The 121,896-nt window shown below is 43.5% G+C and overlaps 16 protein-coding genes and 1 pseudogene across 20 annotated transcripts in view; 9 read left to right on the top strand and 8 right to left on the bottom strand.

Moving 5' to 3' along the window:
• Positions 1 to 886: 886 nt before the first annotated feature.
• eif5 (eukaryotic translation initiation factor 5) lies at positions 887 to 9,347 on the bottom strand. Its single transcript, XM_086182226.1, has 12 exons — positions 9,240 to 9,347; positions 8,454 to 8,675; positions 6,864 to 7,143; positions 6,639 to 6,720; positions 5,392 to 5,564; positions 4,829 to 4,940; positions 4,620 to 4,750; positions 3,095 to 3,256; positions 2,759 to 2,920; positions 2,450 to 2,614; positions 1,988 to 2,128; positions 887 to 1,319 (listed from the first exon to the last, which is right to left on the bottom strand). The coding sequence occupies exons 3-12, from the start codon at positions 6,933 to 6,935 to the stop codon at positions 1,221 to 1,223; spliced, it is 1,299 nt and encodes a 432-aa protein (XP_086038352.1). The 5' UTR covers positions 6,936 to 7,143; positions 8,454 to 8,675; positions 9,240 to 9,347; the 3' UTR covers positions 887 to 1,220.
• A 175-nt stretch (positions 9,348 to 9,522) lies between these two features.
• vps29 (VPS29 retromer complex component) lies at positions 9,523 to 15,762 on the top strand. 3 transcript variants are annotated; one of them, XM_086182228.1, is made up of 5 exons: positions 9,728 to 9,972; positions 10,626 to 10,637; positions 12,048 to 12,239; positions 13,879 to 14,114; positions 15,279 to 15,762. In XM_086182228.1, the coding sequence occupies exons 1-5, from the start codon at positions 9,805 to 9,807 to the stop codon at positions 15,394 to 15,396; spliced, it is 726 nt and encodes a 241-aa protein (XP_086038354.1). In that variant the 5' UTR covers positions 9,728 to 9,804; the 3' UTR covers positions 15,397 to 15,762. The 3 variants fall into 3 exon arrangements, with proteins under 3 accessions (XP_086038356.1, XP_086038354.1, XP_086038355.1); XM_086182230.1 differs by lacking the exons at positions 9,728 to 9,972; positions 10,626 to 10,637 and adding an exon at positions 9,523 to 9,669; XM_086182229.1 differs by lacking the exons at positions 9,728 to 9,972; positions 10,626 to 10,637 and adding an exon at positions 10,687 to 10,731.
• A 1,746-nt stretch (positions 15,763 to 17,508) lies between these two features.
• LOC147246095 (uncharacterized) lies at positions 17,509 to 19,548 on the bottom strand. Its single transcript, XM_086183451.1, has 2 exons — positions 18,047 to 19,548; positions 17,509 to 17,968 (listed from the first exon to the last, which is right to left on the bottom strand). The coding sequence occupies exons 1-2, from the start codon at positions 19,487 to 19,489 to the stop codon at positions 17,543 to 17,545; spliced, it is 1,869 nt and encodes a 622-aa protein (XP_086039577.1). The 5' UTR covers positions 19,490 to 19,548; the 3' UTR covers positions 17,509 to 17,542.
• A 3,879-nt stretch (positions 19,549 to 23,427) lies between these two features.
• On the top strand, positions 23,428 to 25,334 carry LOC147246094 (homeodomain-interacting protein kinase 2-like). Its single transcript, XM_086183450.1, has 8 exons — positions 23,428 to 23,484; positions 23,590 to 23,775; positions 24,189 to 24,370; positions 24,457 to 24,580; positions 24,739 to 24,861; positions 24,966 to 25,016; positions 25,100 to 25,237; positions 25,329 to 25,334. Exons 1-8 carry the CDS (start codon positions 23,428 to 23,430, stop codon positions 25,332 to 25,334), a joined length of 867 nt encoding a protein of 288 aa, XP_086039576.1.
• A 6,033-nt stretch (positions 25,335 to 31,367) lies between these two features.
• Positions 31,368 to 33,296, bottom strand: LOC147246093 (uncharacterized). Of its 2 annotated transcripts, none has more exons than XM_086182677.1 (2): positions 31,996 to 33,296; positions 31,368 to 31,917 (listed from the first exon to the last, which is right to left on the bottom strand). In XM_086182677.1, the coding sequence occupies exons 1-2, from the start codon at positions 33,241 to 33,243 to the stop codon at positions 31,492 to 31,494; spliced, it is 1,674 nt and encodes a 557-aa protein (XP_086038803.1). In that variant the 5' UTR covers positions 33,244 to 33,296; the 3' UTR covers positions 31,368 to 31,491. The 2 variants fall into 2 exon arrangements, with proteins under 2 accessions (XP_086038803.1, XP_086038802.1); XM_086182676.1 differs by having other exon boundaries at positions 31,371 to 32,243; positions 32,322 to 33,296.
• Positions 33,297 to 37,143: 3,847 nt separating this feature from the next.
• Positions 37,144 to 39,051, top strand: LOC147246092 (homeodomain-interacting protein kinase 2-like). Its single transcript, XM_086183449.1, has 8 exons — positions 37,144 to 37,200; positions 37,306 to 37,491; positions 37,906 to 38,087; positions 38,174 to 38,297; positions 38,456 to 38,578; positions 38,683 to 38,733; positions 38,817 to 38,954; positions 39,046 to 39,051. The coding sequence occupies exons 1-8, from the start codon at positions 37,144 to 37,146 to the stop codon at positions 39,049 to 39,051; spliced, it is 867 nt and encodes a 288-aa protein (XP_086039575.1).
• Positions 39,052 to 45,212: 6,161 nt separating this feature from the next.
• On the bottom strand, positions 45,213 to 47,056 carry LOC147246091 (uncharacterized). Its single transcript, XM_086183448.1, has 2 exons — positions 46,433 to 47,056; positions 45,213 to 46,393 (listed from the first exon to the last, which is right to left on the bottom strand). Exons 1-2 carry the CDS (start codon positions 47,001 to 47,003, stop codon positions 45,213 to 45,215), a joined length of 1,752 nt encoding a protein of 583 aa, XP_086039574.1. The 5' UTR covers positions 47,004 to 47,056.
• Positions 47,057 to 50,904: 3,848 nt separating this feature from the next.
• Positions 50,905 to 52,813, top strand: LOC147246090 (homeodomain-interacting protein kinase 2-like). The gene is made up of 8 exons (XM_086183447.1): positions 50,905 to 50,961; positions 51,067 to 51,252; positions 51,667 to 51,848; positions 51,935 to 52,058; positions 52,218 to 52,340; positions 52,445 to 52,495; positions 52,579 to 52,716; positions 52,808 to 52,813. Exons 1-8 carry the CDS (start codon positions 50,905 to 50,907, stop codon positions 52,811 to 52,813), a joined length of 867 nt encoding a protein of 288 aa, XP_086039573.1.
• Positions 52,814 to 58,908: 6,095 nt separating this feature from the next.
• LOC147246089 (uncharacterized) lies at positions 58,909 to 60,871 on the bottom strand. Of its 2 annotated transcripts, XM_086182749.1 has the most exons (3): positions 60,209 to 60,871; positions 59,532 to 60,169; positions 58,909 to 59,453 (listed from the first exon to the last, which is right to left on the bottom strand). In XM_086182749.1, the coding sequence occupies exons 1-3, from the start codon at positions 60,816 to 60,818 to the stop codon at positions 59,028 to 59,030; spliced, it is 1,674 nt and encodes a 557-aa protein (XP_086038875.1). In that variant the 5' UTR covers positions 60,819 to 60,871; the 3' UTR covers positions 58,909 to 59,027. The 2 variants fall into 2 exon arrangements, with proteins under 2 accessions (XP_086038875.1, XP_086038874.1); XM_086182748.1 differs by having other exon boundaries at positions 58,911 to 60,169.
• Positions 60,872 to 64,623: 3,752 nt separating this feature from the next.
• LOC147246088 (homeodomain-interacting protein kinase 1-like) lies at positions 64,624 to 66,667 on the top strand. The gene is made up of 8 exons (XM_086183446.1): positions 64,624 to 64,815; positions 64,921 to 65,106; positions 65,521 to 65,702; positions 65,789 to 65,912; positions 66,072 to 66,194; positions 66,299 to 66,349; positions 66,433 to 66,570; positions 66,662 to 66,667. The coding sequence occupies exons 1-8, from the start codon at positions 64,624 to 64,626 to the stop codon at positions 66,665 to 66,667; spliced, it is 1,002 nt and encodes a 333-aa protein (XP_086039572.1).
• Positions 66,668 to 71,964: 5,297 nt separating this feature from the next.
• Positions 71,965 to 74,642, bottom strand: LOC147246087 (uncharacterized). The gene is made up of 2 exons (XM_086182641.1): positions 73,361 to 74,642; positions 71,965 to 73,282 (listed from the first exon to the last, which is right to left on the bottom strand). The coding sequence occupies exons 1-2, from the start codon at positions 74,606 to 74,608 to the stop codon at positions 72,857 to 72,859; spliced, it is 1,674 nt and encodes a 557-aa protein (XP_086038767.1). The 5' UTR covers positions 74,609 to 74,642; the 3' UTR covers positions 71,965 to 72,856.
• A 3,891-nt stretch (positions 74,643 to 78,533) lies between these two features.
• On the top strand, positions 78,534 to 80,437 carry LOC147246086 (homeodomain-interacting protein kinase 2-like). The gene is made up of 8 exons (XM_086183445.1): positions 78,534 to 78,590; positions 78,692 to 78,877; positions 79,291 to 79,472; positions 79,559 to 79,682; positions 79,842 to 79,964; positions 80,069 to 80,119; positions 80,203 to 80,340; positions 80,432 to 80,437. Exons 1-8 carry the CDS (start codon positions 78,534 to 78,536, stop codon positions 80,435 to 80,437), a joined length of 867 nt encoding a protein of 288 aa, XP_086039571.1.
• Positions 80,438 to 86,622: 6,185 nt separating this feature from the next.
• On the bottom strand, positions 86,623 to 88,466 carry LOC147246085 (uncharacterized). Its single transcript, XM_086183444.1, has 2 exons — positions 87,843 to 88,466; positions 86,623 to 87,803 (listed from the first exon to the last, which is right to left on the bottom strand). Exons 1-2 carry the CDS (start codon positions 88,411 to 88,413, stop codon positions 86,623 to 86,625), a joined length of 1,752 nt encoding a protein of 583 aa, XP_086039570.1. The 5' UTR covers positions 88,414 to 88,466.
• Positions 88,467 to 92,132: 3,666 nt separating this feature from the next.
• Positions 92,133 to 94,202, top strand: LOC147246084 (homeodomain-interacting protein kinase 1-like). Its single transcript, XM_086183443.1, has 8 exons — positions 92,133 to 92,351; positions 92,457 to 92,642; positions 93,057 to 93,238; positions 93,325 to 93,448; positions 93,607 to 93,729; positions 93,834 to 93,884; positions 93,968 to 94,105; positions 94,197 to 94,202. The coding sequence occupies exons 1-8, from the start codon at positions 92,160 to 92,162 to the stop codon at positions 94,200 to 94,202; spliced, it is 1,002 nt and encodes a 333-aa protein (XP_086039569.1). The 5' UTR covers positions 92,133 to 92,159.
• Positions 94,203 to 106,676: 12,474 nt separating this feature from the next.
• LOC147246083 (homeodomain-interacting protein kinase 1-like) lies at positions 106,677 to 108,544 on the top strand (annotated as a pseudogene).
• Positions 108,545 to 114,748: 6,204 nt separating this feature from the next.
• Positions 114,749 to 116,592, bottom strand: LOC147246082 (uncharacterized). Its single transcript, XM_086183440.1, has 2 exons — positions 116,008 to 116,592; positions 114,749 to 115,929 (listed from the first exon to the last, which is right to left on the bottom strand). The coding sequence occupies exons 1-2, from the start codon at positions 116,537 to 116,539 to the stop codon at positions 114,749 to 114,751; spliced, it is 1,713 nt and encodes a 570-aa protein (XP_086039566.1). The 5' UTR covers positions 116,540 to 116,592.
• Positions 116,593 to 120,294: 3,702 nt separating this feature from the next.
• Positions 120,295 to 121,896, top strand: part of LOC147246081 (homeodomain-interacting protein kinase 1-like) — a 2,070-nt gene continuing 468 nt past the window's right edge. Inside the window, exons 1-5 of the mRNA XM_086183439.1 lie at positions 120,295 to 120,513; positions 120,619 to 120,804; positions 121,219 to 121,400; positions 121,487 to 121,610; positions 121,769 to 121,891. Of these exons, the coding sequence (XP_086039565.1) occupies positions 120,322 to 120,513; positions 120,619 to 120,804; positions 121,219 to 121,400; positions 121,487 to 121,610; positions 121,769 to 121,891 (807 nt within the window). The 5' untranslated portion in view covers positions 120,295 to 120,321. The remainder of the gene's footprint in view (positions 120,514 to 120,618; positions 120,805 to 121,218; positions 121,401 to 121,486; positions 121,611 to 121,768; positions 121,892 to 121,896) is intronic.

Genomic DNA, 121,896 nt, shown 5'->3' with positions numbered 1-121,896 from the left:
AACAAGATGATGTTGCTCCTAGTGTTTAATAGGTCAGACCAGGCACCGAACGAGTTTTTCTTTCTGCTCACCCGACACCAAAAGCTTCAAGAAAGGTAGTTTTAGTGGGCTCCTGCTAACAAACCAACAGTTGTGGTCTGTGAAAACTTAACCACTGACGTATTTTCCTGGTGGATTTCTGGACAAGCTAGAAGTGGCGCTGGGTACCCGATATGAGACAGACCAAGAATCAGACACTTCGAACCAAAGGGTTACGGGAGTTTGCGGTAGGCACCCATACACAGAGCCACCAGCGAGCCGCATTCGCACCTGCAACGAATTTAACCCTCGATTTAGTCTTAAAGGAAGTAAGCGAGTTTTACCTCCTGTGGGACGTCAAATTCCCTCAGGCTTTCGATGTAATGACCGTCACCAGGAAGTATACACAAGATGTCAGGAGTAGGGAGTAAACCCTCCAGACAGGAAGCAAAGCCTTCAGGCTAAAATTAAAAAGAAAAAAGTTGAGAGCAAGGACTTTTGATGAAATCAATTACCTCAGGGGTTCAAATTTAAATGTGGGCTATGGCTGAACCAGTTCTATTTTGGAGTGGGCCCAGGATTTCCAAGTCCACATTACTGAGTTCTTAGGAAACGTGACGTGGCCTCTCACAACAGAAACAGGCCTATTTCTTACGTTTTTGAAAATATATGCAGAAATGATTCCAGCTGCTTACCCAGACCAGTGGCCCCCCTCTGACTACACTGCCAACATCAGGAATTAGTACCTGTACAATCCTGATAAATCAGACCTGGTCTACAGTCCTCATGCGGAGGTTCCTCTTTAACATTTTAGAAATCACTCACAGGAGAAACCTGACGCGCTGGCAGTCACACAGTAAGCAGCCATGTGCTGTGGATAGCAAAACATTCTTTATTGACTGGAAAAATACTGGGATCAAACAAAAGTGCAGTCAAATGATCCCCAAAACACCCATGATTAAAATATCCAAAGCGACTTCATTTCATCAACTGAATACATCTCAAACTGACAGCGTTAATGTGCAGCGAGTAAAGCGCAATGTTAAGTCATGCCACAAAGCAGAGGAGGGTGGGCAGGAGGGGGGGTGGGGGGTGGGGGTGGTCAGGGGGTGAAGGAGGGAAAGGCCAGCCATTAAGGTCTTAACAGGACATCGTGAATCAAAGCCAAAAACACAAGAAAGCTTCATCTTCATCCGAGTCTCTCAGATGGCATCAATGTCAATGTCGTCCTCTTCTTTCTCAGGCGTGTCAGGTTTCACAGTCTCCACTTTGAGCTCGCGGGCAGATGAGGAGTAAACCACCTGGGGGGGCAGAAAACAAAGTTAAGAGCCACATCTACATAGGTTCAAGGAACACACACGAACAAGTTGAAATAGGTGACAGTGGGACTGAGGTTTTTTTTTTAATTTCTAAGAACAACTCTATACCTTGTAGTTTGGAGGACATTTCTCTTGTGGATCTTATCATGTTCTCATTATTTATCGCTGAATTTCATGTTCTCATCTTTTCCTAATGTGAAATTCTAGACATAAGTTATGCAGATTTATTCATTTTATTTATCATTTATATCAGAGACAGCTGACGTTTTGTAGAGTTTCCGTCACTGCTTTTTTTTCCTACATAGTAACCCATAGTTTAATAAACCAAGTTTTTCTCGCAACAGTTAACCGCTGAGATTGAGCTGGTCGGCACCAGAGGTGTGCAGGATGCTGCCTATGGATGTGAATATTTAATCAAATAATTCTCACTTCACAAAAACCTCATTGGATAGCAGTTAAACTGTTATTTTCCTTTTCTCCGAGGTGGTCAAACATGTGGCTCAGAGCATCTGTGGAGGAACGCGCATTTCCCAACCCGAGGACACACCACTGCTGACTTGCTTTTGGTTTAATGTGTTCTAAAAGGACCACTTAGATACGAACATGCAGCCTCAAACAGATACTTCATAGGAGGTGTCCTTGTCTGTTACCTCAACGTTCTCATCATCTTCCTCCTCCTCTTCCTCGCTGCCCTCGCTCTCCTCCTCGGCCTCCTTCAGCCATTTAACAAAAGGAGCAGCCTTGGCGTGGATCTCTTTGGCAAGTTCCTTAGAGACGTACTTCCTAGAAACCTGGAGGAGAAGAAAGTTTTAGGTCTGAAAATGACTCAACTCAACATAAAACCAAAACAGCTCAGTGTAAAACATACGATCACCATTTTGGTGAGGTGTTGAGGAATAGCTGCTGTTACGGCGGGCGCCAACCACTGTAACAGCTACAACATTCATTCTGCTGCTGAAAGCTACGACTTGTTCATATTCGTCACAATGTCATGGCAGTGCCCTGACTGCTCTCTCAGCGTTGAGCCTTTAGGGCTACGAGGGTCTCTAAAAACGGAACATCATTCGCCAGACTTCTGGAGCACTGAGAAATATTTGATGGCGCTTCCCCACCTTCTCCGCCCAGGCGAATATGACGTCCTCCTCCAGCAGGTCTGCGTCGTACAGGTCTTTGAGGATGATGGGAACACGCTGCAGCAGCTGAACCTGGTGCAGCTTCACAACACACTCAAAGCCTCCGAGCAGATACTTCTGGGCCTTCTTGTTGTTGTGGCAAAACTGATGAGAAACGAAAACAACCAGCAGCCATTGGATGAGTTTCTACCTCTGGTGTAAAATCAAGAGCTCCTGTTGTGACTTGGAGGAAAGTATGCAAATGAGGCGGATGATGGTCACACTGACAGCAGGTTGAGGCCGACTTACTCGAAGGAAATGCCGTTTGTACTTCTTGATCTGGTCACGAATGTTAATGTCAAAGAGCAGCTCGCTGAGGATAAGGGGGCCCATGGCCTTCACATCCAGACGCTCCGCCTCCGCCAAAATGTCCTTATCAGCTGCGTCAATGGTCCCGCTCTCCTTCCTTTGCTGGAGAAGGAAAAATGAAGAGCATAAATCAAGAATTTATGTCTAATACTTGTGTGAATGTTGTGTTGGTCTGAGAGATGATTGAGACTTTAATGCTAAACTCGTCCTGCACAAACTCGTAAAACAGCCTCCCTCTCCCAGCATAAACCTCCAACAGTAAACATGGAGGCTCACTTTGACAAAGTTGTAGAACAGGTTGACTCTCTCCTCCAGGGGTTTCTCCAGGTCCTCACTGAGGGTGAGGTTCTTGGCGTGGTCGCTGATCTCCTCCATCCGCCGCCTTTGGGCCTCCTCTGTCGTCTCCTCTGCCCAGTCTTCATCGTCATCATCTCGATCCTGTAGCACAGGGAAGAACAACATTTTGGAAATGTTATTATTCATCTATTAAACATTTTACAAAGCACCATCGCTGACCAAAATGCTGTTAAATTATTCAAACCCCCCCCCCCCCAATTAGGTCACTTGAACTTGAAATGACCTATAGAATGCAAGATTAGCGGATTCATGATTGCAATTGTTTATTGGGCTGCAAAAAATTATTTTCATGATTTTAAAATCAATGAATAGTCTAAATCACAACCACCACATTTTCTCAGAACCCAAATTGATGTAAGAAAACCTCTTGTTTATCCAACATACGAAACGACCCAAAAAAAAAAAATCATAAATGAAAAAACGCCATAAATGCCTAAAAACTTGTCATGTAAGAGTCTGGAACAAGAATGTGTTCAGGATTTTTGCCTAAAATAAAATCCCATCCATTCTCAAATTAAGATTAGATGAATAAATCTATTGCACATGTTTGCAATGATGTTATACGAGTAGTTATATAGTAAAATACCTTGACTTCAGTGGTCAAAAGCACTGCGCCGCCACAGACAAATCAGGGTTAAAAAAAAACAAGTTTGTGCAGTCAAGGAGGAAATCTTGAGGATTAACATTTTTCAACAGTTTCCCAAAGACCAGCCAAAGGGCTGGCGCTCGAGCCCCATCTCACAGCAAGCCTCCGCTGTCAACCAGCAAACCTGAATGACCACAGACTTAATGGTCATGGACGCTGAGCAGAAGGAGAAATCAAACAGTGATAAGTACCATCAGAGGCACTACACTGAACAAGTGGGAGGGAGGTCATCCTGAAAGCTCATCCACAGGAGCGCCAAACTTGAAGTGTTTGTTTTTAGCTCAAGCCAAAGTGTTAGCAAGTTCCTGACCATACAGCTGGATAAAGATGTGGATCGTGCTGGACAATGCGACTAAGTTTGTAAACTGGCTTTCTGGACTGTTATGCTGATCTTAGCTGTGAGCCTCCATAAGCCTTCAGCTTAATATACGCAGCAGGCTCTTTCTGCATTCTGGAGTCACGCAAAGGTGACAAAAGGAGAGACAACTTGGTGAGTACTTCAAAGGAAATATACACACCACCAACATCAGGTCGGTCAGGAGGCTCTAAACCGTATCATAGTGTATTTAGACTTTGGCCACTTATTGATGCAGCAAACACTGGCACACGGTTCACCTGGTCGATGAACCTAGCAACCGTAGTGTCTGTGCGACCATAGGAGAAATCCTGATATATCACCAAGTGGCCAGTCTTTATTAGGATTCAATTATCCAAAAATCAGTTTGTAAAGACATTCTTTATCTGTTCCCTTGGTGTCAGAAAGCCCATGAGAGAACCTGATGAGGACAGGAAACACACCACAGCCTCTGGAGCGTCAATGTCGTCGTGGTTTCCAGCCTCTCCGCTGCCGGAGCCGTTCTCCTTGTCCTTCTTACGGTTCTTCTTCTCCTTTTCTTTCTTTGCAGTTGCAGATCCACTATCAGTGTTCTCTGTAATGAGGGAGAAGCAGAGAAGTTGGGAAGCTGCTTTGGTGCCAGCGTTAACATCGGATGCCGGTGAATTCTCACCTGGTGGGTTTTTGAGGATGAACGTGCAGAGTTTGTGTCTGGTGTCAAGCGTGCCGCGGTGTCCACAGGCCTTACAGGAAGTGCCGATGGTTTGTTTCTTGGGATTGACATTCTGGGGGAACAAATAACATAGGAAAATGTCAAGCCGTTTCATTTTTAAAAACATAAGGAGGAACTTTCTGCTTTAGTATCCCAAATATTTCCACTTCGTTTATTAGTCTGAATTATAATCTGATATTACATGTTTTACATCATCCATGCAATCACAACCTTTGCCAACCAGGCTAAACTTCATCTTAACAATGACTTTTCTTGTATACGTTTTTGTTTTTTTGTATATATATATATATATATCTATATCTATATCTATATCTATATCTATATCTATATCTATATCTTGTATATCTTGTATATGCAGCTCACCAACCCTGACACAGAGTTCAAATAAATTATACATGAACAATCCATACACACTGAATGCCGCCCCAAGAACTTGGGACAGTTTGAGTGAGTTGGACTCTTTGCCCTCCCAGGAACTGCACTAGAAGCTCTGACATACTTACCAGATCAGTTTCAGGGTTGTCACACTCGGTACACAGCACAAATTTTCTGATGAACCCATCAAGCATGTCTTGCAACTTGTTCGCCTCGTGGGATCCGTTGACGATGTAACGGTCGTTTTTGGTATCAAACTGGGTCTGAGCGCCGAGTTCACAACCAAAAAACTTGGTCGGGTCTGTGGAGGAGATAAAACATTGTTACCCAGTCCATTTCTCAAACACCACAAAAAAAAAAAAAAAAAAATTTCAAATTGTCTAAAAGACAGTAAATCTTTCTTTAACTTCCTATGTTCAAACATCTGGCCCTAAAAATTCTTTCCCATTATGTACACATCAGAATTTTCTGTGTGGTGAGGCATATATTCAATATGACTAAATCACTGCAAATTATTTCAGTGCTAACAAGACACACAAAGGTTATGAAATAGCTGGCAAGCAGGTGATAGTCTTTGGGACGAGGGGTACAGCAGCCAGTCTCATTCACAGTTTTTTGTGAGTTGATATGTCAGGAGGCCTTTACCGGTGAACTGGACAACTTAAAAGCTAGGCCAATATAGTGCATGTTAAATGCACACATGATTCGGTGTCAGTCTATAAATCCAGCACAATAGGTTACGTCAACAATGTGTAGCAGGTTCCATAACGGAGTAACGTGTAAGCAGAGGTGAGAGGACCGAAATGGGAAAGAAGAAGTCGCAACAAAGAAGGAAGCTCGGGGTATTCCATTTAATATTGTGTGTGCGTGCGTGTATTTACTTAACATTAGTATAAAGCTAACTAAGGGTGAATAAGTACTTTAAAGATTCAGCACAGAAAACGAGACGGTGCAATGCTAGCTTTAGCAACAAGATAGCAATAGAAGCATTTGACTTTTGGTTAGAATGTTTTTTTGTTTCCATAGTAGTAATAAAGCATTGCTGCTTTTATTTTGAAGGCAGGACCGCTGCACTGGAGGCAATTTTTTAGGTTATTGAGACTGCATCAAGACAGATAATTGATTAAACATTTCAAACATAACCCCTCTGGTTTCCACAAAACACCAATCAATAAGGGAACTGATTACTCCTGCCAATCTCATATCTTGTGCCTCAAGTGATGGCTCTGAAATGGCCTGTCAGAATTGTATACCCGAATGACCTGTGATTCAGGACAAAACTTTTAGTCTACTATTCTGTAGCGGAATTCAACTCTCGCATCTTGGTTCTGTGGCCTGGTTTTCTGAAAGATGACCTTCAGTGTATACGACTTACATGTTGGAGGCCTGTTCAGTGCCTTGGCAACATCAACCATGTTGACAATGACTGTCTTGATTCCATTCCCTTTGCCTTCAACCTGTTCTCCCAGGGAAAAAAACAAAAGAAGACAATGTAGACCGTGAGCACTAAATTATAATTTTAATCATTTTGTCTACTTTCACCATCTCTAGTCACCACCTTGTGTAATCTGTGGTTGCAACCCTGTGAGAGAGCGGTTACCTTGGCAATCAGACGGGGCATCTTGTAGCGGTAGAACTGGTCTGACACGCTGCGGTTGACGTTGACAGACATTTTGGCTGGATGTTAGCACTATCAGTAAGATAAAAGGATCTTGGTTGGGGATTTTTCGGGATCTTCTGTCTGGAAAAGAGGGGATGACATAAACGACTGCAAGCGTGCTCGGTCTCTGACATGAAAAACGGTGTGCCGCTGTGGCCGCAAGCTCCTTGCTTGAAGGCTAGATTTCCACCACACAGGTTCCAACGGCTGCGCAACAGCTCTGAAAGATTAGAGAACAAAACATGAAAAATTAATATTGGAGAGGGAATATTTACAGGTCTTGCAGTGAAAGCAATGTGGGGTCATTAAAGCACCATGTTTTTATCAAAATTATAATGTCGCCAAGGCTTAATTCCACAAATACCATTATCTCTGCCATGTGAATAACAGCAGTAGGACCCTCTCTACAGTCATTTGTACAATGAAATACGGAGGAAAAACCCCTCCACCACAGAAAAATGGCATTGGCTGTCATCACCGGTGAATTGAAACCTTGTTCTTAGAAAGAATCCTGAATGATTCCAGGATGCCTTGCTACCAACAGACAGATGGTTCTCTCCTTGTGCTTCATTTGAATACCATGTCTAGCGCCCCGAGATAGTGTTTAGGTAATGGAAAGCCATAAAAATGTTTCATAGTAATTTAGAATTTTATTCATATGGTGAATACAAGCCACAAAAAACAATTCCTGAGGCTACTGCTATATCCAGAGGCACTCTGCAGGCAGACACACCTGACTTTTGACACATAAATGCCAATCAAAACTCAGGCACTGCTTGAACAGAGGACTGACATATTCCTAGGGAGGGCAGACACATATTCAATCCAATCCCAAATGAAATGAGAGACAAAAACCTCAGAACTCAAAAAATATTGTGATAACAACACAAAAAACAAAAAACACTAGCAAATTTCCACATGATCCAACAGTGAACGAACAAGATTAGTCAGATGAGGAAAAAAAATCCAGCCATAAATCCGGTGCTTAGCCCAACTTTTGTAGTCATACAAAAATGTTGTGTGAAAGCCTTTTGTTGTACACTAGGGGCTCTGGCTTTAGTCACATAAGGCCTATTCTGGTTAATAGGTCAAAAACAGGAGGCCCAACTTAGCAGCTGGCAAACAACCCTCACACCGCTGACGGCGTTAATGCCGCTTAACGTTGCCCTCCGTATTGTTTCCTTCTCAGCAACGTCAATGTATAACTTCATGAAATAACTCACATCTCGTATATCACGAGTACGGTGACGTGCCGTGCTGGGGTTGTTTGTGAAGGGCATAGGTCGGGACTATTTCTGGGGAGGCTAGCTAGCTTAGCTGGCCGCTTGGTGCAGAGTGCGTCATACAGTCACTGCACACGAGTGACGGGACTGGGAGACGCCATTTTGATATTACAGTGGCACAGAAAACCCATTATATTGCACAATTCCACTGCCCGTCGCTTTATTTGCGTTATCACTGTTTAACCACACTCCAGATTGCTTGTAAAAAGTAACACAGGCATGTAAATTTACTTTACCTACAACTTACCGTTTTCGCAAAACAAAGACATAAACACAACGCTGATCGTCCAAGAGCCGCAGTGAACGGTGGTCGATGGCTGACGCTGGTGTTGTAATGATTGCAGCAGGGTTTGGGAAGATTGTTGGCCTCTCAAAGACGCACAGTCAAACACTCTGAAGCGTCCAGACAGTGCAGGTGCCAGGCTCAGACAGCAGGAAGGTATCCGGAACGTCGTCGGGAAAAGGGGACCTTTCAGGGGGAAAGAGTATTGTTATCCAAACACACTGCGGATTAAATCGCTAACGTTAGCATCAGGCATAATGGAAGCGGTCCTTCACTGTACGGCATTCAAGTAAGTCAAAGCAATTCCAGGTAACCCTCTGTTGCGTCAGAAGAGTTAGCCTCGACGTAACATTAGCTTAACGAGAGGTAAAAATAACGCCTGATAAGTAGTTACGGTTACACGTGTAAAATCATTAACGCTCCCGCCTTCCTCTCACGAATTGCACCGTGAAGTTTACACCGATGAGTTCAACATATAAATAAACATTTCCCGTGGTGGGAAACAACCAGAAAGCTCAAGGAAATGGTCCGAGGCCAGATGCTAAAACCAAGCCAACTAACGTCCTTCTGCTACCGTTGCCACTGGCCAGGCGCTGTCGACGAGGTCGAGCACAGATAATTAAGGAATACAGTCAATGTCGGCTATGTTGTTGTTTTTATATTTTTTTCTACAGCAAAACGACATCCCTTGGCGTGTAACATACTTCATGGAAACCCGAGGAAACATCACGGCAAATATTCGCATCTTACCTCTCGAATGTTCTGCGGAATACTGCTACTACACACGTCGCTTTTACCCATAAACGTCGAGGTCGCGGACGCAATGCAGCGTGTGACTTCCGGTGCTGGCAGTAATTGTGAATTAAACGCACACACAAATGCGTTTTTAGTGAGAAACACACTTCTTTTACTCCATGAAATATTTTAGTTTGTTTCAGCCAATTTATGAAGCCTTTCAAAACTATAAGGTTGAACACCACTAAGACTCACTGTCTCTATCTGTATATCCGTAGATTTAATATCCAACGTACTAAATTGATTTACTTTGAAGGGAACATGAAACTACTGCGTTGAGCTTTACGCTTCCCTGGCTGAGCTCCTCTCATTGGCTCTCGGCTCATCTGCACGGACGTAGGCGCTTCCTCAACTTGCCAAGCAGAAACTGCGAAAATAGAAGATGGTGAGTAGGAAATGGCGAAAAAGGGCCCACATTTCCCACATTCCTACCCTAGAAATTTCCTTTACGTGATGTTTCTTAGAATAGTTGCCGGCGAGGGGAGGTCGGCATCGTGCGTTTTGCTCGTCCACGGCTTTAATGGTTTTTGGTGAAGCTTCAGTCTCGAGATGGATCAACGATCACATGACAGCTGAGCCCCGTAGCCCCCAAAATTCCCCTAGCAAACACCCCCCAAAGTCTCTCCCGTCGTTGGATCGTGACTTTTCAACTCATCCATTTATCGTCCCCTCTCCGATAGTACGACAGGTTGACTACTTTCTCTAGTTTGCCAACGGGTTAGCTAGTTGAGCTAACAGGCTAGCAGCTACATTAAGTGGCACTTTAATTGTGTTTATCAGTTTAGTTATTAACCTGATCACGTTTGAAACTTCAAATCGAGTCAAGCTGGACGAAACTGCTGTTATTTGAGGACTTAATAATGAACGTTGTCACTCATTCATTCATTCACTCACTCACTCGCTCTCATACACACTCAAGATGGACCATAGTTGAATGAATACGTAGTTTCTTAATACACTCAAGTCCAGTCAGTACAATGATACGACACTGGCTTACACCCAGTGACGTGAATTATATTTTTCATTAATCAGAATCACTAACCACCGACTATTAACAGATTATTCCATCACATTGTCGTGTAACTTTTCTTATTTGTTTTGAAATTATTAATATCTGTTCATTTAATCCATCCACTTTTTAATTTCTAATTTCAGTTTTCCCCTCTTGTCCTGTCTGTTTTGTTCTTGTCTTTTCTCTCGATTTGAATTTCTTTCCCCAATCTTTGATCATGCTTTGTGTCAATCTCTCCATGCACACCCCGCCTCTGTCCTTGTCTCACCTGCTCCCCTTCATCCTTCCGCCCCTCCCTCCCTCCTCCTTGCCTGTCTCCAATCAACCAGGCTGGTCACCGGGTAAGTGCCCTCGCTCTGTGTTGGACTCCTCTTTTCCGCTTGCTCCTCTGCCTGCCACACTAACATGGGATTGGGATTGAAAACAGCCATGGAGGTCTGCTGTTCCTGCATCTCCCAGTACCCCTAGTTGTTGCTACCTAGCAACTTCAGTGCAGTGTCCTTTCACTGGCAGGCTGTGAGGCTTTAATTACACTTGACTCTTGCACTGAACAACAACATGAATGCATTGAAGGCCCCGGAACCTGACTCGATTCACTCACATTTTCACATCCAACCGTCTCTTGAACAAGAGACTTTGATGTTCTCAGATCCCAGACCCCCTCAGACCCGACCCTAGACTTAATTTTGGAAAAAAAACAACAACTCAGAAATGAATGCATTGTGTTTGGTAGGGGCTGAAACATCACTACTGCAATATGTCATCGATACACTGTTCACAAATAGATTTTTTTGCCATTACACATGTATTCCTATACAAGACTTTGTACTTTGTTTCATCTCAACAATGCACTCACTAAATACTTACCTATCTAACTGGATCATGATAGTATTTTTATCATGAGAAAAGTACTGTAATAGTATCGTATCGTGAGTTTATCGATGCTCTGATTCCCACACCTTGTCAACTCAGTGTCTTCACAATGTACAGTATGTTTACAAAGAAAGAAGTTGTATTCTTACAGAGGCATTGATTTAACTTTAACATTTTTCTTAAATCAGTCTAGTTTGCGTCATAGGATAGGACCCCTTTTTGTCTTTCCAAATGAACAAATAATGAACCAACATTCATATCAACGTCTGTTCTTAGCTATTCAGTGGTGTGAAAACTGGTTCATAGGTGTCATATTTAGTATGAAGCTTACGGTTTGTTGGTGTTTGTTTCTTATTGGCTTCTTGTGTTGTGTGAAAACAGAATTATCTCTCTCTAATGTCCAACATCTGTTGGGTGTCTGACTCTCAGCTGTCCTCTCAAGAAAGATGAGGAGGCCCTTGCCACCATGGGCTCCACTCATATTATTTGTTCAGTAACACTGGAATAGCAGTTTGATCTCAGACACTCAATATACAGAGCTTCCTACTCACAAATATTGCTTATTTTTAAGTTTGCGTCTGTTTTTGCTTTTATCCATCATACTGATCCAATCTAGGCTAGGTTGTTGTTGTTGTTTGTACCACAGAAGTCTTTCGCCTGTTACAAACAACATACAAACTATTTAACAATAACTGAGGAGTCTAGTGGTTCTGGTGATCCTGGCATCATTTATAGCGCAGACATGACGTGGGGTGTCCCTCAAGGCTGTATTCTTGGCCCACCTCTGTCTTCAGTGTTCAGGTGTTGCAGTCTGAACTCTCTCAGGGCTCTTTGGTGGTTGTCTAACCTCTATGTGTGTGTCTGTGCAATGCCATCAGTTGGTCCTGGTGTTAGGTGACCTGCACATCCCCCACCGGTGCAACACCCTTCCAGCCAAGTTCAAGAAGCTCTTGGTCCCGGGTAAGATCCAGCACATTCTCTGCACAGGCAACCTCTGCACCAAGGAGAGCTATGACTACCTGAAGACCCTTGCGGGAGACGTACACATAGTCAGGGGAGACTTTGATGAGGTATGTATATGTGGGAAGGCCTGGAGTCACCATCCTGTCGTTTGTCATCGTCTGATCATCTGATGCCATGTCTTTTTAACCGTTTCTTTCCATCATCAACCATGGCAGGAAAACCTATTACCACCCTGTACCTCTGGAAGTCAGTTCAGAAAACTAATCAGGGAAGTTTCTGGGTCTGTACTATGATCTGGAGGTATTTCAATTTATGAAGCTGATGTGGAAAGTGATTCACCGTGAGCAGCAGTGGAGAGGTTTTTCTGTCTGCGACCGAATAACTGAAAGTTCCATCTTGAATTTAGCTTTGATTTGATTTCAATAAACTGATCAAAAGGATGCTGAATCAGTAACACCGCGATGCCAGTTTGCTCGAGCCGTGAGTCTTTGCCTCGTCTTTCCGCAGAACGCAAAACAACTTTTGAAACGCGTGTTTTCTGTATGGAGTCCAGGTTTAATCAGCTTTAGCAAGTTTGACATCGCGTAGTATTTTAAAGACAAAAAGGTTTTTGTACGTGAAGAATTTGTAGCAGTTGTATCTACAAATGCATCCTTTTTTATTAAGAAAAGGTACAGAAATGAAATCCTATCATTATATATCCCTTTAATCCCTTTGATAGACTGAAGGCTAAGTTCAGGCTACTGCTTAAATGTGGCAATGAAATCATATCAAATGAAAAGTGTATGTCTGCTTCTGAATGAATCTGAAGGGGAGAACTAATCATTATCTTGAGAGGTTGGTGACTGGTGGGCGCAATAGTAAAAACAACGTTGATATTTTATTATTTCATGATTTCATCATTTTTCTTCCTGTTTGCAGGAGGCACGACACGATTGTGCAACATCCAACAGAATTTTATTTTAGAGGGTTTTCTAAGAAAGGGCGTAGAAGTATGCATACAGACTTGCTAAAAAGAAGAAAAAAAAGCCACAATTTAAGTAGCTTAGTATTTATTTGTACCAAGGGAGAAAAAAAATGGATCTCTTGGCGGTGCTAAAGACTAATTGAAGTGTGATTGCATCGTTATTGTTCCCTCCTTCCAAATTGAATTTACCTGCCTTGCCAAGCTCGTACATACAAGAAGAGACTTTCTCAAGTTGTCAGTCTGTTGCTGCTTTTTTTGTTTTTTTTTTAATTTTGGATTTCAAAGAAGACAAACAAGTCCAAAATTACAATTGTAGCTAAACACAAAACAAAACTAACACATGTAAAATTGTAGGATAATATAATAATATAGACATGCTTATCCACACACAATTAAAAAAAATGCACACACGCACAGGTTTGTTCACAGATTCATGAAGATCTGTAGAGGTGAGTACATATACATATATACAGTATATATATATATATATATATATATATATATATATATATATATATATATATATATATATATATATGTGTGTATATATATATATATATATATATATATATGTATATATATATATATATATATATATATATGTATATGTGTGTGTGTGTGGGGTCATGTATAGATCTCACACTAATGAATGGTAATTTAACTGTTTTCTGTAGCTGCTTAAAGCTGTGGACATACATGAAAATCTTTTAAAGAACACCATGGCTTATGTAGAGTAACCTGAGTGTTGGTTCCCTCTCAACCCCTGACCCCCCTCTCAGAACCTGAACTACCCAGAGCAGAAGGTGGTGACAGTAGGGCAGTTTAAGATCGGTCTCATCCACGGCCACCAGGTGATCCCCTGGGGCGACATGGCCAGCCTGGCGCTGCTCCAGAGGCAGCTGGATGTCGACATCCTCATCTCTGGTCACACACACAAGTTTGAAGCGTTTGAGAATGAGAACAAGTTCTACATCAACCCCGGTTCTGCCACGGGAGCCTACAGCGCACTGGAAAGGTAGGAGAGCAATTATAGAGATGAGACACCATGAGATCAGTGTTGTAAAACATGAATACATTGATCCAGGGAACAAAGCTCTAGAACTTGGTGTGATCATGCACTGGTCCTCTAATCTACAGCCCTGAGACTGGACATGCTCACATTTGATATGAGGGATTTTATTCTCCCTCTGTCGATCTGCTTCATGATCAGTTGATCCATTTTTTTTATTTGCGTGCCTGTTTACAAAAGCCCTTTTTCCCCCAGTGTCTCAAAAAGAATTTTTTTTTTAATCAGAAGTGTGTATTTCGGTTGGAAATCTTGAGCATTTGAGGTCACAAAAGAGATACAAGAATGGGATTTAATGACTGACTCTGGCCAGTAGTTGACATGAACAAATGTTAATGGTATCTGGATAAAAACAGTTCAAATGAATTTCCATTTTGTGAACAGTGTAATTTGGAATTTGTAACATTTTGATTTATTTTCAAAACGCTTGGAAAAGCCATCAATCATACAGTTTTCGGAGATTTTTTTTCGTCATCCAGGATAAGCAAAGAGGACAAGATTTGAGAAAAACTGGTCCGATGCAAATATCACCAGAGAGTAACACGCACACTGTCAAATGTCTGCGGTGCTGCTGGAAGTAAATCCCAGTATTTTATAACATTCTTAGCATTTTGTCCTGATGCTGGTCTATGATTGATGAATTGCTGACCACCAAATAAATCAGAAAAGTGAGTGGGGGTGAAAAGGACAACCTCACTTCTGAATTAGCTTTCGAATCCTTGTCACATGCAAAAATAAACCAGTTATTATTGATATTCTTAGTTTGTTGTCCCTCTATCTTCATGCCCAGAATGAATATATCTAACAAAAAAGACAATATGAGAGTTAAAAAGATTAAAATTGTCTGTATGATAAGGCAAATACATACAAAAACACATCCATACTACACACACGATGAAGTAGAGACAATTAAAATCACCAAAAATAAGAATTATACCAGAAATGTCACTGTTGTAAGCAGTGAGTCGATACCACCTGACTCAAGGGCTCATAGTGGAAAGAGGCCGGGAACCACTGACGCACAGCAGGTGTAATATTAGAGGCGGACTGTGTATAAATAATTAGTGGAGGAAAACCATGAAGCTAAGACACATCTATCCTCTCTCCTCACAGCAACATCATCCCCTCATTTGTATTAATGGACATCCAGGCGTCTACAGTGGTGACGTACGTTTATCAGCTGATCGGTGACGACGTGAAGGTGGAGAGAATCGAGTACAAGAAATCCTAAAAGCAGGGTGTCAGGAAGAGAGGTGGGGTCAGAGTGTTGTGTCATTCCTTTCCACTGGGGGGCAGCAGCTCCCTCCCACGGTCACCACAATGTTATTGATGCTGAAACCAACTTTCCTTCAGTAACTTAACTCTAAAAGACCTGTATTATATTGTTTATATGTCATCATCATTTGCTTGTATTGAAATCATCAGTTTGTAGAGAACGCAATAATGTCCCACATATTTGTTACCAAAAGAAATATTTGGTGCCATTTATTTTTCGTTTCACCCTCATCGTGTAACATGTACACAGGCTTTTAGCTTCCTGAGGTCGGCCTGCTTTCATTCATTTTTTTTCCCACAATAAAGATCTAATTTCACTCCAGCAGCCGTTCTGTCTTGAATTCTAATGACATTAAAGCTCCAGAAGATGGTGAAGCAGGACTGAACAAACAAGCGTCAGATATTTAACAACATAATACGATGAAGGAAGCATTGCAGAGTTACATGTCGTATTCAATGTAAAAAAAAAAAAAATCATGAGACCATTAATTATGAGTGATATCACAACACGATCAAATCACTGCAACGTGAATATTTTTGAGGCCAATTGGGACGTTTTTGGAAGATGAAAAAAAAGTTAAATTTTGCTGTTAATTACCCCAAAGGTTTTTTTTAAGCATTTTTTTTTGTCCCAGCGAGACAAAAGAAATTAGTCTTCAAAAAATAATTCAACCATCCATAAGTTACCTAGCCCTTTATTAGACAATTTCTGAAACAATATTTAATAAAAGCTTTCACATGGACAGATCAACATTGGCAGCTGCCATCTGTGAGAGGTGGTAACAAGGAGGACATGGGACGATGTTTTGGTGCATCACTAATTAGTGTTTGCTTTCTCTCTGTAGCCCACTTGGAAATCACTGACGTAATATGAAGATATTCATCTGAAAATATATGATTTAAGATGAGGCATGGCAATTAGATTTATTTAAGCCTGTCCATGTGCACAGCAACTCAAAAAGCTTCAAAAATCTCAGAAAAAAATGATGGAAATGCAAAGGAAGCAGAGTAAAAAGAGCAATAATTAAAATCAAAATCACATTTTGATCAAAACAGATGGATTGGGATTCATGTCGTGAAACCATAAGCTGTTATTTTGCTTCTTGATTGCTGGTGACGTAAGCTGCTGTAGCTATCTCAAACATTTGTGAAAGTTTGGCGTCTTCTCGCTCTCTTGCTATGACTGGGGGGGGGGGGGGGGGGCAAAAACCTGCTGCAGGGTGGGAACTTGGAAGCACCGCCACAAACTGAACTGCTAACGATTGATTTTAGAGGAATTGTGAAATGATGACATTCTTTTTTTTTTCCATCAGAAGAGTTTTCTCAAATTTCAATAAAACCTTCTAAATCTGAGATGGTTTGCTCATCCCAGTCCTTCATGGAGAGAGAACTCGAGACTTTCACTCAAAGACTCGTCCTCTTGAACCTCCTCCTCCTGCCGGGTCTTTGCTGCTGGCAACGAACAACAGGAAACTGAAAATGAGTGCTGAAGGCATTCATTTGAATTAGAAAACAGTTGGTGGACCCTGAGATGAACACAGCAAACCTACCTTTCTTCATCTTGCTGTGTTTTGATGTGGATGTGATGGAAAGTCTGAAACCTTAAATCAATATGAATGCGATCGTATCCGTATCCTTTCACTCCTGGTCAGTGTCACAGTAAAAAATGAGATTTGCAAACAGCCTCTGTGGTGCATCTGTGGTGTCCCACCTGACACGTCTCTTTGGTCTTTTGGAAGGAAATAATTTCCCAGGATTCTTTGCACCCATGTTCATTTTATCCCTGTTTTTTGTCCTGCACAGAAGTTCTGATTGATGTTTCACAACTTTGTGGTTTGTCTGTGACCACACACGTCATATCAAGGTTATCTGTATCTTTTTTAATGTCAAAATACACTGATATCATCTACATATAGAGTTATATACCTATATCTCTATATGTAGAGATATAGGTATATACATGTATATATACATAATTATATGTAAATGCATATATTGATATGTATATACATAAAAACATATTTATATAAACTTCATTTATACAATAAATATGATAAAATATGCTCAAAACGTTTCAAAGCTGACTCTTGCTGCTCTGACAGTCATAGAGGGAACATGTTGGGGTCTGGTCCCTGCCGCAGGCTGGAGTTTAAGCCTTCATCTGAATATCTGGTCCCTGGTGGCCATTTGGGACCTGACCAAAGCTGGTAGGTCCACAGAACAGGAGCAAAGAGGACTGGCATCTGTGGTAGCATGAGTCCGCCGCAGTAGAGGTAGGGTAGTGGGTAAGGAGGCAGGATGGGAGGCATCATGACTCCTCTGTAGTGGGGGTACTGCTGATCATATGGGAGGTGAGACGGTTGTCCTCCCTGGTGATGCAGGTTGCCTTGGTAGTATGCCTGGCCCCCCTGGTGGTGGGGAGCATTGTTGAAGGTTCCCTTGCCCCACTGGTAATGGGGGTCCATTCCATGGGTTGCATAGGCCCCCTGGAAGTATGGGATGCCTTCAATGGTTGCTCCATCAACCAGGTGATGGGGGACACGTTCATGAGTTGCATGGGCCCCCTGGAAGTGAGGGGCACCATCAAAGGTTGCTTCATCAACCAGGTGATGGGGGACACCTTCATGAGTTGCATGGGCCCCCTGGAAGTGTGGTGTGCCTTCAATGGTTTCCTTGTCGACCTGGTGGTGGAGGGGGCCTTCATCAGTTGCCTCTTGAACTTGATCGTGGGGGACAGCGTCAAAGGTTGCCTCGTCAACCAGGTGGTGGGGGGCCCCTTCATAAGTTGCATGGGCCCCCTGGAAGTATGGGATGCCTTTAATGGTTGCCTTGTCAACCAGGTGGTGGGGGGCCCCTTCATAAGTTGCATGGGCCCCCTGGAAGTATGGGATGCCTTTAATGGTTGCCTTTTCAACCAGGTGATGGGGGGCCCCTTCATAAGTTGCTTGGGCCCCCTGGAAGTATGGGATGCCTTTAATGGTTGCCTTGTCAACCAGGTGATGGGGGGCCCCTTCATAAGTTGCTTGGGCCCCCTGGAAGTATGGGATGCCTTCAATGGTTGCTTCATCAACCAGGTGGTGGGGGGCCCCTTCATAAGTTGCTTGGGCCCCCTGGAAGTATGGGATGCCTTCAATGGTTGCTTCATCAACCAGGTGGTGGGGGGCACCTTCATAGGTTGACTTGTATACCTGGTGGTTGATGAGCCTTTCGTTTTTTGGCTCACTCACCTGGTGGTTGGGGGAACTATCATACGTTGCCTGCCCCCCCTGGATCTGGGGGGCGCCCTCGTAGGCTGCCTCGTTAACCTGCTGGTGAGAGCCACCTTCAACAGTTGCCTCATCAACTTGCTGGTTGGAGGCACCTTCATTTACTGCCTCGTCAACTTGGTGGTGGTGGGGACCTTCATCGGCTGCCTCGTCAACCTGGTGGTGGTGGGGACCTTCATCGACTGCCTCATCAACTTGGTGGTGGTGGGGACCTTCATCGACTGCCTCTTCAGCCTGGTGGTGGTGGGGACCTTCATCGGCTGCCTCATTAGCTTGGTTGTGGTGGGGAACTTCATTGGCTGCCTCATCAGCATGGTGGTGGGAGCTACGCTCATCTGTCAGCATGTCCCCATCATAACCAGGGATGCGTCCGTAGATGTCCTGTCTCCCCTCATGCTCTGGAAAGTCGTCATTCTTCCTCCACCATCTATCCATGTGACGCTGGGGGATGCGTCTCATCAGAGGGAAGTATCTGGTAAAGGCACGGGCCTTGCCCCTCTGAAAGAATTGGCCTCCACAGCGTCTAACTTTCCTGGCACGGGCCAGTTTCAGCTTGTAGTCCCCGTAAAAGATACGTGTTTCAAGGATTGGCTGAATGGGGACATCCTTATCGAAGTGCACAATTGCGTATCCTCTGTAGCCTCGTTTGTGTCGAATGGCATTCACGCGTCCAAATGTCTCAAAGTAGTCCCAAATTTCATTTTCCACCACGTGCTCGGGAAATCCAGTCAGGTAGATGGCGTGGGGATCAATGACAAGTTCTGTCTGCTGGTACTCCATCATCAGTTATCAGATAAATGTGTTCACGACTGTTGTTCTGAAAATATCTTTATGTGACCAAGCTGGCAGATTTATTTATACTGTCAGAGACAAAGAGGGTTTAATTCATCATTCTGACTTGAACACTGAGAGCACCAGACAAAATTCTGAGAGCTCAGAATTTTGACTGCATCACACACACACACACACACACACACACACACACACACACACACACACACACACACACACACACACACACACACACACAAACCTCAAATGTTATTGTTGTTTGTTGTTCACACCTTTTTTGCCTGTCCCATTTTTTTTTCCTTTTTATTTTTTTAATGAAGCAATGAACACAATTCAGGAAACGTGTACAGCTTCAAGGAGTTTAAATAGCCAATGATGGAAAGAAGCAGGGAGAAGAAAACCTTCCTGTTCCTGACCCTTGGGCATCAATAAATCATCGTTTGTCATTGTCTGTCAATCACAGTTTCTCAGTAACCAATGACAACACAAAACACAGTCACAGAAATGTAGACAAACCAGTTACCTGATGCCTTCATTCCATCTAATCGTTCTGTCTTTATAATTAATGATGGGATGTTCTTGAGCCTAAAGATATTCGTTTAGACCTTTCAATCAGTCGGTGAGGAATTCGACAGTTAAACCACAATACCAGAGACACACATCTGCTCTGAAGTATTGGTGCAGTCTGATGCTTCAAATTAAGTGTCCCTCCAGGCTGCTCCGCCTCTGAATTTAACAATTTTTTGTAAATATTCTAGTAATATTCCCCTTTTCCCCCTTCTATGTGAAGCTAATGAGGCCTGTAATTCAGTTCTATCTGTAAGTTTTAACAGTCCTGATTCTCCCTGGGCTGGGCTCCAACCTGCAGGAGGTCTTCTCAAGGAACAAAACTAGTAAATTGTCAGACGGTCCGATGGTCCACTCATCATCCTTGTCCCGTCTCCAGTGCGTCACCAGAAAAGAAACCGAGCGTCTTCTCAGACCATCGCAAAATGCACTTGAGAACAATATACTGTATATATATGTATATTAATACAAACAATCAACTGAAATACAAACATATATATGCGTGTATGTATGTGTATATATATATATATATATTAACTGACGCCTTTCATTCTGGAGGACAGTGTCCTTTTGTCACTGCTGTATAAGTAGTGGTTTGATCCCTCTGATATGTAATCACGTATGACATCAATAGTTTATGATTACTAAAGCAGCCACGGAGGAGCACATGGAGGTCGAGCTAGTTTACACGACTGTATACACAGTTAGCTAGTTTTTATATAGAATATATGACTGACCATCTTCCTCAAAATGTAGCCCTCCTCAATGAGTCCCGTTGAGCCGTGTCATCCAGTAAAGCACACAAGCACACAAAGGGGATGAAGTCAGGGTGAGCAAACTGGACTTTACATCTCACAACCCTGCACACATAAAACCCAATAACTTCATAAGTTGATGGATAATGTCATCAAATATCGCGACTGATGTTGTAATAGCATCTTCACCGATGCATCAAAAAGCAACAAGGCACTGGTAATGGTACTCCTGGTTTACTGTAAGCCACGCCTATGGTCAGTTTAGAGTCTGGATTAACCTGGTCCCCTCTTGATGTCTTTGGACTGTGGAGGAAGCTGGAGTACCAGAGAGAACTCACGCAGGAACAGGGAGAACATGCAGACTCCACCCATAAAGATCCTGTGCTCCAGCTGGGGCTCCAACCCAGAACCTTCTTGCTGGGGGGCCACAGTGCTGACCACTGCTCCACCGTGCTGCCCTCGAAATAACCTCTTTGTATATACGTCTATGTGTGTATTTGTATTTTTCCCAGTGTGTAAATGAATTTTTTGGATTGTTCCTCTTCTCTGAGTGAGTCTTTATCCGGCCCCTGTCAGTCCTGGATACGTATGAATGTCTGCATGTTAGGTTCATTTATTAATGCGACCGACTGATTTGTGTCCATTCATACAGGAAGAACTGCACTCCATCAAATCTTTTTAGGCCTGGGTTGAAACGTCCAAGATGTTAAAATTTATTGACTTTTCCTTCTTTTAGATTTGAACTGGGAAAGTTAGATTTGAACTGGGAAAGTTAGATTTGAACTAATAGGACTCTGTTGTATGGTTTGTTTTTTATTGTCTCTGAATGTCTCCAGTAGCTTGTTGGGCTCATCTACATGAGAGTGATGTGATTGGTTGCTGGCTTGTAGTCGTTGCTCTCAGGCAGATTTCCATTCACAAGAACTGGTAGCCTGAAGAAGGTCTAGGACTGAAGCGTCAAGATACTGTTGAGGTTGGACAGAGTGTGGGAATACTTTTGTTACATACAAGAATTAGATTGTATTATATTTATATGTAACATCTGAAAAAACAGTTGTGTACATACTTATGCTGCTTATTTTTTATTTTTATACATTTTGAAATACAGATGTTTTAACTTTTCGATTTATCTCATTAAAGATTGATTTATGTTGCACTTTTGTCTGTCTTTTTTCTCCCCAATGCTGCTGTAACAACAGAATTTCCAGAGTCCAGGATGAAGAAAGTTTATCTTCTTTTATTATAATATTTGTTCAATTTGAATTGAAAAATAACTAATTGGTGTGTTGGTGATGAGGCTTTTTTCAAATTACAGGAAGCTATTATTTGAATTTCCATTGCTGCACAACATCAAAGACATGAAGGGGTGACGTCATTGTGATTGACAGCATAAAGCCGTCCAGTCACTTGATCAGTTAGTTGGTTCCTGGACTCCAGACAGCAACCTGCTGTCTCTTGGTCAAGAATCAGCTTCATTAAACACTTGAGACATCAACACAACACCTTCTACCAGCAGCTGTCATTTGGTGAGTTCAGTAAATCTTCAACATCTAGTAGTAAACTGTCTGATGGGTTTTCTTCAGGGGGGGGAAATAGATTGTTGGTTTAGCAGCACCCCCACTAGCATGTCCGCTAGCGTTAGCAAGCCTCACTGCTAGCAAGCTACCGGTCTCTCTTACCACGTTGGCTGTGAATAATTTACTTTAATTTCATTAAAAACTGTAGCTTTGAAGTTGAGAACTTGAATTGTGAACTTTTGAAAAAAAAATTGTCGCAGATCTGTGTTTTATTCCTGCTGTGGGTTTGTGTCATTATCAAATGTATCTGCATTTTAAAATTCAAGAAATGGGAAAACTGCATGTAAAGAAACACACTGTGGTATCATTTCTGACATGAATCTGGGTGTATGAATAGTACCAACACAGTTTTTATCTTCATATGAGTGTATTATTTTTATTTGTGTGTTTGTTAATTTAGCTAGCACTCCTCGTTAGCGCGCTTTGTTAGCATTAGCATGCCGCTCGGCTAGCAACCGACTGATGCTTTTTTTCTCGGTTTTTCTCTGAATAATTCACTTTAATTTCATCAACAATTATCTGACAGACCATTTTCAATGTAACTTTGTCCTGCTTTGAGGTTTTGTTGGTGTAAAAACACGTGAATGCTACAGTCAGTCTGTCTGGAGGTCTGTTTATGTTTGACGTCAAAAGTCAAGGTCACTGACAGTCCCACTTGCTGACACAACCACCATGTTGTTCCTGCATTGGAGGTTTTTAAGGTTCAAGCAAGTGTTGATTGACTGACCCTGACACAGGACTTTCAGTAACATGGCTTTCTGACGGTCAAGACTTTGTTGTACGTCTGCTGCTTCAAAGTGAAAAGTCAGAGAGACGATCCAGAAATGAACATTTCAGGGATTTATAAAGACTCGAATGTTATATTTTCTCTGTTCTCTCAACAGAATATTCCATCATGGGAGAACTGAACCCTGGTTTCAGACTGGGGGATATCATTTTTACTGAATCCTCTGTGTACACTGTGGAGAAAATCTTGGGGACTGGCGCTTTTGGGGAAGTCGCCGAATGTTGGAGGAGCGACACAGACAAAATGGTCGCAATAAAACGGATCCGGGACAAACAGAACATCCTGGCGGCAAAAGAGGAGGTGAACACAAGTTTCTTTGAACAGTATTTAACTTCCATGGCTCTGAAAATCCACCACATTCCAATACAGGTTGTTTTCTCTCTCTCTCTCTCATACCTTTAACAGGAGAAGATGCTGAGATTATTGATGAGCAACAACGGCAATAATTTCAACATTGTTGGATGGAACGGGTCGTTCATCCACGAGGGAGCGTTCTGCATGGAGTTTGAGAGACTGGACATCAGCCTCTTTGAATTCCTGGGGCGGCGCCGGGCTCTCTCACTCAGAGAGATCAGCCCCATCCTCCATCAGGTGTGTTTCCACAGTTTTTAGCTGAACTTACCAAATAAAGTGGGAAAATAGAAGAGAAAAGTTTTCATTTTAAGAAATAAATGTTCACGTGTATTTTGCTGAGTATGAAGCCAAGTGGTTCCATCAGGAAGAGGATAAATTGGTGGATTCTAATCAATGGAGGTAGATGCTAAAGTTGACTCAGTCATTATTTGCAGTGTGAAACTGCAGGTGTTGGGTTGTCCTGCATCACTTCATTTGTATTCTCTCATTAAAAACTACAATCACGCCAGGCTTCGTTGTCAACTGCCAAAATATGTTTTAAATACACAGTGTTACATTTTCCACTGTGTAAAAACGATCCTCCATCACGTGTTGATGACGTTCCACTGCAGTGAAGCTGACTTCAAGGTTTCTATTTTTTATGGTTTCAGCTCGCAACGGCGCTCCTTTTTCTGCGGAGCCAGAGAATCGTCCATGCCGACATGAAACCAGAGAACATCATGATGGTGGACCATGTCAGGCAGCCGCTCAAAGTCAAGCTCATTGACTTTGGGTTGGCGTTTCAGGTCTCAGCGAGCCACATCGGAGCGGAGCTGCAGACGCTGTGGTACAGGTTAGTAACAGAGACACTGGAACCTCCATTTTCTTCTGTCAGTGGTGAGAACAGGAGTCATGTTGTGGTTCTCTTCCTCTCGTCAGAGCTCCTGAGATCCTCCTTGGAGCCCCGTTTAACGAGGCCATCGATGTGTGGTCTCTGGGGTGCATTGCTGCAGAGCTGCTGACTGGGATCCCACTCTTCCCTGGGCACAGTGAGGCTGAAATGGTCAGTATGGTGCAGTGCTACACTTGGAAATTCACAACAAGCAATGGTGATGTAAAGAGGAGTAGTGAGCGAGAGATGTGTCACTCATTTCAAGTATTCTTTTGTGTAAAGCAACAAATGGAGGTAAACCTGGTGCTCTCATTGTGTCCTTCCTTCAGATGGAGTACATCCTGAGGACAGCGGGGCAGCCACCCGACAGCGTCCTCCACCTCGGCCTCTACACCCTCTACTATTTTTATGCCCAGGGTGAGGAAGGAGTCTTCAAGCAGTGGACAGCAAAGGTAATTCCAGCAACTGAGAAGGACTTCATCCCTCCATGAGGTCCTTCAGTCCGTCAGCCTGCATTTAGCTCTCATGTGCTAACTGAAAAATGTCTTTTCTGTAGCCACACGTGGAGGTTCCTGACCCCATGAGGACCCTGATGGATCTGGTTATGGTGGGCTGCACCAGAGCACGAGAACATACAACACAACCGTCTCTGAGTTCCTAACCTTTAAGTTTTATTCTGTTGCCACACAGATGTTCTTGGAGGGCCAGGACCTGGATGACCTGGCAGACTTCCTGGACCTGCTCAGTCAGATGCTGGAGGTGGATCCTGAACGCCGCATCACGCCGGACCAAATCCTCCAGCATCCATTTCTAACAGGAAGCCACCAAGTAGGCCCCATCACCAGCAGCCCAGCGCACCACTTTGATTGGTTCGTGTTCATCAGTGCTGATGTGAAGGTGTTGGACTGTTGTCTTTCAGGCTTGAATCCTGCTTGGACCAAATGGCTTCCACTCAGGCAACGGTGAGGAGGACTCCTGGTCTATCCAGGTGAGTTCAGCTGCTTTCACCTTTCATCCTGGGGTCAACTGGCTAAGATGTTTAGCCTAGCATTAGCATGCAGCTTAGCACTTGATTTAAAAGAAATGTCTTTTGCTAGCAATAGAATAAAACTTTTGTCCATCTTGACTTAACATTTTAGTTTGAAAGATGCTTTTGTTGGATGAAGAAGAGTTATTTTACGGCATTATATTGTTAAAATACTTTTGTGTCAAATTTTCAAGTCCATTCAGGGCAGAATCAGCAAACTGGATTAGTCTATCTATGGTTTTATGTTTTGAGAATGAATGTGAGGCAAAGAAAACACATCATTTTAACTTCCCTGTTTTTGACTTTTGTCAGTGGTTAAATTTAAATGACACTATTGACCGTAAAGCTGTTGTCATGTTTGATTGTAGGCTAAATAGGTCATGCTAATTAGCCTAGCATTAGCATCTGTTCTTATCATTTCAGAGTGAAAAACCCTTTGTGTTAAGTGAAGCATGGACGCACTTTTCCTGCATCATCCTCTCCTACCAGCTCAGGGAGAGGGAAGGTAAGAGGGAGGGAATCATTTTCTCTCATGTGGTTTCGTTTCCTGCATCACAACAGCATTTAGAAGTAGAACATGAATTGGCTCAGTTACAGAACGTGACCTGCAGTCTTTGCAGGATTCAGCTCTATTCCATGGAACCAGTATAACCAGTGTGATCATTATTACCAGTTTTATCGGTTTATGATACTTTTAATCATTTGGAATTTTAATCCCACCATATTTTGCCACTCGTCGACGTCGTATAATAATTGTAGTCTGGTAGCCGTCGGTATTTTAGTGGTTTGAATGTAAATTATGCTGCCAGTCTCACTCTGTACAGGAGAGGTCCTGCTGTACTTTGTGCTCAGACCAACATTCCACTTTACTGATCCATTTCTTCCTCTCCTGTTTTGGAGGAGAAATAGATCAGTATTTGTCACTGTGGTCTCTACTGTGGGTAAAGTCAGGCGGTGTAACACAGACGTTTCTTTTCTGCGCCCATCAAGACACCGAGGTTTCTCCAACACCTGAGGTCTCCTGGTTCTACTGGTCCAGTGTGAATCGGGCTTTCAAAGCTCATTGTAGTCAGGATGCCACAAAATGCAATGCTGGCTCTCATATGCTGTTGCTCATGCAGGTTTTGCTTTCCCTTTCATGTAGCATCAAAAAGCAAAAAGGCACTGGTAATGGTACTCCTGGTTTACTGGGACGGGGTTCGATTCCCTGCGGTGTCTTGCTGATTGATTGGCCATTTCCTGAAAGGTGATGTCACTTCCACTCTTTCCTCTCTGTTTCAATGGTCATGAAGGGATGTGTGACACCTACATTTAGTGATATCTGTCCTTGACATGGATGTGGTTCCACTTGGTTCTTTGCTCTCAGCTTCGTAGACTTGTGGTAAGAAACGACTGGAATTAATACAAGAAAAAAAGGAGAACTAGAACGCCAGATGGCTTCTCCTTCTCGCTCTCCTCTCTCCTGCTCAGTGTGCCACATGTTCAGTCACTCCTCTTCCTCCTTTGGTGGTACAGATAAGTGCGTTAAATGTAGTTTGTTTGTCGCGTTGGAGTAGAGGCTTAACAGTTAGCTTAACAATTAGATCCAAACAATTGGCCGCTACAGCTGCTGCAGCTGTTAGCTGGTGTGGACTGCCTTAGCTTAGCCCCGAGCGGCCGGGAAACCAGGGCGGCTGGGTGACTGTCCGAAGGAAGCATTGTCCTGAACAGAAGCCTGCTGTCAGTGACCAACCACCAATTCATGTCTCGAATAGGTTCTGTGTTCATTTACGAAGACGATGTCGGACACTGTCGTGCCTCTGGACCCCTGTCTGAGGGGACCAGCGACGACATGTTTAGCCGTTTGTCGTCGTTCAACCGCTGGCTGTTGAGGTGGCGTCCAGCAAACCAAGTGGGCTTCATAGATAATTGGAAAACTTTCTGGGGGCGACCTGGTCTGATTCGGAGAGACGGCATCCATCCCACGTTGGACGGAGCTGCTCTCATTTCCAGAAATATGACCCAGTTTATAACGGAACCAAAACCCCCACAACCCAGAGTTCAGACCAGAAAGCAGAGCTGCCGTCTTACACGCGTCTCTGCGCGTCCGTTAGGGCACTTACCCACCCACAACCCCATAGAGACTGTGTCTGTCCCCCGACCACGTCAGTTTATTCACTCCAATTCTACTTGTAGAGGAGTCACTCAGAAAAACTGAATCAAAATGAACACAACCACTAAATTAACTCAAAAGAATATGAAAATTAGATGTGGACTATTAAAGGTGCCGTAGAGAGGTTGGACGGGGTATTAATTCTTGTTCTGTGGTGTGATATGTCACCCCACAAAAAATGGTTGGGTCTGTAATGGCTCAGAAGCTTCCTAAAAGGCTCTCTGAAAGCGCTATGTTACCATGTTGGGTTTAGACTGCGTCGTTTGTCCCTATTGTGGTCGTTTCTGACCTCATCTGGCAACCTTATTATTTTCGCAAGTGCATGAGTTTACTGCGATCGGTTGCCGTGGTTTATGTGGCAACCTCATTTAACCACTACCTGGTGATTGGCTGCCCTCACTGTCATTGAAAAGAAAGGACTCCCACTCTCTCGGCTAACTGTCGCCGGTGCTAACTGTGACTGCTACTGTCAATTGACAACATTCCATATCATACAACAACATTCGTAAGATAAGATACCAAGTAGCCACGGTCCATTCGCGGATCCAGCCGTATATGTTCGAGCCAGAATCGGAGGAGGAGGAGGAGGAGGAGGAGGAGGAGGAGGAAGAACAACAACAACAACCAGACAGGCTTCAAGTACACGTTTCTCAATGGTAGGTTCTTTGTTTGTTTTTGCAGTAGCATGTTGCTATATTATTGTACTAGTTATGATGCTTAAATTACACTCAAGCCAAAATAAATAAATAAAAGAATATTTTTAAAGGCTTTGTGGTTCATCACGCTTCCTTTTTGTTTGGGGTCTAACTCATCAGGCTAAACATTCATGAAATAAAGGTGCTGGGTGGGTCAACAATAACGAAGGCTTGGGGCTATTCCCTGCTTGTGGTTTGGAGCCAAAAGTCCGGTGTGAGTTCAGAATTGCTGTACTAGTCTTGGAACATAAAAGTGGTATTGATCAAGCATTCATAAATAATAATATTAATCATAAATATGTATCATTTTAATAACAAATATTTATCATTAATAACACTTTATCAATCAATATTTATCATAAATATTTAACAAATAGACTGGGGAATGACAGGAACAAGAGTACTACATAAGAAATGGTGACTATATTATTGCAACTGTATGCCCTTCAATGCAGCCACTTTAGGCAAACCCCATCAGTGAAAGCAAAGTGTGACATCTGATCAATCACTGCCTATTTGTCAATAACCAGGTTCTTATGTGGAAACTGCGTTCGTACGCCCACGGAGAGAGAAAACATGTGCTGCAGAGAGATCGAACAGGTGCTAACAAATGAACTCCATCCACCTGCACACAGCCAGGACACATTTTTCATGTGAATGACTCGTATAACGTTATGAATGCATTACCTTGTTTGGCGACGCAGGTTACACGACGAGTGAGCCAGGTACCCAACCACATAACATGCATGACTTACCATCCTGGCCTAGAACCAGTTTGTCTCAATATATGTGCGCTCCAAAACGCCTTGAATGTCTACAGAGCCGACCACGGCCGTTTGACACTCCAAGGAAGGGGAAGGTATGGCAGATGATCACCCCCTGATAATGTAATTACACTACTATTACTATTTCTACCACCACCACCACTGTTAACTACAATCGGTTGCTACATGCAAAGAAAAAGGGAAACAGAAGTACAAGCCGTTTATTTATTTAGAACAGTAGTTCTCAAAATGTGGTCCAGGAACCACGAGTGGTCTGTGAGACACTTGTCAGAGAACAATAACAATACCACAATACTACTACAATAAGGCAGTACTGTAATTTCACATAAAAATATAATTCTATATGTATATAAATAACAACTAAGATTGTGGCGCCTAAAACTTGAGCGAGCCCAGCAGGTGGTCCCATAAAAAAACAAAACATGTTGGGACAAAGGGGTCCAGGGTCTGGAAAAGTTTGAGAAACACTGATTTACAGAATCAAACAGCATAAACCACACTCCAAACTGTATAAGAATGAATGTGCATTATGGCTCGCAGGCAGTGCAGATTCTTGGCCTATCGCTGGTTTGTGTCCTTAGCTTCCTGAGGTCTGCCTGCTTTCATTCATTTTTTTCCCACAATAAAGATCTAATTTCACTCCAGCAGCCGTTCTGTCTTGAATTCTAATGACATTAAAGCTCCAGAAGATGGTGAAGCAGGACTGAACAAACAAGCGTCAGATATTTAACAACATAATACGATGAAGGAAGCATTGCAGAGTTACATGTCGTATTCATTGGTTCAAAAAAAAAAAATCACGAGACCATTAATTATGAGTGATATCACAACACGATCAAATCACTGCAACGTGAATATTTTTGGGGCCAATTGGGACGTTTTTGGAAGATGAAAAAAAAGTTAAATTTTGCTGTTAATTACCCCAAAGGTTTTTTAAAACATTTTTTTTGTCCCAGCGAGACAAAAAAAATTAGTCTTCAAAAAATAATTCAACCATCCATAAGTTACCTAGCCCTTTATTAGACAATTTCTGAAACAATATTTAATAAAAGCTTTCACATGGACAGATCAACATTGGCAGCTGCCATCTGTGAGAGGTGGTAACAAGGAGGACATGGGACGATGTTTTGGTGCATCACTAATTAGTGTTTGCTTTCTCTCTGTAGCCCACTTGGAAATCACTGACGTAATATGAAGATATTCATCTGAAAATATATGATTTAAGATGAGGCATGGCAATTAGATTTATTTAAGCCTGTCCATGTGCACAGCAACTCAAAAAGCTGCAAAAATCTCAGAAAAAAATGATGGAAATGCAAAGGAAGCAGAGTAAAAACAGCAATAATTAAAATCAAAATCACATTTTGATCAAAACAGATGGATTGGGATTCATGTCGTGAAACCATAAGCTGTTATTTTGCTTCTTGATTGCTGGTGACGTAAGCTGCTGTAGCTATCTCAAACATTTGTGAAAGTTTGGCGTCTTCTCGCTCTCTTGCTATGACTGGGGGGGGGGGGGGGGGGCAAAAACCTTCTGCAGGGTGGGAACTTGGAAGCACCGCCACAAACTGAACTGCTAACGATTGATTTTAGAGGAATTGTGAAATGATGACATTCATTTTTTTTTCCATCAGAAGAGTTTTCTCAAATTTCAATAAAACCTTCTAAATCTGACATGGTTTGCTCATCCCAGTCCTTCATGGAGAGAGAACTCGAGACTTTCACTCAAAGACTCGTCCTCTTGAACCTCCTCCTCCTGCCGGGTCTTTGCTGCTGGCAACGAACAACAGGAAACTGAAAATGAGTGCTGAAGGCATTCATTTGAATTAGAAAACAGAAGATGGACCCTGAGATGAACACAGCAAACCTACCTTTCTTCATCTTGCTGTGTTTTGATGTGGATGTGATGGAAAGTCTGAAACCTTAAATCAATATGAATGCGATCGTATCCGTATCCTTTCACTCCTGGTCAGTGTCACAGTAAAAAATGAGATTTGCAAACAGCCTCTGTGGTGCATCTGTGGTGTCCCACCTGACACGTCTCTTTGGTCTTTTGGAAGGAAATAATTTCCCAGGATTCTTTGCACCCATGTTCATTTTATCCCTGTTTTTTGTCCTGCACAGAAGTTCTGATTGATGTTTCACAACTTTGTGGTTTGTCTGTGACCACACACGTCATATCAAGGTTATCTGTATCTTTTTTAATGTCAAAATACACTGATATCATCTACATATAGAGTTATATACCTATATCTCTATATGTAGAGATATAGGTATATACATGTATATATACATAATTATATGTAAATGCATATATTGATATGTATATACATAAAAACATATTTATATAAACTTCATTTATAGAATAAATATGATAAAATATGCTCAAAACGTTTCAAAGCTGACTCTTGCTGCTCTGACAGTCATAGAGGGAACATGTTGGGGTCTGGTCCCTGCCGCAGGCTGGAGTTTAAGCCTTCATCTGAATATCTGGTCCCTGGTGGCCATTTGGGACCTGACCAAAGCTGGTAGGTCCACAGAACAGGAGCAAAGAGGACTGGCATCTGTGGTAGCATGAGTCCGCCGCAGTAGAGGTAGGGTAGTGGGTAAGGAGGCAGGATGGGAGGCATCATGACTCCTCTGTAGTGGGGGTACTGCTGATCATATGGGAGGTGAGACGGTTGTCCTCCCTGGTGATGCAGGTTGCCTTGGTAGTATGCCTGGCCCCCCTGGTGGTGGGGAGCATTGTTGAAGGTTCCCTTGCCCCACTGGTAATGGGGGTCCATTTCATGGGTTGCATAGGCCCCCTGGAAGTATGGGATGCCTTCAATGGTTGCTCCATCAACCAGGTGATGGGGGACACGTTCATGAGTTGCATGGGCCCCCTGGAAGTGAGGGGCACCATCAAAGGTTGCTTCATCAACCAGGTGATGGGGGACACCTTCATGAGTTGCATGGGCCCCCTGGAAGTGTGGTGTGCCTTCAATGGTTTCCTTGTCGACCTGGTGGTGGAGGGGGCCTTCATCAGTTGCCTCTTGAACTTGATCGTGGGGGACAGCGTCAAAGGTTGCCTCGTCAACCAGGTGGTGGGGGGCCCCTTCATAAGTTGCATGGGCCCCCTGGAAGTATGGGATGCCTTTAATGGTTGCCTTGTCAACCAGGTGATGGGGGGCCCCTTCATAAGTTGCTTGGGCCCCCTGGAAGTATGGGATGCCTTCAATGGTTGCTTCATCAACCAGGTGGTGGGGGGCACCTTCATAAGTTGCATGGGCCCCCTGGAAGTATGGGATGCCCTCAGTGGTTGCTTCATCAACCAGGTGGTGGGGGGCACCTTCATAGGTTGACTTGTCAACCTGGTGGTGGATGAGCCTTTCGTTTTTTGGCTCACTCACCTGGTGGTTGAGGGAACTATCATACGTTGCCTGCCCCCCCTGGATCTGGGGGGCGCCCTCGTAGGCTGCCTCGTTAACCTGCTGGTGAGAGCCACCTTCAACGGTTGCCTCATCAACTTGCTGGTTGGAGGCACCTTCATCGACTGCCTCGTCAACCTGGTGGTGGTGGGGACCTTCATCGGCTGCCTCATCAACTTGGTGGTGGTGGGGACCTTCATCGACTGCCTCTTCAGCCTGGTGGTGGTGGGGACCTTCATCGGCTGCCTCATTAGCTTGGTTGTGGTGGGGAACTTCATTGGCTGCCTCATCAGCATGGCGGTGGGAGCTACGCTCATCTGTCAGCATGTCCCCATCATAACCAGGGATGCGTCCGTAGATGTCCTGTCTCCCCTCATGCTCGGGAAAGTCGTCATTCTTCCTCCACCATCTATCCATGTGACGCTGGGGGATGCGTCTCATCAGAGGGAAGTATCTGGTAAAGGCACGGGCCTTGCCCCTCTGAAAGAATTGGCCTCCACAGCGTCTAACTTTCCTGGCACGGGCCAGTTTCAGCTTGTAGTCCCCGTAAAAGATACGTGTTTCAAGGATTGGCTGAATGGGGACATCCTTATCGAAGTGCACAATTGCGTATCCTCTGTAGCCTCGTTTGTGTCGAACGGCATTCACGCGTCCAAATGTCTCAAAGTAGTCCCAAATTTCATTTTCCACCACGTGCTCGGGAAATCCAGTCAGGTAGATGGCGTGGGGATCAATGACAAGTTCTGTCTGCTGGTACTCCATCATCAGTTATCAGATAAATGTGTTCACGACTGTTGTTCTGAAAATATCTTTATGTGACCAAGCTGGCAGATTTATTTATACTGTCAGAGACAAAGAGGGTTTAATTCATCATTCTGACTTGAACACTGAGAGCACCAGAGTAAATTCTGAGAGCTCAGAATTTTGACTGCATCACACACACACACACACACACACACACACGCACACACACACACACACACAAACCTCAAATGTTATTGTTGTTTGTTGTTCACACCTTTTTTGCCTGTCCCATTTTTTTTTCCTTTTTATTTTTTTAATGAAGCAATGAACACAATTCAGGAAACGTGTACAGCTTCAAGGAGTTTAAATAGCCAATGATGGAAAGAAGCAGGGAGAAGAAAACCTTCCTGTTCCTGACCCTTGCGCATCAATAAATCATCGTTTGTCATTGTCTGTCAATCACAGTTTCTCAGTAACCAATGACAACACAAAACACAGTCACAGAAATGTAGACAAACCAGTTACCTGATGCCTTCATTCCATCTAATCGTTCTGTCTTTATAATTAATGATGGGATGTTCTTGAGCCTAAAGATATTCGTTTAGACCTTTCAATCAGTCGGTGAGGAATTCGACAGTTAAACCACAATACCAGAGACACACATCTGCTCTGAAGTATTGGTGCAGTCTGATGCTTCAAATTAAGTGTCCCTCCAGGCTGCTCCGCCTCTGAATTTAACAATTTTTTGTAAATATTCTAGTAATATTCCCCTTTTCCCCCTTCTATGTGAAGCTAATGAGGCCTGTAATTCAGTTCTATCTGTAAGTTTTAACAGTCCTGATTCTCCCTGGGCTGGGCTCCAACCTGCAGGAGGTCTTCTCAAGGAACAAAACTAGTAAATTGTCAGACGGTCCGATGGTCCACTCATCATCCTTGTCCCGTCTCCAGTGCGTCACCAGAAAAGAAACCGAGCGTCTTCTCAGACCATCGCAAAATGCACTTGCTGTATACTGTATATATATGTATATTAATACAAACAATCAACTGAAATACAAACATATATATGCGTGTATGTATGTGTATATATATATATATTAACTGACGCCTTTCATTCTGGAGGACAGTGTCCTTTTGTCACTGCTGTATAAGTAGTGGTTTGATCCCTCTGATATGTAATCACGTATGACATCAATAGTTTATGATTACTAAAGCAGCCACAGAGGAGCACATGGAGGTCGAGCTAGTTTACACGACTGTATACACAGTTAGCTAGTTTTTATATAGAATATATGACTGACCATCTTCCTCAAAATGTAGCCCTCCTCAATGAGTCCCGTTGAGCCGTGTCATCCAGTAAAGCACACAAGCACACAAAGGGGATGAAGTCAGGGTGAGCAAACTGGACTTTACATCTCACAACCCTGCACACATAAAACCCAATAACTTCATAACTTGATGGATAATGTCATCAAATATCGCGACTGATGTTGTAATAGCATCTTCACCGATGCATCAAAAAGCAACAAGGCACTGGTAATGGTACTCCTGGTTTACTGTAAGCCACGCCTACGGTCAGTTTAGAGTCTGGATTAACCTGGTCCCCTCTTGATGTCTTTGGACTGTGGAGGAAGCTGGAGTACCAGAGACAACTCACGCAGGAACAGGGAGAACATGCAGACTCCACCCATAAAGATCCTGTGCTCCAGCCGGGGCTCCAACCCAGAACCTTCTTGCTGGGGGGGCCACAGTGCTGACCACTGCTCCACCGTGCTGCCCTCGAAATAACCTCTTTGTATATACGTCTATGTGTGTATTTGTATTTTTCCCAGTGTGTAAATGAATTTTTTGGATTGTTCCTCTTCTCTGAGTGAGTCTTTATCCGGCCCCTGTCAGTCCTGGATACGTATGAATGTCTGCATGTTAGGTTCATTTATTAATGCGACCGACTGATTTGTGTCCATTCATACAGGAAGAACTGCACTCCATCAAATCTTTTTAGGCCTGGGTTGAAACGTCCAAGATGTTAAAATTTATTGACTTTTCCTTCTTTTAGATTTGAACTGGGAAAGTTAGATTTGAACTGGGAAAGTTAGATTTGAACTAATAGGACTCTGTTGTATGGTTTGTTTTTTATTGTCTCTGAATGTCTCCAGTAGCTTGTTGGGCTCATCTACATGAGAGTGATGTGATTGGTTGCTGGCTTGTAGTCGTTGCTCTCAGGCAGATTTCCATTCACAAGAACTGGTAGCCTGAAGAAGGTCTAGGACTGAAGCGTCAAGATACTGTTGAGGTTGGACAGAGTGTGGGAATACTTTTGTTACATACAAGAATTAGATTGTATTATATTTATATGTAACATCTGAAAAAACAGTTGTGTACATACTTATGCTGCTTATTTTTTATTTTTATACATTTTGAAATACAGATGTTTTAACTTTTCGATTTATCTCATTAAAGATTGATTTATGTTGCACTTTTGTCTGTCTTTTTTCTCCCCAATGCTGCTGTAACAACAGAATTTCCAGAGTCCAGGATGAAGAAAGTTTATCTTCTTTTATTATAATATTTGTTCAATTTGAATTGAAAAATAACTAATTGGTGTGTTGGTGATGAGGCTTTTTTCAAATTACAGGAAGCTATTATTTGAATTTCCATTGCTGCACAACATCAAAGACATGAAGGGGTGACGTCATTGTGATTGACAGCATAAAGCCGTCCAGTCACTTGATCAGTTAGTTGGTTCCTGGACTCCAGACAGCAACCTGCTGTCTCTTGGTCAAGAATCAGCTTCATTAAACACTTGAGACATCAACACAACACCTTCTACCAGCAGCTGTCATTTGGTGAGTTCAGTAAATCTTCAACATCTAGTAGTAAACTGTCTGATGGGTTTTCTTCAGGGGGGGAAATAGATTGTTGGTTTAGCAGCACCCCCACTAGCATGTCCGCTAGCGTTAGCAAGCCTCACTGCTAGCAAGCTACCGGTCTCTCTTACCACGTTGGCTGTGAATAATTTACTTTAATTTCATTAAAAACTGTAGCTTTGAAGTTGAGAACTTGAATTGTGAACTTTTGAAAAAAAATTGTCGCAGATCTGTGTTTTATTCCTGCTGTGGGTTTGTGTCATTATCAAATGTATCTGCATTTTAAAATTCAAGAAATGGGAAAACTGCATGTAAAAAACATACTGTGGTATCATTTCTGACATGAATCTGGGTATATCAATAGTACCAACACAGTTTTTATCTTCATATGAGTGTATTATTTTTATTTGTGTGTTTGTTAATTTAGCTAGCACTCCTCGTTAGCGCGCTTTGTTAGCATTAGCATGCCGCTCGGCTAGCAACCGACTGATGCTTTTTTTCTCGGTTTTTCTCTGAATAATTCACTTTAATTTCATCAACAATTATCTGACAGACCATTTTCAATGTAACATTGTCCTGCTTTGAGGTTTTGTTGGTGTAAAAACACGTGAATACTTCAGTCAGTCTGTCTGGAGGTCTGTTTATGTTTGACGTCAAAAGTCAAGGTCACTGACAGTCCCACTTGCTGACACAACCACCATGTTGTTCCTGCATTGGAGGTTTTTAAGGTTCAAGCAAGTGTTGATTGACTGACCCTGACACAGGACTTTCAGTGACATGGCTTTCTGACGGTCAAGACTTTGTTGTACGTCTGCTGCTTCAAAGTGAAAAGTCAGAGAGACGATCCAGAAATGAACATTTCAGGGATTTATAAAGACTCGAATGTTATATTTTCTCTGTTTTCTCAACAGAATATTCCATCATGGGAGAACTGAACCCTGGTTTCAGACTGGGGGATATCATTTTTACTGAATCCTCTGTGTACACTGTGGAGAAAATCTTGGGGGCTGGCGCTTTTGGGGAAGTCGCCGAATGTTGGAGGAGCGACACAGACAAAATGGTCGCGATAAAACGGATCCGGGACAAACAGAACATCCTGGCGGCAAAAGAGGAGGTGAACACAAGTTCCTTTGAACAGTATTTAACTTCCATGGCTCTGAAAATCCACCACATTCCAATACAGGTTGTTTTCCCTCTCTCTCTCTCATACCTTTAACAGGAGAAGATGCTGAGATTATTGATGAGCAACAACGGCAATAATTTCAACATTGTTGGATGGAACGGGTCGTTCATCCACGAGGGAGCGTTCTGCATGGAGTTTGAGAGACTGGACATCAGCCTCTTTGAATTCCTGGGGCGGCGCCGGGCTCTCTCACTCAGAGAGATCAGCCCCATCCTCCATCAGGTGTGTTTCCACAGTTTTTAGCTTAACTTACCAACTAAAGTGGGAAAATAGAAGACTAAAAGTTTTCATTTTAAGAACTAAATGTTCAGGTGTATTTTGCTGAGTATGAAGCCAAGTGGTTCCATCAGGGAGAGGATAAATTGGTGGATTCTAATCAATGGAAGTAGATGCTAAAGTTGACTCAGTCATTATTTGCAGTGTGAAACTGCAGGTGTTGGGTGGTCCTGCATCACTTCATTTGTATTCTCTCATTAAAAACTACAATCACGCCAGGCTTCGTTGTCAACTGCCAAAATATGTTTTAAATACACAATGTTACATTTTCCACTGTGTAAAAACGATCCTCCATCACATGTTGATGACGTTCCACTGCAGTGAAGCTGACTTCAAGGTTTCTATTTTTTATGGTTTCAGCTCGCAACGGCGCTCCTTTTTCTGCGGAGCCAGAGAATCGTCCATGCCGACATGAAACCAGAGAACATCATGATGGTGGACCATGTCAGGCAGCCGCTCAAAGTCAAGCTCATTGACTTTGGGTTGGCGTTTCAGGTCTCAGCGAGCCACATCGGAGCGGAGCTGCAGACGCTGTGGTACAGGTTAGTAACAGAGACACTGGAACCTCCATTTTCTTCTGTCAGTGGTGAGAACAGGAGTCATGTTGTGGTTCTCTTCCTCTCGTCAGAGCTCCTGAGATCCTCCTTGGAGCCCCGTTTAACGAGGCCATCGATGTGTGGTCTCTGGGGTGCATTGCTGCAGAGCTGCTGACTGGGATCCCACTCTTCCCTGGGCACAGTGAGGCTGAAATGGTCAGTATGGTGCAGTGCTACACTTGGAAATTCACAACAAGCAATGGTGATGTAAAGAGGAGTAGTGAGCGAGAGATGTGTCACTCATTTCAAGTATTCTTTTGTGTAAAGCAACAAATGGAGGTAAACCTGGTGCTCTCATTGTGTCCTTCCTTCAGATGGAGTACATCCTGAGGACAGCGGGGCAGCCACCCGACAGCGTCCTCCACCTCGGCCTCTACACCCTCTACTATTTTTATGCCCAGGGTGAGGAAGGAGTCTTCAAGCAGTGGACAGCAAAGGTAATTCCAGCAACTGAGAAGGACTTCATCCCTCCATGAGGTCCTTCAGTCTGTCAGCCTGCATTTAGCTCTCATGTCCTAACTGAAAAATGTCTTTTCTGTAGCCACACGTGGAGGTTCCTGACCCCATGAGGACCCTGATGGATCTGGTTATGGTGGGCTGCACCAGAGCACGAGAACATACAACACAACCGTCTCTGAGTTCCTAACCTTTAAGTTTTATTCTGTTGCCACACAGATGTTCTTGGAGGGCCAGGACCTGGATGACCTGGCAGACTTCCTGGACCTGCTCAGTCAGATGCTGGAGGTGGATCCTGAACGCCGCATCACGCCGGACCAAATCCTCCAGCATCCATTTCTAACAGGAAGCCACCAAGTAGGCCCCATCACCAGCAGCCCAGCGCACCACTTTGATTGGTTCGTGTTCATCAGTGCTGATGTGAAGGTGTTGGACTGTTGTCTTTCAGGCTTGAATCCTGCTTGGACCAAATGGCTTCCACTCAGGCAACGGTGAGGAGGACTCCTGGTCTATCCAGGTGAGTTCAGCCGCTTTCACCTTTCATCCTGGGGTCAACTGGCTAAGATGTTTAGCCTAGCATTAGCATGCAGCTTAGCACTTGATTTAAAAGAAATGTCTTTTGCTAGCAATAGAATAAAAACTTTTGTCCATCTTGACTTAACATTTTAGTTTGAAAGATGCTTTTGTTGGATGAAGAAGAGTTATTTTACTGCATTATGTTGTTAAAATACCTTTGTGTCAAATTTTCAAGTCCATTCAGGGCAGAATCAGCAAACTGGATTAGTCTATCTATGGTTTTATGTTTTGAGAATGAATGTGAGGCAAAGAAAACACATCATTTTAACTTCCCTGTTTTTGACTTTTGTCAGTGGTTAAATTTAAATGACACTATTGACCGTAAAGCTGTTGTCATGTTTGATTGTAGGCTAAATAGGTCATGCTAATTAGCCTAGCATTAGCATCTGTTCTTATCATTTCAGAGTGAAAAACCCTTTGTGTTAAGTGAAGCATGGACGCACTTTTCCTGCATCATCCTCTCCTACCAGCTCAGGGAGAGGGAAGGTAAGAGGGAGGGAATCATTTTCTCTCATGTGGTTTCGTTTCCTGCATCACAACAGCATTTAGAAGTAGAACATGAATTGGCTCAGTTACAGAACGTGACCTGCAGTCTTTGCAGGATTCAGCTCTATTCCATGGAACCAGTATAACCAGTGTGATCATTATTACCAGTTTTATCGGTTTATGATACTTTTAATCATTTGGAATTTTAATCCCACCATATTTTGCCACCCTTCGACGTCGTATAATAATTGTAGTCTGGTAGCCGTCGGTATTTTAGTGGTTTGAATGTAAATTATGCTGCCAGTCTCACTCTGTACAGGAGAGGTCCTGCTGTACTTTGTGCTCAGACCAACATTCCACTTTACTGATCCATTTCTTCCTCTCCTGTTTTGGAGGAGAAATAGATCAGTATTTGTCACTGTGGTCTCTACTGTGGGTAAAGTCAGGCGGTGTAACACAGACGTTTCTTTTCTGCGCCCATCAAGACACCGAGGTTTCTCCAACACCTGAGTTCTCCTGGTTCTACTGGTCCAGTGTGAATCGGGCTTTCAAAGCTCATTTATAGTCAGGATGCCACAAAATGCAATGCTGGCTCTCATATGCTGTTGCTCATGCAGGTTTTGCTTTCCCTTTCATGTAGCATCAAAAAGCAAAAAGGCACTGGTAATGGTACTCCTGGTTTACTGGGACGGGGTTCGATTCCCTGCGGTGTCTTGCTGATTGATTGGCCATTTCCTGAAAGGTGATGTCACTTCCACTCTTTCCTCTCTGTTTCAATGGTCATGAAGGGATGTGTGACACCTACATTTAGTGATATCTGTCCTTGACATGGATGTGGTTCCACTTGGTTCTTTGCTCTCAGCTTCGTAGACTTGTGGTAAGAAACGACTGGAATTAATACAAGAAAAAAAGGAGAACTAGAACGCCAGATGGCTTCTCCTTCTCGCTCTCCTCTCTCCTGCTCAGTGTGCCACATGTTCAGTCACTCCTCTTCCTCCTTTGGTGGTACAGATAAGTGCGTTAAATGTAGTTTGTTTGTCGCGTTGGAGTAGAGGCTTAACAGTTAGCTTAACAATTAGATCCAAACAATTGGCCGCTACAGCTGCTGCAGCTGTTAGCTGGTGTGGACTGCCTTAGCTTAGCCCCGAGCGGCCGGGAAACCAGGGCGGCTGGGTGACTGTCCGAAGGAAGCATTGTCCTGAACAGAAGCCTGCTGTCAGTGACCAACCACCAATTCATGTCTCGAATAGGTTCTGTGTTCATTTACGAAGACGATGTCGGACACTGTCGTGCCTCTGGACCCCTGTCTGAGGGGACCAGCGACGACATGTTTAGCCGTTTGTCGTCGTTCAACCGCTGGCTGTTGAGGTGGCGTCCAGCAAACCAAGTGGGCTTCATAGATAATTGGAAAACTTTCTGGGGGCGACCTGGTCTGATTCGGAGAGACGGCATCCATCCCACGTTGGACGGAGCTGCTCTCATTTCCAGAAATATGACCCAGTTTATAACGGAACCAAAACCCCCACAACCCAGAGTTCAGACCAGAAAGCAGAGCCGCGTCTTACACGCGTCTCTGCGCGTCCGTTAGGGCACTTACCCACCCACAACCCCATAGAGACTGTGTCTGTCCCCCGACCACGTCAGTTTATTCACTCCAATTCTACTTGTAGAGGAGTCACTCAGAAAAACTGAATCAAAATGAACACAACCACTAAATTAACTCAAAAGAATATGAAAATTAGATGTGGACTATTAAAGGTGCCATAGAGAGGTTGGACGGGGTATTAATTCTTGTTCTGTGGTGTGATATGTCACCCCACAAAAAATGGTTGGGTCTGTAATGGCTCAGAAGCTTCCTAAAAGGCTCTCTGAAAGCGCTATGTTACCATGTTGGGTTTAGACTGCGTCGTTTGTCCCTATTGTGGTCGTTTCTGACCTCATCTGGCAACCTTATTATTTTCGCAAGTGCATGAGTTTACTGCGATCGGTTGCCGTGGTTTATGTGGCAACCTCATTTAACCACTACCTGGTGATTGGCTGCCCTCACTGTCATTGAAAAGAAAGGACTCCCACTCTCTCGGCTAACTGTCGCCGGTGCTAACTGTGACTGCTACTGTCAATTGACAACATTCCATATCATACAACAACATTCGTAAGATAAGATACCAAGTAGCCACGGTCCATTCGCGGATCCAGCCGTATATGTTCGAGCCAGAATCGGAGGAGGAGGAGGAGGAGGAGGAGGAGGAGGAGGAAGAACAACAACAACAACCAGACAGGCTTCAAGTACACGTTTCTCAATGGTAGGTTCTTTGTTTGTTTTTGCAGTAGCATGTTGCTATATTATTGTACTAGTTATGATGCTTAAATTACACTCAAGCCAAAATAAATAAATAAAAGAATATTTTTAAAGGCTTTGTGGTTCATCACGCTTCCTTTTTGTTTGGGGTCTAACTCATCAGGCTAAACATTCATGAAATAAAGGTGCTGGGTGGGTCAACAATAACGAAGGCTTGGGGCTATTCCCTGCTTGTGGTTTGGAGCCAAAAGTCCGGTGTGAGTTCAGAATTGCTGTACTAGTCTTGGAACATAAAAGTGGTATTGATCAAGCATTCATAAATAATAATATTAATCATAAATATGTATCATTTTAATAACAAATATTTATCATTAATAACACTTTATCAATCAATATTTATCATAAATATTTAACAAATAGACTGGGGAATGACAGGAACAAGAGTACTACATAAGAAATGGTGACTATATTATTGCAACTGTATGCCCTTCAATGCAGCCACTTTAGGCAAACCCCATCAGTGAAAGCAAAGTGTGACATCTGATCAATCACTGCCTATTTGTCAATAACCAGGTTCTTATGTGGAAACTGCGTTCGTACGCCCACGGAGAGAGAAAACATGTGCTGCAGAGAGATCGAACAGGTGCTAACAAATGAACTCCATCCACCTGCACACAGCCAGGACACATTTTTCATGTGAATGACTCGTATAACGTTATGAATGCATTACCTTGTTTGGCGACGCAGGTTACACGACGAGTGAGCCAGGTACCCAACCACATAACATGCATGACTTACCATCCTGGCCTAGAACCAGTTTGTCTCAATATATGTGCGCTCCAAAACGCCTTGAATGTCTACAGAGCCGACCACGGCCGTTTGACACTCCAAGGAAGGGGAAGGTATGGCAGATGATCACCCCCTGATAATGTAATTACACTACTACTACTATTTCTACCACCACCACCACTGTTAACTACAATCGGTTGCTACATGCAAAGAAAAAGGGAAACAGAAGTACAAGCCGTTTATTTATTTAGAACAGTAGTTCTCAAAATGTGGTCCAGGAACCACGAGTGGTCTGTGAGACACTTGTCAGAGAACAATAACAATACCACAATACTACTACAATAAGGCAGTACTGTAATTTCACATAAAAATATAATTCTATATGTATATAAATAACAACTAAGATTGTGGCGCCTAAAACTTGAGCGAGCCCAGCAGGTGGTCCCATAAAAAAACAAAACATGTTGGGACAAAGGGGTCCAGGGTCTGGAAAAGTTTGAGAAACACTGATTTACAGAATCAAACAGCATAAACCACACTCCAAACTGTATAAGAATGAATGTGCATTATGGCTCGCAGGCAGTGCAGATTCTTGGCCTATCGCTGGTTTGTGTCCTTAGCTTCCTGAGGTCGGCCTGCTTTCATTCATTTTTTTCCCACAATAAAGATCTAATTTCACTCCAGCAGCCGTTCTGTCTTGAATTCTAATGACATTAAAGCTCCAGAAGATGGTGAAGCAGGACTGAACAAACAAGCGTCAGATATTTAACAACATAATACGATGAAGGAAGCATTGCAGAGTTACATGTCGTATTCAATGTAAAAAAAAAAATAATCATGAGACCATTAATTATGAGTGATATCACAACACGATCAAATCACTGCAACGTGAATATTTTTGAGGCCAATTGGGACGTTTTTGGAAGATGAAAAAAAAGTTAAGTTTTGCTGTTAATTACCCCAAAGGTTTTTTTTTTAAACATTTTTTTTGTCCCAGCGAGACAAAAAAAATTAATCTTCAAAAAATAATTCAACCATCCATAAGTTACCTAGCCCTTTATTAGACAATTTCTGAAACAATATTTAATAAAAGCTTTCACATGGACAGATCAACATTGGCAGCTGCCATCTGTGAGAGGTGGTAACAAGGAGGACATGGGACGATGTTTTGGTGCATCACTAATTAGTGTTTGCTTTCTCTCTGTAGCCCACTTGGAAATCACTGACGTAATATGAAGATATTCATCTGAAAATATATGATTTAAGATGAGGCATGGCAATTAGATTTATTTAAGCCTGTCCATGTGCACAGCAACTCAAAAAGCTGCAAAAATCTCAGAAAAAAATGATGGAAATGCAAAGGAAGCAGAGTAAAAACAGCAATAATTAAAATCAAAATCACATTTTGATCAAAACAGATGGATTGAGATTCATGTCGTGAAACCATAAGCTGTTATTTTGCTTCTTGATTGCTGGTGACGTAAGCTGCTGTAGCTATCTCAAACATTTGTGAAAGTTTGGCGTCTTCTCGCTCTCTTGCTATGACTGGGGGGGGGGGGGGGGGGGCAAAAACCTGCTGCAGGGTGGGAACTTGGAAGCACCGCCACAAACTGAACTGCTAACGATTGATTTTAGAGGAATTGTGAAATGATGACATTCATTTTTTTTTCCATCAGAAGAGTTTTCTCAAATTTCAATAAAACCTTCTAAATCTGAGATGGTTTGCTCATCCCAGTCCTTCATGGAGAGAGAACTCGAGACTTTCACTCAAAGACTCGTCCTCTTGAACCTCCTCCTCCTGCCGGGTCTTTGCTGCTGGCAACGAACAACAGGAAACTGAAAATGAGTGCTGAAGGCATTCATTTGAATTAGAAAACAGAAGATGGACTCTGAGATGAACACAGCAAACCTACCTTTCTTCATCTTGCTGTGTTTTGATGTGGATGTGATGGAAAGTCTGAAACCTTAAATCAATATGAATGCGATCGTATCCGTATCCTTTCACTCCTGGTCAGTGTCACAGTAAAAAATGAGATTTGCAAACAGCCTCTGTGGTGCATCTGTGGTGTCCCACCTGACACGTCTCTTTGGTCTTTTGGAAGGAAATAATTTCCCAGGATTCTTTGCACCCATGTTCATTTTATCCCTGTTTTTTGTCCTGCACAGAAGTTCTGATTGATGTTTCACAACTTCGTGGTTTGTCTGTGACCACACACGTCATATCAAGGTTATCTGTATCTTTTTTAATGTCAAAATACACTGATATCATCTACATATAGAGTTATATACCTATATCTCTATATGTAGAGATATAGGTCTATACATGTATATATACATAATTATATGTAAATGCATATATTGATATGTATATACATAAAAACATATTTATATAAACTTCATTTATAGAATAAATATGATAAAATATGCTCAAAATGTTTCAAAGCTGACTCTTGCTGCTCTGACAGTCATAGAGGGAACATGTTGGGGTCTGGTCCCTGCCGCAGGCTGGAGTTGAAGCCTTCATCTGAATATCTGGTCCCTGGTGGCCATTTGGGACCTGACCAAAGCTGGTAGGTCCACAGAACAGGAGCAAAGAGGACTGGCATCTGTGGTAGCATGAGTCCGCCGCAGTAGAGGTAGGGTAGTGGGTAAGGAGGCAGGATGGGAGGCATCATGACTCCTCTGTAGTGGGGGTACTGCTGATCATATGGGAGGTGAGACGGTTGTCCTCCCTGGTGATGCAGGTTGCCTTGGTAGTATGCCTGGCCCCCCTGGTGGTGGGGAGCATTGTTGAAGGTTCCCTTGCCCCACTGGTAATGGGGGTCCATTTCATGGGTTGCATAGGCCCCCTGGAAGTATGGGATGCCTTCAATGGTTGCTCCATCAACCAGGTGATGGGGGACACGTTCATGAGTTGCATGGGCCCCCTGGAAGTGAGGGGCACCATCAAAGGTTGCTTCATCAACCAGGTGATGGGGGACACCTTCATGAGTTGCATGGGCCCCCTGGAAGTGTGGTGTGCCTTCAATGGTTTCCATGTCGACCTGGTGGTGGAGGGGGCCTTCATCAGTTGCCTCTTGAACTTGATCGTGGGGGACAGCATCAAAGGTTGCCTCGTCAACCAGGTGGTGGGGGGCCCCTTCATAAGTTGCATGGGCCCCCTGGAAGTATGGGATGCCTTTAATGGTTGCCTTGTCAACCAGGTGATGGGGGGCCCCTTCATAAGTTGCTTGGGCCCCCTGGAAGTATGGGATGCCTTCAATGGTTGCTTCATCAACCAGGTGGTGGGGGGCCCCTTCATAAGTTGCATGGGCCCCCTGGAAGTATGGGATGCCCTCAGTGGTTGCTTCATCAACCAGGTGGTGGGGGGCACCTTCATAGGTTGACTTGTCAACCTGGTGGTGGATGAGCCTTTCGTTTTTTGGCTCACTCACCTGGTGGTTGAGGGAACTATCATACGTTGCCTGCCCCCCCTGGATCTGGGGGGCGCCCTCGTAGGCTGCCTCGTTAACCTGCTGGTGAGAGCCACCTTCAACGGTTGCCTCATCAACTTGCTGGTTGGAGGCACCTTCATCGACTGCCTCGTCAACCTGGTGGTGGTGGGGACCTTCATCGGCTGCCTCATCAACTTGGTGGTGGTGGGGACCTTCATCGACTGCCTCATCAACTTGGTGGTGGTGGAGACCTTCATCGACTGCCTCTTCAGCCTGGTGGTGGTGGGGACCTTCATCGGCTGCCTCATTAGCTTGGTTGTGGTGGGGAACTTCATTGGCTGCCTCATCAGCATGGTGGTGGGAGCTACGCTCATCTGTCAGCATGTCCCCATCATAACCAGGGATGCGTCCGTAGATGTCCTGTCTCCCCTCATGCTCGGGAAAGTCATCATTCTTCCTCCACCATCTATCCATGTGACGCTGGGGGATGCGTCTCATCAGAGGGAAGTATCTGGTAAAGGCACGGGCCTTGCCCCTCTGAAAGAATTGGCCTCCACAGCGTCTAACTTTCCTGGCACGGGCCAGTTTCAGCTTGTAGTCCCCGTAAAAGATACGTGTTTCAAGGATTGGCTGAATGGGGACATCCTTATCGAAGTGCACAATTGCGTATCCTCTGTAGCCTCGTTTGTGTCGAACGGCATTCACGCGTCCAAATGTCTCAAAGTAGTCCCAAATTTCATTTTCCACCACGTGCTCGGGAAATCCAGTCAGGTAGATGGCGTGGGGATCAATGACAAGTTCTGTCTGCTGGTACTCCATCATCAGTTATCAGATAAATGTGTTCACGACTGTTGTTCTGAAAATATCTTTATGTGACCAAGCTGGCAGATTTATTTATACTGTCAGAGACAAAGAGGGTTTAATTCATCATTCTGACTTGAACACTGAGAGCACCAGACAAAATTCTGAGAGCTCAGAATTTTGACTGCATCACACACACACACACACACACACACACACACACACACACACACACACACACACAAACCTCAAATGTTATTGTTGTTTGTTGTTCACACCTTTTTTGCCTGTCCCATTTTTTTTTCCTTTTTATTTTTTTAATGAAGCAATGAACACAATTCAGGAAACGTGTACAGCTTCAAGGAGTTTAAATAGCCAATGATGGAAAGAAGCAGGGAGAAGAAAACCTTCCTGTTCCTGACCCTTGGGCATCAATAAATCATAGTTTGTCATTGTCTGTCAATCACAGTTTCTCAGTAACCAATGACAACACAAAACACAGTCACAGAAATGTAGACAAACCAGTTACCTGATGCCTTCATTCCATCTAATCGTTCTGTCTTTATAATTAATGATGGGATGTTCTTGAGCCTAAAGATATTCGTTTAGACCTTTCAATCAGTCGGTGAGGAATTCGACAGTTAAACCACAATACCAGAGACACACATCTGCTCTGAAGTATTGGTGCAGTCTGATGCTTCAATTTAAGTGTCCCTCCAGGCTGCTCCGCCTCTGAATTTAACAATTTTTTGTAAATATTCTAGTAATATTCCCCTTTTCCCCCTTCTATGTGAAGCTAATGAGGCCTGTAATTCAGTTCTATCTGTAAGTTTTAACAGTCCTGATTCTCCCTGGGCTGGGCTCCAACCTGCAGGAGGTCTTCTCAAGGAACAAAACTAGTAAATTGTCAGACGGTCCGATGGTCCACTCATCATCCTTGTCCCGTCTCCAGTGCGTCACCAGAAAAGAAACCGAGCGTCTTCTCAGACCATCGCAAAATGCACTTGAGAACAATATACTGTATATATATGTATATTAATACAAACAATCAACTGAAATACAAACATATATATGCGTGTATGTATGTGTATATATATATATATTAACTGACGCCTTTCATTCTGGAGGACAGTGTCCTTTTGTCACTGCTGTATAAGTAGTGGTTTGATCCCTCTGATATGTAATCACGTATGACATCAATAGTTTATGATTACTAAAGCAGCCACGGAGGAGCACATGGAGGTCGAGCTAGTTTACACGACTGTATACACAGTTAGCTAGTTTTTATATAGAATATATGACTGACCATCTTGCTCAAAATGTAGCCCTCCTCAATGAGTCCCGTTGAGCCGTGTCATCCAGTAAAGCACACAAGCACACAAAGGGGATGAAGTCAGGGTGAGCAAACTGGACTTTACATCTCACAACCCTGCACACATAAAACCCAATAACTTCATAAGTTGATGGATAATGTCATCAAATATCGCGACTGATGTTGTAATAGCATCTTCACCGATGCATCAAAAAGCAACAAGGCACTGGTAATGGTACTCCTGGTTTACTGTAAGCCACGCCTATGGTCAGTTTAGAGTCTGGATTAACCTGGTCCCCTCTTGATGTCTTTGGACTGTGGAGGAAGCTGGAGTACCAGAGAGAACTCACGCAGGAACAGGGAGAACATGCAGACTCCACCCATAAAGGTCCTGTGCTCCAGCCGGGGCTCTAACCCAGAACCTTCTTGCTGGGGGGGCCACAGTGCTGACCACTGCTCCACCGTGCTGCCCTCGAAATAACCTCTTTGTATATACGTCTATGTGTGTATTTGTATTTTTCCCAGTGTGTAAATGAATTTTTTGGATTGTTCCTCTTCTCTGAGTGAGTCTTTATCCGGCCCCTGTCAGTCCTGGATACGTATGAATGTCTGCATGTTAGGTTCATTTATTAATGCGACCGACTGATTTGTGTCCATTCATACAGGAAGAACTGCACTCCATCAAATCTTTTTAGGCCTGGGTTGAAACGTCCAAGATGTTAAAATGTATTGACTTTTCCTTCTTTTAGATTTGAACTGGGAAAGTTAGATTTGAACTGGGAAAGTTAGATTTGAACTAATAGGACTCTGTTGTATGGTTTGTTTTTATTGTCTCTGAATGTCTCCAGTAGCTTGTTGGGCTCATCTACATGAGAGTGATGTGATTGGTTGCTGGCTTGTAGTCGTTGCTCTCAGGCAGATTTCCATTCACAAGAACTGGTAGCCTGAAGAAGGTCTAGGACTGAAGCGTCAAGATACTGTTGAGGTTGGACAGAGTGTGGGAATACTTTTGTTACATACAAGAATTAGATTGTATTATATTTATATGTAACATCTGAAAAACAGTTGTGTACATACTTATGCTGCTTATTTTTTATTTTTATACATTTTGAAATACAGATGTTTTAACTTTTCGATTTATCTCATTAAAGATTGATTGATGTTGCACTTTTGTCTGTCTTTTTTCTCCCCAATGCTGCTGTAACAACAGAATTTCCAGAGTCCAGGATGAAGAAAGTTTATCTTCTTTTATTATAATATTTGTTCAATTTGAATTGAAAAATAACTAATTGGTGTGTTGGTGATGAGGCTTTTTTCAAATTACAGGAAGCTATTATTTGAATTTCCATTGCTGCACAACATCAAAGATATTAAGGGGTGACGTCATTGTGATTGACAGCATAAAGCCGTCCAGTCACTTGATCAGTTAGTTGGTTCCTGGACTCCAGACAGCAACCTGCTGTCTCTTGGTCAAGAATCAGCTTCATTAAACACTTGAGACATCAACACAACACCTTCTACCAGCAGCTGTCATTTGGTGAGTTCAGTAAATCTTCAACATCTAGTAGTAAACTGTCTGATGGGTTTTCTTCAGGGGGGGGAAATAGATTGTTGGTTTAGCCCACGAGCATGTCCGCTAGCGTTAGCAAGCCTCACTGCTAGCAAGCTACCGGTCTCTCTTACCACGTTGGCTGTGAATAATTTACTTTAATTTCATTAAAAACTGTAGCTTTGAAGTTGAGAACTTGAATTGTGAACTTTTGAAAAAAAATTGTCGCAGATCTGTGTTTTATTCCTGCTGTGGGTTTGTGTCATTATCAAATGTATCTGCATTTTAAAATTCAAGAAATGGGAAAACTGCATGTCAAGAAACATACTGTGGTATCATTTCTGACATGAATCTGGGTGTATGAATAGTACCAACACAGTTTTTATCTTCATATGAGTGTATTATTTTTATTTGTGTGTTTGTTAATTTAGCTAGCACTCCTCGTTAGCGCGCTTTGTTAGCATTAGCATGCCGCTCGGCTAGCAACCGACTGATGCTTTTTTTCTCGGTTTTTCTCTGAATAATTCACTTTAATTTCATCAACAATTATCTGACAGACCATTTTCAATGTAACTTTGTCCTGCTTTGAGGTTTTGTTGGTGTAAAAACACGTGAATGCTACAGTCAGTCTGTCTGGAGGTCTGTTTATGTTTGACTTCAAAAGTCAAGGTCACTGACAGTCCCACTTGCTGACACAACCACCATGTTGTTCCTGCATTGGAGGTTTTTAAGGTTGAAGCAAGTGTTGATTGACTGACCCTGACACAGGACTTTCAGTAACATGACTTTCTGACGGTCAAGACTTTGTTGTTCGTCTGCTGCTTCAAAGTGAAAAGTCAGAGAGACGATCCAGAAATGAACATTTCAGGGATTTATAAAGACTCGAATGTTATATTTTCTCTGTTCTCTCAACAGAATATTCCATCATGGGAGAACTGAACCCTGGTTTCAGACTGGGGGATATCATTTTTACTGAATCCTCTGTGTACACTGTGGAGAAAATCTTGGGGGCTGGCGCTTTTGGGGAAGTCGCCGAATGTTGGAGGAGCGACACAGACAAAATGGTCGCAATAAAACGGATCCGGGACAAACAGAACATCCTGGCGGCAAAAGAGGAGGTGAACACAAGTTCCTTTGAACAGTATTTAACTTCCATGGCTCTGAAAATCCACCACATTCCAATACAGGTTGTTTTCTCTCTCTCTCTCTCATACCTTTAACAGGAGAAGATGCTGAGATTATTGATGAGCAACAACGGCAATAATTTCAACATTGTTGGATGGAACGGGTCGTTCATCCACGAGGGAGCGTTCTGCATGGAGTTTGAGAGACTGGACATCAGCCTCTTTGAATTCCTGGGGCGGCGCCGGGCTCTCTCACTCAGAGAGATCAGCCCCATCCTCCATCAGGTGTGTTTCCACAGTTTTTAGCTTAACTTACCAACTAAAGTGGGAAAATAGAAGACTAAAAGTTTTCATTTTAAGAACTAAATGTTCAGGTGTATTTTGCTGAGTATGAAGCCAAGTGGTTCCATCAGGGAGAGGATAAACTGGTGGATTCTAATCAATGGAAGTAGATGCTAAAGTTGACTCAGTCATTATTTGCAGTGTGAAACTGCAGGTGTTGGGTGGTCCTGCATCACTTCATTTGTATTCTCTCATTAAAAACTACAATCACGCCAGGCTTCGTTGTCAACTGCCAAAATATGTTTTAAATACACAATGTTACATTTTCCACTGTGTAAAAACGATCCTCCATCACATGTTGATGACGTTCCACTGCAGTGAAGCTGACTTCAAGGTTTCTATTTTTCATGGTTTCAGCTCGCAACGGCGCTCCTTTTTCTGCGGAGCCAGAGAATCGTCCATGCCGACATGAAACCAGAGAACATCATGATGGTGGACCATGTCAGGCAGCCGCTCAAAGTCAAGCTCATTGACTTTGGGTTGGCGTTTCAGGTCTCAGCGAGCCACATCGGAGCGGAGCTGCAGACTTTGTGGTACAGGTTAGTAACAGAGACACTGGAACCTCCATTTTCTTCTGTCAGTGGCGAGAACAGGAGTCATGTTGTGGTTCTCTTCCTCTCGTCAGAGCTCCTGAGATCCTCCTTGGAGCCCCGTTTAACGAGGCCATCGATGTGTGGTCTCTGGGGTGCATTGCTGCAGAGCTGCTGACTGGGATCCCACTCTTCCCTGGGCACAGTGAGGCTGAAATGGTCAGTATGGTGCAGTGCTACACTTGGAAATTCACAACAAGCAATGGTGATGTAAAGAGGAGTAGTGAGCGAGACATGGGTCACTTATTTCAAGTATTCTTTTGTGTAAAGCAACAAATGGAGGTAAAACCTGGTGCTCTCATTGTGTCCTTCCTTCAGATGGAGTACATCCTGAGGACAGCGGGGCAGCCACCCGACAGCGTCCTCCACCTCGGCCTCTACACCCTCTACTATTTTTATGCCCAGGGTGAGGAAGGAGTCTTCAAGCAGTGGACAGCAAAGGTAATTCCAGCAACTAAGAAGGACTTCATCCCTCCATGAGGTCCTTCAGTCTGTCAGCCTGCATTTAGCTCTCATGTGCTAACTGAAAAATGTCTTTTCTGTAGCCACACGTGGAGGTTCCTGACCCCATGAGGACCCTGATGGATCTGGTTATGGTGGGCTGCACCAGAACACGAGAACATACAACACAACCGTCTCTGAGTTCCTAACCTTTAAGTTTTATTCTGTTGCCACACAGATGTTCTTGGAGGGCCAGGACCTGGATGACCTGGCAGACTTCCTGGACCTGCTAAGTCAGATGCTGGAGGTGGATCCTGAACGCCGCATCACGCCGGACCAAATCCTCCAGCATCCATTTCTAACAGGAAGCCACCAAGTAGGCCCCATCACCAGTTGCCCAGCGTACCACTTTGATTGGTTCGTGTTCATCAGTGCTGATGTGAAGGTGTTGGACTGTTGTCTTTCAGGCTTGAATCCTGCTTGGACCAAATGGCTTCCACTCAGGCAACGGTGAGGAGGACTCCTGGTCTATCCAGGTGAGTTCAGCTGCTTTCACCTTTCATCCTGGGGTCAACTGGCTAAGATGTTTAGCCTAGCATTAGCATGCAGCTTAGCACTTGATTTAAAAGAAATGTCTTTTGCTAGAAAAAGAATAAAAACTTTTGTCCATCTTGACTTAACATTTTAGTTTGAAAGATGCTTTTGTTGGATGAAGAAGAGTTATTTTACTGCATTTTATTGTTAAAATACCTTTGTGTCAAATTTTCAAGTCCATTCAGGGCAGGATCAGCAAACTGGATTAGTCTATCAATGGTTTTATGTTTTGAGAATGAATGTGAGGCAAAGAAAACACATCATTTTAACTTCCCTGTTTTTGACTTTTGTCAGTGGTTAAATTTAAATGACACTATTGACCGTAAAGCTGTTGTCATGTTTGATTGTAGGCTAAATAGGTCATGCTAATTAGCCTAGCATTAGCATCTGTTCTTATCATTTCAGAGTGAAAAACCCTTTGTGTTAAGTGAAGCATGGACGCACTTTTCCTGCATCATCCTCTCCTACCAGCTCAGGGAGAGGGAAGGTAAGAGGGAGGGAATCATTTTCTCTCATGTGGTTTCGTTTCCTGCATCACAACAGCATTTAGAAGTAGAACATGAATTGGCTCAGTTACAGAACGTGACCTGCAGTCTTTGCAGGATTCAGCTCTATTCCATGGAACCAGTATAACCAGTGTGATCATTATTACCAGTTTTATCGGTTTATGATACTTTTAATCATTTGGAATTTTAATCCCACCATATTTTGCCACCCTTCGACGTCGTATAATAATTGTAGTCTGGTAGCCGTCGGTATTTTAGTGGTTTGAATGTAAATTATGCTGCCAGTCTCACTCTGTACAGGAGAGGTCCTGCTGTACTTTGTGCTCAGACCAACATTCCACTTTACTGATCCATTTCTTCCTCTCCTGTTTTGGAGGAGAAATAGATCAGTATTTGTCACTTTGGTCTCTACTGCGTTTTTTTGGGGGGGTAAAGTCAGGCGGTGTAACACAGACGTTTCTTCTCTGCGCCCATCAAGACACCGAGGTTTCTCCAACACCTGAGGTCTCCTGGTTCTACTGGTCCAGTGTGAATCGGGCTTTCAAAGCTCATTTATAGTCAGGATGCCACAAAATGCAATGCTGGCTCTCATATGCTGTTGCTCATGCAGGTTTTGCTTTCCCTTTCATGTAGCATCAAAAAGCAAAAAGGCACTGGTAATGGTACTCCTGGTTTACTGGGACGGGGTTCGATTCCCTGCGGTGTCTTGCTGATTGATTGGCCATTTCCTGAAAGGTGATGTCACTTCCACTCTTTCCTCTCTGTTTCAATGGTCATGAAGGGATGTGTGACACCTACATTTAGTGATATCTGTCCTTGACATGGACGTGGTTCCACTTGGTTCTTTGCTCTCAGCTTCGTAGACTTGTGGTAAGAAACGACTGGAATTAATACAAGAAAAAAAGGAGAACTAGAACGCCACGAGCAGCTCAACTCTAAGCATGTGATGGCTTCTCCTTCTCGCTCTCCTCTCTCCTGCTCAGTGTGCCACATGTTCAGTCACTCCTCTGCCTCCTTTGGTGGTACAGATAAGTGCGTTAAATGTAGTTTGTTTGTCGCGTTGGAGTAGAGGCTTAACAGTTAGCTTAACAATTAGATCCAAACAATTGGCCGCTACAGCTGCTGCAGCTGTTAGCTGGTGTGGACTGCTTTAGCTTAGCCCCGAGCGGCCGGGAAACCAGGGCGGCTGGGTGACTGTCCGAAGGAAGCATTGTCCTGAACAGAAGCCTGCTGTCAGTGACCAACCACCAATTCATGTCTCGAATAGGTTCTGTGTTCATTTACGAAGACGATGTCAGACTCTGTCGTGCCTCTGGACCCCTGTCTGAGGGGACCAGCGACGACATGTTTAGCCGTTTGTCGTCGTTCAACCGCTGGCTGTTGAGGTGGCGTCCAGCAAACCAAGTGGGCTTCATAGATAATTGGAAAACTTTCTGGGGGCGACCTGGTCTGATTCGGAGAGACGGCATCCATCCCACGTTGGACGGAGCTGCTCTCATTTCCAGAAATATGACCCAGTTTATAACGGAACCAAAACCCCCACAACCCAGAGTTCAGACCAGAAAGCAGAGCTGCCGTCTTACACGCGTCTCTGCGCGTCCGTTAGGGCACTTACCCACCCACAACCCCATAGAGACTGTGTCTGTCCCCCGACCACGTCAGTTTATTCACTCCAATTCTACTTGTAGAGGAGTCACTCAGAAAAACTGAATAAAAATGAACACAACCACTAAATTAACTCAAAAGAATATGAAAATTAGATGTGGACTATTAAAGGTGCCATAGAGAGGTTGGACGGGGTATTAATTCTTGTTCTGTGGTGTGATATGTAACCCCACAAAAAATGGTTGGGTCTGTAATGGCTCAGAAGCTTCCTAAAAGGCTCTCTGAAAGCGCTATGTTACCATGTTGGGTTTAGACTGCGTCGTTTGTCCCTATTGTGGTCGTTTCTGACCTCATCTGGCAACCTTATTATTTTCGCAAGTGCATGAGTTTACTGCGATCGGTTGCCGTGGTTTATGTGGCAACCTCATTTAACCACTACCTGGTGATTGGCTGCCCTCACTGTCATTGAAAAGAAAGGACTCCCACTCTCTCGGCTAACTGTCGCCGGTGCTAACTGTGACTGCTACTGTCAATTGACAACATTCCATATCATACAACAACATTCGTAAGATAAGATACCAAGTAGCCACGGTCCATTCGCGGATCCAGCCGTATATGTTCGAGCCAGAATCGGAGGAGGAGGAGGAGGAGGAGGAGGAGGAGGAGGAGGAGGAGGAAGAACAACAACAACAACCAGACAGGCTTCAAGTACACGTTTCTCAATGGTAGGTTCTTTGTTTGTTTTTGCAGTAGCATGTTGCTATATTATTGTACTAGTTATGATGCTTAAATTACACTCAAGCCAAAATAAATAAATAAAAGAATATTTTTAAAGGCTTTGTGGTTCATCACGCTTCCTTTTTGTTTGGGGTCTAACTCATCAGGCTAGACATTCATGAAATAAAGGTGCTGGGTGGGTCAACAATAATGAAGGCTTGGGGCTATTCCCTGCTTGTGGTTTGGAGCCAAAAGTCCGGTGTGAGTTCAGAATTGCTGTACTAGTCTTGGAACATAAAAGTGGTATTGATCAAGCATTCATAAATAATAATATTAATCATAAATATGTATCATTTTAATAACAAATATTTATCATTAATAACAATTTATCGATCAATATTTATCATAAATATTTAACAAATAGACTGGGGAATGACAGGAACAAGAGTACTACATAAGAAATGGTGACTATATTATTGCAACTGTATGCCCTTCAATGCAGCCACTTTAGGCAAACCCCATCAGTGAAAGCAAAGTGTGACATCTGATCAATTACTGCCTATTTGTCAATAACCAGGTTCTTATGTGGAAACTGCGTTCGTACGCCCACGGAGAGAGAAAACATGTGCTGCAGAGAGATCGAACAGGTGCTAAAAAAATGAACTCCATCCACCTGCACACAGCCAGGACACATTTTTCATGTGAATGACTCGTATAACGTTATGAATGCATTACCTTGTTTGGCGACGCAGGTTACACGACGAGTGAGCCAGGTACCCTACCACATAACATGCATGACTTACCATCCTGGCCTAGAACCAGTTTGTCTCAATATATGTGCGCTCCAAAACGCCTTGAATGTCTACAGAGCCGACCACGGCCGTTTGACACTCCAAGGAAGGGGAAGGTATGGCAGATGATCACCCCCTGATAATGTAATTACACTACTACTACTATTTCTACCACCACCACCACTGTTAACTACAATCGGTTGCTACATGCAAAGAAAAAGGGAAACAGAAGTACAAGCCGTTTATTTATTTAGAACAGTAGTTCTCAAAATGTGGTCCAGGAACCACTAGTGGTCTGCGAGACACTTGTCAGAGAACAATAACAATACCACAATACTACTACAATAAGGCAGTACTGTAATTTCACATAAAAATATAATTCTATATGTATATAAATAACAACTAAGATTGTGGCGCCTAAAACTTGAGCGAGCCCAGCAGGTGGTCCCATAAAAAAACAAAACATGTTGGGACAAAGGGGTCCAGGGTCTGGAAAAGTTTGAGAAACACTGATTTACAGAATCAAACAGCATAAACCACACTCCAAACTGTATAAGAATGAATGTGCATTATGGCTTGCAGGCAGTGCAGATTCTTGGCCTATCGCTAGTTTGTGTCCTGAGCTTCCTGAGGTCGGCCTGCTTTCATTCATTTTTTTCCCACAATAAAGATCTAATTTCACTCCAGCAGCCGTTCTGTCTTGAATTCTAATGACATTAAAGCTCCAGAAGATGGTGAAGCAGGACTGAACAAACAAGCGTCAGATATTTAACAACATAATACGATGAAGGAAGCATTGCAGAGTTACATGTCGTATTCATTGGTTAAAAAAAAAAAATCATGAGACCATTAATTATGAGTGATATCACAACACGATCAAATCACTGCAACGTGAATATTTTTGAGGCCAATTGGGACGTTTTTGGAAGATGAAAAAAAAGTTAAATTTTGCTGTTAATTACCCCAAAGGTTTTTTTAAAACATTTTTTTTGTCCCAGCGAGACAAAAAAAATTAGTCTTCAAAAAATAATTCAACCATCCATAAGTTACCTAGCCCTTTATTAGACAATTTCTGAAACAATATTCAATAAAAGCTTTCACATGGACAGATCAACATTGGCAGCTGCCATCTGTGAGAGGTGGTAACAAGGAGGACATGGGACGATGTTTTGGTGCATCACTAATTAGTGTTTGCTTTCTCTCTGTAGCCCACTTGGAAATCACTGACGTAATATGAAGATATTCATCTGAAAATATATGATTTAAGATGAGGCATGGCAATTAGATTTATTTAAGCCTGTCCATGTGCACAGCAACTCAAAAAGCTTCAAAAATCTCAGAAAAAAATGATGGAAATGCAAAGGAAGCAGAGTAAAAAGAGCAATAATTAAAATCAAAATCACATTTTGATCAAAACAGATGGATTGAGATTCATGTCGTGAAACCATAAGCTGTTATTTTGCTTCTTGATTGCTGGTGACGTAAGCTGCTGTAGCTATCTCAAACATTTGTGAAAGTTTGCCGTCTTCTCGCTCTCTTGCTATGACTGGGGGGTGGGGGGGGGGGCAAAAACCTGCTGCAGGGTGGGAACTTGGAAGCACCGCCACAAACTGAACTGCTAACGATTGATTTTAGAGGAATTGTGAAATGATGACATAAAAAGAATTCATTTTTTTTTCCATCAGAAGAGTTTTCTCAAATTTCAATAAAACCTTCTAAATCTGAGATGGTTTGCTCATCCCAGTCCTTCATGGAGAGAGAACTCGAGACTTTCACTCAAAGACTCGTCCTCTTGAACCTCCTCCTCCTGCCGGGTCTTTGCTGCTGGCAACGAACAACAGGAAACTGAAAATGAGTGCTGAAGGCATTCATTTGAATTAGAAAACAGAAGATGGACCCTGAGATGAACACAGCAAACCTACCTTTCTTCATCTTGCTGTGTTTTGATGTGGATGTGATGGAAAGTCTGAAACCTTAAATCAATATGAATGCGATCGTATCCGTATCCTTTCACTCCTGGTCAGTGTCACAGTAAAAAATGAGATTTGCAAACAGCCTCTGTGGTGCATCTGTGGTGTCCCACCTGACACGTCTCTTTGGTCTTTTGGAAGGAAATAATTTCCCAGGATTCTTTGCACCCATGTTCATTTTATCCCTGTTTTTTGTCCTGCACAGAAGTTCTGATTGATGTTTCACAACTTCGTGGTTTGTCTGTGACCACACACGTCATATCAAGGTTATCTGTATCTTTTTTAATGTCAAAATACACTGATATCATCTACATATAGAGATATATACCTATATCTCTATATGTAGAGATATAGGTATATACATGTATATATACATAATTATATGTAAATGCATATATTGATATGTATATACATAAAAACATATTTATATAAACTTCATTTATAGAATAAATATGATAAAATATGCTCAAAATGTTTCAAAGCTGACTCTTGCTGCTCTGACAGTCATAGAGGGAACATGTTGGGGTCTGGTCCCTGCCGCAGGCTGGAGTTTAAGCCTTCATCTGAATATCTGGTCCCTGGTGGCCATTTGGGACCTGACCAAAGCTGGTAGGTCCACAGAACAGGAGCAAAGAGGACTGGCATCTGTGGTAGCATGAGTCCGCCGCAGTAGAGGTAGGGTAGTGGGTAAGGAGGCAGGATGGGAGGCATCATGACTCCTCTGTAGTGGGGGTACTGCTGATCATATGGGAGGTGAGACGGTTGTCCTCCCTGGTGATGCAGGTTGCCTTGGTAGTATGCCTGGCCCCCCTGGTGGTGGGGAGCATTGTTGAAGGTTCCCTTGCCCCACTGGTAATGGGGGTCCATTTCATGGGTTGCATAGGCCCCCTGGAAGTATGGGATGCCTTCAATGGTTGCTCCATCAACCAGGTGATGGGGGACACGTTCATGAGTTGCATGGGCCCCCTGGAAGTGAGGGGCACCATCAAAGGTTGCTTCATCAACCAGGTGATGGGGGACACCTTCATGAGTTGCATGGGCCCCCTGGAAGTGTGGTGTGCCTTCAATGGTTTCCTTGTCGACCTGGTGGTGGAGGGGGCCTTCATCAGTTGCCTCTTGAACTTGATCGTGGGGGACAGCATCAAAGGTTGCCTCGTCAACCAGGTGGTGGGGGGCCCCTTCATAAGTTGCATGGGCCCCCTGGAAGTATGGGATGCCTTTAATGGTTGCAGTGTCAACCAGGTGATGGGGGGCCCCTTCATAAGTTGCTTGGGCCCCCTGGAAGTATGGGATGCCTTCAATGGTTGCTTCATCAACCAGGTGGTGGGGGGCCCCTTCATAAGTTGCATGGGCCCCCTGGAAGTATGGGATGCCCTCAGTGGTTGCTTCATCAACCAGGTGGTGGGGGGCACCTTCATAGGTTGACTTGTCAACCTGGTGGTGGATGAGCCTTTCGTTTTTTGGCTCACTCACCTGGTGGTTGAGGGAACTATCATACGTTGCCTGCCCCCCCTGGATCTGGGGGGCGCCCTCGTAGGCTGCCTCGTTAACCTGCTGGTGAGAGCCACCTTCAACGGTTGCCTCATCAACTTGCTGGTTGGAGGCACCTTCATCGACTGCCTCGTCAACCTGGTGGTGGTGGGGACCTTCATCGGCTGCCTCTTCAGCCTGGTGGTGGTGGGGACCTTCATCGGCTGCCTCATCAACTTGGTGGTGGTGGGGACCTTCATCGACTGCCTCTTCAGCCTGGTGGTGGTGGGGACCTTCATCGGCTGCCTCATTAGCTTGGTTGTGGTGGGGAACTTCATTGGCTGCCTCATCAGCATGGTGGTGGGAGCTACGCTCATCTGTCAGCATGTCCCCATCATAACCAGGGATGCGTCCGTAGATGTCCTGTCTCCCCTCATGCTCGGGAAAGTCGTCATTCTTCCTCCACCATCTATCCATGTGACGCTGGGGGATGCGTCTCATCAGAGGGAAGTATCTGGTAAAGGCACGGGCCTTGCCCCTCTGAAAGAATTGGCCTCCACAGCGTCTAACTTTCCTGGCACGGGCCAGTTTCAGCTTGTAGTCCCCGTAAAAGATACGTGTTTCAAGGATTGGCTGAATGGGGACATCCTTATCGAAGTGCACAATTGCGTATCCTCTGTAGCCTCGTTTGTGTCGAACGGCATTCACGCGTCCAAATGTCTCAAAGTAGTCCCAAATTTCATTTTCCACCACGTGCTCGGGAAATCCAGTCAGGTAGATGGCGTGGGGATCAATGACAAGTTCTGTCTGCTGGTACTCCATCATCAGTTATCAGATAAATGTGTTCACGACTGTTGTTCTGAAAATATCTTTATGTGACCAAGCTGGCAGATTTATTTATACTGTCAGAGACAAAGAGGGTTTAATTCATCATTCTGACTTGAACACTGAGAGCACCAGACAAAATTCTGAGAGCTCAGAATTTTGACTGCATCACACACACACACACACACACACACACACACACACACACACACACACACACACACACACACACACACACACACACACACACACAAACCTCAAATGTTATTGTTGTTTGTTGTTCACACCTTTTTTGCCTGTCCCATTTTTTTTTCCTTTTTATTTTTTTAATGAAGCAATGAACACAATTCAGGAAACGTGTACAGCTTCAAGGAGTTTAAATAGCCAATGATGGAAAGAAGCAGGGAGAAGAAAACCTTCCTGTTCCTGACCCTTGGGCATCAATAAATCATAGTTTGTCATTGTCTGTCAATCACAGTTTCTCAGTAACCAATGACAACACAAAACACAGTCACAGAAATGTAGACAAACCAGTTACCTGATGCCTTCATTCCATCTAATCGTTCTGTCTTTATAATTAATGATGGGATGTTCTTGAGCCTAAAGATATTCGTTTAGACCTTTCAATCAGTCGGTGAGGAATTCGACAGTTAAACCACAATACCAGAGACACACATCTGCTCTGAAGTATTGGTGCAGTCTGATGCTTCAAATTAAGTGTCCCTCCAGGCTGCTCCGCCTCTGAATTTAACAATTTTTTGTAAATATTCTAGTAATATTCCCCTTTTCCCCCTTCTATGTGAAGCTAATGAGGCCTGTAATTCAGTTCTATCTGTAAGTTTTAACAGTCCTGATTCTCCCTGGGCTGGGCTCCAACCTGCAGGAGGTCTTCTCAAGGAACAAAACTAGTAAATTGTCAGACGGTCCGATGGTCCACTCATCATCCTTGTCCCGTCTCCAGTGCGTCACCAGAAAAGAAACCGAGCGTCTTCTCAGACCATCGCAAAATGCACTTGAGAACAATATACTGTATATATATGTATATTAATACAAACAATCAACTGAAATACAAACATATATATGCGTGTATGTATGTGTATATATATATATATATTAACTGACGCCTTTCATTCTGGAGGACAGTGTCCTTTTGTCACTGCTGTATAAGTAGTGGTTTGATCCCTCTGATATGTAATCACGTATGACATCAATAGTTTATGATTACTAAAGCAGCCACGGAGGAGCACATGGAGGTCGAGCTAGTTTACACGACTGTATACACAGTTAGCTAGTTTTTATATAGAATATATGACTGATCATCTTCCTCAAAATGTAGCCCTCCTCAATGAGTCCCGTTGAGCCGTGTCATCCAGTAAAGCACACAAGCACACAAAGGGGATGAAGTCAGGGTGAGCAAACTGGACTTTACATCTCACAACCCTGCACACATAAAACCCAATAACTTCATAAGTTGATGGATAATGTCATCAAATATCGCGACTGATGTTGTAATAGCATCTTCACCGATGCATCAAAAAGCAACAAGGCACTGGTAATGGTACTCCTGGTTTACTGTAAGCCACGCCTATGGTCAGTTTAGAGTCTGGATTAACCTGGTCCCCTCTTGATGTCTTTGGACTGTGGAGGAAGCTGGAGTACCAGAGAGAACTCATGCAGGAACAGGGAGAACATGCAGACTCCACCCATAAAGATCCTGTGCTCCAGCCGGGGCTCCAACCCAGAACCTTCTTGCTGGGGGGGCCACAGTGCTGACCACTGCTCCACCGTGCTGCCCTCGAAATAACCTCTTTGTATATACGTCTATGTGTGTATTTGTATTTTTCCCAGTGTGTAAATGAATTTTTTGGATTGTTCCTCTTCTCTGAGTGAGTCTTTATCCGGCCCCTGTCAGTCCTGGATACGTATGAATGTCTGCATGTTAGGTTCATTTATTAATGCGACCGACTGATTTGTGTCCATTCATACAGGAAGAACTGCACTCCATCAAATCTTTTTAGGCCTGGGTTGAAACGTCCAAGATGTTAAAATTTATTGACTTTTCCTTCTTTTAGATTTGAACTGGGAAAGTTAGATTTGAACTGGGAAAGTTAGATTTGAACTAATAGGACTCTGTTGTATGGTTTGTTTTTTATTGTCTCTGAATGTCTCCAGTAGCTTGTTGGGCTCATCTACATGAGAGTGATGTGATTGGTTGCTGGCTTGTAGTCGTTGCTCTCAGGCAGATTTCCATTCACAAGAACTGGTAGCCTGAAGAAGGTCTAGGACTGAAGCGTCAAGATACTGTTGAGGTTGGACAGAGTGTGGGAATACTTTTGTTACATACAAGAATTAGATTGTATTATATTTATATGTAACATCTGAAAAACAGTTGTGTACATACTTATGCTGCTTATTTTTTATTTTTATACATTTTGAAATACAGATGTTTTAACTTTTCGATTTATCTCATTAAAGATTGATTGATGTTGCACTTTTGTCTGTCTTTTTTCTCCCCAATGCTGCTGTAACAACAGAATTTCCAGAGTCCAGGATGAAGAAAGTTTATCTTCTTTTATTATAATATTTGTTCAATTTGAATTGAAAAATAACTAATTGGTGTGTTGGTGATGAGGCTTTTTTCAAATTACAGGAAGCTATTATTTGAATTTCCATTGCTGCACAACATCAAAGATATTAAGGGGTGACGTCATTGTGATTGACAGCATAAAGCCGTCCAGTCACTTGATCAGTTAGTTGGTTCCTGGACTCCAGACAGCAACCTGCTGTCTCTTGGTCAAGAATCAGCTTCATTAAACACTTGAGACATCAACACAACACCTTCTACCAGCAGCTGTCATTTGGTGAGTTCAGTAAATCTTCAACATCTAGTAGTAAACTGTCTGATGGGTTTTCTTCAGGGGGGGAAATAGATTGTTGGTTTAGCAGCACCCCCACTAGCATGTCCGCTAGCATTAGCAAGCCTCACTGCTAGCAAGCTACCGGTCTCTCTTACCACGTTGGCTGTGAATAATTTACTTTAATTTCATTAAAAACTGTAGCTTTGAAGTTGAGAACTTGAATTGTGAACTTTTGAAAAAAAATTGTCGCAGATCTGTGTTTTATTCCTGCTGTGGGTTTGTGTCATTATCAAATGTATCTGCATTTTAAAATTCAAGAAATGGGAAAACTGCATGTCAAGAAACATACTGTGGTTTCATTTCTGACATGAATCTGGGTGTATGAATAGTACCAACACAGTTTTTTTCTTCATATGAGTGTATTATTTTTATTTGTGTGTTTGTTAATTTAGCTAGCACTCCTCGTTAGCGCGCTTTGTTAGCATTAGCATGCCGCTCGGCTAGCAACCGACTGATGCTTTTTTTCTCGGTTTTTCTCTGAATAATTCACTTTAATTTCATCAACAATTATCTGACAGACCATTTTCAATGTAACTTTGTCCTGCTTTGAGGTTTTGTTGGTGTAAAAACACGTGAATGCTACAGTCAGTCTGTCTGGAGGTCTGTTTATGTTTGACTTCAAAAGTCAAGGTCACTGACAGTCCCACTTGCTGACACAACCACCATGTTGTTCCTGCATTGGAGGTTTTTAAGGTTGAAGCAAGTGTTGATTGACTGACCCTGACACAGGACTTTCAGTGACATGGCTTTCTGACGGTCAAGACTTTGTTGTACGTCTGCTGCTTCAAAGTGAAAAGTCAGAGAGACGATCCAGAAATGAACATTTCAGGGATTTATAAAGACTCGAATGTTATATTTTCTCTGTTTTCTCAACAGAATATTCCATCATGGGAGAACTGAACCCCGGTTTCAGACTGGGGGATATCATTTTTACTGAATCCTCTGTGTACACTGTGGAGAAAATCTTGGGGGCTGGCGCTTTTGGGGAAGTCGCCGAATGTTGGAGGAGCGACACAGACAAAATGGTCGCGATAAAACGGATCCGGGACAAACAGAACATCCTGGCGGCAAAAGAGGAGGTGAACACAAGTTCCTTTGAACAGTATTTAACTTCCATGGCTCTGAAAATCCACCACATTCCAATACAGGTTGTTTTCCCTCTCTCTCTCTCATACCTTTAACAGGAGAAGATGCTGAGATTATTGATGAGCAACAACGGCAATAATTTCAACATTGTTGGATGGAACGGGTCGTTCATCCACGAGGGAGCGTTCTGCATGGAGTTTGAGAGACTGGACATCAGCCTCTTTGAATTCCTGGGGCGGCGCCGGGCTCTCTCACTCAGAGAGATCAGCCCCATCCTCCATCAGGTGTGTTTCCACAGTTTTTAGCTGAACTTACCAACTAAAGTGGGAAAATAGAAGACTAAAAGTTTTCATTTTAAGAACTAAATGTTCAGGTGTATTTTGCTGAGTATGAAGCCAAGTGGTTCCATCAGGGAGAGGATAAATTGGTGGATTCTAATCAATGGAAGTAGATGCTAAAGTTGACTCAGTCATTATTTGCAGTGTGAAACTGCAGGTGTTGGGTTGTCCTGCATCACTTCATTTGTATTCTCTCATTAAAAACTACAATCACGCCAGGCTTCGTTGTCAACTGCCAAAATATGTTTTAAATACACAATGTTACATTTTCCACTGTGTAAAAACGATCCTCCATCACATGTTGATGACGTTCCACTGCAGTGAAGCTGACTTCAAGGTTTCTATTTTTTATGGTTTCAGCTCGCAACGGCGCTCCTTTTTCTGCGGAGCCAGAGAATCGTCCATGCCGACATGAAACCAGAGAACATCATGATGGTGGACCATGTCAGGCAGCCGCTCAAAGTCAAGCTCATTGACTTTGGGTTGGCGTTTCAGGTCTCAGCGAGCCACATCGGAGCGGAGCTGCAGACGCTGTGGTACAGGTTAGTAACAGAGACACTGGAACCTCCATTTTCTTCTGTCAGTGGTGAGAACAGGAGTCATGTTGTGGTTCTCTTCCTCTCGTCAGAGCTCCTGAGATCCTCCTTGGAGCCCCGTTTAACGAGGCCATCGATGTGTGGTCTCTGGGGTGCATTGCTGCAGAGCTGCTGACTGGGATCCCACTCTTCCCTGGGCACAGTGAGGCTGAAATGGTCAGTATGGTGCAGTGCTACACTTGGAAATTCACAACAAGCAATGGTGATGTAAAGAGGAGTAGTGAGCGAGAGATGTGTCACTCATTTCAAGTATTCTTTTGTGTAAAGCAACAAATGGAGGTAAAACCTGGTGCTCTCATTGTGTCCTTCCTTCAGATGGAGTACATCCTGAGGACAGCGGGGCAGCCACCCGACAGCGTCCTCCACCTCGGCCTCTACACCCTCTACTATTTTTATGCCCAGGGTGAGGAAGGAGTCTTCAAGCAGTGGACAGCAAAGGTAATTCCAGCAACTGAGAAGGACTTCATCCCTCCATGAGGTCCTTCAGTCCGTCAGCCTGCATTTAGCTCTCATGTGCTAACTGAAAAATGTCTTTTCTGTAGCCACACGTGGAGGTTCCTGACCCCATGAGGACCCTGATGGATCTGGTTATGGTGGGCTGCACCAGAGCACGAGAACATACAACACAACCGTCTCTGAGATCCTAACCTTTATGTTTTATTCTGTTGCCACACAGATGTTCTTGGAGGGCCAGGACCTGGATGACCTGGCAGACTTCCTGGACCTGCTAAGTCAGATGCTGGAGGTGGATCCTGAACGCCGCATCACGCCGGACCAAATCCTCCAGCATCCATTTCTAACAGGAAGCCACCAAGTAGGCCCCATCACCAGCAGCCCAGCGCACCACTTTGATTGGTTCGTGTTCATCAGTGCTGATGTGAAGGTGTTGGACTGTTGTCTTTCAGGCTTGAATCCTGCTTGGACCAAATGGCTTCCACTCAGGCAACGGTGAGGAGGACTCCTGGTCTATCCAGGTGAGTTCAGCTGCTTTCACCTTTCATCCTGGGGTCAACTGGCTAAGATGTTTAGCCTAGCATTAGCATGCAGCTTAGCACTTGATTTAAAAGAAATGTCTTTTGCTAGCAATAGAATAAAAACTTTTGTCCATCTTGACTTAACATTTTAGTTTGAAAGATGCTTTTGTTGGATGAAGAAGAGTTATTTTACGGCATTATATTGTTAAAATACTTTTGTGTCAAATTTTCAAGTCCGTTCAGGGCAGGATCAGCAAACTGGATTAGTCTATCTATGGTTTTATGTTTTGAGAATGAATGTGAGGCAAAGAAAACACATCATTTTAACTTCCCTGTTTTTGACTTTTGTCAGTGGTTAAATTTAAATGACACTATTGACCGTAAAGCTGTTGTCATGTTTGATTGTAGGCTAAATAGGTCATGCTAATTAGCCTAGCATTAGCATCTGTTCTTATCATTTCAGAGTGAAAAACCCTTTGTGTTAAGTGAAGCATGGACGCACTTTTCCTGCATCATCCTCTCCTACCAGCTCAGGGAGAGGGAAGGTAAGAGGGAGGGAATCATTTTCTCTCATGTGGTTTCGTTTCTTGCATCACAACAGCATTTAGAAGTAGAACATGAATTGGCTCAGTTACAGAACGTGACCTGCAGTCTTTGCAGGAATCAGCTCTATTCCATGGAACCAGTATAACCAGTGTGATCATTATTACCAGTTTTATCGGTTTATGATACTTTTAATCATTTGGAATTTTAATCCCACCATATTTTGCCACCCTTCGACGTCGTATAATAATTGTAGTCTGGTAGCCGTCGGTATTTTAGTGGTTTGAATGTAAATTATGCTGCCAGTCTCACTCTGTACAGGAGAGGTCCTGCTGTACTTTGTGCTCAGACCAACATTCCACTTTACTGATCCATTTCTTCCTCTCCTGTTTTGGAGGAGAAATAGATCAGTATTTGTCACTTTGGTCTCTACTGCGTTTTTTTGGGGGGGGTAAAGTCAGGCGGTGTAACACAGACGTTTCTCTTCTGCGCCCATCAAGACACTGAGGTTTCTCCAACACCTGAGGTCTCCTGGTTCTACTGGTCCAGTGTGAATCGGGCTTTCAAAGCTCATTGTAGTCAGGATGCCACAAAATGCAATGCTGGCTCTCATATGCTGTTGCTCATGCAGGTTTTGCTTTCCCTTTCATGTAGCATCAAAAAGCAAAAAGGCACTGGTAATGGTACTCCTGGTTTACTGGGACGGGGTTCGATTCCCTGCGGTGTCTTGCTGATTGATTGGCTATTTCCTGAAAGGTGATGTCACTTCCACTCTTTGCTCTCTGTTTCAATGGTCATGAAGGGATGTGTGACACCTACATTTAGTGATATCTGTCCTTGACATGGACGTGGTTCCACTTTGTTCTTTGCTCTCAGCTTCGTAGACTTGTGGTAGGAAAAGACTCAAATTAATACAAGAAAAAAAGGAGAACTAGAATGCCACAAGCAGCTCAACTCTAAGCTGGTGATGGCTTCTCCTTCTTGCTCTCCTCTCTCCTGCTCAGTGTGCCACATGTTCAGTCACTCCTCTGCCTCCTTTGGTGGTACAGATAAGTGCGTTAAATGTAGTTTGTTTGTCGCGTTGGAGTAGAGGCTTAACAGTTAGCTTAACAATTAGATCCAAACAATTGGCCGCTACAGCTGCTGCAGCTGTTAGCTGGTGTGGACTGCTTTAGCTTAGCCCCGAGCGGCCGGGAAACCAGGGCGGCTGGGTGACTGTCCGAAGGAAGCATTGTCCTGAACAGAAGCCTGCTGTCAGTGACCAACCACCAATTCATGTCTCGAATAGGTTCTGTGTTCATTTGCGAAGACGATGTCGGACTCTGTCGTGCCTCTGGACCCCTGTCTGAGGGGACCAGCGACGACATGTTTAGCCGTTTGTCGTCGTTCAACCGCTGGCTGTTGAGGTGGCGTCCAGCAAACCAAGTGGGCCTCACAGATAATTGGAAAACTTTCTGGGGGCGACCTGGTCTGATTCGGAGAGACGGCATCCATCCCACGTTGGACGGAGCTGCTCTCATGTCCAGAAATATGACCCAGTTTATAACGGAACCAAAACCCCCACAACCCAGAGTTCAGACCAGAAAGCAGAGCTGCCGTCTTACACGCGTCTCTGCGCGTCCGTTAGGGCACTTACCCACCCACAACCCCATAGAGACTGTGTCTGTCCCCCGACCACGTCAGTTTATTCACTCCAATTCTACTTGTAGAGGAGTCACTCAGAAAAACTGAATCAAAATGAACACAACCACTAAATTAACTCAAAAGAATATGAAAATTAGATGTGGACTATTAAAGGTGCCGTAGAGAGGTTGGACGGGGTATTAATTCTTGTTCTGTGGTGTGATATGTCACCCCACAAAAAATGGTTGGGTCTGTAATGGCTCAGAAGCTTCCTAAAAGGCTCTCTGAAAGCGCTATGTTACCATGTTGGGTTTAGACTGCGTCGTTTGTCCCTATTGTGGTCGTTTCTGACCTCATCTGGCAACCTTATTATTTTCGCAAGTGCATGAGTTTACTGCGATCGGTTGCCGTGGTTTATGTGGCAACCTCATTTAACCACTACCTGGTGATTGGCTGCCCTCACTGTCATTGAAAAGAAAGGACTCCCACTCTCTCGGCTAACTGTCGCCGGTGCTAACTGTGACTGCTACTGTCAATTGACAACATTCCATATCATACAACAACATTCGTAAGATAAGATACCAAGTAGCCACGGTCCATTCGCGGATCCAGCCGTATATGTTCGAGCCAGAATCGGAGGAGGAGGAGGAGGAGGAGGAGGAGGAGGAAGAACAACAACAACAACCAGACAGGCTTCAAGTACACGTTTCTCAATGGTAGGTTCTTTGTTTGTTTTTGCAGTAGCATGTTGCTATATTATTGTACTAGTTATGATGCTTAAATTACACTCAAGCCAAAATAAATAAATAAAAGAATATTTTTAAAGGCTTTGTGGTTCATCACGCTTCCTTTTTGTTTGGGGTCTAACTCATCAGGCTAAACATTCATGAAATAAAGGTGCTGGGTGGGTCAACAATAATGAAGGCTTGGGGCTATTCCCTGCTTGTGGTTTGGAGCCAAAAGTCCGGTGTGAGTTCAGAATTGCTGTACTAGTCTTGGAACATAAAAGTGGTATTGATCAAGCATTCATAAATAATAATATTAATCATAAATATGTATCATTTTAATAACAAATATTTATCATTAATAACACTTTATCAATCAATATTTATCATAAATATTTAACAAATAGACTGGGGAATGACAGGAACAAGAGTACTACAAAAGAAATGGTGACTATATTATTGCAACTGTATGCCCTTCAATGCAGCCACTTTAGGCAAACCCCATCAGTGAAAGCAAAGTGTGACATCTGATCAATCACTGCCTATTTGTCAATAACCAGGTTCTTATGTGGAAACTGCGTTCGTACGCCCACGGAGAGAGAAAACATGTGCTGCAGAGAGATCGAACAGGTGCTAACAAATGAACTCCATCCACCTGCACACAGCCAGGACACATTTTTCATGTGAATGACTCGTATAACGTTATGAATGCATTACCTTGTTTGGCGACGCAGGTTACACGACGAGTGAGCCAGGTACCCAACCACATAACATGCATGACTTACCATCCTGGCCTAGAACCAGTTTGTCTCAATATATGTGCGCTCCAAAACGCCTTGAATGTCTACAGAGCCGACCACGGCCGTTTGACACTCCAAGGAAGGGGAAGGTATGGCAGATGATCACCCCCTGATAATGTAATTACACTACTATTACTATTTCTACCACCACCACCACTGTTAACTACAATCGGTTGCTACATGCAAAGAAAAAGGGAAACAGAAGTACAAGCCGTTTATTTATTTAGAACAGTAGTTCTCAAAATGTGGTCCAGGAACCACTAGTGGGCTGCGAGACACTTGTCAGAGAACAATAACAATACCACAATACTACTACAATAAGGCAGTACTGTAATTTCACATAAAAATATAATTCTATATGTATATAAATAACAACTAAGATTGTGGCGCCTAAAACTTGAGCGAGCCCAGCAGGTGGTCCCATAAAAAAACAAAACATGTTGGGACAAAGGGGTCCAGGGTCTGGAAAAGTTTGAGAAACACTGATTTACAGAATCAAACAGCATAAACCACACTCCAAACTGTATAAGAATGAATGTGCATTATGGCTTGCAGGCAGTGCAGATTCTTGGCCTATCGCTGGTTTGTGTCCTTAGCTTCCTGAGGTCTGCCTGCTTTCATTCATTTTTTTCCCACAATAAAGATCTAATTTCACTCCAGCAGCCGTTCTGTCTTGAATTCTAATGACATTAAAGCTCCAGAAGATGGTGAAGCAGGACTGAACAAACAAGCGTCAGATATTTAACAACATAATACGATGAAGGAAGCATTGCAGAGTTACATGTCGTATTCATTGGTTAAAAAAAAAAAAATCACGAAACCATTAATTATGAGTGATATCACAACACGATCAAATCACTGCAACGTGAATATTTTTGGGGCCAATTGGGACGTTTTTGGAAGATGAAAAAAAAGTTAAATTTTGCTGTTAATTACCCCAAAGGTTTTTTAAAACATTTTTTTTGTCCCAGCGAGACAAAAAAAATTAGTCTTCAAAAAATAATTCAACCATCCATAAGTTACCTAGCCCTTTATTAGACAATTTCTGAAACAATATTTAATAAAAGCTTTCACATGGACAGATCAACATTGGCAGCTGCCATCTGTGAGAGGTGGTAACAAGGAGGACATGGGACGATGTTTTGGTGCATCACTAATTAGTGTTTGCTTTCTCTCTGTAGCCCACTTGGAAATCACTGACGTAATATGAAGATATTCATCTGAAAATATATGATTTAAGATGAGGCATGGCAATTAGATTTATTTAAGCCTGTCCATGTGCACAGCAACTCAAAAAGCTTCAAAAATCTCAGAAAAAAATGATGGAAATGCAAAGGAAGCAGAGTAAAAACAGCAATAATTAAAATCAAAATCACATTTTGATCAAAACAGATGGATTGGGATTCATGTCGTGAAACCATAAGCTGTTATTTTGCTTCTTGATTGCTGGTGACGTAAGCTGCTGTAGCTATCTCAAACATTTGTGAAAGTTTGGCGTCTTCTCGCTCTCTTGCTATGACTGGGGGGGGGGGGGGGCAAAAACCTGCTGCAGGGTGGGAACTTGGAAGCACCGCCACAAACTGAACTGCTAACGATTGATTTTAGAGGAATTGTGAAATGATGACATTCATTTTTTTTTCCATCAGAAGAGTTTTCTCAAATTTCAATAAAACCTTCTAAATCTGAGATGGTTTGCTCATCCCAGTCCTTCATGGAGAGAGAACTCGAGACTTTCACTCAAAGACTCGTCCTCTTGAACCTCCTCCTCCTGCCGGGTCTTTGCTGCTGGCAACGAACAACAGGAAACTGAAAATGAGTGCTGAAGGCATTCATTTGAATTAGAAAACAGAAGATGGACCCTGAGATGAACACAGCAAACCTACCTTTCTTCATCTTGCTGTGTTTTGATGTGGATGTGATGGAAAGTCTGAAACCTTAAATCAATATGAATGCGATCGTATCCGTATCCTTTCACTCCTGGTCAGTGTCACAGTAAAAAATGAGATTTGCAAACAGCCTCTGTGGTGCATCTGTGGTGTCCCACCTGACACGTCTCTTTGGTCTTTTGGAAGGAAATAATTTCCCAGGATTCTTTGCACCCATGTTCATTTTATCCCTGTTTTTTGTCCTGCACAGAAGTTCTGATTGATGTTTCACAACTTCGTGGTTTGTCTGTGACCACACACGTCATATCAAGGTTATCTGTATCTTTTTTAATGTCAAAATACACTGATATCATCTACATATAGAGTTATATACCTATATCTCTATATGTAGAGATATAGGTATATACATGTATATATACATAATTATATGTAAATGCATATATTGATATGTATATACATAAAAACATATTTATATAAACTTCATTTATAGAATAAATATGATAAAATATGCTCAAAATGTTTCAAAGCTGACTCTTGCTGCTCTGACAGTCATAGAGGGAACATGTTGGGGTCTGGTCCCTGCCGCAGGCTGGAGTTTAAGCCTTCATCTGAATATCTGGTCCCTGGTGGCCATTTGGGACCTGACCAAAGCTGGTAGGTCCACAGAACAGGAGCAAAGAGGACTGGCATCTGTGGTAGCATGAGTCCGCCGCAGTAGAGGTAGGGTAGTGGGTAAGGAGGCAGGATGGGAGGCATCATGACTCCTCTGTAGTGGGGGTACTGCTGATCATATGGGAGGTGAGACGGTTGTCCTCCCTGGTGATGCAGGTTGCCTTGGTAGTATGCCTGGCCCCCCTGGTGGTGGGGAGCATTGTTGAAGGTTCCCTTGCCCCACTGGTAATGGGGGTCCATTTCATGGGTTGCATAGGCCCCCTGGAAGTATGGGATGCCTTCAATGGTTGCTCCATCAACCAGGTGATGGGGGACACGTTCATGAGTTGCATGGGCCCCCTGGAAGTGAGGGGCACCATCAAAGGTTGCTTCATCAACCAGGTGATGGGGGACACCTTCATGAGTTGCATGGGCCCCCTGGAAGTGTGGTGTGCCTTCAATGGTTTCCTTGTCGACCTGGTGGTGGAGGGGGCCTTCATCAGTTGCCTCTTGAACTTGATCGTGGGGGACAGCGTCAAAGGTTGCCTCGTCAACCAGGTGGTGGGGGGCCCCTTCATAAGTTGCATGGGCCCCCTGGAAGTATGGGATGCCTTTAATGGTTGCCTTGTCAACCAGGTGATGGGGGGCCCCTTCATAAGTTGCTTGGGCCCCCTGGAAGTATGGGATGCCTTCAATGGTTGCTTCATCAACCAGGTGGTGGGGGGCCCCTTCATAAGTTGCATGGGCCCCCTGGAAGTATGGGATGCCCTCAGTGGTTGCTTCATCAACCAGGTGGTGGGGGGCACCTTCATAGGTTGACTTGTCAACCTGGTGGTGGATGAGCCTTTCGTTTTTTGGCTCACTCACCTGGTGGTTGAGGGAACTATCATACGTTGCCTGCCCCCCCTGGATCTGGGGGGCGCCCTCGTAGGCTGCCTCGTTAACCTGCTGGTGAGAGCCACCTTCAACGGTTGCCTCATCAACTTGCTGGTTTGAGGCACCTTCATCGACTGCCTCGTCAACCTGGTGGTGGTGGGGACCTTCATCGGCTGCCTCATCAACTTGGTGGTGGTGGGGACCTTCATCGACTGCCTCTTCAGCCTGGTGGTGGTGGGGACCTTCATCGGCTGCCTCATTAGCTTGGTTGTGGTGGGGAACTTCATTGGCTGCCTCATCAGCATGGTGGTGGGAGCTACGCTCATCTGTCAGCATATCCCCATCATAACCAGGGATGCGTCCGTAGATGTCCTGTCTCCCCTCATGCTCGGGAAAGTCGTCATTCTTCCTCCACCATCTATCCATGTGACGCTGGGGGATGCGTCTCATCAGAGGGAAGTATCTGGTAAAGGCACGGGCCTTGCCCCTCTGAAAGAATTGGCCTCCACAGCGTCTAACTTTCCTGGCACGGGCCAGTTTCAGCTTGTAGTCCCCGTAAAAGATACGTGTTTCAAGGATTGGCTGAATGGGGACATCCTTATCGAAGTGCACAATTGCGTATCCTCTGTAGCCTCGTTTGTGTCGAATGGCATTCACGCGTCCAAATGTCTCAAAGTAGTCCCAAATTTCATTTTCCACCACGTGCTCGGGAAATCCAGTGAGGTAGATGGCGTGGGGATCAATGACAAGTTCTGTCTGCTGGTACTCCATCATCAGTTATCAGATAAATGTGTTCACGACTGTTGTTCTGAAAATATCTTTATGTGACCAAGCTGGCAGATTTATTTATACTGTCAGAGACAAAGAGGGTTTAATTCATCATTCTGACTTGAACACTGAGAGCACCAGACAAAATTCTGAGAGCTCAGAATTTTGACTGCATCACACACACACACACACACACACACACACACACACACACACACACACACACACACACACACACACACAAACCTCAAATGTTATTGTTGTTTGTTGTTCACACCTTTTTTGCCTGTCCCATTTTTTTTTCCTTTTTATTTTTTTAATGAAGCAATGAACACAATTCAGGAAACGTGTACAGCTTCAAGGAGTTTAAATAGCCAATGATGGAAAGAAGCAGGGAGAAGAAAACCTTCCTGTTCCTGACCCTTGCGCATCAATAAATCATAGTTTGTCATTGTCTGTCAATCACAGTTTCTCAGTAACCAATGACAACACAAAACACAGTCACAGAAATGTAGACAAACCAGTTACCTGATGCCTTCATTCCATCTAATCGTTCTGTCTTTATAATTAATGATGGGATGTTCTTGAGCCTAAAGATATTCGTTTAGACCTTTCAATCAGTCGGTGAGGAATTCGACAGTTAAACCACAATACCAGAGACACACATCTGCTCTGAAGTATTGGTGCAGTCTGATGCTTCAAATTAAGTGTCCCTCCAGGCTGCTCCGCCTCTGAATTTAACAATTTTTTGTAAATATTCTAGTAATATTCCCCTTTTCCCCCTTCTATGTGAAGCTAATGAGGCCTGTAATTCAGTTCTATCTGTAAGTTTTAACAGTCCTGATTCTCCCTGGGCTGGGCTCCAACCTGCAGGAGGTCTTCTCAAGGAACAAAACTAGTAAATTGTCAGACGGTCCGATGGTCCACTCATCATCCTTGTCCTGTCTCCAGTGCGTCACCAGAAAAGAAACCGAGCGTCTTCTCAGACCATCGCAAAATGCACTTGAGAACAATATACTGTATATATATGTATATTAATACAAACAATCAACTGAAATACAAACATATATATGCGTGTATGTATGTGTATATATGTATATATATTAACTGACGCCTTTCATTCTGGAGGACAGTGTCCTTTTGTCACTGCTGTATAAGTAGTGGTTTGATCCCTCTGATATGTAATCACGTATGACATCAATAGTTTATGATTACTAAAGCAGCCACGGAGGAGCACATGGAGGTCGAGCTAGTTTACACGACTGTATACACAGTTAGCTAGTTTTTATATAGAATATATGACTGACCATCTTCCTCAAAATGTAGCCCTCCTCAATGAGTCCCATTGAGCCGTGTCATCCAGTAAAGCACACAAGCACACAAAGGGGATGAAGTCAGGGTGAGCAAACTGGACTTTACATCTCACAACCCTGCACACATAAAACCCAATAACTTCATAAGTTGATGGATAATGTCATCAAATATCGCGACTGATGTTGTAATAGCATCTTCACCGATGCATCAAAAAGCAACAAGGCACTGGTAATGGTACTCCTGGTTTACTGTAAGCCACGCCTATGGTCAGTTTAGAGTCTGGATTAACCTGGTCCCCTCTTGATGTCTTTGGACTGTGGAGGAAGCTGGAGTACCAGAGAGAACTCACGCAGGAACAGGGAGAACATGCAGACTCCACCCATAAAGATCCTGTGCTCCAGCCGGGGCTCCAACCCAGAACCTTCTTGCTGGGGGGCCACAGTGCTGACCACTGCTCCACCGTGCTGCCCTCGAAATAACCTCTTTGTATATACGTCTATGTGTGTATTTGTATTTTTCCCAGTGTGTAAATGAATTTTTTGGATTGTTCCTCTTCTCTGAGTGAGTCTTTATCCGGCCCCTGTCAGTCCTGGATACGTATGAATGTCTGCATGTTAGGTTCATTTATTAATGCGACCGACTGATTTGTGTCCATTCATACAGGAAGAACTGCACTCCATCAAATCTTTTTCGGCCTGGGTTGAAACGTCCAAGATGTTAAAATTTATTGACTTTTCCTTCTTTTAGATTTGAACTGGGAAAGTTAGATTTGAACTGGGAAAGTTAGATTTGAACTAATAGGACTCTGTTGTATGGTTTGTTTTTTATTGTCTCTGAATGTCTCCAGTAGCTTGTTGGGCTCATCTACATGAGAGTGATGTGATTGGTTGCTGGCTTGTAGTCGTTGCTCTCAGGCAGATTTCCATTCACAAGAACTGGTAGCCTGAAGAAGGTCTAGGACTGAAGCGTCAAGATACTGTTGAGGTTGGACAGAGTGTGGGAATACTTTTGTTACATACAAGAATTAGATTGTATTATATTTATATGTAACATCTGAAAAAACAGTTGTGTACATACTTATGCTGCTTATTTTTTATTTTTATACATTTTGAAATACAGATGTTTTAACTTTTCGATTTATCTCATTAAAGATTGATTTATGTTGTACTTTTGTCTGTCTTTTTTCTCCCCAATGCTGCTGTAACAACAGAATTTCCAGAGTCCAGGATGAAGAAAGTTTATCTTCTTTTATTATAATATTTGTTCAATTTGAATTGAAAAATAACTAATTGGTGTGTTGGTGATGAGGCTTTTTTCAAATTACAGGAAGCTATTATTTGAATTTCCATTGCTGCACAACATCAAAGACATGAAGGGGTGACGTCATTGTGATTGACAGCATAAAGCCGTCCAGTCACTTGATCAGTTAGTTGGTTCCTGGACTCCAGACAGCAACCTGCTGTCTCTTGGTCAAGAATCAGCTTCATTAAACACTTGAGACATCAACACAACACCTTCTACCAGCAGCTGTCATTTGGTGAGTTCAGTAAATCTTCAACATCTAGTAGTAAACTGTCTGATGGGTTTTCTTCAGGGGGGGGAAATAGATTGTTGGTTTAGCAGCACCCCCACTAGCATGTCCGCTAGCGTTAGCAAGCCTCACTGCTAGCAAGCTACCGGTCTCTTTTACTGCGTTGGCTGTGAATAATTTACTTTAATTTCATTAAAAACTGTAGCTTTGAAGTTGAGAACTTGAATTGTGAACTTTTGAAAAAAAATTGTCGCAGATCTGTGTTTTATTCCTGCTGTGGGTTTGTGTCATTATCAAATGTATCTGCATTTTAAAATTCAAGAAATGGGAAAACTGCATGTAAAGAAACATACTCTGGTATCATTTCTGACATGAATCTGGGTGTATCAATAGTACCAACACAGTTTTTATCTTCATATGAGTGTATTATTTTTATTTGTGTGTTTGTTAATTTAGCTAGCACTCCTCGTTAGCGCGCTTTGTTAGCATTAGCATGCCGCTCGGCTAGCAACCGACTGATGCTTTTTTTCTCGGTTTTTCTCTGAATAATTCACTTTAATTTCATCAACAATTATCTGACAGACCATTTTCAATGTAACTTTGTCCTGCTTTGAGGTTTTGTTGGTGTAAAAACACGTGAATGCTACAGTCAGTCTGTCTGGAGGTCTGTTGATGTTTGACGTCAAAAGTCAAGGTCACTGACAGTCCCACTTGCTGACACAACCACCATGTTGTTCCTGCATTGGAGGTTTTTAAGGTTGAAGCAAGTGTTGATTGACTGACCCTGACACAGGACTTTCAGTAACATGGCTTTCTGACGGTCAAGACTTTGTTGTACGTCTGCTGCTTCAAAGTGAAAAGTCAGAGAGACGATCCAGAAATGAACATTTCAGGGATTTATAAAGACTCGAATGTTATATTTTCTCTGTTTTCTCAACAGAATATTCCATCATGGGAGAACTGAACCCTGGTTTCAGACTGGGGGATATCATTTTTACTGAATCCTCTGTGTACACTGTGGAGAAAATCTTGGGGGCTGGCGCTTTTGGGGAAGTCGCCGAATGTTGGAGGAGCGACACAGACAAAATGGTCGCAATAAAACGGATCCGGGACAAACAGAACATCCTGGCGGCAAAAGAGGAGGTGAACACAAGTTTCTTTGAACAGTATTTAACTTCCATGGCTCTGAAAATCCACCACATTCCAATACAGGTTGTTTTCTCTCTCTCTCATACCTTTAACAGGAGAAGATGCTGAGATTATTGATGAGCAACAACGGCAATAATTTCAACATTGTTGGATGGAACGGGTCGTTCATTCACGAGGGAGCGTTCTGCATGGAGTTTGAGAGACTGGACATCAGCCTCTTTGAATTCCTGGGGCGGCGCCGGGCTCTCTCACTCAGAGAGATCAGCCCCATCCTCCATCAGGTGTGTTTCCACAGTTTTTAGCTTAACTTACCAACTAAAGTGGGAAAATAGAAGAGAAAAGTTTTCATTTTAAGAACTAAATGTTCACGTGTATTTTGCTGAGTATGAAGCCAAGTGGTTCCATCAGGAAGAGGATAAATTGGTGGATTCTAATCAATGGAAGTAGATGCTAAAGTTGACTCAGTCATTATTTGCAGTGTGAAACTGCAGGTGTTGGGTTGTCCTGCATCACTTCATTTGTATTCTCTCATTAAAAACTACAATCACGCCAGGCTTCGTTGTCAACTGCCAAAATATGTTTTAAATACACAGTGTTACATTTTCCACTGTGTAAAAACGATCCTCCATCACATGTTGATGACGTTCCACTGCAGTGAAGCTGACTTCAAGGTTTCTATTTTTCATGGTTTCAGCTCGCAACGGTGCTCCTTTTTCTGCGGAGCCAGAGAATCGTCCATGCCGACATGAAACCAGAGAACATCATGATGGTGGACCATGTCAGGCAGCCGCTCAAAGTCAAGCTCATTGACTTTGGGTTGGCGTTTCAGGTCTCAGTGAGCCACATCGGAGCGGAGCTGCAGACGCTGTGGTACAGGTTAGTAACAGAGACACTGGAACCTCCATTTTCTTCTGTCAGTGGTGAGAACAGGAGTCATGTTGTGGTTCTCTTCCTCTCGTCAGAGCTCCTGAGATCCTCCTTGGAGCCCCGTTTAACGAGGCCATCGATGTGTGGTCTCTGGGGTGCATTGCTGCAGAGCTGCTGACTGGGATCCCACTCTTCCCTGGGCACAGTGAGGCTGAAATGGTCAGTATGGTGCAGTGCTACACTTGGAAATTCACAACAAGCAATGGTGATGTAAAGAGGAGTAGTGAGCGAGAGATGGGTCACTTATTTCAAGTATTCTTTTGTGTAAAGCAACAAATGGAGGTAAAACCTGGTGCTCTCATTGTGTCCTTCCTTCAGATGGAGTACATCCTGAGGACAGCGGGGCAGCCACCCGACAGCGTCCTCCACCTCGGCCTCTACACCCTCTACTATTTTTATGCCCAGGGTGAGGAAGGAGTCTTCAAGCAGTGGACAGCAAAGGTAATTCCAGCAACTGAGAAGGACTTCATCCCTCCATGAGGTCCTTCAGTCTGTCAGCCTGCATTTAGCTCTCATGTGCTAACTGAAAAATGTCTTTTCTGTAGCCACACGTGGAGGTTCCTGACCCCATGAGGACCCTGATGGATCTGGTTATGGTGGGCTGCACCAGAGCACGAGAACATACAACACAACCGTCTCTGAGTTCCTAACCTTTAAGTTTTATTCTGTTGCCACACAGATGTTCTTGGAGGGCCAGGACCTGGATGACCTGGCAGACTTCCTGGACCTGCTCAGTCAGATGCTGGAGGTGGATCCTGAACGCCGCATCACGCCGGACCAAATCCTCCAGCATCCATTTCTAACAGGAAGCCACCAAGTAGGCCCCATCACCAGCAGCCCAGCGCACCACTTTGATTGGTTCGTGTTCATCAGTGCTGATGTGAAGGTGTTGGACTGTTGTCTTTCAGGCTTGAATCCTGCTTGGACCAAATGGCTTCCACTCAGGCAACGGTGAGGAGGACTCCTGGTCTATCCAGGTGAGTTCAGCTGCTTTCACCTTTCATCCTGGGGTCAACTGGCTAAGATGTTTAGCCTAGCATTAGCATGCAGCTTAGCACTTGATTTAAAAGAAATGTCTTTTGCTAGAAAAAGAATAAAAACTTTTGTCCATCTTGACTTAACATTTTAGTTTGAAAGATGCTTTTGTTGGATGAAGAAGAGTTATTTTACTGCATTATATTGTTAAATTACCTTTGTGTCAAATTTTCAAGTCCATTCAGGGCAGAATCAGCAAACTGGATTAGTCTATCAATGGTTTTATGTTTTGAGAATGAATGTGAGGCAAAGAAAACACATCATTTTAACTTCCCTGTTTTTGACTTTTGTCAGTGGTTAAATTTAAATGACACTATTGACCGTAAAGCTGTTGTCATGTTTGATTGTAGGCTAAATAGGTCATGCTAATTAGCCTAGCATTAGCATCTGTTCTTATCATTTCAGAGTGAAAAACCCTTTGTGTTAAGTGAAGCATGGACGCACTTTTCCTGCATCATCCTCTCCTACCAGCTCAGGGAGAGGGAAGGTAAGAGGGAGGGAATCATTTTCTCTCATGTGGTTTCGTTTCCTGCATCACAACAGCATTTAGAAGTAGAACATGAATTGGCTCAGTTACAGAACGTGACCTGCAGTCTTTGCAGGATTCAGCTCTATTCCATGGAACCAGTATAACCAGTGTGATCATTATTACCAGTTTTATCGGTTTATGATACTTTTAATCATTTGGAATTTTAATCCCACCATATTTTGCCACCCTTCAACGTCGTATAATAATTGTAGTCTGGTAGCCGTCGGTATTGTAGTGGTTTGAATGTAAATTATGCTGCCAGTCTCACTCTGTACAGGAGAGGTCCTGCTGTACTTTGTGCTCAGACCAACATTCCACTTTACTGATCCATTTCTTCCTCACCTGTTTTGGAGGAGAAATAGATCAGTATTTGTCACTTTGGTCTCTACTGCGTTTTTTTGGGGGGTAAAGTCAGGCGGTGTAACACAGACGTTTCTCTTCTGCGCCCATCAAGACACCGAGGTTTCTCCAACACCTGAGGTCCCCTGGTTCTACTGGTCCAGTGTGAATCGGGCTTTCAAAGCTCATTGTAGTCAGGATGCCACAAAATGCAATGCTGGCTCTCATATGCTGTTGCTCATGCAGGTTTTGCTTTCCCTTTCATGTAGCATCAAAAAGCAAAAAGGCACTGGTAATGGTACTCCTGGTTTACTGGGACGGGGTTCGATTCCCTGCGGTGTCTTGCTGATTGATTGGCCATTTCCTGAAAGGTGATGTCACTTCCACTCTTTCCTCTCTGTTTCAATGGTCATGAAGGGATGTGTGACACCTACATTTAGTGATATCTGTCCTTGACATGGACGTGGTTCCACTTGGTTCTTTGCTCTCAGCCTCGTAGACTTGTGGTAAGAAACGACTGGAATTAATACAAGAAAAAAAGGAGAACTAGAACGCCACGAGCAGCTCAACTCTAAGCTGGTGATGGCTTCTCCTTCTCGCTCTCCTCTCTCCTGCTCAGTGTGCCACATGTTCAGTCACTCCTCTGCCTCCTTTGGTGGTACAGATAAGTGTGTTAAATGTAGTTTGTTTGTCGCGTTGGAGTAGAGGCTTAACAGTTAGCTTAACAATTAGATCCAAACAATTGGCCGCTACAGCTGCTGCAGCTGTTAGCTGGTGTGGACTGCTTTAGCTTAGCCCCGAGCGGCCGGGAAACCAGGGCGGCTGGGTGACTGTCCGAAGGAAGCATTGTCCTGAACAGAAGCCTGCTGTCAGTGACCAACCACCAATTCATGTCTCGAATAGGTTCTGTGTTCATTTACAAAGACGATGTCGGACTCTGTCGTGCCTCTGGACCCCTGTCTGAGGGGACCAGCGACGACATGTTTAGCCGTTTGTCGTCGTTCAACCGCTGGCTGTTGAGGTGGCGTCCAGCAAACCAAGTGGGCTTCATAGATAATTGGAAAACTTTCTGGGGGCGACCTGGTCTGATTCGGAGAGACGGCATCCATCCCACGTTGGACGGAGCTGCTCTCATTTCCAGAAATATGACCCAGTTTATAACGGAACCAAAATCCCCACAACCCAGAGTTCAGACCAGAAAGCAGAGCTGCCGTCTTACACGCGTCTCTGCGCGTCCGTTAGGGCACTTACCCACCCACAACCCCATAGAGACTGTGTCTGTCCCCCGACCACGTCAGTTTATTCACTCCAATTCTACTTGTAGAGGAGTCACTCAGAAAAACTGAATCAAAATGAACACAACCACTAAATTAACTCAAAAGAATATGAAAATTAGATGTGGACTATTAAAGGTGCCATAGAGAGGTTGGACGGGGTATTAATTCTTGTTCTGTGGTGTGATATGTCACCCCACAAAAAATGGTTGGGTCTGTAATGGCTCAGAAGCTTCCTAAAAGGCTCTCTGAAAGCGCTATGTTACCATGTTGGGTTTAGACTGCGTCGTTTGTCCCTATTGTGGTCGTTTCTGACCTCATCTGGCAACCTTATTATTTTCGCAAGTGCATGAGTTTACTGCGATCGGTTGCCGTGGTTTATGTGGCAACCTCATTTAACCACTACCTGGTGATTGGCTGCCCTCACTGTCATTGAAAAGAAAGGACTCCCACTCTCTCGGCTAACTGTCGCCGGTGCTAACTGTGACTGCTACTGTCAATTGACAACATTCCATATCATACAACAACATTCGTAAGATAAGATACCAAGTAGCCACGGTCCATTCGCGGATCCAGCCGTATATGTTCGAGCCAGAATCGGAGGAGGAGGAGGAGGAGGAGGAGGAGGAGGAGGAAGAACAACAACAACAACCAGACAGGCTTCAAGTACACGTTTCTTTATGGTAGGTTCTTCGTTTGTTTTTGCAGTAGCATGTTGCTATATTATTGTACTAGTTATGATGCTTAAATTACACTCAAGCCAAAATAAATAAATAAAAGAATATTTTTAAAGGCTTTGTGGTTCATCACGCTTCCTTTTTGTTTGGGGTCTAACTCATCAGGCTAAACATTCATGAAATAAAGGTGCTGGGTGGGTCAACAATAATGAAGGCTTGGGGCTATTCCCTGCTTGTGGTTTGGAGCCAAAAGTCCGGTGTGAGTTCAGAATTGCTGTACTAGTCTTGGAACATAAAAGTGGTATTGATCAAGCATTCATAAATAATAATATTAATCATAAATATGTATCATTTTAATAACAAATATTTATCATTAATAACACTTTATCAATCAATATTTATCATAAATATTTAACAAATAGACTGGGGAATGACAGGAACAAGAGTACTACATAAGAAATGGTGACTATTATTGCAACTGTATGCCCTTCAATGCAGCCACTTTAGGCAAACCCCATCAGTGAAAGCAAAGTGTGACATCTGATCAATCACTGCCTATTTGTCAATAACCAGGTTCTTATGTGGAAACTGCGTTCGTACGCCCACGGAGAGAGAAAACATGTGCTGCAGAGAGATCGAACAGGTGCTAACAAATGAACTCCATCCACCTGCACACAGCCAGGACACATTTTTCATGTGAATGACTCGTATAACGTTATGAATGCATTACCTTGTTTGGCGACGCAGGTTACACGACGAGTGAGCCAGGTACCCTACCACATAACATGCATGACTTACCATCCTGGCCTAGAACCAGTTTGTCTCAATATATGTCGCTCCAAAACGCCTTGAATGTCTACAGAGCCGACCACGGCCGTTTGACACTCCAAGGAAGGGGAAGGTATGGCAGATGATCACCCCCTGATAATGTAATTACACTACTATTACTATTTCTACCACCACCACCACTGTTAACTACAATCGGTTGCTACATGCAAAGAAAAAGGGAAACAGAAGTACAAGCCGTTTATTTATTTAGAACAGTAGTTCTCAAAATGTGGTCCAGGAACCACTAGTGGTCTGTGAGACACTTGTCAGAGAACAATAACAATACCACAATACTACTACAATAAGGCAGTACTGTAATTTCACATAAAAATATAATTCTATATGTATATAAATAACAACTAAGATTGTGGCGCCTAAAACTTGAGCGAGCCCAGCAGGTGGTCCCATAAAAAAACAAAACATGTTGGGACAAAGGGGTCCAGGGTCTGGAAAAGTTTGAGAAGCACTGATTTACAGAATCAAACAGCATAAACCACACTCCAAACTGTATAAGAATGAATGTGCATTATGGCTTGCAGGCAGTGCAGATTCTTGGCCTATCGCTGGTTTGTGTCCTTAGCTTCCTGAGGTCGGCCTGCTTTCATTCATTTTTTTCCCACAATAAAGATCTAATTTCACTCCAGCAGCCGTTCTGTCTTGAATTCTAATGACATTAAAGCTCCAGAAGATGGTGAAGCAGGACTGAACAAACAAGCGTCAGATATTTAACAACATAATACGATGAAGGAAGCATTGCAGAGTTACATGTCGTATTCAATGTAAAAAAAAAAAATCATGAGACCATTAATTATGAGTGATATCACAACACGATCAAATCACTGCAACGTGAATATTTTTGAGGCCAATTGGGACGTTTTTGGAAGATGAAAAAAAAGTTAAGTTTTGCTGTTAATTACCCCAAAGGTTTTTTTTTTAAACATTTTTTTTGTCCCAGCGAGACAAAAAAAATTAATCTTCAAAAAATAATTCAACCATCCATAAGTTACCTAGCCCTTTATTAGACAATTTCTGAAACAATATTTAATAAAAGCTTTCACATGGACAGATCAACATTGGCAGCTGCCATCTGTGAGAGGTGGTAACAAGGAGGACATGGGACGATGTTTTGGTGCATCACTAATTAGTGTTTGCTTTCTCTCTGTAGCCCACTTGGAAATCACTGACGTAATATGAAGATATTCATCTGAAAATATATGATTTAAGATGAGGCATGGCAATTAGATTTATTTAAGCCTGTCCATGTGCACAGCAACTCAAAAAGCTGCAAAAATCTCAGAAAAAAATGATGGAAATGCAAAGGAAGCAGAGTAAAAACAGCAATAATTAAAATCAAAATCACATTTTGATCAAAACAGATGGATTGAGATTCATGTCGTGAAACCATAAGCTGTTATTTTGCTTCTTGATTGCTGGTGACGTAAGCTGCTGTAGCTATCTCAAACATTTGTGAAAGTTTGGCGTCTTCTCGCTCTCTTGCTATGACTGGGGGGGGGGGGGCAAAAACCTGCTGCAGGGTGGGAACTTGGAAGCACCGCCACAAACTGAACTGCTAACGATTGATTTTAGAGGAATTGTGAAATGATGACATTCATTTTTTTTTCCATCAGAAGAGTTTTCTCAAATTTCAATAAAACCTTCTAAATCTGAGATGGTTTGCTCATCCCAGTCCTTCATGGAGAGAGAACTCGAGACTTTCACTCAAAGACTCGTCCTCTTGAACCTCCTCCTCCTGCCGGGTCTTTGCTGCTGGCAACGAACAACAGGAAACTGAAAATGAGTGCTGAAGGCATTCATTTGAATTAGAAAACAGAAGATGGACCCTGAGATGAACACAGCAAACCTACCTTTCTTCATCTTGCTGTGTTTTGATGTGGATGTGATGGAAAGTCTGAAACCTTAAATCAATATGAATGCGATCGTATCCGTATCCTTTCACTCCTGGTCAGTGTCACAGTAAAAAATGAGATTTGCAAACAGCCTCTGTGGTGCATCTGTGGTGTCCCACCTGACACGTCTCTTTGGTCTTTTGGAAGGAAATAATTTCCCAGGATTCTTTGCACCCATGTTCATTTTATCCCTGTTTTTTGTCCTGCACAGAAGTTCTGATTGATGTTTCACAACTTCGTGGTTTGTCTGTGACCACACACGTCATATCAAGGTTATCTGTATCTTTTTTAATGTCAAAATACACTGATATCATCTACATATAGAGTTATATACCTATATCTCTATATGTAGAGATATAGGTCTATACATGTATATATACATAATTATATGTAAATGCATATATTGATATGTATATACATAAAAACATATTTATATAAACTTCATTTATAGAATAAATATGATAAAATATGCTCAAAATGTTTCAAAGCTGACTCTTGCTGCTCTGACAGTCATAGAGGGAACATGTTGGGGTCTGGTCCCTGCCGCAGGCTGGAGTTGAAGCCTTCATCTGAATATCTGGTCCCTGGTGGCCATTTGGGACCTGACCAAAGCTGGTAGGTCCACAGAACAGGAGCAAAGAGGACTGGCATCTGTGGTAGCATGAGTCCGCCGCAGTAGAGGTAGGGTAGTGGGTAAGGAGGCAGGATGGGAGGCATCATGACTCCTCTGTAGTGGGGGTACTGCTGATCATATGGGAGGTGAGACGGTTGTCCTCCCTGGTGATGCAGGTTGCCTTGGTAGTATGCCTGGCCCCCCTGGTGGTGGGGAGCATTGTTGAAGGTTCCCTTGCCCCACTGGTAATGGGGGTCCATTTCATGGGTTGCATAGGCCCCCTGGAAGTATGGGATGCCTTCAATGGTTGCTCCATCAACCAGGTGATGGGGGACACGTTCATGAGTTGCATGGGCCCCCTGGAAGTGAGGGGCACCATCAAAGGTTGCTTCATCAACCAGGTGATGGGGGACACCTTCATGAGTTGCATGGGCCCCCTGGAAGTGTGGTGTGCCTTCAATGGTTTCCTTGTCGACCTGGTGGTGGAGGGGGCCTTCATCAGTTGCCTCTTGAACTTGATCGTGGGGGACAGCATCAAAGGTTGCCTCGTCAACCAGGTGGTGGGGGGCCCCTTCATAAGTTGCATGGGCCCCCTGGAAGTATGGGATGCCTTTAATGGTTGCCTTGTCAACCAGGTGATGGGGGGCCCCTTCATAAGTTGCTTGGGCCCCCTGGAAGTATGGGATGCCTTCAATGGTTGCTTCATCAACCAGGTGGTGGGGGGCCCCTTCATAAGTTGCATGGGCCCCCTGGAAGTATGGGATGCCCTCAGTGGTTGCTTCATCAACCAGGTGGTGGGGGGCACCTTCATAGGTTGACTTGTCAACCTGGTGGTGGATGAGCCTTTCGTTTTTTGGCTCACTCACCTGGTGGTTGAGGGAACTATCATACGTTGCCTGCCCCCCCTGGATCTGGGGGGCGCCCTCGTAGGCTGCCTCGTTAACCTGCTGGTGAGAGCCACCTTCAACGGTTGCCTCATCAACTTGCTGGTTGGAGGCACCTTCATCGACTGCCTCGTCAACCTGGTGGTGGTGGGGACCTTCATCGGCTGCCTCATCAACTTGGTGGTGGTGGGGACCTTCATCGACTGCCTCATCAACTTGGTGGTGGTGGGGACCTTCATCGACTGCCTCTTCAGCCTGGTGGTGGTGGGGACCTTCATCGGCTGCCTCATTAGCTTGGTTGTGGTGGGGAACTTCATTGGCTGCCTCATCAGCATGGTGGTGGGAGCTACGCTCATCTGTCAGCATGTCCCCATCATAACCAGGGATGCGTCCGTAGATGTCCTGTCTCCCCTCATGCTCGGGAAAGTCATCATTCTTCCTCCACCATCTATCCATGTGACGCTGGGGGATGCGTCTCATCAGAGGGAAGTATCTGGTAAAGGCACGGGCCTTGCCCCTCTGAAAGAATTGGCCTCCACAGCGTCTAACTTTCCTGGCACGGGCCAGTTTCAGCTTGTAGTCCCCGTAAAAGATACGTGTTTCAAGGATTGGCTGAATGGGGACATCCTTATCGAAGTGCACAATTGCGTATCCTCTGTAGCCTCGTTTGTGTCGAACGGCATTCACGCGTCCAAATGTCTCAAAGTAGTCCCAAATTTCATTTTCCACCACGTGCTCGGGAAATCCAGTCAGGTAGATGGCGTGGGGATCAATGACAAGTTCTGTCTGCTGGTACTCCATCATCAGTTATCAGATAAATGTGTTCACGACTGTTGTTCTGAAAATATCTTTATGTGACCAAGCTGGCAGATTTATTTATACTGTCAGAGACAAAGAGGGTTTAATTCATCATTCTGACTTGAACACTGAGAGCACCAGACAAAATTCTGAGAGCTCAGAATTTTGACTGCATCACACACACACACACACACACACACACACACACACACACACACACACACACACACACACACACACACAAACCTCAAATGTTATTGTTGTTTGTTGTTCACACCTTTTTTGCCTGTCCCATTTTTTTTTCCTTTTTATTTTTTTAATGAAGCAATGAACACAATTCAGGAAACGTGTACAGCTTCAAGGAGTTTAAATAGCCAATGATGGAAAGAAGCAGGGAGAAGAAAACCTTCCTGTTCCTGACCCTTGGGCATCAATAAATCATAGTTTGTCATTGTCTGTCAATCACAGTTTCTCAGTAACCAATGACAACACAAAACACAGTCACAGAAATGTAGACAAACCAGTTACCTGATGCCTTCATTTCATCTAATCGTTCTGTCTTTATAATTAATGATGGGATGTTCTTGAGCCTAAAGATATTCGTTTAGACCTTTCAATCAGTCGGTGAGGAATTCGACAGTTAAACCACAATACCAGAGACACACATCTGCTCTGAAGTATTGGTGCAGTCTGATGCTTCAAATTAAGTGTCCCTCCAGGCTGCTCCGCCTCTGAATTTAACAATTTTTTGTAAATATTCTAGTAATATTCCCCTTTTCCCCCTTTTATGTGAAGCTAATGAGGCCTGTAATTCAGTTCTATCTGTAAGTTTTAACAGTCCTGATTCTCCCTGGGCTGGGCTCCAACCTGCAGGAGGTCTTCTCAAGGAACAAAACTAGTAAATTGTCAGACGGTCCGATGGTCCACTCATCATCCTTGTCCCGTCTCCAGTGCGTCACCAGAAAAGAAACCGAGCGTCTTCTCAGACCATCGCAAAATGCACTTGAGAACAATATACTGTATATATATGTATATTAATACAAACAATCAACTGAAATACAAACATATATATGCGTGTATGTATGTGTATATATATATATATATTAACTGACGCCTTTCATTCTGGAGGACAGTGTCCTTTTGTCACTGCTGTATAAGTAGTGGTTTGATCCCTCTGATATGTAATCACGTATGACATCAATAGTTTATGATTACTAAAGCAGCCACGGAGGAGCACACGGAGGTCGAGCTAGTTTACACGACTGTATACACAGTTAGCTAGTTTTTATATAGAATATATGACTGACCATCTTCCTCAAAATGTAGCCCTCCTCAATGAGTCCCGTTGAGCCGTGTCATCCAGTAAAGCACACAAGCACACAAAGGGGATGAAGTCAGGGTGAGCAAACTGGACTTTACATCTCACAACCCTGCACACATAAAACCCAATAACTTCATAAGTTGATGGATAATGTCATCAAATATCGCGACTGATGTTGTAATAGCATCTTCACCGATGCATCAAAAAGCAACAAGGCACTGGTAATGGTACTCCTGGTTTACTGTAAGCCACGCCTATGGTCAGTTTAGAGTCTGGATTAACCTGGTCCCCTCTTGATGTCTTTGGACTGTGGAGGAAGCTGGAGTACCAGAGAGAACTCACGCAGGAACAGGGAGAACATGCAGACTCCACCCATAAAGATCCTGTGCTCCAGCCGGGGCTCCAACCCAGAACCTTCTTGCTGGGGGGCAACAGTGCTGACCACTGCTCCACCGTGTTGCCCTCGAAATAACCTCTTTGTATATACGTCTATGTGTGTATTTGTATTTTTCCCAGTGTGTAAATGAATTTTTTGGATTGTTCCTCTTCTCTGAGTGAGTCTTTATCCGGCCCCTGTCAGTCCTGGATACGTATGAATGTCTGCATGTTAGGTTCATTTATTAATGCGACCGACTGATTTGTGTCCATTCATACAGGAAGAACTGCACTCCATCAAATCTTTTTAGGCCTGGGTTGAAACGTCCAAGATGTTAAAATTTATTGACTTTTCCTTCTTTTAGATTTGAACTGGGAAAGTTAGATTTGAACTGGGAAAGTTAGATTTGAACTAATAGGACTCTGTTGTATGGTTTGTTTTTTATTGTCTCTGAATGTCTCCAGTAGCTTGTTGGGCTCATCTACATGAGAGTGATGTGATTGGTTGCTGGCTTGTAGTCGTTGCTCTCAGGCAGATTTCCATTCACAAGAACTGGTAGCCTGAAGAAGGTCTAGGACTGAAGCGTCAAGATACTGTTGAGGTTGGACAGAGTGTGGGAATACTTTTGTTACATACAAGAATTAGATTGTATTATATTTATATGTAACATCTGAAAAAACAGTTGTGTACATACTTATGCTGCTTATTTTTTATTTTTATACATTTTGAAATACAGATGTTTTAACTTTTCGATTTATCTCATTAAAGATTGATTTATGTTGCACTTTTGTCTGTCTTTTTTCTCCCCAATGCTGCTGTAACAACAGAATTTCCAGAGTCCAGGATGAAGAAAGTTTATCTTCTTTTATTATAATATTCGTTCAATTTGAATTGAAAAATAACTAATTGGTGTGTTGGTGATGAGGCTTTTTTCAAATTACCGGAAGCTATTATTTGAATTTCCATTGCTGCACAACATCAAAGATATTAAGGGGTGACGTCATTGTGATTGACAGCATAAAGCCGTCCAGTCACTTGATCAGTTAGTTGGTTCCTGGACTCCAGACAGCAACCTGCTGTCTCTTGGTCAAGAATCAGCTTCATTAAACACTTGAGACATCAACACAACACCGTCTACCAGCAGCTGTCATTTGGTGAGTTCAGTAAATCTTCAACATCTAGTAGTAAACTGTCTGATGGGTTTTCTTCAGGGGGGGAAATAGATTGTTGGTTTAGCCCACGAGCATGTCCGCTAGCGTTAGCAAGCCTCACTGCTAGCAAGCTACCGGTCTCTCTTACCACGTTGGCTGTGAATAATTTACTTTAATTTCATTAAAAACTGTAGCTTTGAAGTTGAGAACTTGAATTGTGAACTTTTGAAAAAAAATTGTCGCAGATCTGTGTTTTATTCCTGCTGTGGGTTTGTGTCATTATCAAATGTATCTGCATTTTAAAATTCAAGAAATGGGAAAACTGCATGTAAAAAACATACTGTGGTATCATTTCTGACATGAATCTGGGTGTATCAATAGTACCAACACAGTTTTTTTGTTAATTTAGCTAGCACTCCTCGTTAGCGCGCTTTGTTAGCATTAGCATGCCGCTCGGCTAGCAACCGACTGATGCTTTTTTTCTCGGTTTTTCTCTGAATAATTCACTTTAATTTCATCAACAATTATCTGACAGACCATTTTCAATGTAACATTGTCCTGCTTTGAGGTTTTGTTGGTGTAAAAACACGTGAATACTTCAGTCAGTCTTTCTGGAGGTCTGTTTATGTTTGACGTCAAAAGTCAAGGTCACTGACAGTCCCACTTGCTGACACAACCACCATGTTGTTCCTGCATTGGAGGTTTTTAAGGTTGAAGCAAGTGTTGATTGACTGACCCTGACACAGGACTTTCAGTGACATGGCTTTCTGACGGTCAAGACTTTGTTGTACGTCTGCTACTTCAAAGTGAAAAGTCAGAGAGACGAACCAGAAATGAACATTTCAGGGATTTATAAAGACTCGAATGTTATATTTTCTCTGTTTTCTCAACAGAATATTCCATCATGGGAGAACTGAACCCTGGTTTCAGACTGGGGGATATCATTTTTACTGAATCCTCTGTGTACACTGTGGAGAAAATCTTGGGGGCTGGCGCTTTTGGGGAAGTCGCCGAATGTTGGAGGAGCGACACAGACAAAATGGTCGCGATAAAACGGATCCGGGACAAACAGAACATCCTGGCGGCAAAAGAGGAGGTGAACACAAGTTCCTTTGAACAGTATTTAACTTCCATGGCTCTGAAAATCCACCACATTCCAATACAGGTTATTTTCCCTCTCTCTCTCTCATACCTTTAACAGGAGAAGATGCTGAGATTATTGATGAGCAACAACGGCAATAATTTCAACATTGTTGGATGGAACGGGTCGTTCATCCACGAGGGAGCGTTCTGCATGGAGTTTGAGAGACTGGACATCAGCCTCTTTGAATTCCTGGGGCGGCGCCGGGCTCTCTCACTCAGAGAGATCAGCCCCATTCTCCATCAGGTGTGTTTCCACAGTTTTTAGCTGAACTTACCAACTAAAGTGGGAAAATAGAAGACTAAAAGCTTTCATTTTAAGAACTAAATGTTCAGGTGTATTTTGCTGAGTATGAAGCCAAGTGGTTCCATCAGGGAGAGGATAAATTGGTGGATTCTAATCAATGGAAGTAGATGCTAAAGTTGACTCAGTCATTATTTGCAGTGTGAAACTGCAGGTGTTGGGTTGTCCTGCATCACTTCATTTGTATTCTCTCATTAAAAACTACAATCACGCCAGGCTTCGTTGTCAACTGCCAAAATATGTTTTAAATACACAATGTTACATTTTCCACTGTGTAAAAACGATCCTCCATCACATGTTGATGACGTTCCACTGCAGTGAAGCTGACTTAAAGGTTTCTATTTTTTATGGTTTCAGCTCGCAACGGCGCTCCTTTTTCTGCGGAGCCAGAGAATCGTCCATGCCGACATGAAACCAGAGAACATCATGATGGTGGACCATGTCAGGCAGCCGCTCAAAGTCAAGCTCATTGACTTTGGGTTGGCGTTTCAGGTCTCAGCGAGCCACATCGGAGCGGAGCTGCAGACGCTGTGGTACAGGTTAGTAACAGAGACACTGGAACCTCCATTTTCTTCTGTCAGTGGTGAGAACAGGAGTCATGTTGTGGTTCTCTTCCTCTCGTCAGAGCTCCTGAGATCCTCCTTGGAGCCCCGTTTAACGAGGCCATCGATGTGTGGTCTCTGGGGTGCATTGCTGCAGAGCTGCTGACTGGGATCCCACTCTTCCCTGGGCACAGTGAGGCTGAAATGGTCAGTATGGTGCAGTGCTACACTTGGAAATTCACAACAAGCAATGGTGATGTAAAGAGGAGTAGTGAGCGAGAGATGTGTCACTCATTTCAAGTATTCTTTTGTGTAAAGCAACAAATGGAGGTAAACCTGGTGCTCTCATTGTGTCCTTCCTTCAGATGGAGTACATCCTGAGGACAGCGGGGCAGCCACCTGACAGCGTCCTCCACCTCGGCCTCTACACCCTCTACTATTTTTATGCCCAGGGTGAGGAAGGAGTCTTCAAGCAGTGGACAGCAAAGGTAATTCCAGCAACTAAGAAGGACTTCATCCCTCCATGAGGTCCTTCAGTCTGTCAGCCTGCATTTAGCTCTCATGTGCTAACTGAAAAATGTCTTTTCTGTAGCCACACGTGGAGGTTCCTGACCCCATGAGGACCCTGATGGATCTGGTTATGGTGGGCTGCACCAGAGCACGAGAACATACAACACAACCGTCTCTGAGTTCCTAACCTTTAAGTTTTATTCTGTTGCCACACAGATGTTCTTGGAGGGCCAGGACCTGGATGACCTGGCAGACTTCCTGGACCTGCTCAGTCAGATGCTGGAGGTGGATCCTGGACGCCGCATCACGCCGGACCAAATCCTCCAGCATCCATTTCTAACAGGAAGCCACCAAGTAGGCCCCATCACCAGCAGCCCAGCGCACCACTTTGATTGGTTCGTGTTCATCAGTGCTGATGTGAAGGTGTTGGACTGTTGTCTTTCAGGCTTGAATCCTGCTTGGACCAAATGGCTTCCACTCAGGCAACGGTGAGGAGGACTCCTGGTCTATCCAGGTGAGTTCAGCTGCTTTCACCTTTCATCCTGGGGTCAACTGGCTAAGATGTTTAGCCTAGCATTAGCATGCAGCTTAGCACTTGATTTAAAAGAAATGTCTTTTGCTAGCAATAGAATAAAAACTTTTGTCCATCTTGACTTAACATTTTAGTTTGAAAGATGCTTTTGTTGGATGAAGAAGAGTTATTTTACGGCATTATATTGTTAAAATACCTTTGTGTCAAATTTTCAAGTCCATTCAGGGCAGGATCAGCAAACTGGATTAGTCTATCTATGGTTTTACGTTTTGAGAATGAATGTGAGGCAAAGAAAACACATCATTTTAACTTCCCTGTTTTTGACTTTTGTCAGTGGTTAAATTTAAATGGCAAGGCAAGGCAAGGCAATTTTATTTGTATAGCCCGTTTTCACAAACAGTTTGTCTCAAAGGGCTTCACATGGCATCATAACAACATCCTCTGCCCTTAGACCCTCACATCGACTGAGGAAAAACTCCATAGAAAACCCTTTTAACAGGGAAAAATCTGAGAAACCTCAGGGTGAGCAACAGAGGAGGGATCCCTCACCCAGGACGGACAGACGTGCAGTAGATGTTGTTACAGACAAGAAAACAGATTACAATACAAAATGTGGGAAACACGGAAATGTTAATAACAGCTGAAGAAGGAAGCTTCTGGTAGGGGAGGCAGGGAGAGCAAGCCAGCTTGATGGGGGACTGGATGGCAGACTTGTTCATGGAAGGGGAGCGCAGGCCTGTGTAACAGTAGGGAATAAGTGGGGGGGGGGGGGGCGATGCAGGCGGCGGTTGGGGCTCCGGTGGATCTGTGGAAACACAGAGAGACTGCGAGACACCAAGGCCAAACTACAAAGTGCAACAAGTAAAATGTGCAGGGAGGAGAGGAGGAGAGAGGGGGAGAGGAGAGGAGAGGAGGGAAGGGCTCCATGTAACCTGATTTGTCCCCCAGCAGTCTAAGCCTATAGCAGCATAGCTATCAATGGTTCAGAGCTACCTGAACCAGTCCTAACTGAAGGCTCTGTCATAGAGGAAGGTCTTGAGCCTGGACTTAAACGTAGTTAAAGTGTCTGCCTCTCTGACCCATGGAGAGAGCTGGTTCCACAGTAAAGGAGCCCGGTAACTATGATATGTAAATGACACTATTGACCGTAAAGCTGTTGTCATGTTTGATTGTAGGCTAAATAGGTCATGCTAATTAGCCTAGCATTAGCATCTGTTCTTATCATTTCAGAGTGAAAAACCCTTTGCGTTGAGTGAAGCATGGACGCACTTTTCCTGCATCATCCTCTCCTACCAGCTCAGGGAGAGGGAAGGTAAGAGGGAGGGAATCATTTTCTCTCATGTGGTTTCGTTTCCTGCATCACAACAGCATTTAGAAGTAGAACATGAATTGGCTCAGTTACAGAACGTGACCTGCAGTCTTTGCAGGATTCAGCTCTATTCCATGGAACCAGTATAACCAGTGTGATCATTATTACCAGTTTTATCGGTTTATGATACTTTTAATCATTTGGAATTTTAATCCCACCATATTTTGCCACTCGTCGACGTCGTATAATAATTGTAGTCTGGTAGCCGTCGGTATTTTAGTGGTTTGAATGTAAATTATGCTGCCAGTCTCACTCTGTACAGGAGAGGTCCTGCTGTACTTTGTGCTCAGACCAACATTCCACTTTACTGATCCATTTCTTCCTCTCCTGTTTTGGAGGAGAAATAGATCAGTATTTGTCACTGTGGTCTCTACTGCGTTTTTTTGGGGGGGTAAAGTCAGGCGGTGTAACACAGACGTTTCTTTTCTGCGCCCATCAAGACACCGAGGTTTCTCCAACACCTGAGGTCTCCTGGTTCTACTGGTCCAGTGTGAATCGGGCTTTCAAAGCTCATTGTAGTCAGGATGCCACAAAATGCAATGCTGGCTCTCATATGCTGTTGCTCATGCAGGTTTTGCTTTCCCTTTCATGTAGCATCAAAAAGCAAAAAGGCACTGGTAATGGTACTCCTGGTTTACTGGGACGGGGTTCGATTCCCTGCGGTGTCTTGCTGATTGATTGGCCATTTCCTGAAAGGTGATGTCACTTCCACTCTTTCCTCTCTGTTTCAATGGTCATGAAGGGATGTGTGACACCTACATTTAGTGATATCTGTCCTTGACATGGACGTGGTTCCACTTGGTTCTTTGCTCTCAGCTTCGTAGACTTGTGGTAGGAAAAGACTCAAATTAATACAAGAAAAAAAGGAGAACTAGAATGCCACGAGCAGCTCAACTCTAAGCATGTGATGGCTTCTCCTTCTCGCTCTCCTCTCTCCTGCTCAGTGTGCCACATGTTCAGTCACTCCTCTGCCTCCTTTGGTGGTACAGATAAGTGCGTTAAATGTAGTTTGTTTGTCGCGTTGGAGTAGAGGCTTAACAGTTAGCTTAACAATTAGATCCAAACAATTGGCCGCTACAGCTGCTGCAGCTGTTAGCTGGTGTGGACTGCCTTAGCTTAGCCCCGAGCGGCCGGGAAACCAGGGCGGCTGGGTGACTGTCCGAAGGAAGCATTGTCCTGAACAGAAGCCTGCTGTCAGTGACCAACCACCAATTCATGTCTCGAAAAGGTTCTGTGTTCATTTACGAAGACGATGTCGGACTCTGTCGTGCCTCTGGACCCCTGTCTGAGGGGACCAGCGACGACATGTTTAGCCGTTTGTCGTCGTTCAACCGCTGGCTGTTGAGGTGGCGTCCAGCAAACCAAGTGGGCTTCATAGATAATTGGAAAACTTTCTGGGGGCGACCTGGTCTGATTCGGAGAGACGGCATCCATCCCACGTTGGACGGAGCTGCTCTCATTTCCAGAAATATGACCCAGTTTATAACGGAACCAAAACCCCCACAACCCAGAGTTCAGACCAGAAAGCAGAGCTGCCGTCTTACACGCGTCTCTGCGCGTCCGTTAGGGCACTTACCCACCCACAACCCCATAGAGACTGTGTCTGTCCCCCGACCACGTCAGTTTATTCACTCCAATTCTACTTGTAGAGGAGTCACTCAGAAAAACTGAATCAAAATGAACACAACCACTAAATTAACTCAAAAGAATATGAAAATTAGATGTGGACTATTAAAGGTGCCATAGAGAGGTTGGACGGGGTATTAATTCTTGTTCTGTGGTGTGATATGTCACCCCACAAAAAATGGTTGGGTCTATAATGGCTCAGAAGCTTCCTAAAAGGCTCTCTGAAAGCGCTATGTTACCATGTTGGGTTTAGACTGCGTCGTTTGTCCCTATTGTGGTCGTTTCTGACCTCATCTGGCAACCTTATTATTTTCGCAAGTGCATGAGTTTACTGCGATCGGTTGCCGTGGTTTATGTGGCAACCTCATTTAACCACTACCTGGTGATTGGCTGCCCTCACTGTCATTGAAAAGAAAGGACTCCCACTCTCTCGGCTAACTGTCGCCGGTGCTAACTGTGAGTGCTACTGTCAATTGACAACATTCCATATCATACAACAACATTCGTAAGATAAGATACCAAGTAGCCACGGTCCATTCGCGGATCCAGCCGTATATGTTCGAGCCAGAATCGGAGGAGGAGGAGGAGGAGGAGGAGGAGGAGGAGGAAGAACAACAACAACAACCAGACAGGCTTCAAGTACACGTTTCTCAATGGTAGGTTCTTTGATTGTTTTTGCAGTAGCATGTTGCTATATTATTGTACTAGTTATGATGCTTAAATTACACTCAAGCCAAAATAAATAAATAAAAACATATTTTTAAAGGCTTTGTGGTTCATCACGCTTCCTTTTTGTTTGGGGTCTAACTCATCAGGCTAAACATTCATGAAATAAAGGTGCTGGGTGGGTCAACAATAATGAAGGCTTGGGGCTATTCCCTGCTTGTGGTTTGGAGCCAAAAGTCCGGTGTGAGTTCAGAATTGCTGTACTAGTCTTGGAACATAAAAGTGGTATTGATCAAGCATTCATAAATAATAATATTAATCATAAATATGTATCATTTTAATAACAAATATTTATCATTAATAACAATTTATCGATCAATATTTATCATAAATATTAAACAAATAGACTGGGGAATGACAGGAACAAGAGTACTACATAAGAAATGGTTACTATATTATTGCAACTGTATGCCCTTCAATGCAGCCACTTTAGGCAAACCCCATCAGTGAAAGCAAAGTGTGACATCTGATCAATCACTGCCTATTTGTCAATAACCAGGTTCTTATGTGGAAACTGCGTTCGTACGCCCACGGAGAGAGAAAACATGTGCTGCAGAGAGATCGAACAGGTGCTAACAAATGAACTCCATCCACCTGCACACAGCCAGGACACATTTTTCATGTGAATGACTCGTCTAACGTTATGAATGCATTACCTTGTTTGGCGACGCAGGTTACACGACGAGTGAGCCAGGTACCCAACCACATAACATGCATGACTTACCATCCTGGCCTAGAACCAGTTTGTCTCAATATATGTGCGCTCCAAAACGCCTTGAATGTCTACAGAGCCGACCACGGCCGTTTGACACTCCAAGGAAGGGGAAGGTATGGCAGATGATCACCCCCTGATAATGTAATTACACTACTACTACTATTTCTACCACCACCACCACTGTTAACTACAATCGGTTGCTACATGCAAAGAAAAAGGGAAACAGAAGTACAAGCCGTTTATTTATTTAGAACAGTAGTTCTCAAAATGTGGTCCAGGAACCACGAGTGGTCTGCGAGACACTTGTCAGAGAACAATAACAATACCACAATACTACTACAATAAGGCAGTACTGTAATTTCACATAAAAATATAATTCTATATGTATATAAATAACAACTAAGATTGTGGCGCCTAAAACTTGAGCGAGCCCAGCAGGTGGTCCCATAAAAAAACAAAACATGTTGGGACAAAGGGGTCCAGGGTCTGGAAAAGTTTGAGAAACACTGATTTACAGAATCAAACAGCATAAACCACACTCCAAACTGTATAAGAATGAATGTGCATTATGGCTTGCAGGCAGTGCAGATTCTTGGCCTATCGCTGGTTTGTGTCCTTAGCTTCCTGAGGTCTGCCTGCTTTCATTCATTTTTTTCCCACAATAAAGATCTAATTTCACTCCAGCAGCCGTTCTGTCTTGAATTCTAATGACATTAAAGCTCCAGAAGATGGTGAAGCAGGACTGAACAAACAAGCGTCAGATATTTAACAACATAATACGATGAAGGAAGCATTGCAGAGTTACATGTCGTATTCATTGGTTAAAAAAAAAAAATCATGAGACCATTAATTATGAGTGATATCACAACACGATCAAATCACTGCAACGTGAATATTTTTGAGGCCAATTGGGACGTTTTTGGAAGATGAAAAAAAAGTTAAATTTTGCTGTTAATTACCCCAAAGGTTTTTTTTTTAAACATTTTTTTTGTCCCAGCGAGACAAAAAAAATTAATCTTCAAAAAATAATTCAACCATCCATAAGTTACCTAGCCCTTTATTAGACAATTTCTGAAACAATATTTAATAAAAGCTTTCACATGGACAGATCAACATTGGCAGCTGCCATCTGTGAGAGGTGGTAACAAGGAGGACATGGGACGATGTTTTGGTGCATCACTAATTAGTGTTTGCTTTCTCTCTGTAGCCCACTTGGAAATCACTGACGTAATATGAAGATATTCATCTGAAAATATATGATTTAAGATGAGGCATGGCAATTAGATTTATTTAAGCCTGTCCATGTGCACAGCAACTCAAAAAGCTGCAAAAATCTCAGAAAAAAATGATGGAAATGCAAAGGAAGCAGAGTAAAAACAGCAATAATTAAAATCAAAATCACATTTTGATCAAAACAGATGGATTGGGATTCATGTCGTGAAACCATAAGCTGTTATTTTGCTTCTTGATTGCTGGTGACGTAAGCTGCTGTAGCTATCTCAAACATTTGTGAAAGTTTGCCGTCTTCTCGTTCTCTTGCTATGACTGGGGGGTGGGGGGGGGCAAAAACCTGCTGCAGGGTGGGAACTTGGAAGCACCGCCACAAACTGAACTGCTAACGATTGATTTTAGAGGAATTGTGAAATGATGACATAAAAAGAATTCATTTTTTTTTCCATCAGAAGAGTTTTCTCAAATTTCAATAAAACCTTCTAAATCTGAGATGGTTTGCTCATCCCAGTCCTTCATGGAGAGAGAACTCGAGACTTTCACTCAAAGACTCGTCCTCTTGAACCTCCTCCTCCTGCCGGGTCTTTGCTGCTGGCAACGAACAACAGGAAACTGAAAATGAGTGCTGAAGGCATTCATTTGAATTAGAAAACAGAAGATGGACCCTGAGATGAACACAGCAAACCTACCTTTCTTCATCTTGCTGTGTTTTGATGTGGATGTGATGGAAAGTCTGAAACCTTAAATCAATATGAATGCGATCGTATCCGTATCCTTTCACTCCTGGTCAGTGTCACAGTAAAAAATGAGATTTGCAAACAGCCTCTGTGGTGCATCTGTGGTGTCCCACCTGACACGTCTCTTTGGTCTTTTGGAAGGAAATAATTTCCCAGGATTCTTTGCACCCATGTTCATTTTATCCCTGTTTTTTGTCCTGCACAGAAGTTCTGATTGATGTTTCACAACTTCGTGGTTTGTCTGTGACCACACACGTCATATCAAGGTTATCTGTATCTTTTTTAATGTCAAAATACACTGATATCATCTACATATAGAGTTATATACCTATATCTCTATATGTAGAGATATAGGTATATACATGTATATATACATAATTATATGTAAATGCATATATTGATATGTATATACATAAAAACATATTTATATAAACTTAATTTATAGAATAAATATGATAAAATATGCTCAAAATGTTTCAAAGCTGACTCTTGCTGCTCTGACAGTCATAGAGGGAACATGTTGGGGTCTGGTCCCTGCTGCAGGCTGGAGTTTAAGCCTTCATCTGAATATCTGGTCCCTGGTGGCCATTTGGGACCTGACCAAAGCTGGTAGGTCCACAGAACAGGAGCAAAGAGGACTGGCATCTGTGGTAGCATGAGTCCGCCGCAGTAGAGGTAGGGTAGTGGGTAAGGAGGCAGGATGGGAGGCATCATGACTCCTCTGTAGTGGGGGTACTGCTGATCATATGGGAGGTGAGACGGTTGTCCTCCCTGGTGATGCGGGTTGCCTTGGTAGTATGCCTGGCCCCCCTGGTGGTGGGGAGCATTGTTGAAGGTTCCCTTGCCCCACTGGTAATGGGGGTCCATTTCATGGGTTGCATAGGCCCCCTGGAAGTATGGGATGCCTTCAATGGTTGCTCCATCAACCAGGTGATGGGGGACACGTTCATGAGTTGCATGGGCCCCCTGGAAGTGAGGGGCACCATCAAAGGTTGCTTCATCAACCAGGTGATGGGGGACACCTTCATGAGTTGCATGGGCCCCCTGGAAGTGTGGTGTGCCTTCAATGGTTTCCTTGTCGACCTGGTGGTGGAGGGGGCCTTCATCAGTTGCCTCTTGAACTTGATCGTGGGGGACAGCATCAAAGGTTGCCTCGTCAACCAGGTGGTGGGGGGCCCCTTCATAAGTTGCATGGGCCCCCTGGAAGTATGGGATGCCTTTAATGGTTGCCTTGTCAACCAGGTGATGGGGGGCCCCTTCATAAGTTGCTTGGGCCCCCTGGAAGTATGGGATGCCCTCAGTGGTTGCTTCATCAACCAGGTGGTGGGGGGCACCTTCATATGTTGACTTGTCAACCTGGTGGTGGATGAGCCTTTCTTTTTTTGGCTCACTCACCTGGTGGTTGAGGGAACTATCATACGTTGCCTGCCCCCCCTGGATCTGGGGGGCGCCCTCGTAGGCTGCCTCGTTAACCTGCTGGTGAGAGCCACCTTCAACGGTTGCCTCATCAACTTGCTGGTTGGAGGCACCTTCATCGACTGCCTCGTCAACCTGGTGGTGGTGGGGACCTTCATCGGCTGCCTCATCAACTTGGTGGTGGTGGGGACCTTCATCGACTGCCTCTTCAGCCTGGTGGTGGTGGGGACCTTCATCGGCTGCCTCATTAGCTTGGTTGTGGTGGGGAACTTCATTGGCTGCCTCATCAGCATGGTGGTGGGAGCTACGCTCATCTGTCAGCATGTCCCCATCATAACCAGGGATGCGTCCGTAGATGTCCTGTCTCCCCTCATGCTCAGGAAAGTCATCATTCTTCCTCCACCATCTATCCATGTGACGCTGGGGGATGCGTCTCATCAGAGGGAAGTATCTGGTAAAGGCACGGGCCTTGCCCCTCTGAAAGAATTGGCCTCCACAGCGTCTAACTTTCCTGGCACGGGCCAGTTTCAGCTTGTAGTCCCCGTAAAAGATACGTGTTTCAAGGATTGGCTGAATGGGGACATCCTTATCGAAGTGCACAATTGCGTATCCTCTGTAGCCTCGTTTGTGTCGAACGGCATTCACGCGTCCAAATGTCTCAAAGTAGTCCCAAATTTCATTTTCCACCACGTGCTCGGGAAATCCAGTCAGGTAGATGGCGTGGGGATCAATGACAAGTTCTGTCTGCTGGTACTCCATCATCAGTTATCAGATAAATGTGTTCACGACTGTTGTTCTGAAAATATCTTTATGTGACCAAGCTGGCAGATTTATTTATACTGTCAGAGACAAAGAGGGTTTAATTCATCATTCTGACTTGAACACTGAGAGCACCAGACAAAATTCTGAGCTCTCAGAATTTTGACAAAATTCTGAGCTCTCAGAATTTTGTCTGCATCACACACACACACACACACACACACACACACACACACACACACACACACACACACACACACACACACACACAACCTCAAATGTTATTGTTGTTTGTTGTTCACACCTTTTTTGCCTGTCCCATTTTTTTTTCCTTTTTATTTTTTTAATGAAGCAATGAACACAATTCAGGAAACGTGTACAGCTTCAAGGAGTTTAAATAGCCAATGATGGAAAGAAGCAGGGAGAAGAAAACCTTCCTGTTCCTGACCCTTGGGCATCAATAAATCATAGTTTGTCATTGTCTGTCAATCACAGTTTCTCAGTAACCAATGACAACACAAAACACAGTCACAGAAATGTAGACAAACCAGTTACCTGATGCCTTCATTCCATCTAATCGTTCTGTCTTTATAATTAATGATGGGATGTTCTTGAGCCTAAAGATATTCGTTTAGACCTTTCAATCAGTCGGTGAGGAATTCGACAGTTAAACCACAATACCAGAGACACACATCTGCTCTGAAGTATTGGTGCAGTCTGATGCTTCAAATTAAGTGTCCCTCCAGGCTGCTCCGCCTCTGAATTTAACAATTTTTTGTAAATATTCTAGTAATATTCCCCTTTTCCCCCTTCTATGTGAAGCTAATGAGGCCTGTAATTCAGTTCTATCTGTAAGTTTTAACAGTCCTGATTCTCCCTGGGCTGGGCTCCAACCTGCAGGAGGTCTTCTCAAGGAACAAAACTAGTAAATTGTCAGACGGTCCGATGGTCCACTCATCATCCTTGTCCCGTCTCCAGTGCGTCACCAGAAAAGAAACCGAGCGTCTTCTCAGACCATCGCAAAATGCACTTGAGAACAATATACTGTATATATATGTATATTAATACAAACAATCAACTGAAATACAAACATATATATGCGTGTATGTATGTGTATATATATATATATTAACTGACGCCTTTCATTCTGGAGGACAGTGTCCTTTTGTCACTGCTGTATAAGTAGTGGTTTGATCCCTCTGATATGTAATCACGTATGACATCAATAGTTTATGATTACTAAAGCAGCCACGGAGGAGCACATGGAGGTCGAGCTAGTTTACACGACTGTATACACAGTTAGCTAGTTTTTATATAGAATATATGACTGACCATCTTCCTCAAAATGTAGCCCTCCTCAATGAGTCCCGTTGAGCCGTGTCATCCAGTAAAGCACACAAGCACACAAAGGGGATGAAGTCAGGGTGAGCAAACTGGACTTTACATCTCACAACCCTGCACACATAAAACCCAATAACTTCATAAGTTGATGGATAATGTCATCAAATATCGCGACTGATGTTGTAATAGCATCTTCACCGATGCATCAAAAAGCAACAAGGCACTGGTAATGGTACTCCTGGTTTACTGTAAGCCACGCCTATGGTCAGTTTAGAGTCTGGATTAACCTGGTCCCCTCTTGATGTCTTTGGACTGTGGAGGAAGCTGGAGTACCAGAGAGAACTCACGCAGGAACAGGGAGAACATGCAGACTCCACCCATAAAGATCCTGTGCTCCAGCCGGGGCTCCAACCCAGAACCTTCTTGCTGGGGGGCCACAGTGCTGACCACTGCTCCACCGTGTTGCCCTCGAAATAACCTCTTTGTATATACGTCTATGTGTGTATTTGTATTTTTCCCAGTGTGTAAATGAATTTTTTGGATTGTTCCTCTTCTCTGAGTGAGTCTTTATCCGGCCCCTGTCAGTCCTGGATACGTATGAATGTCTGCATGTTAGGTTCATTTATTAATGCGACCGACTGATTTGTGTCCATTCATACAGGAAGAACTGCACTCCATCAAATCTTTTTAGGCCTGGGTTGAAACGTCCAAGATGTTAAAATTTATTGACTTTTCCTTCTTTTAGATTTGAACTGGGAAAGTTAGATTTGAACTGGGAAAGTTAGATTTGAACTAATAGGACTCTGTTGTATGGTTTGTTTTTTATTGTCTCTGAATGTCTCCAGTAGCTTGTTGGGCTCATCTACATGAGAGTGATGTGATTGGTTGCTGGCTTGTAGTCGTTGCTCTCAGGCAGATTTCCATTCACAAGAACTGGTAGCCTGAAGAAGGTCTAGGACTGAAGCGTCAAGATACTGTTGAGGTTGGACAGAGTGTGGGAATACTTTTGTTACATACAAGAATTAGATTGTATTATATTTATATGTAACATCTGAAAAAACAGTTGTGTACATACTTATGCTGCTTATTTTTTATTTTTATACATTTTGAAATACAGATGTTTTAACTTTTCGATTTATCTCATTAAAGATTGATTTATGTTGCACTTTTGTCTGTCTTTTTTCTCCCCAATGCTGCTGTAACAACAGAATTTCCAGGGTCCAGGATGAAGAAAGTTTATCTTCTTTTATTATAATATTTGTTCAATTTGAATTGAAAAATAACTAATTGGTGTGTTGGTGATGAGGCTTTTTTCAAATTACCGGAAGCTATTATTTGAATTTCCATTGCTGCACAACATCAAAGATATTAAGGGGTGACGTCATTGTGATTGACAGCATAAAGCCGTCCAGTCACTTGATCAGTTAGTTGGTTCCTGGACTCCAGACAGCAACCTGCTGTCTCTTGGTCAAGAATCAGCTTCATTAAACACTTGAGACATCAACACAACACCTTCTACCAGCAGCTGTCATTTGGTGAGTTCAGTAAATCTTCAACATCTAGTAGTAAACTGTCTGATGGGTTTTCTTCAGGGGGGGGAAATAGATTGTTGGTTTAGCCCACTAGCATGTCCGCTAGCGTTAGCAAGCCTCACTGCTAGTAAGCTACCGGTCTCTCTTACCACGTTGGCTGTGAATAATTTACTTTAATTTCATTAAAAACTGTAACTTTGAAGTTGAGAACTTGAATTGTGAACTTTTGAAAAAAAATTGTCGCAGATCTGTGTTTTATTCCTGCTGTGGGTTTGTGTCATTATCAAATGTATCTGCATTTTAAAATTCAAGAAATGGGAAAACTGCATGTAAAGAAACATACTGTGGTATCATTTCTGACATGAATCTGGGTGTATGAATAGTACCAACACAGTTTTTATCTTCATATGAGTGTATTATTTTTATTTGTGTGTTTGTTAATTTAGCTAGCACTCCTCGTTAGCGCGCTTTGTCAGCATTAGCATGCCGCTCGGCTAGCAACCGACTGATGCTTTTTTTTCTCGGTTTTTCTCTGAATAATTCACTTTAATTTCATCAACAATTATCTGACAGACCATTTTCAATGTAACTTTGTCCTGCTTTGAGGTTTTGTTGGTGTAAAAACACGTGAATACTTCAGTCAGTCTGTCTGGAGGTCTGTTTATGTTTGACTTCAAAAGTCAAGGTCACTGACAGTCCCACTTGCTGACACAACCACCATGTTGTTCCTGCATTGGAGGTTTTTAAGGTTGAAGCAAGTGTTGATTGACTTACCCTGACACAGGACTTTCAGTAACATGGCTTTCTGACGGTCAAGACTTTGTTGTACGTCTGCTGCTTCAAAGTGAAAAGTCAGAGAGACGATCCAGAAATGAACATTTCAGGGATTTATAAAGACTCGAATGTTATATTTTCTCTGTTCTCTCAACAGAATATTCCATCATGGGAGAACTGAACCCTGGTTTCAGACTGGGGGATATCATTTTTACTGAATCCTCTGTGTACACTGTGGAGAAAATCTTGGGGGCTGGCGCTTTTGGGGAAGTCGCCGAATGTTGGAGGAGCGACACATGCTGAGATTATTGATGAGCAACAACGGCAATAATTTCAACATTGTTGGATGGAACGGGTCGTTCATCCACGAGGGAGCGTTCTGCATGGAGTTTGAGAGACTGGACATCAGCCTCTTTGAATTCCTGGGGCGGCGCCGGGCTCTCTCACTCAGAGAGATCAGCCCCATCCTCCATCAGGTGTGTTTCCACAGTTTTTAGCTTAACTTACCAAATAAAGTGGGAAAATAGAAGAGAAAAGTTTTCATTTTAAGAACTAAATGTTCTCATGTATTTTGCTGAGTATGAAGCCAAGTGGTTCCATCAGGGAGAGGATAAATTGGTGGATTCTAATCAATGGAAGTAGATGCTAAAGTTGACTCAGTCATTATTTGCAGTGTGAAACTGCAGGTGTTGGGTTGTCCTGCATCACTTCATTTGTATTCTCTCATTAAAAACTACAATCACGCCAGGCTTCGTTGTCAACTGCCAAAATATGTTTTAAATACACAATGTTACATTTTCCACTGTGTAAAAACGATCCTCCATCACATGTTGATGACGTTCCACTGCAGTGAAGCTGACTTAAAGGTTTCTATTTTTTATGGTTTCAGCTCGCAACGGCGCTCCTTTTTCTGCGGAGCCAGAGAATCGTCCATGCCGACATGAAACCAGAGAACATCATGATGGTGGACCATGTCAGGCAGCCGCTCAAAGTCAAGCTCATTGACTTTGGGTTGGCGTTTCAGGTCTCAGCGAGCCACATCGGAGCGGAGCTGCAGACGCTGTGGTACAGGTTAGTAACAGAGACACTGGAACCTCCATTTTCTTCTGTCAGTGGCGAGAACAGGAGTCATGTTGTGGTTCTCTTCCTCTCGTCAGAGCTCCTGAGATCCTCCTTGGAGCCCCGTTTAACGAGGCCATCGATGTGTGGTCTCTGGGGTGCATTGCTGCAGAGCTGCTGACTGGGATCCCACTCTTCCCTGGGCACAGTGAGGCTGAAATGGTCAGTATGGTGCAGTGCTACACTTGGAAATTCACAACAAGCAATGGTGATGTAAAGAGGAGTAGTGAGCGAGACATGGGTCACTTATTTCAAGTATTCTTTTGTGTAAAGCAACAAATGGAGGTAAAACCTGGTGCTCTCATTGTGTCCTTCCTTCAGATGGAGTACATCCTGAGGACAGCGGGGCAGCCACCCGACAGCGTCCTCCACCTCGGCCTCTACACCCTCTACTATTTTTATGCCCAGGGTGAGGAAGGAGTCTTCAAGCAGTGGACAGCAAAGGTAATTCCAGCAACTAAGAAGGACTTCATCCCTCCATGAGGTCCTTCAGTCTGTCAGCCTGCATTTAGCTCTCATGTGCTAACTGAAAAATGTCTTTTCTGTAGCCACACGTGGAGGTTCCTGACCCCATGAGGACCCTGATGGATCTGGTTATGGTGGGCTGCACCAGAGCACGAGAACATACAACACAACCGTCTCTGAGTTCCTAACCTTTATGTTTTATTCTGTTGCCACACAGATGTTCTTGGAGGGCCAGGACCTGGATGACCTGGCAGACTTCCTGGACCTGCTCAGTCAGATGCTGGAGGTGGATCCTGAACGCCGCATCACGCCGGACCAAATCCTCCAGCATCCATTTCTAACAGGAAGCCACCAAGTAGGCCCCATCACCAGCAGCCCAGCGTACCACTTTGATTGGTTCGTGTTCATCAGTGCTGATGTGAAGGTGTTGGACTGTTGTCTTTCAGGCTTGAATCCTGCTTGGACCAAATGGCTTCCACTCAGGCAACGGTGAGGAGGACTCCTGGTCTATCCAGGTGAGTTCAGCTGCTTTCACCTTTCATCCTGGGGTCAACTGGCTAAGATGTTTAGCCTAGCATTAGCATGCAGCTTAGCACTTGATTTAAAAGAAATGTCTTTTGCTAGAAAAAGAATAAAAACTTTTGTCCATCTTGACTTAACATTTTAGTTTGAAAGATGCTTTTGTTGGATGAAGAAGAGTTATTTTACTGCATTATATTGTTAAAATACCTTTGTGTCAAATTTTCAAGTCCGTTCAGGGCAGGATCAGCAAACTGGATTAGTCTATCAATGGTTTTATGTTTTGAGAATGAATGTGAGGCAAAGAAAACACATCATTTTAACTTCCCTGTTTTTGACTTTTGTCAGTGGTTAAATTTAAATGACACTATTGACCGTAAAGCTGTTGTCATGTTTGATATTAGGCTAAATAGGTCATGCTAATTAGCCTAGCATTAGCATCTGTTCTTATCATTTCAGAGTGAAAAACCCTTTGTGTTAAGTGAAGCATGGACGCACTTTTCCTGCATCATCCTCTCCTACCAGCTCAGGGAGAGGGAAGGTAAGAGGGAGGGAATCATTTTCTCTCATGTGGTTTCGTTTCCTGCATCACAACAGCATTTAGAAGTAGAACATGAATTGGCTCAGTTACAGAACGTGACCTGCAGTCTTTGCAGGATTCAGCTCTATTCCATGGAACCAGTATAACCAGTGTGATCATTATTACCAGTTTTATCGGTTTATGATACTTTTAATCATTTGGAATTTTAATCCCACCATATTTTGCCACCCTTCGACGTCGTATAATAATTGTAGTCTGGTAGCCGTCGGTATTTTAGTGGTTTGAATGTAAATTATGCTGCCAGTCTCACTCTGTACAGGAGAGGTCCTGCTGTACTTTGTGCTCAGACCAACATTCCACTTTACTGATCCATTTCTTCCTCTCCTGTTTTGGAGGAGAAATAGATCAGTATTTGTCACTGTGGTCTCTACTGCGTTTTTTGGGGGGGGTAAAGTCAGGCGGTGTAACACAGACGTTTCTTTTCTGCGCCCATCAAGACACCGAGGTTTCTCCAACACCTGAGGTCCCCTGGTTCTACTGGTCCAGTGTGAATCGGGCTTTCAAAGCTCATTGTAGTCAAGATGCCACAAAATGCAATGCTGGCTCTCATATGCTGTTGCTCATGCAGGTTTTGCTTTCCCTTTCATGTAGCATCAAAAAGCAAAAAGGCACTGGTAATGGTACTCCTGGTTTACTGGGACGGGGTTCGATTCCCTGCGGTGTCTTGCTGATTGATTGGCCATTTCCTGAAAGGTGATGTCACTTCCACTCTTTGCTCTCTGTTTCAATGGTCATGAAGGGATGTGTGACACCTACATTTAGTGATATCTGTCCTTGACATGGACGTGGTTCCACTTGGTTCTTTGCTCTCAGCTTCGTAGACTTGTGGTAGGAAAAGACTCAAATTAATACAAGAAAAAAAGGAGAACGAGAACGCCACGAGCAGCTCAACTCTAAGCATGTGATGGCTTCTCCTTCTCGCTCTCCTCTCTCCTGCTCAGTGTGCCACATGTTCAGTCACTCCTCTGCCTCCTTTGGTGGTACAGATAAGTGCGTTAAATGTAGTTTGTTTGTCGCGTTGGAGTAGAGGCTTAAAAGTTAGCTTAACAATTAGATCCAAACAATTGGCCGCTACAGCTGCTGCAGCTGTTAGCTGGTGTGGACTGCTTTAGCTTAGCCCCGAGCGGCCGGGAAACCAGGGCGGCTGGGTGACTGTCCGAAGGAAGCATTGTCCTGAACAGAAGCCTGCTGTCAGTGACCAACCACCAATTCATGTCTCGAATAGGTTCTGTGTTCATTTGCGAAGACGATGTCGGACTCTGTCGTGCCTCTGGACCCCTGTCTGAGGGGACCAGCGACGACATGTTTAGCCGTTTGTCGTCGTTCAACCGCTGGCTGTTGAGGTGGCGTCCAGCAAACCAAGTGGGCTTCATAGATAATTGGAAAACTTTCTGGGGGCGACCTGGTCTGATTCGGAGAGACGGCATCCATCCCACGTTGGACGGAGCTGCTCTCATTTCCAGAAATATGACCCAGTTTATAACGGAACCAAAACCCCCACAACCCAGAGTTCAGACCAGAAAGCAGAGCTGCCGTCTTACACGCGTCTCTGCGCGTCCGTTAGGGCACTTACCCACCCACAACCCCATAGAGACTGTGTCTGTCCCCCGACCACGTCAGTTTATTCACTCCAATTCTACTTGTAGAGGAGTCACTCAGAAAAACTGAATCAAAATGAACACAACCACTAAATTAACTCAAAAGAATATGAAAATTAGATGTGGACTATTAAAGGTGCCATAGAGAGGTTGGACGGGGTATTAATTCTTGTTCTGTGGTGTGATATGTCACCCCACAAAAAATGGTTGGGTCTATAATGGCTCAGAAGCTTCCTAAAAGGCTCTCTGAAAGCGCTATGTTACCATGTTGGGTTTAGACTGCGTCGTTTGTCCCTATTGTGGTCGTTTCTGACCTCATCTGGCAACCTTATTATTTTCGCAAGTGCATGAGTTTACTGCGATCGGTTGCCGTGGTTTATGTGGCAACCTCATTTAACCACTACCTGGTGATTGGCTGCCCTCACTGTCATTGAAAAGAAAGGACTCCCACTCTCTCGGCTAACTGTCGCCGGTGCTAACTGTGACCGCTACTGTCAATTGACAACATTCCATATCATACAACAACATTCGTAAGATAAGATACCAAGTAGCCACGGTCCATTCGCGGATCCAGCCGTATATGTTCGAGCCAGAATCGGAGGAGGAGGAGGAGGAGGAGGAGGAGGAGGAGGAGGAGGAAGAACAACAACAACAACCAGACAGGCTTCAAGTACACGTTTCTCAATGGTAGGTTCTTTGTTTGTTTTTGCAGTAGCATGTTGCTATATTATTGTACTAGTTATGATGCTTAAATTACACTCAAGCCAAAATAAATAAATAAAAGAATATTTTTCAAGGCTTTGTGGTTCATCACGCTTCCTTTTTGTTTGGGGTCTAACTCATCAGGCTAAACATTCATGAAATAAAGGTGCTGGGTGGGTCAACAATAATGAAGGCTTGGGGCTATTCCCTGCTTGTGGTTTGGAGCCAAAAGTCCGGTGTGAGTTCAAAATTGCTGTACTAGTCTTGGAACATAAAAGTGGTATTGATCAAGCATTCATAAATAATAATATTAATCATAAATATGTATCATTTTAATAACAAATATTTATCATTAATAACACTTTATCAATCAATATTTATCATAAATATTTAACAAATAGACTGGGGAATGACAGGAACAAGAGTACTACATAAGAAATGGTTACTATATTATTGCAACTGTATGCCCTTCGATGCAGCCACTTTAGGCAAACCCCATCAGTGAAAGCAAAGTGTGACATCTGATCAATCACTGCCTATTTGTCAATAACCAGGTTCTTATGTGGAAACTGTGTTCGTACGCCCACGGAGAGAGAAAACATGTGCTGCAGAGAGATCGAACAGGTGCTAACAAATGAACTCCATCCACCTGCACACAGCCAGGACACATTTTTCATGTGAATGACTCGTATAACGTTATGAATGCATTACCTTGTTTGGCGACGCAGGTTACACGACGAGTGAGCCAGGTACCCAACCACATAACATGCATGACTTACCATCCTGGCCTAGAACCAGTTTGTCTCAATATATGTGCGCTCCAAAACGCCTTGAATGTCTACAGAGCCGACCACAGCCGTTTGACACTCCAAGGAAGGGGAAGGTATGGCAGATGATCACCCCCTGATAATGTAATTACACTACTACTACTATTTCTACCACCACCACCACTGTTAACTACAATCGGTTGCTACATACAAAGAAAAAGGGAAACAGAAGTACAAGCCGTTTATTTATTTAGAACAGTAGTTCTCAAAATGTGGTCCAGGAACCACGAGTGGTCTGCGAGACACTTGTCAGAGAACAATAACAATACCACAATACTACTACAATAAGGCAGTACTGTAATTTCACATAAAAATATAATTCTATATGTATATAAATAACAACTAAGATTGTGGCGCCTAAAACTTGAGCGAGCCCAGCAGGTGGTCCCATAAAAAAACAAAACATGTTGGGATAAAGGGGTCCAGGGTCTGGAAAAGTTTGAGAAACACTGATTTACAGAATCAAACAGCATAAACCACACTCCAAACTGTATAAGAATGAATGTGCATTATGGCTTGCAGGCAGTGCAGATTCTTGGCCTATCGCTGGTTTGTGTCCTTAGCTTCCTGAGGTCGGCCTGCTTTCATTCATTTTTTTCCCACAATAAAGATCTAATTTCACTCCAGCAGCCGTTCTGTCTTGAATTCTAATGACATTAAAGCTCCAGAAGATGGTGAAGCAGGACTGAACAAACAAGCGTCAGATATTTAACAACATAATACGATGAAGGAAGCATTGCAGAGTTACATGTCGTATTCAATGTAAAAAAAAAAAAATCATGAGACCATTAATTATGAGTGATATCACAACACGATCAAATCACTGCAACGTGAATGTTTTTGAGGCCAAATGGGACGTTTTTGGAAGATGAAAAAAAAGTTAAATTTTGCTGTTAATTACCCCAAAGGTTTTTTTAAAACATTTTTTTTGTCCCAGCGAGACAAAAAAAATTAATCTTCAAAAAATAATTCAACCATCCATAAGTTACCTAGCCCTTTATTAGACAATTTCTGAAACAATATTTAATAAAAGCTTTCACATGGACAGATCAACATTGGCAGCTGCCATCTGTGAGAGGTGGTAACAAGGAGGACATGGGACGATGTTTTGGTGCATCACTAATTAGTGTTTGCTTTCTCTCTGTAGCCCACTTGGAAATCACTGACGTAATATGAAGATATTCATCTGAAAATATATGATTTAAGATGAGGCATGGCAATTAGATTTATTTAAGCCTGTCCATGTGCACAGCAACTCAAAAAGCTTCAAAAATCTCAGAAAAAAATGATGGAAATGCAAAGGAAGCAGAGTAAAAACAGCAATAATTAAAATCAAAATCACATTTTGATCAAAACAGATGGATTGAGATTCATGTCGTGAAACCATAAGCTGTTATTTTGCTTCTTGATTGCTGGTGACGTAAGCTGCTGTAGCTATCTCAAACATTTGTGAAAGTTTGGCGTCTTCTCGCTCTCTTGCTATGACTGGGGGGGGGGGGGGCAAAAACCTGCTGCAGGGTGGGAACTTGGAAGCACCGCCACAAACTGAACTGTTAACGATTGATTTTAGAGGAATTGTGAAATGATGACATAAAAAGAATTCATTTTTTTTTCCATCAGAAGAGTTTTCTCAAATTTCAATAAAACCTTCTAAATCTGAGATGGTTTGCTCATCCCAGTCCTTCATGGAGAGAGAACTCGAGACTTTCACTCAAAGACTCGTCCTCTTGAACCTCCTCCTCCTGCCGGGTCTTTGCTGCTGGCAACGAACAACAGGAAACTGAAAATGAGTGCTGAAGGCATTCATTTGAATTAGAAAACAGAAGATGGACCCTGAGATGAACACAGCAAACCTACCTTTCTTCATCTTGCTGTGTTTTGATGTGGATGTGATGGAAAGTCTGAAACCTTAAATCAATATGAATGCGATCGTATCCGTATCCTTTCACTCCTGGTCAGTGACACAGTAAAAAATGAGATTTGCAAACAGCCTCTGTGGTGCATCTGTGGTGTCCCACCTGACACGTCTCTTTGGTCTTTTGGAAGGAAATAATTTCCCAGGATTCTTTGCACCCATGTTCATTTTATCCCTGTTTTTTGTCCTGCACAGAAGTTCTGATTGATGTTTCACAACTTCGTGGTTTGTCTGTGACCACACACGTCATATCAAGGTTATCTGTATCGTTTTTAATGTCAAAATACACTGATATCATCTACATATAGAGTTATATACCTATATCTCTATATGTAGAGATATAGGTCTATACATGTATATATACATAATTATATGTAAATGCATATATTGATATGTATATACATAAAAACATATTTATATAAACTTCATTTATAGAATAAATATGATAAAATATGCTCAAAATGTTTCAAAGCTGACTCTTGCTGCTCTGACAGTCATAGAGGGAACATGTTGGGGTCTGGTCCCTGCCGCAGGCTGGAGTTTAAGCCTTCATCTGAATATCTGGTTCCTGGTGGCCATTTGGGACCTGACCAAAGCTGGTAGGTCCATAGAACAGGAGCAAAGAGGACTGGCATCTGTGGTAGCATGAGTCCGCCGCAGTAGAGGTAGGGTAGTGGGTAAGGAGGCAGGATGGGAGGCATCATGACTCCTCTGTAGTGGGGGTACTGCTGATCATATGGGAGGTGAGACGGTTGTCCTCCCTGGTGATGCGGGTTGCCTTGGTAGTATGCCTGGCCCCCCTGGTGGTGGGGAGCATTGTTGAAGGTTCCCTTGCCCCACTGGTAATGGGGGTCCATTCCATGGGTTGCATAGGCCCCCTGGAAGTATGGGATGCCTTCAATGGTTGCTCCATCAACCAGGTGATGGGGGACACGTTCATGAGTTGCATGGGCCCCCTGGAAGTGAGGGGCACCATCAAAGGTTGCTTCATCAACCAGGTGATGGGGGACACCTTCATGAGTTGCATGGGCCCCCTGGAAGTGTGGTGTTTCTTCAATGGTTTCCTTGTCGACCTGGTGGTGGAGGGGGCCTTCATCAGTTGCCTCTTGAACTTGATCGTGGGGGACAGCGTCAAAGGTTGCCTCGTCAACCAGGTGGTGGGGGGCCCCTTCATAAGTTGCATGGGCCCCCTGGAAGTATGGGATGCCTTTAATGGTTGCCTTGTCAACCAGGTGATGGGGGGCCCCTTCATAAGTTGCTTGGGCCCCCTGGAAGTATGGGATGCCTTCAATGGTTGCTTCATCAACCAGGTGGTGGGGGGCACCTTCATAGGTTGACTTGTCAACCTGGTGGTTGATGAGCCTTTCTTTTTTTGGCTCACTCACCTGGTGGTTGGGGGAACTTTCATACGTTGCCTGCCCCCCCTGGATCTGGGGGGCGCCCTCGTAGGCTGCCTCGTTAACCTGCTGGTGAGAGCCACCCTCAACGGTTGCCTCATCAACTTGCTGGTTGGAGGCACCTTCATTTACTGCCTCGTCAACCTGGTGGTGGTGGGGACCTTCATCGACTGCCTCGTCAACCTGGTGGTGGTGGGGACCTTCATCGGCTGCCTCATCAACTTGGTGGTGGTGGGGACCTTCATCGACTGCCTCTTCAGCCTGGTGGTGGTGGGGACCTTCATCGGCTGCCTCATTAGCTTGGTGGTGGTGGGGACCTTCATCGACTGCCTCTTCAGCCTGGTGGTGGTGGGGACCTTCATCGGCTGCCTCATTAGCTTGGTTGTGGTGGGGAACTTCATTGGCTGCCTCATCAGCATGGTGGTGGGAGCTACACTCATCTGTCAGCATGTCCCCATCATAACCAGGGATGCGTCCGTAGATGTCCTGTCTCCCCTCATGCTCGGGAAAGTCGTCATTCTTCCTCCACCATCTATCCATGTGACGCTGGGGGATGCGTCTCATCAGAGGGAAGTATCTGGTAAAGGCACGGGCCTTGCCCCTCTGAAAGAATTGGCCTCCACAGCGTCTAACTTTCCTGGCACGGGCCAGTTTCAGCTTGTAGTCCCCGTAAAAGATACGTGTTTCAAGGATTGGCTGAATGGGGACATCCTTATCGAAGTGCACAATTGCGTATCCTCTGTAGCCTCGTTTGTGTCGAACGGCATTCACGCGTCCAAATGTCTCAAAGTAGTCCCAAATTTCATTTTCCACCACGTGCTCGGGAAATCCAGTCAGGTAGATGGCGTGGGGATCAATGACAAGTTCTGTCTGCTGGTACTCCATCATCAGTTATCAGATAAATGTGTTCACGACTGTTGTTCTGAAAATATCTTTATGTGACCAAGCTGGCAGATTTATTTATACTGTCAGAGACAAAGAGGGTTTAATTCATCATTCTGACTTGAACACTGAGAGCACCAGACAAAATTCTGAGAGCTCAGAATTTTGACTGCATCACACACACACACACACACACACACACACACACACACACACACACACACACACACACACACACACACACAAACCTCAAATGTTATTGTTGTTTGTTGTTCACACCTTTTTTGCCTGTCCCATTTTTTTTTCCTTTTTATTTTTTTAATGAAGCAATGAACACAATTCAGGAAACGTGTACAGCTTCAAGGAGTTTAAATAGCCAATGATGGAAAGAAGCAGGGAGAAGAAAACCTTCCTGTTCCTGACCCTTGGGCATCAATAAATCATCGTTTGTCATTGTCTGTCAATCACAGTTTCTCAGTAACCAATGACAACACAAAACACAGTCACAGAAATGTAGACAAACCAGTTACCTGATGCCTTCATTTCATCTAATCGTTCTGTCTTTATAATTAATGATGGGATGTTCTTGAGCCTAAAGATATTCGTTTAGACCTTTCAATCAGTCGGTGAGGAATTCGACAGTTAAACCACAATACCAGAGACACACATCTGCTCTGAAGTATTGGTGCAGTCTGATGCTTCAAATTAAGTGTCCCTCCAGGCTGCTCCGCCTCTGAATTTAACAATTTTTTGTAAATATTCTAGTAATATTCCCCTTTTCCCCCTTCTATGTGAAGCTAATGAGGCCTGTAATTCAGTTCTATCTGTAAGTTTTAACAGTCCTGATTCTCCCTGGGCTGGGCTCCAACCTGCAGGAGGTCTTCTCAAGGAACAAAACTAGTAAATTGTCAGACGGTCCGATGGTCCACTCATCATCCTTGTCCCGTCTCCAGTGCGTCACCAGAAAAGAAACCGAGCGTCTTCTCAGACCATCGCAAAATGCACTTGAGAACAATATACTGTATATATATGTATATTAATACAAACAATCAACTGAAATACAAACATATATATGCGTGTATGTATGTGTATATATATATATATTAACTGACGCCTTTCATTCTGGAGGACAGTGTCCTTTTGTCACTGCTGTATAAGTAGTGGTTTGATCCCTCTGATATGTAATCACGTATGACATCAATAGTTTATGATTACTAAAGCAGCCACGGAGGAGCACATGGATGTCGAGCTAGTTTACACGACTGTATACACAGTTAGCTAGTTTTTATATAGAATATATGACTGACCATCTTCCTCAAAATGTAGCCCTCCTCAATGAGTCCCGTTGAGCCGTGTCATCCAGTAAAGCACACAAGCACACAAAGGGGATGAAGTCAGGGTGAGCAAACTGGACTTTACATCTCACAACCCTGCACACATAAAACCCAATAACTTCATAAGTTGATGGATAATGTCATCAAATATCGCGACTGATGTTGTAATAGCATCTTCACCGATGCATCAAAAAGCAACAAGGCACTGGTAATGGTACTCCTGGTTTACTGTAAGCCACGCCTATGGTCAGTTTAGAGTCTGGATTAACCTGGTCCCCTCTTGATGTCTTTGGACTGTGGAGGAAGCTGGAGTACCAGAGAGAACTCACGCAGGAACAGGGAGAACATGCAGACTCCACCCATAAAGATCCTGTGCTCCAGCCGGGGCTCTAACCCAGAACCTTCTTGCTGGGGGGGCCACAGTGCTGACCCCTGCTCCACCGTGCTGCCCTCGAAATAACCTCTTTGTATATACGTCTATGTGTGTATTTGTATTTTTCCCAGTGTGTAAATGAATTTTTTGGATTGTTCCTCTTCTCTGAGTGAGTCTTTATCCGGCCCCTGTCAGTCCTGGATACGTATGAATGTCTGCATGTTAGGTTCATTTATTAATGCGACCGACTGATTTGTGTCCATTCATACAGGAAGAACTGCACTCCATCAAATCTTTTTAGGCCTGGGTTGAAACGTCCAAGATGTTAAAATTTATTGACTTTTCCTTCTTTTAGATTTGAACTGGGAAAGTTAGATTTGAACTGGGAAAGTTAGATTTGAACTAATAGGACTCTGTTGTATGTTTTGTTTTTTATTGTCTCTGAATGTCTCCAGTAGCTTGTTGGGCTCATCTACATGAGAGTGATGTGATTGGTTGCTGGCTTGTAGTCGTTGCTCTCAGGCAGATTTCCATTCACAAGAACTGGTAGCCTGAAGAAGGTCTAAGACTGAAGCGTCAAGATACTGTTGAGGTTGGACAGAGTGTGGGAATACTTTTGTTACATACAAGAATTAGATTGTATTATATTTATATGTAACATCTGAAAAAACAGTTGTGTACATACTTATGCTGCTTATTTTTTATTTTTATACATTTTGAAATACAGATGTTTAAACTTTTCGATTTATCTCATTAAAGATTGATTGATGTTGCACTTTTGTCTGTCTTTTTTCTCCCCAATGCTGCTGTAACAACAGAATTTCCAGAGTCCAGGATGAAGAAAGTTTATCTTCTTTTATTATAATATTTGTTCAATTTGAATTGAAAAATAACTAATTGGTGTGTTGGTGATGAGGCTTTTTTCAAATTACAGGAAGCTATTATTTGAATTTCCATTGCTGCACAACATCAAAGATATTAAGGGGTGACGTCATTGTGATTGACAGCATAAAGCCGTCCAGTCACTTGATCAGTTAGTTGGTTCCTGGACTCCAGACAGCAACCTGCTGTCTGTTGGTCAAGAATCAGCTTCATTAAACACTTGAGACATCAACACAACACCTTCTACCAGCAGCTGTCATTTGGTGAGTTCAGTAAATCTTCAACATCTAGTAGTAAACTGTCTGATGGGTTTTCTTCAGGGGGGGAAATAGATTGTTGGTTTAGCCCACTAGCATGTCCGCTAGCGTTAGCAAGCCTCACTGCTAGCAAGCTACCGGTCTCTCTTACCACGTTGGCTGTGAATAATTTGCTTTAATTTCATTAAAAACTGTAGCTTTGAAGTTGAGAACTTGAATTGTGAACTTTTGAAAAAAAATTGTCGCAGATCTGTGTTTTATTCCTGCTGTGGGTTTGTGTCATTATCAAATGTATCTGCATTTTAAAATTCAAGAAATGGGAAAACTGCATGTAAAAAACATACTGTGGTATCATTTCTGACATGAATCTGGGTGTATCAATAGTACCAACACAGTTTTTATCTTCATATGAGTGTATTATTTTTATTTGTGTGTTTGTTAATTTAGCTAGCACTCCTCGTTAGCGCGCTTTGTTAGCATTAGCATGCCGCTCGGCTAGCAACCGACTGATGCTTTTTTTCTCGGTTTTTCTCTGAATAATTCACTTTAATTTCATCAACAATTATCTGACAGACCATTTTCAATGTAACATTGTCCTGCTTTGAGGTTTTGTTGGTGTAAAAACACGTGAATACTTCAGTCAGTCTGTCTGGAGGTCTGTTTATGTTTGACGTCAAAAGTCAAGGTCACTGACAGTCCCACTTGCTGACACAACCACCATGTTGTTCCTGCATTGGAGGTTTTTAAGGTTGAAGCAAGTGTTGATTGACTGACCCTGACACAGGACTTTCAGTGACATGGCTTTCTGACGGTCAAGACTTTGTTGTACGTCTGCTACTTCAAAGTGAAAAGTCAGAGAGACGAACCAGAAATGAACATTTCAGGGATTTATAAAGACTCGAATGTTATATTTTCTCTGTTTTCTCAACAGAATATTCCATCATGGGAGAACTGAACCCTGGTTTCAGACTGGGGGATATCATTTTTACTGAATCCTCTGTGTACACTGTGGAGAAAATCTTGGGGGCTGGCGCTTTTGGGGAAGTCGCCGAATGTTGGAGGAGCGACACAGACAAAATGGTCGCGATAAAACGGATCCGGAACAAACAGAACATCCTGGCGGCAAAAGAGGAGGTGAACACAAGTTCCTTTGAACAGTATTTAACTTCCATGGCTCTGAAAATCCACCACATTCCAATACAGGTTGTTTTCCCTCTCTCTCTCTCATACCTTTAACAGGAGAAGATGCTGAGATTATTGATGAGCAACAACGGCAATAATTTCAACATTGTTGGATGGAACGGGTCGTTCATCCACGAGGGAGCGTTCTGCATGGAGTTTGAGAGACTGGACATCAGCCTCTTTGAATTCCTGGGGCGGCGCCGGGCTCTCTCACTCAGAGAGATCAGCCCCATCCTCCATCAGGTGTGTTTCCACAGTTTTTAGCTCAACTTACCAACTAAAGTGGGAAAATGGAAGACTAAAAGTTTTCATTTTAAGAACTAAATGTTCAGGTGTATTTTGCTGAGTATGAAGCCAAGTGGTTCCATCAGGAAGAGGATAAATTGGTGGATTCTAATCAATGGAAGTAGATGCTAAAGTTGACTCAGTCATTATTTGCAGTGTGAGACTGCAGGTGTTGGGTTGTCCTGCATCACTTCATTTGTATTCTCTATTTAAAAACTACAATCACGCCAGGCTTCGTTGTCAACTGCCAAAATATGTTTTAAATACACAATGTTACATTTTCCACTGTGTAAAAACGATCCTCCATCACATGTTGATGACGTTCCACTGCAGTGAAGCTGACTTCAAGGTTTCTATTTTTTATGGTTTCAGCTCGCAACGGCGCTCCTTTTTCTGCGGAGCCAGAGAATCGTCCATGCCGACATGAAACCAGAGAACATCATGATGGTGGACCATGTCAGGCAGCCGCTCAAAGTCAAGCTCATTGACTTTGGGTTGGCGTTTCAGGTCTCAGCGAGCCACATCGGAGCGGAGCTGCAGACGCTGTGGTACAGGTTAGTAACAGAGACACTGGAACCTCCATTTTCTTCTGTCAGTGGAGAGAACAGGAGTCATGTTGTGGTTCTCTTCCTCTCGTCAGAGCTCCTGAGATCCTCCTTGGAGCCCCGTTTAACGAGGCCATCGATGTGTGGTCTCTGGGGTGCATTGCTGCAGAGCTGCTGACTGGGATCCCACTCTTCCCTGGGCACAGTGAGGCTGAAATGGTCAGTATGGTGCAGTGCTACACTTGGAAATTCACAACAAGCAATGGTGATGTAAAGAGGAGTAGTGAGCGAGAGATGTGTCACTTATTTCAAGTATTCTTTTGTGTAAAGCAACAAATGGAGGTAAACCTGGTGCTCTCATTGTGTCCTTCCTTCAGATGGAGTACATTCTGAGGACAGCGGGGCAGCCACCCGACAGCGTCCTCCACCTCGGCCTCTACACCCTCTACTATTTTTATGCCCAGGGTGAGGAAGGAGTCTTCAAGCAGTGGACAGCAAAGGTAAT

The sequence above is a fragment of the Aulostomus chinensis genome, chromosome 17 (genome assembly GCF_037954235.1).
Source record: "Aulostomus chinensis isolate RoL2024-O1b breed Wild chromosome 17, RoL_Achi_v1.0, whole genome shotgun sequence".
Classification (NCBI taxonomy): Eukaryota; Metazoa; Chordata; class Actinopteri; order Syngnathiformes; family Aulostomidae; genus Aulostomus; species Aulostomus chinensis.
Note: the sequence above shows the minus strand (reverse complement) of the source record. Positions and strands in the feature narration are given on the sequence as shown.

Excerpts from the sequence above, each read along its gene's own strand:
- eif5 (XM_086182226.1), bottom strand. The coding sequence starts at position 6,935 with ATGTCTGTCAACGTCAACCGCAGCGTGTCAGACCAGTTCTACCGCTAC. Across the intron at positions 4,751-4,828 it reads CATCCTCAAAAACCCACCAG|AGAACACTGATAGTGGATCT; the intron begins GTGAGAATTCAC and ends CCCTCATTACAG. Across the intron at positions 2,615-2,758 it reads ACAAACGGCATTTCCTTCGA|TTTTGCCACAACAACAAGAA; the intron begins GTAAGTCGGCCT and ends GTTTCTCATCAG.
- vps29 (XM_086182228.1), top strand. The coding sequence starts at position 9,805 with ATGGTTTTTGGTGAAGCTTCAGTCTCGAGATGGATCAACGATCACATG. Across the intron at positions 12,240-13,878 it reads TCAGGGGAGACTTTGATGAG|AACCTGAACTACCCAGAGCA; the intron begins GTATGTATATGT and ends CCCCCCTCTCAG. Across the intron at positions 14,115-15,278 it reads GCCTACAGCGCACTGGAAAG|CAACATCATCCCCTCATTTG; the intron begins GTAGGAGAGCAA and ends CTCTCCTCACAG.
- LOC147246095 (XM_086183451.1), bottom strand. The coding sequence starts at position 19,489 with ATGATGGAGTACCAGCAGACAGAACTTGTCATTGATCCCCACGCCATC. Across the intron at positions 17,969-18,046 it reads ATGAAGGTGTCCCCCATCAC|CTGGTTGATGGAGCAACCAT; the intron begins CTGGTTGATGAA and ends GTCCCCCATCAC.
- LOC147246094 (XM_086183450.1), top strand. The coding sequence starts at position 23,428 with ATGGTCGCAATAAAACGGATCCGGGACAAACAGAACATCCTGGCGGCA. Across the intron at positions 23,776-24,188 it reads TCAGCCCCATCCTCCATCAG|CTCGCAACGGCGCTCCTTTT; the intron begins GTGTGTTTCCAC and ends TTATGGTTTCAG. Across the intron at positions 25,017-25,099 it reads CCCTGATGGATCTGGTTATG|ATGTTCTTGGAGGGCCAGGA; the intron begins GTGGGCTGCACC and ends GTTGCCACACAG.
- LOC147246093 (XM_086182677.1), bottom strand. The coding sequence starts at position 33,243 with ATGATGGAGTACCAGCAGACAGAACTTGTCATTGATCCCCACGCCATC. Across the intron at positions 31,918-31,995 it reads ATGAAGGTGTCCCCCATCAC|CTGGTTGATGGAGCAACCAT; the intron begins CTGGTTGATGAA and ends GTCCCCCATCAC.
- LOC147246092 (XM_086183449.1), top strand. The coding sequence starts at position 37,144 with ATGGTCGCGATAAAACGGATCCGGGACAAACAGAACATCCTGGCGGCA. Across the intron at positions 38,298-38,455 it reads GGCACAGTGAGGCTGAAATG|ATGGAGTACATCCTGAGGAC; the intron begins GTCAGTATGGTG and ends TCCTTCCTTCAG. Across the intron at positions 38,579-38,682 it reads TCAAGCAGTGGACAGCAAAG|CCACACGTGGAGGTTCCTGA; the intron begins GTAATTCCAGCA and ends TCTTTTCTGTAG.
- LOC147246091 (XM_086183448.1), bottom strand. The coding sequence starts at position 47,003 with ATGATGGAGTACCAGCAGACAGAACTTGTCATTGATCCCCACGCCATC. Across the intron at positions 46,394-46,432 it reads TGAAGAGGCAGTCGATGAAG|GTCCCCACCACCACCAAGTT; the intron begins GTCTCCACCACC and ends CAGTCGATGAAG.
- LOC147246090 (XM_086183447.1), top strand. The coding sequence starts at position 50,905 with ATGGTCGCAATAAAACGGATCCGGGACAAACAGAACATCCTGGCGGCA. Across the intron at positions 51,253-51,666 it reads TCAGCCCCATCCTCCATCAG|CTCGCAACGGCGCTCCTTTT; the intron begins GTGTGTTTCCAC and ends TCATGGTTTCAG. Across the intron at positions 52,341-52,444 it reads TCAAGCAGTGGACAGCAAAG|CCACACGTGGAGGTTCCTGA; the intron begins GTAATTCCAGCA and ends TCTTTTCTGTAG.
- LOC147246089 (XM_086182748.1), bottom strand. The coding sequence starts at position 60,818 with ATGATGGAGTACCAGCAGACAGAACTTGTCATTGATCCCCACGCCATC. Across the intron at positions 60,170-60,208 it reads TGATGAGGCAGCCGATGAAG|GTCCCCACCACCACCAGGTT; the intron begins GTCCCCACCACC and ends CAGCCGATGAAG.
- LOC147246088 (XM_086183446.1), top strand. The coding sequence starts at position 64,624 with ATGGGAGAACTGAACCCCGGTTTCAGACTGGGGGATATCATTTTTACT. Across the intron at positions 66,195-66,298 it reads TCAAGCAGTGGACAGCAAAG|CCACACGTGGAGGTTCCTGA; the intron begins GTAATTCCAGCA and ends TCTTTTCTGTAG. Across the intron at positions 66,350-66,432 it reads CCCTGATGGATCTGGTTATG|ATGTTCTTGGAGGGCCAGGA; the intron begins GTGGGCTGCACC and ends GTTGCCACACAG.
- LOC147246087 (XM_086182641.1), bottom strand. The coding sequence starts at position 74,608 with ATGATGGAGTACCAGCAGACAGAACTTGTCATTGATCCCCACGCCATC. Across the intron at positions 73,283-73,360 it reads ATGAAGGTGTCCCCCATCAC|CTGGTTGATGGAGCAACCAT; the intron begins CTGGTTGATGAA and ends GTCCCCCATCAC.
- LOC147246086 (XM_086183445.1), top strand. The coding sequence starts at position 78,534 with ATGGTCGCAATAAAACGGATCCGGGACAAACAGAACATCCTGGCGGCA. Across the intron at positions 78,878-79,290 it reads TCAGCCCCATCCTCCATCAG|CTCGCAACGGTGCTCCTTTT; the intron begins GTGTGTTTCCAC and ends TCATGGTTTCAG. Across the intron at positions 79,965-80,068 it reads TCAAGCAGTGGACAGCAAAG|CCACACGTGGAGGTTCCTGA; the intron begins GTAATTCCAGCA and ends TCTTTTCTGTAG.
- LOC147246085 (XM_086183444.1), bottom strand. The coding sequence starts at position 88,413 with ATGATGGAGTACCAGCAGACAGAACTTGTCATTGATCCCCACGCCATC. Across the intron at positions 87,804-87,842 it reads TGAAGAGGCAGTCGATGAAG|GTCCCCACCACCACCAAGTT; the intron begins GTCCCCACCACC and ends CAGTCGATGAAG.
- LOC147246084 (XM_086183443.1), top strand. The coding sequence starts at position 92,160 with ATGGGAGAACTGAACCCTGGTTTCAGACTGGGGGATATCATTTTTACT. Across the intron at positions 92,352-92,456 it reads TCCTGGCGGCAAAAGAGGAG|GAGAAGATGCTGAGATTATT; the intron begins GTGAACACAAGT and ends TACCTTTAACAG. Across the intron at positions 93,730-93,833 it reads TCAAGCAGTGGACAGCAAAG|CCACACGTGGAGGTTCCTGA; the intron begins GTAATTCCAGCA and ends TCTTTTCTGTAG.
- LOC147246082 (XM_086183440.1), bottom strand. The coding sequence starts at position 116,539 with ATGATGGAGTACCAGCAGACAGAACTTGTCATTGATCCCCACGCCATC. Across the intron at positions 115,930-116,007 it reads TAATGAGGCAGCCGATGAAG|GTCCCCACCACCACCAGGCT; the intron begins GTCCCCACCACC and ends CAGCCGATGAAG.